General features: G+C 46.0%; 15 protein-coding genes, 1 long non-coding RNA gene, 2 other non-coding genes and 2 pseudogenes across 24 annotated transcripts in view; 8 read left to right on the top strand and 12 right to left on the bottom strand.

Annotated features, from left to right (window-relative positions):
- LOC117836885 (SPX domain-containing protein 4) overlaps positions 1–599 on the top strand; it is a 2,611-nt gene extending 2,012 nt beyond the window's left edge. Inside the window, exon 3 of the mRNA XM_034716406.2 lies at positions 1–599. This exon is cut by the window's left edge and continues 252 nt beyond it. Within this exon, the coding sequence (XP_034572297.1) occupies positions 1–281 (281 nt within the window). The 3' untranslated portion in view covers positions 282–599.
- Positions 600–817: 218 nt separating this feature from the next.
- LOC117836884 (uncharacterized) lies at positions 818–4,450 on the bottom strand. Of its 2 annotated transcripts, XM_034716404.2 has the most exons (6): positions 4,014–4,450; positions 3,241–3,314; positions 2,331–2,480; positions 1,886–2,171; positions 1,481–1,714; positions 818–1,401 (listed from the first exon to the last, which is right to left on the bottom strand). In XM_034716404.2, the coding sequence occupies exons 1-6, from the start codon at positions 4,164–4,166 to the stop codon at positions 1,084–1,086; spliced, it is 1,215 nt and encodes a 404-aa protein (XP_034572295.1). In that variant the 5' UTR covers positions 4,167–4,450; the 3' UTR covers positions 818–1,083. The 2 variants fall into 2 exon arrangements, with proteins under 2 accessions (XP_034572295.1, XP_034572296.1); XM_034716405.2 differs by lacking the exons at positions 3,241–3,314; positions 4,014–4,450 and adding an exon at positions 2,795–3,232.
- Positions 4,451–11,239: 6,789 nt separating this feature from the next.
- Positions 11,240–18,190, top strand: LOC117837780 (DEAD-box ATP-dependent RNA helicase 3B, chloroplastic). The gene is made up of 10 exons (XM_034717541.2): positions 11,240–11,629; positions 12,104–12,237; positions 12,335–12,746; positions 13,352–13,450; positions 14,282–14,506; positions 15,015–15,392; positions 15,752–15,895; positions 16,466–16,561; positions 16,871–17,220; positions 17,702–18,190. The coding sequence occupies exons 1-10, from the start codon at positions 11,264–11,266 to the stop codon at positions 17,775–17,777; spliced, it is 2,280 nt and encodes a 759-aa protein (XP_034573432.1). The 5' UTR covers positions 11,240–11,263; the 3' UTR covers positions 17,778–18,190.
- An 821-nt stretch (positions 18,191–19,011) lies between these two features.
- Positions 19,012–22,782, top strand: LOC117838845 (pyruvate dehydrogenase E1 component subunit alpha-3, chloroplastic). Its single transcript, XM_034719025.2, has 3 exons — positions 19,012–19,458; positions 20,141–20,927; positions 22,246–22,782. The coding sequence occupies exons 1-3, from the start codon at positions 19,237–19,239 to the stop codon at positions 22,521–22,523; spliced, it is 1,287 nt and encodes a 428-aa protein (XP_034574916.1). The 5' UTR covers positions 19,012–19,236; the 3' UTR covers positions 22,524–22,782.
- A 3,710-nt stretch (positions 22,783–26,492) lies between these two features.
- LOC117836645 (uncharacterized) lies at positions 26,493–27,527 on the top strand. Its single transcript, XM_034716110.2, has one exon. It carries the CDS (start codon positions 26,797–26,799, stop codon positions 27,166–27,168), a length of 372 nt encoding a protein of 123 aa, XP_034572001.1. The 5' UTR covers positions 26,493–26,796; the 3' UTR covers positions 27,169–27,527.
- A 2,459-nt stretch (positions 27,528–29,986) lies between these two features.
- Positions 29,987–32,202, top strand: LOC117837185 (uncharacterized). The gene is made up of 2 exons (XR_004636262.2): positions 29,987–30,768; positions 31,930–32,202. It is a non-coding gene; the product is annotated as an uncharacterized lncRNA (long non-coding RNA).
- A 932-nt stretch (positions 32,203–33,134) lies between these two features.
- LOC117838990 (uncharacterized) lies at positions 33,135–34,695 on the top strand. Its single transcript, XR_011897244.1, has one exon. It is a non-coding gene; the product is annotated as an uncharacterized protein (transcript).
- Positions 34,696–36,669: 1,974 nt separating this feature from the next.
- LOC117837359 (cation/H(+) antiporter 19) lies at positions 36,670–43,258 on the bottom strand. The gene is made up of 2 exons (XM_072291210.1): positions 42,376–43,258; positions 36,670–40,221 (listed from the first exon to the last, which is right to left on the bottom strand). The coding sequence occupies exons 1-2, from the start codon at positions 42,586–42,588 to the stop codon at positions 37,987–37,989; spliced, it is 2,448 nt and encodes an 815-aa protein (XP_072147311.1). The 5' UTR covers positions 42,589–43,258; the 3' UTR covers positions 36,670–37,986.
- A 25,088-nt stretch (positions 43,259–68,346) lies between these two features.
- LOC140221268 (uncharacterized) lies at positions 68,347–69,653 on the bottom strand (annotated as a pseudogene).
- A 1,736-nt stretch (positions 69,654–71,389) lies between these two features.
- On the top strand, positions 71,390–72,181 carry LOC117840001 (uncharacterized). The gene has a single exon (XM_034720455.2). It carries the CDS (start codon positions 71,500–71,502, stop codon positions 71,965–71,967), a length of 468 nt encoding a protein of 155 aa, XP_034576346.1. The 5' UTR covers positions 71,390–71,499; the 3' UTR covers positions 71,968–72,181.
- An 818-nt stretch (positions 72,182–72,999) lies between these two features.
- Positions 73,000–76,819, bottom strand: LOC117840000 (transcription termination factor MTERF2, chloroplastic). The gene is made up of 6 exons (XM_034720454.2): positions 76,218–76,819; positions 75,632–76,037; positions 74,954–75,169; positions 74,581–74,688; positions 73,516–73,790; positions 73,000–73,372 (listed from the first exon to the last, which is right to left on the bottom strand). Exons 1-6 carry the CDS (start codon positions 76,802–76,804, stop codon positions 73,132–73,134), a joined length of 1,833 nt encoding a protein of 610 aa, XP_034576345.1. The 5' UTR covers positions 76,805–76,819; the 3' UTR covers positions 73,000–73,131.
- Positions 76,820–79,291: 2,472 nt separating this feature from the next.
- On the bottom strand, positions 79,292–81,860 carry LOC117840559 (large ribosomal subunit protein uL5m). Its single transcript, XM_034721076.2, has 3 exons — positions 81,630–81,860; positions 79,752–80,424; positions 79,292–79,651 (listed from the first exon to the last, which is right to left on the bottom strand). The coding sequence occupies exons 1-2, from the start codon at positions 81,744–81,746 to the stop codon at positions 79,753–79,755; spliced, it is 789 nt and encodes a 262-aa protein (XP_034576967.1). The 5' UTR covers positions 81,747–81,860; the 3' UTR covers positions 79,292–79,651; position 79,752.
- Positions 81,861–87,971: 6,111 nt separating this feature from the next.
- LOC117840534 (protein GLUTELIN PRECURSOR ACCUMULATION 3) lies at positions 87,972–93,855 on the bottom strand. 3 transcript variants are annotated; one of them, XR_011897175.1, is made up of 18 exons: positions 93,473–93,855; positions 93,283–93,380; positions 92,928–93,066; positions 92,818–92,846; positions 92,608–92,704; positions 92,474–92,529; positions 92,261–92,368; positions 91,897–91,953; positions 91,388–91,479; positions 90,634–90,718; positions 89,930–90,082; positions 89,478–89,572; positions 89,215–89,391; positions 89,033–89,136; positions 88,515–88,584; positions 88,304–88,387; positions 88,108–88,203; positions 87,972–88,038 (listed from the first exon to the last, which is right to left on the bottom strand). XR_011897175.1 is itself a non-coding variant. In XM_034721048.2 (17 exons), the coding sequence occupies exons 1-16, from the start codon at positions 93,838–93,840 to the stop codon at positions 88,328–88,330; spliced, it is 1,788 nt and encodes a 595-aa protein (XP_034576939.1). In that variant the 5' UTR covers positions 93,841–93,855; the 3' UTR covers positions 87,972–88,203; positions 88,304–88,327. The 3 variants fall into 3 exon arrangements, 1 of the variants encoding a protein (XP_034576939.1); XR_011897174.1 differs by having other exon boundaries at positions 88,108–88,387; XM_034721048.2 differs by having other exon boundaries at positions 87,972–88,203.
- A 124-nt stretch (positions 93,856–93,979) lies between these two features.
- On the top strand, positions 93,980–100,453 carry LOC117840533 (acyl-CoA-binding domain-containing protein 6). 2 transcript variants are annotated; one of them, XM_034721046.2, is made up of 18 exons: positions 93,980–94,285; positions 94,483–94,553; positions 94,943–95,006; positions 95,083–95,154; positions 95,291–95,488; positions 95,585–95,662; positions 96,172–96,282; positions 96,379–96,445; positions 96,551–96,612; positions 96,844–96,983; positions 97,487–97,613; positions 97,689–97,803; positions 98,070–98,158; positions 98,236–98,319; positions 98,425–98,583; positions 98,867–99,022; positions 99,822–99,881; positions 99,998–100,453. In XM_034721046.2, exons 1-18 carry the CDS (start codon positions 94,139–94,141, stop codon positions 100,181–100,183), a joined length of 1,986 nt encoding a protein of 661 aa, XP_034576937.1. In that variant the 5' UTR covers positions 93,980–94,138; the 3' UTR covers positions 100,184–100,453. The 2 variants fall into 2 exon arrangements, with proteins under 2 accessions (XP_034576937.1, XP_034576936.1); XM_034721045.2 differs by having other exon boundaries at positions 93,982–94,285; positions 95,288–95,488.
- A 185-nt stretch (positions 100,454–100,638) lies between these two features.
- LOC117840535 (electron transfer flavoprotein subunit alpha, mitochondrial) lies at positions 100,639–103,701 on the bottom strand. Its single transcript, XM_034721049.2, has 8 exons — positions 103,545–103,701; positions 103,085–103,267; positions 102,703–102,914; positions 101,946–102,106; positions 101,504–101,653; positions 101,293–101,345; positions 100,945–101,085; positions 100,639–100,848 (listed from the first exon to the last, which is right to left on the bottom strand). Exons 1-8 carry the CDS (start codon positions 103,644–103,646, stop codon positions 100,771–100,773), a joined length of 1,080 nt encoding a protein of 359 aa, XP_034576940.1. The 5' UTR covers positions 103,647–103,701; the 3' UTR covers positions 100,639–100,770.
- A 5,870-nt stretch (positions 103,702–109,571) lies between these two features.
- Positions 109,572–111,137, bottom strand: LOC117836845 (uncharacterized; annotated as a pseudogene).
- A 143-nt stretch (positions 111,138–111,280) lies between these two features.
- Positions 111,281–116,216, bottom strand: LOC117836844 (translocase of chloroplast 101, chloroplastic). The gene is made up of 2 exons (XM_034716359.2): positions 112,517–116,216; positions 111,281–111,579 (listed from the first exon to the last, which is right to left on the bottom strand). The coding sequence occupies exon 1, from the start codon at positions 116,033–116,035 to the stop codon at positions 112,526–112,528; it is 3,510 nt and encodes a 1,169-aa protein (XP_034572250.1). The 5' UTR covers positions 116,036–116,216; the 3' UTR covers positions 111,281–111,579; positions 112,517–112,525.
- Positions 116,217–117,214: 998 nt separating this feature from the next.
- Positions 117,215–117,287, bottom strand: TRNAE-CUC (transfer RNA glutamic acid (anticodon CUC)). Its single transcript has one exon. It is a non-coding gene; the product is annotated as a tRNA-Glu (tRNA).
- A 6,100-nt stretch (positions 117,288–123,387) lies between these two features.
- LOC117838199 (uncharacterized) lies at positions 123,388–128,059 on the bottom strand. The gene is made up of 6 exons (XM_034718130.2): positions 127,659–128,059; positions 127,170–127,303; positions 127,014–127,072; positions 125,290–126,927; positions 124,273–124,414; positions 123,388–124,194 (listed from the first exon to the last, which is right to left on the bottom strand). Exons 2-6 carry the CDS (start codon positions 127,282–127,284, stop codon positions 123,536–123,538), a joined length of 2,613 nt encoding a protein of 870 aa, XP_034574021.1. The 5' UTR covers positions 127,285–127,303; positions 127,659–128,059; the 3' UTR covers positions 123,388–123,535.
- Positions 128,060–131,532: 3,473 nt separating this feature from the next.
- LOC117838201 (uncharacterized) lies at positions 131,533–135,626 on the bottom strand. Of its 3 annotated transcripts, none has more exons than XM_034718133.2 (6): positions 134,940–135,626; positions 133,966–134,180; positions 133,064–133,247; positions 132,903–132,988; positions 132,227–132,318; positions 131,533–132,075 (listed from the first exon to the last, which is right to left on the bottom strand). In XM_034718133.2, the coding sequence occupies exons 1-6, from the start codon at positions 135,369–135,371 to the stop codon at positions 131,816–131,818; spliced, it is 1,269 nt and encodes a 422-aa protein (XP_034574024.1). In that variant the 5' UTR covers positions 135,372–135,626; the 3' UTR covers positions 131,533–131,815. The 3 variants fall into 3 exon arrangements, with proteins under 3 accessions (XP_034574024.1, XP_034574026.1, XP_034574023.1); XM_034718135.2 differs by having other exon boundaries at positions 133,064–133,244; positions 134,940–135,625; XM_034718132.2 differs by having other exon boundaries at positions 133,064–133,289; positions 134,940–135,620.
- Between the last annotated feature and the right edge of the window lie 826 nt (positions 135,627–136,452).

Here is a 136,452-nt window from a genome sequence, read left to right as displayed (position 1 = left end):
CAGATGTGTACCGAAGCACACTAGCAGCAATGAAAGCAATACAGGGCCTTCGGAAAGCCAGCTCTACTTACAACCCCCTGTCTCTGTCTAGGTTCTTCAATGGTGAGGATGGTGAAGCCTGTTCTGGTGCCATCACTTCTGAGAGTTCATTATCAGATTCCTCAACAGACTCCCAGATTCAGGATGCTGGAAAGGACGATAAAGAGGTGCAATCAAATTCAAGGGAGCATAATGCTGCTCAAAGGGAACATAATGTAGAAGGCGAGCCGCGTGATGAATAATCAGTATTTACACCCACTGTTCAATAACCGTTGATAAGTGTAAAATCTAATAATCTGGATGTTTAACCCTCCTTGTAGTGTGACATACGCAAGAATTTCCTGATGGTTCTGTTTCCTTTTCTTTCATTTTCTTTTCAAGGTTGCAGTCATGCAAGGTCGAATTTTTCATGTTTTTGTTGTTGACAGCATGTCAATTGCCATAAGAATCTGAAGTGTAGTGGTATTTGAGTTTTGAAGCTGTAGACAGAAAGCATGTAAGTCATTAGCAGACATTTTGGTTGACAATAGAGGTACTTCCTGATCGAAGTTCTTTTTTTCTTTTTGTTTGGTCAGAGGCATCGAGGGTTGGATTTATCATGTTTTCTTTGTGTTGACACCATGTCATAATCGCCATTTAAGTTTTGTGTAAACAGAAAGGAAGCCATTAGCACAGACGTTTTGGTTGATTAACACAAAGAAACTGCCAATTACCTCAACTGATTATTTACTCGTGCGCAGAATAAGCTATATTAGATAGGACAGTAAGTTGCAAAATGTTAGATCAGAAATGCAGAGTATTGTATTCAGTATGACTCTATTTTTCACTTCAGTTCACCTTGAGCTCACAACATTACACAGTTAGTAAAGAGCGAGGTGAGAGGCCGTGTGGCAGCAGTTGCTGACATGAATAGGGCCCCTTCAATGGGGAAAAATCAGAACAAGTAATACACACATTTTTACAATGTTAACTATGCCGACCCTTCAACAAAAATCACGATTTTCCCCGAAATGCAACCCACAAAGAGCCCCACATCGAGCTTGATCATTGTTTTCTTACATCGGTGATTGCAGGAACCTTGGCTGGGTAGTTAGACAAATCCACGTCTAGCAAGTCCGTGAGGTCATAAAGCCCTCCAGGAGGATCGACTTTGTCCTTGATTGGGGTTGTCATTGTTTCTTCCTGATCTGCCTGGTTCGATGAGGCACTTGATGTCACTGGACTATTTGAAGCTACCACGGTGATGCCAGCTAACTCTACACCCTGCCCGCTTGGCGCGGTGCTCCCTGAGGGATACTTTGTTTGTGCATTATCTCCCTCATTGTGATTGTAGAGCACATATTCGTTGTATGTAGGAGCAAACTGCATGAGAATAGGATTTGGTCAGACAAAATAAATGTTACCATGCCTTGGGTACCAGGATATGAAATGTCAAAGTTACCTGGTGAACAGTGTCATGGTAAAAATCATTGAACTTCAAAGCATGAAGAAGGCTTTCTCTGAAACCACCAGCAGGGCGGGCATTGGGACCTGCATATTCCTTGTAGGGGAAGGCAAATAAGTGCCCGATGGCTGCTATGAGCATCTCAACACACAATACAAAGTTCTGGAGATCAGCGGCCTTATCAGCATTCTTGATAAGTCGAGATTTTGCAACAAGGAAAACCAGGACACCCTGTAAGAAAAGATTCAAATCATCGAATGGATAATACCTCCAATTACATAAAAGTTTTTAGGGAAGACATTGCAAACAGAAATACAGTTGTAGATTTACTTTAGTCAACAGGTGGCCCACTGTTATATACTGGGAGAGGGAAAACACTTATTGAAGTACTATGTACTTTACCTGCCAATATGTGAGAAACACGACTGATTTGATCATTATGAATTTTGGGACAGGATTGTATGGCCGAAGTAGATCCCTGCATGCCGCATAGAACAAGGCGAGGGCATATAATGCCATTGAGTATGAGATTGTATATATGATTGTTATGTACAGATAGGATTGGTTGACACTGAAGTTTCCGTCCTTGTATTTTCCTTTTGCATAAAGTATGAAGGTGATAACAACCAAAATAGGCTTGAGAATCACAAATTGCAAGCAACCTTGTTTGCATCTTCGTATAAAACGCCTGTTCAAGACCATCAGATTTTTTTCAACAAGCGTTCACATAACAACAAAGGCAAAAATATAGTTCACAGAATTTAATCACTTATTAAGGTGCAAAATGGCACATTTAAGTATAAAATGTTTTGATAATTACTAATATGCACCAAGGTCACTTACGCACCCATCTAGAGGAATAGCTGGATAACAACAAGTCATCAGAATCCATGACGGTTTCAGGGTTCGGCCACTCAAACTTACAACCACAGCACCAGGACCTCCCACCCATGCCAAGCAGAGTGAGAGGAAATTGTAGATGACCCAAGCATCATAGCTGAAAGAACATGAGACATGACATTTCAGAAGATGCTGGTTTGCAATTATTAGTTGAACTACTTCTGTAACAGCAGTGAAAAAGCTAATAGCACATAGACAAACTCACATAAACATAAAGATAAACAACACCTAAAGTCTGCCAAATTTTAAACCACTGCTTCAGTAAGAATCTAGCCCATAGTTTGACATATGAGGATGAACTTAGTACCGTATTAGATTAAATGAATTTACTACCAAATTATGACAAGTGATGATCATCTTGGAATTTTACAATTTTTACAAAGAGGAGATCATTTGGTATATTTGCTCCACCTTGTTTTCATTTATGTCGATGCTGTTAATAGGAACTAGGAAGATACTAAGAGTAGACAGAAGCACGAGTAATCTCCATCGCTTATGAATTTATGATGCCTACTCCTATGGGATCAGACTGCACCTGTTTACAAAGGATAGTGGATCCTCCATTTAATAGAGATGATCAAAGAGTATCAACACAGTTGTAACATATTTATAGTACGGAAACCAATGAGCAGTTCAGACTTCAGAGGCAGCGTATTATGTTGACACTGCATATGAATTGGATCATAGCAAGTTTCTGCTAGTTTTACCTTTGCTAGTGGTGGCCTACAAATAGGTGGAATAATTGAGTAGAATATTGCATGTCTCAACAGTAAACAACATTAGACGCCATTAATCCCCCATGGAACTAAAAGATTCAGACAGTGAGAAAAGCGGTTTGGGATGCAAGTAGGACTTACATCTCTCGAATAGAATTGAAATATATCGCATTTTCAGGAAGGATAAGGGAAAGGAATGACATCACAGCATATACCTGCAGAACAGTGCACGCCATTGGGTTAATATACAGAAATATGCAAACATATAAAGAGCACTTCTAAACATAAGCTAAAGGACACAAGGGTGAAATGCAATTAAACACTGGACCAAGTGTTCCTATTTTCCAAACTTGAAGTTGCAGGAGTTCTACCACTTCGAATAGTGGAACCCAGAAATAATTTGCCTTCACCCTTGGATGCACCTACATTCCTACTGTCTAGTTAATGAACTCGCATACCCAGGACAAAACCACAAGCTCCAGAAATCCACACCAATAAGGTGCACTATCGATCAGAATCACAATGAATTCTTGCATACATCAAAGCAAACCACAGCAAAATTGCATAAAGCTCCATGCATGGTGAGCAATCACATTCTGATCAGAACTACATAGGTGCAGCAAAATCATCAATGAGTACTTCGACTCCAATCACAGCCTGACTTTCACGGGAAACTCGCCTGAAAAGACAACACCTTAAATACCGACCGAAGTCGCGTAAACAAACCGAATCGCATGGGCAAGCAACGAACTCCTGCAAACTCACCTAAACCGGGCCTTATTCCAGCTAATAACCGTGACACGCCCTCAAAATTCACCCAAAAAAAGGAAAAATCTCCGGGAAGCGGCGATAGATCTGGCGCAGGGTAGCTGAACAGAGAAGGTTAGGTATGAGCGCGGAGCGGGGAGCATTACCGGGACCATGAAGATCATGCGGACGATGAACCGCTGGTAGATTGGCTCAGCGTAGTGGAGGAGGTGCCGGTAGATGTGCACGAGCGCGACCACGGTGGCCGCCGCGGCGCACACGAGCGCCGCGGCCGTGTACGCCGCCGACGCCCACTCCATCGCGGGGGCACCCCCGAGGCGCGGCCGCCGCCACCAGCCCTCCTCCTCCTCCTCCTCCTCCCGGTCCCACCGCGGCGGCGCGGGCGCGGCAGCTAGGAGAGGTGGAGGCCAATCAGAGAGGGACAGGCGAAGGGGGGAGAGCCCTCGGTGGCCGCGTCGCGTTGCTCTCTCTGGCCCGGCTGGGTGCGGTGGTTGGGTTGGGGAAGAGGAAAGAAGAGAGGGGTTAATAGCATCGGTTTTCGCGTCCGGATTTCTGCTTAATTTTTTTGTTTAGCGGTTTGATTTGATTTTGTTTTTCTGGAGATTTGGAGTGGACCGGTGTTCGAGATGGCTGGGTGGGCGAAGGCACGAAGCTTCAAAATTGTTTCTGCTTATTACTTCTCCTCTCCTCAACTAAACTATCAAGCGTGGAATCGAATCGAATCAACCGTGTGCCCTTCCGTGGACTCGACGCGAGGATTTACGGAGATTTCGTGCGAGACGAAGCAATCTAGCTGTAATTCGCACGAAATTTCTGCGGAATTTGCTGCCTCCGTATTATCGGTGGTATGAGCAGGTAGGCATGCCCGTATGGTTCCCTTACTCGAAATAACGTAAATAATCAGATGTGCACCTGACACCTACTGGGGTGATGGATGGTTGAGCCGACAGGCGAGTTACGTCAACATCATCCGATCATTGCTGCTGCAGCCTGGAACACTGATAGTGGTGGTTAGCGTTGCTGCATTAGCATCTGGCTGTGATGGATTGGATGGTGTTCTTTGGCAAGGTAGCACTAGAATCTGCATGATGGATTGGATGGTGTTCTTTTTTAAAAAAAAAATTGGCGCCATAACAGTTTGTGCGGTTGAAAGTATTAGATATTGTGTTGAATATATGTACGAGTCCGTTTACGATGGAACTTGAGTTGTATGTATCGGTATAGGGTAGAGTGTGTGTCATACTCTGTACCTGAGCCTCCTCATAAATATGAGAGGAGGGTTGCTGTTGTAACCATAACGACTCGCAGGGGGAGGCGGCACGATGCCGGGATCCTGGAGCGACCGGTGTTGCGGTACTGGGGAGGTGTAACAACTAGGGTTGTTAAAAGTCTAAGAATGATCATTAAGGTGTTAATGGTGAAATTTGGATTAAAAGGAGGTATTATGGACCAAAGTCAAATTTAAGTCAAATTTGACAAAAATTCAAATTCAAGATTTAAATTTGGAAAAATTTGATAAAAATATGGAATCAAGCTTTGAAGGTATTTAGAATTCAAAGACATTAAGTTTGAAGTCAAATTCAAGTCCTAGGCATCTCAAATTCAAAGTCAAAGCGGTTGACTTGGAATTACCATTCATTGTCTGAAAACGTGCCCGTCTGAAAACTGTGACAATCAACCAACTTTGAAATTAAATTCTGAAGGATTTTTCATCTGAGCCTTGAAAGGTTTTGGACCCCAAGTGGACTTTGATGTTCAGTGATTATATTGGGCATGTTGTTGGACAAAGAGAGGAAGGAATTCAAATTTTTCTTGGAGTCCAAAGTTTGAAAGCTGGACTGTTTTAAATTGACTGTCGAAACTGAATGGCAGTAGCCATTTCAGTTCTAGAGGCAGAGAGAAGTGGCCAACTTTGGCCCAAGATTTTGGAAGATTTTATGTGTAAAAATTGGGCTTTAACATGCAAAATGGAATTCCTGACATGGAGTTTACAAGTTCCAGTAGACATCGGATAAACAAAACTGAGTTTGAATGTTTGAATTGAAGCTCAAAGATGAAGTAATGGGCTGTTTTGAAAGTTACTGGCACAGTATCAATTGAACACTGACATACCGAACCCTAGCTGATTTTCGGGGTTCAAATTCGAGAGATGGAGTGATCCAGAGCTCAAACTGTGAATATATAAAATGAAGTCCTGAGGATCCTCTACAACTTTGATTAAAGGAAATCGTGGAGCTTGAATTGGAAATCAGGTGCAAATTTAGTTGGACTTTCGAGCGGAATTGGCGAGAAAAGGGGGAAGAGCAGAGCGGTGCTACTGCCAGGTAGCTGCTTGCTGCCGATGGCAAGAGCGGTGCCACCATGCCACGCACCGACGCAGGCGTGCGACGCGAACCCAAGCAAGCAGGCAGGAGGTGGTTGTCAGGAAGGCAGTAAAATTTTGTATAAATTACCGTTCCTGTCGGCCGGAGTTATCCTTTCTCTGCGTTGCTCTGTTTTTCACCGCTCTCGATCGCCGATGAGCTCCTCCACTATTCCACCACTGTCGGCCGTTCCCCTCCGCTAGAACCACCACCTTGAGTTCCTGAATCCATCCCACCAGTCGTCGTCCAGCCCTATCCACCACAGCTTCTTTCCGTCATCATCTTCTTTAGTGCCGGCCGCCACTCTGCTCTAGTAAGGTCGCCGCCATGGAGGGCTATGTTGCCGGAGCTCTGGTTGTTGTCTAAGGGTTTGGGTGTGTCACGCACGAGCTCTAGATGGTGTAGGTCTAGCTTGTTGGCCTAGAGTATGGCTGGGTTGGCCGGAGCTCCTGCGCCGCCGTTCGCACGCCTCGCCCATGGCTGTCGTCGTGGAGCACCTTGCTCCGGCCACGGTGGGCTTTGGTTTGGGAGCACGCCGTGTAGCTTAGGTCCTAGAGAAGCTTTCAGAGCTGCTTATCGGGCATACATCCTCAGGCCCACGAGTAGGCCTTGTACGACCCACTCAGGGACGTACTCGGATGAGATCAGGATATGGAAGGCTACACCACAGGGTAACATAACCTCCACAGACCCCTGAACACTAGTCGAAATAGACAAGGAAACTACTCTACCGACTAGGAGTAGAATTCTGTAACCATGTCCGACTAGGACTCCACCCTATAACCCTACTCCCTCAACTATATAAGGGCGGGCAGGGACCCCCCTCAAAATAGAAGCTAAGTTCAATACAATCAACACACAGAACGTAGGGTATTACACGATCTAGCGGCCCCAACCTGTGTAAATTTTGTTTTCTTGCGTCACCATCGACTCCTTGATTCTCGCAACATCCACCGTACAAAATACCACCTAGGGTACCCCCTAGGCGGGTTGCCGGTCTAAAACATTGACACCGCTTATGGTCGTCGGTTTGCCGTCGCGGAGCTTCGCGCCGTCGGTAGGCCTAGCGCCGCCCACGCCGCCGCTGTCTTCCATCGTTCGCCGTCGCCGTCCACCAAACCACCACTGGGGTACCATCAGTAGGTGCGCTAAGTTAACGCGAGTCGAGTCGTGGTGTTCCTATCGCCGGAGGCCTCGCCGGCGATGAGCCGTCGCGGTTACTCGCCAACAGACCCGCGGTCAGGGTCGGGAGAGTGGTCTGTTGACCGGGCCCGCGTGGCAGTGAGAGGGTTAGGGCGGGGTGAGTGAGAAAGGTTCCAAAAGGGGGTTTTCGGGCAAGAAATTGATTTATAGTTTTAGAAAATAGATTTAAATTCTATTTTCATATTTAATTCATTATAATTTGTAGAATTGTCCAAATTTATTGAAACCAATTTTATTAGGTATATTTTATTTTTCTTTATGCATTAAAAATTCAGGAAAGGAAAATAAAAATTAGGTATTTATTTAGTGCCTTTAATTAAGGTATTTAAATAAATACTTAATCTTTATAAAATACATAAAATTCTGAATAATGTTTTATTATTCACAAATATTTACTAATTCATAGGAATTAAGTCTTAAGGTTAGAAATTATTATAAATGCTTTTCTAAATAAAAGAAAAGGCTTAAGTTAGGTTAGTTAAGAAATTAAATTGTGGGTTAATCTTTTATGGGCAGATTAGTGTTGGCTTGCAACTTTATCAAGAAGATAAGTTGTATAGTTTTTATTTCAAAGAGTTTGCATATCTAACTATGGCATGCATCATATCGTAGAATTAGAAGTCTCGGAAGTGGATATCTCGGAATTCTTAGAAGAACCTCAGGAATTTGAGGAGGTTGTTGAATTGGTTCCTTGTGTTGAAGGATCTTCAGAAGAAACTAACTTTTTTGTGAACCAAGGCAAGTCCTGGTGCATCTACACCTTTTTAATTTTAGAAATTATTATTCATGAGTCCAAATTATTGGTGATTTTCTTATTTATGCATTAAGTCTAGGAGTTGTTTTCAACCTACTCTTGTGCATGATCCCACCTTGTTTATAGGACATCTTTGCCACCTGTTCAAATAATTAGTAACCATCCCTTCCTTGGTGATGCTTAGATTTCCCTTAAAGTAACTTTTGTTACCCAACGACTTAAGGTAAAATTGTCATACATATTGATCAAGGAAAATGGCTTTGAATTTTGAAGATGTGGACAGAAGCTAGAAATGGTAGTTCTGTCCACTAAGTTTAATTTATTTAAGGCCCGTTCATTGTTTTTACAGTTGATCAGGTGATATTACCTGGTTACTTACTATCTCCGGGGACCAAGAAAGTTTGGTAGGTTAGTTGGCTCTCTGATTGGAAATGTTCTTACCCATGCTTGGCATGTGGAAGAAAGGCAGGGACGTAGCTTGAAACTCACATGGAGATCAGGCCAGACGTGGGGTCCCATGTGGGGGGGTGCGTCCCTGGGTTTGGGTAATTATGTTTCCAATCTTTGGGTATGGCTAATAGAAAGGTCGTTATGCACAAACCAATCAGCTGCGCATAGCTGGTGATTAGGTATCTTCTGCAGGATGTAAATCAGTCCAGATCACCACAATTCTTGTTATGAATGCACTTGATCATCGTTTAAGCATCGTAGAGTAATCAAGTTTAATATAATGTTTTCCTTGATTTAATAGTATGATGTTAGTGCCAGTTGGTTGCTCAAAAATGTTTTAATCACCTAGATTGATTAGGTAAATACTAATCTGGAATAAAATGATAAAACTAAGGCTCCACAAGTAGTAAGATTTCCGTAAAAATATGAGTAAGCCAGTACATTAAAAAGCTATCATATTCCTTGAAACGTTACTTTAAATCTACCTATACTAGTTAGATGGGTCAATCTTGCTGAGTACCTTCGTACTCAGGGGATCCCTTGTTGTTGTTTTCAGACGCACAGCAGGGGTCGATTGAGGAGGAAGGCCCGAAGAACTAGGGTATATTACGGGTCTCGCAATACCCTAGAGTGAAATCTAGTTGTATAATTACTTTACCTTCGGACTTGTTATGTTCGAAACTCTTAGTATGGTCTAACTTGCACTATTAAGTTTGTTTCAATCTATGGTTTGTAATAATTCGTACCTCCAGTATGTATGTAAAAATGTAATATTGTTGATACTTTCCCTTCGTGGAAGCAATCTTGATGTGTGGCTATAATTTAAGTCGTGGATGATTCGAGGCGTCCTAGGGGCACTTGACGGACTACCGGATTCAAACGTGCGTTTCGTATAATTGCTGTTCCGACAACGATTTGGCACACTTAAGCCAGTTTAAGTTGGACGGTTCCACCACAGGAGGAGCGCCCGTAGTCTTGCCCCGGGGATGTAGGCTTCGGCTGAACCTCATCAACAAAGATCGTGTCTCCATTGTCGTCTATGATCGTGCAAGTTCGTCTCAGTATATCAAATTGATGCTTCTATTGGTGGAGATTAGCAGGCGGCTCGTCGTCGTGGATGGCTAATTTCTAACAAGTGGTATCAGAATTAAAGGTCGGGAAACCTAGGTCACGTGGTGATGGGAGAGCTCGTGCACATAGGGTTGTGTTTTGACTGGAGAGTTGGACTTAGGGCCTGTGATAACGTCTTCAGGAGATCACATGGATTATATGTGATGGAAGAGTTGGACCCGATGTGTGACGGGTAAGATTGTTAGATTTAGTCTCGCATCGGAAATTGATGGTGGGGGCACCACATATAGGTGGGGGCAACCCTCATCCACCAGACTAGTCTTTTAGGTTGAGTTAGACCTAAGGCCTTATTGTTGTGAGCTCTGGTGGACCTAGGCCTCGTGGGGCGCGGTTCGTGGGTATAGCGGGGCGCTGAACTACTGGCGCTGCACTGTTGCAGTTGCTGTAGCGGCTGTAGTAGCACTACCAAACAGGATCTCTTTGTCACAACTCACAACAAGCAAAGCAGTGTACAGATTGGTGGCATGGAGAGAGAGGAAGGAGGAAGAGATGAGAGGAAGAAAGCCGCTAGCATGCGGGGCCTACCAGCAGACATGTGGGATCTAGTGTCACGTCATGTGAAACCACTCTCAAAATAGTCGAGAGATCAAAATAAATAGATTTTAAAGTTGAGGGATGGCCGATATCCGATTTTGCACCTGGGGTACAAAACTCAGACTACGATGATAGATGAGGAACGTTAAAAAGGACCTTATCTTATTTTTAGGGCATGATCATGGCGTAGAGCAATCTGGCCCAATTCAGAGCGGTCAGCCCAGCCCATCGAGAAAATTGGCCTACATTGGGGCCGGGACTAGCGCAGGCCGACAGGCCTGGCAGACGTCGGTTGGAAAATAACTTGGCCCATTTTGCATTAAAAAAGAACATAATCCACGAGATAATAAAACAAAAAAAAGGGGCAATGGAACTGCTGCTTTTATAGTGAAGATATACCAATTTTCTTTTATGTTCATTGCATACAATTCGATGTGTAAAGTGTAATTGTGTTCTCGGCAACTCACACAGAGAGAGCTAGATACAACATCACCATCCATTCGCATCCAGTCCAAATTTCAAATTCACGTAAAAGTGTACCGATAGATTGCTCCGTAACCACTACACTACACTGTTATAAGAATTTTTATGAAACGAATACTGTTATAAGAATTGATTGACATCCACCCCAGCCTGTGGAGTCACAACTCACAAACACGAGCTAGAGCCAAGAGCGCTCGAGCCGACTTGCACACTGACAGGCTGTCCCCATCCAAATCCCATACAGATATTTTCAGAGAAATCGAACGAGCAAAAGACAGCGCAAACCCCAGGCCAGCGTACTCTACCTGCAACACGGTCATCCTGTGAACCAGGCTGCTCCTCGTCGCCCCAAATCCAGCCGGCGAGCCCAAAACCCCTCACAAACCCCTATCCGCCCCTCGCCCTATAAAGCCTTCCTCCTCGCAACCCTTCTCAACGCCATCCGTTCCATCTCTTATCCCCTTCCCCTCCTCCTCCCATGGCGTCCCTCCTCACGCTCCCCGCACTCGCGCTCTCCAACCCTAGTACCTCCACCTCCGGCGCCGTCCGGCTCCGCGCCGCGGCCTTCCGCTGCTGGGCGCTGCGGCGGCGCGGGTGGGCGGCGGCGGCCGTGGCCTCGCCCAACTCCGTGCTCAGCGAGCACGCCTTCAAGCGCCTCCAGCTCGGGAGCGACGACGAGGACGACGTGGAGGGGGCGTACGGGAGCGACGGAGATGAGGGCCTGGAGGCGGGGGAGGGGTTCCAAGGGGACGAGGAGGAGCTCGCCATTGCCAGGCTCGGCCTGCCCGACGAGCTCGTCGCCACGCTCGAGAAGCGCGGGATTACGCACCTCTTCCCCATCCAGGTGAATTGCTCTCTGCTAATTTACTTGGCTCGCTTGCTTTTAACTCCGCGGCTAAGCTGTGCTGCAGGATTGGCCTGTCGGGAGGTGGTGGGGAGGGGATAGAGTGGGTGTTCAGTTTGGGGGATTCGGTTGCTGCTTTTGAAATTAGTTATTGTTTCCAGGGAAATACTGTAGTGGCAGTGGCAGGATAAGCGGAGCATGGTTAATTTAGTGCTGAAAATTGCTTAGTCCTTACTGACACTTAGCCAACTAACACATCCATACACTCCTCGGTGTTAAATTAGTGTGCTAATAGGTAGATGTTTCTGTTGAAATTTACTAATGTTTGCGAAGATAGACAGATAAATTAGTTTTTACTTTTAATTGCATGCTACGTGTCATGTTTTTACCGAGCCTAGTAGCTCATATTTGGCTTCAGAATGGTGTTTATTTGCTTAATCGTATTGCATTTTGCTCATTTGCTGTCTCCTCCAGAGGGCTGTGTTGATTCCTGCTCTTGAGGGTCGTGACCTGATTGCCCGGGCAAAGACCGGAACCGGAAAGACGCTAGCCTTTGGTATACCCATGATCAAGCGATTAATGGGGGAGGACGATGGCCGGAGTACAAGGTACCCATTCATCTTTCTACGCATCTTCATGCTGCAATGCACTAGAATCAGTCGATAATTAACATGCACGTTGACTATTTCTTTTCCCTTTTGGCAGGCGAGGTCGAATTCCTCGGGTGTTGGTTCTGGCACCTACTAGGGAGTTAGCCAAACAAGTTGAGAAGGAAATAAAAGAATCAGCACCCAAGCTCAGTACAGTGTGTGTTTATGGTGGTGTTTCATATAATGTCCAGCAGAACGCACTCTCTCGTGGTGTTGATGTTGTTGTTGGAACACCGGGTCGCATAATTGATTTGATAAATGGCGGAAGCCTTCAGTTGGGAGAAGTTCAATATTTAGTCCTTGATGAGGCTGACCAAATGCTTGCAGTGGGTTTTGAGGAAGATGTGGAAACAATATTACAACAGCTTCCTGCAGAGAGGCAAAGCATGCTGTTCTCTGCAACAATGCCTAGCTGGGTGAAGAAATTGTCCAGACGGTACTTGAACAACCCTTTGACAATTGACTTGGTATGGCCTCCACATTCCTTTGCTGTCCTTATTTCTCCCGTTCTTTTGTTATACAGTTGAACAAAGCTAAGCTTATGTCATCTACTATAAGAGTTCTTTCATGTGATTGCAGTTATCATGTTAACTTGATCATAGGTGTTAATGTTATGGTCATAGCTCTTGCTATTTGATACATATTCTGGCCATAACACTTGGCCATGCAACACATGCAATTGTTTCAGTTACACCATACGCCAGCTGAAAATATTGGGTTTCATTCTTATCCATGATACATCGACGCAAACCACAACAAATTATCTGTTCCCTTTATCATGAAACTCTCTGATTTGTTTGTGCAATCCTGACTAGCAGTTTGTTAGGACAATCGTGTCAGAATAACAGTTTATTCATGGCTTATGCTTGTTTTGGAATCTTGATATTTATCAGTACAGCACCCTGGGAGTGTATTAGATGCTAAGACTGTCTTGAGCAGTTAGTTACGCTTGCAATTGAAGGTCCATGTTGATTCCTTGTGAAATAACTGTGGCACGTGTATGGTTATGGTTTACTTTTCTCACATCTTTATGTCCTAATAAGTTATCGTGTCTCTTCATGTGTTTAATTAGGTTGGTGATCAAGATGAAAAGCTTGCTGAAGGAATCAAACTCTATGCTATCCCACTCACAGCGACATCAAAGCGCACCATTCTTAGTGATCTAATCACGGTATGTTAATGCAGCTCATGGAATGTTTAGCTGCATTTCCCTCCCCTCTTCTCACCTTTCTGTTTGGCTTTGTTAACCCTTGGGATAAAGTAAACTGTACAGGCAGCTAGTGTGTGCATGGTTTATTTGAATCAACATAAACATAAACACATAAATATAATTTGTACTCTTACATGGTCCTATTACTTTTCCATGAATATCATTCAGAATTTCCTTGAACCATTTTCTTGGTAGAACCTGATTGCTCATATAAAAAAAAAACTTGATATTACTACTTAGCTAGTCTCATTTTAGCAGTTATGAGTTACATTTGGTCACTCCTTCCTCAGTTGGGTTGAAATTGCAAATGATTTGTGCTTCTGAAACCAAGTGCTGGCTTTTAGTATTTTCAAAAAGGATCTGTGCTGTTTGTTTCTTGAGTTTCTGATGTTGGCAAATTAGGATTTTGATACCTGATTAGAGAAAACCTTACGGTGCTATGGTACTATCAGTACATGGTTAATTGGTTATCATGGTGCTGTTGTTATCATGATTTGTGAATATTGTGTTGGTTTTTAGTTTCATCATTTGGATTTTGTGATGGTTCGCTTGTCTCCTGGGATTCAGAAACTTATAAGATCATGAAATCTGTCACAGCCGATACAGTCATGTTGGTGTATAATTTTACTATGTCTGATTGAGATCGCAATTTCATCCATGTATCTGCTATGCATATTAAACATTGAAGGATTCAGTTTTGATGAGCCTTGATAAACTTCACATATCTATCGCATGGGATAAGTTGTTTTGTTTAATCATTGCCAATGCTTATCCATATATTTTTCTTGTCAGGTTTATGCAAAGGGTGGGAAAACCATTGTGTTTACTCGGACGAAGCGGGATGCAGATGAGGTATCATTGGCACTGACAAACAGTATTGCTTCTGAGGCACTTCATGGTGATATTTCACAGCATCAGCGTGAGAGGACACTAAATGGATTCCGTCAAGGGAAATTTACTGTTCTTGTAGCAACTGATGTTGCTGCCCGTGGTCTGGATATACCAAATGTTGATTTGGTGGGTTCGCAGTCCTCTTTACTTTGCCTGATTCTATATACTGTAATTCTGTAAAACACCCTTCCAAACATATGTTAACTCTTTTGAAAATTTTCAAATGTGCAACATATAACTATGCCTAACAGCTTTTGCTTACCAAATTATTAGCACACATTCTTCTATAGAACATAATTAGCAAAATTCCGAGTTTCAAACTCTTTTAATATTTACAAAGCAGTTCAAAGAATTTAGCATTTTTTTTACCTGACCATTCAGGAAGGCAGGAATCTAGCAATTAAGGCTTTCATCTTGCCACTAAAATTTAAGAGATGTTCTGTATTTTGTTTGGCATGCACTGGGTTTCATCTTACAACATCATCACTTTGGTGTGTCTAATAGCATCCCTATCTGATGTCTTGTGTTGGTTAATCTTGTGATGTACGTGATACTGTTTTTATTGCTTCATTCTAACTCATTAAATGCATTTTGGCATTATACTAATGGCTGAGAGGCTCCATTTTTTCTGCAGATTATCCATTATGAATTGCCAAATGATCCAGAAACTTTTGTCCATCGTTCTGGACGCACTGGACGGGCTGGGAAAATAGGAACTGCAATTTTGATGTTTACAAGTAGCCAGAAAAGGACAGTTAAGTCACTTGAGCGTGATGTTGGTTGCAAGTTTGAGTTTATAAGTCCTCCATCCATGGAAGAAGTGCTGGAGTCATCTGCTGAGCATGTCATTGCTACACTGCGAGGGGTGCACCCAGAGTCGACCCAGTTCTTCCTTGGAGCAGCTGAGAGATTAACAGAAGAACTAGGATCTCATGCTCTTGCTTCTGCACTGGCACATCTGAGTGGATTTTCTCAGCCACCTTCTTCACGTTCTCTGATCAGTCATGAGCAGGTAAGAAGTGACAGAAGAAAACTACACATGCATTGTTTTTTTACTGTACGTCTATACCTACCATTGAAGTCAGCTAGTTCTGCAGATAAGTAGACATACCTTACATCTGTTCCACTATCGACTTGATCCAGTTGTTCTGGCTTCTGCCCTCTAGATGTGAACATTATCTGGCTGATGCTATATGACTACTAATACCAACCACTAGTACTTAATTTTTCTGTATTATGAATTTGTAACAGATCATCAAGCGATCATCTAGGAAAAGCTCCACAGTTTTTGTTATGCATTTGCCTTTTCTTGTGTTTCCATTCTTATGGATAATGCTCTCAAACATGCTTTATTTCCCTATCAAAATGCAGGGATGGGTGACATTGCAACTAACTAGAGATCCGGGATTTGGAAGAGGCTTCTTTTCCCCTAGATCTGTCACTGGTTTTCTATCTGATGTTTGTTCAGCTGCTGCAGATGAAGTTGGCAAAATATACCTAACAGCAGATGAGAATGTGAGTTTTTCCCTGAATATGTTGAATTGTTTGATTTTTTTTCTGTCCATTTTAAGATGGTGTCTCGTACTACTCCCTCAGCATGCATATCTTCACCATGATGTGCATTGGATATAGTAGCATGCAGGGTGCTACAGATATGGTTTCTTGTATAAAATCTGCCTTGTTCTGCATATCTACACCACTTCCTGTGTGTCTTGTTTTCCTTTGGTTTCTCTTTTCCTCATTATGTGTGTAAAGCTTGGCATGATGTTCCAACCCAATTTGGATTGCAATCATGATTCATGAAAGGAAAGCATATTGTGCCACAGTTAAGATAGTAGGATACAGCTTTAATTGGTTACAGCTATGCTGCTTGGGGTTATTTTCGATCCTACAAATTGGTTTGGATGTGGCATCTGGAGCAATTAGTTGTATGGACACTTTGTCTACCTTTTTTTACCTTAAAAGAGAAGGAAATTAACGTGCATAATAATTGAACCAACATTGTAGTGTAGAATATAGTTTATACTGTTTCATTCGTCCTGATGAATTTTCACTGTTTGGTCTATGCATTGCTGATCGTAACAGGTCCAAGGAGCAGTCTTTGATTTACCTGAGGAAATTGCAAAGGATTTGCTTGCCATGGAACTTCCTGCAGGAAACACCATAACCAAAATTTCAAAGGTAATTTTTGCAGCTCATTCTTCTCAAGTTCGTTGTGGCCAATATATGTTATGAAATCTACACAGATATTTGTCTTGATGGTCTGTCATGCCACACATTGCAGCATGTGTTAAAAATGCTAGCAGACATGAACAGGAATTGGAAGTTTAGTCTCACTACTTTGATATACCTTTTTTCACTGTCTATTTATCTCTGATCAAGCCAGCCTAAATTGCTTTGATTTTTATAGTGCGTCATACTTCCACTGTTGCAGATGTGATTTTGGTTTTCTGAGTTTGTGATGGCTGTTTTATTATTTCCTGCTTTCAGCTGCCTGCGTTGCAAGATGATGGTCCTCCTGCTGATAGCTATGGCCGCTTTTCGAATGACCGAGGTTCTAAGAACAGGAGGTCCAGGGGTGGCGGCAGTGCAAGAGGACGGGGTGGTTGGGATTCAGATGGTGAGGATCGATTCCGCCGTGGTGGCCGGAGCTTCAGATCTGACAATGATAGTGGCCGGAGCTTCAGATCTGACAACGATAGTTGGTCAGAGGATGACTGGTCAGGTGGTGGGAGAAAATCAAACCGCTCCTCATCCTTTGGTAGCCGCTCCTCATCTTACAGTAGCCGTGGCTCACCATCATTTGGTGGCCGCTCATCATCCTTCGGCGCTAGGGACAGGTAAACTTCACAAAGATCCTGGAATAATGTAGCAAGTTGCAATTCTAGATGTACGCAATCCAGGTATTGGTTCTTAGGTAGTTCAATTAGAGCGATCTGGCATTTCCTACATGAAGCAGATGCATAATCAGGACGCACGATTATCTGAATCTCTATGCACGATGAGAAATTGAGAATAGGAAACAAGTTGATCTCATAGAACCGTTCCTGTCAGAATATGTAGCATCCCGTGTCGTACACTCTTTTCTTGCTCATCATATACTTCTGTTTGGTATCCATTAGTACAAGAGTATATGAAGCCTAATGTTCTATAAGTACTAGCCTATTTAGCTTGCTCTACAGCTCATTCTTACCTCCCTAAATCATGATCAGAAATTATTTGAAGATTTTTTATCAGAAAAATAATTAATTACCACACTGCAAACTTCTAGGCATGATGACCTTTCTGTTTCCAAAGCTAATGATCTTCCACCATTTGCAGTAACAGAAACTTCAGCGGTGCTTGCTTCAACTGCGGCGAATCCGGTCACCGTGCATCAGACTGCCCAAACAAGTAGATGGTAGAGATGAAACATTCTTCCCTGCCGCACGGGGTCGCTCCTTTCGGGCCTGATCGGCTTCCAACAGGCGGCTGGACAATCAAACACGCCAAGCAAGAGGCCTAAGCCCGCTCCACCCCTGCTGATCAATATACGCCCGAGAGCCAGCTGACGTTATTGCTGGCTGACACCCACCGTGCGGTAGCTACAGTTTTGTTTGGTCGTTTCGTCAGAGCAAGATTTTGGCACGCTGACTACCAGTATTACAAAAGGAGTTCCAGTTCATGTCACACGGGCTTTACTCTTTCATTTTTTGTTGCTTGTTCTTGAGGGTCTCAACTCTCAATAGAATTGTAACACCACATGAACCGTGTACAGTTGTTGCTGCTACACCATTGCGACAGAGACGCAATCAGAATCGCTCACGACTATTAGAACTGTGTCAACTATTGCTAAATGTCTTCAGAAATGAACAAACTGGGGCATGACTCCCGGATGTTTCTCAGGAGATTATAACCTTGTGTGTTGAACTAGTGTCTTTAAACTTGTTCAATGGTGTCAATAGTGTCATACGCGTCCCCCAACTTTTACAAGTACAGATTTTTATTTTCCTAAACTAGTTAATTATCACTCGGAACTCCAGGTCTCCATAGTTGTAATGATAAAATTCCTAGTTATTGTTGCATTCCTTTAACGAATAAACTAGTATAGAGTAGTAAAGGAGAGAATATACGAGGAACATTAGAAGGTATCTATCATACCGTTAACAAATAATTGTCAAAAAAGACGCGCATGAGTTTTTCCTTCTCCAAACGAGCGTAAGATCTGCCAAAATTCCCCACTTTGTAAATTGCATATTCCAAAGAACAATGTAAGAACACTTGTTATTTTGTTAACAGTGTAAGTTGTGCGTTATTTGACAGCCCCAGATTCATCATACATTTAGTCCGAATATAATGATGCACGCACAAGACAAAATCCCTAGTTTCGTTCACATTGGAGCAACAAGTCAATAACCAATTCCTTGTCGATTATGCCTCCTCCTCTGCCTAGTTTTGTGGCAGACGAACAACGTGGTGCCCCGATGTTTTTTTGAAGTTCAGGCACGCCCCATCTTTGCATCGCAGTCGCTTACGGCATTAGACAGACGCCAAGTGCAGACGAGAGAGGAGAGGGCCCTGCAGTTCAGTGTGCTGTTGCTGTGTGGGTCGGGCCGGCGGACCCTCCAAAGCCGAGAGCGTGAGCGCCACGCCGCCACCGTCCCACCGAGGCCATCCCAGCCTTGTTTCCCTAACCGGCTAACCCCCTCTCCCCTCCCGTCTTCCTCGGTCTCTCCGCCGCCCACCACCTCCCTCCCTCCCTCGCTCTTTATACGCCTCCGCGCCTCCGCCTCCCGCATCTCCCTGTCCTCCTCCCCATTCACTGCATTGTTCCCCGCGCCGTCCGGCCAGGAGACACCGGGAGAGAGGCAGGAGAGATGGCGGCCGCGTCCTTCACCGCCGCCAAGTTCCTGGCGCCGGTGGCCGCGAGATCCGGCGGCGAGAGGGCGCCCCCGCTCCCCGCCGGCGCCTCGTCCTCCTCCTTCGCCAGGGCACTGCGCCGCGGCGGGGCGCACCACCCGCGCCTGCGCACCGCGCTCGCCGTCTCCTCCGACGTGCTCGCCGGGAACAAGGCCGCGCAGGCCACGCCCGCGCATCCGGTGAGGAAATCCTGCTCTCTCTTGCTTAGCGATCCTGGGTGCTGCCAAGGTGTAAAAATCCGATCTTGCGCGGTTTCCGTAGTTTAATTGTGCTGCGTGATTGGATCTTGGGCACCCCGTGAGTGTGAAATTCAGATGCGCGATGTGGTGGTTTAAGTTCAACCACGGTTAGACTGATTACATCCTAGTGCTTTTGTGGTCACAATTTGGATGCACTAAGACTGCTCCGATCTCTGGATGCTTAGTTCCGACTTCACAGCTGTAAACCTCACAAATTTTAACTCCCAACTTTGGAAGACTAGTGCTTAAAAATGCTATCCTGGCCTCCTGAATCTCATGATGAGAGCTCTCCTGTACTTTTACCATCGAAATATCCTCTCAATCCAGACGATTGCTTAGTTGATAAAATTAGTGATTAACAAATGAAATTGAAGTTTTCACCTGTTCATTTTGAATAGATCCACCATTTAGCTATAGTGATGCCCGCAACCGCAACTCTGAGGTGTCCGTTAGAACTTGATTGCTACTATTTTGCAATATCTAGCTTCAAATGCTGCAACTATACCAGTGTTTAGATACGGAAAAATTATCTTATTTAGCTTTCGGTTGATGCAAAATTGTTTGAGTTGTGGAGCGGAATACTGCGTTCTGTTCTTAATTCGAGGTGCGCTGTTTTCTCCAGGCTGTGACACGGGAAGAGGCACTTGAGCTGTATGAGGACATGGTTCTTGGTCGTATCTTTGAGGATATGTGCGCGCAAATGTATTACCGTGGCAAGATGTTTGGTTTCGTCCACCTTTACAATGGCCAGGAGGCTGTTTCCACTGGCTTTATCAAGCTTCTAAACCAAGCTGACTGTGTTGTTAGCACATATCGTGATCATGTCCATGCGCTGTCCAAGGGTGTCCCACCCCGTTCTGTTATGGCTGAGCTCTTCGGCAAGGCCACCGGCTGCTGCCGTGGGCAGGGTGGTTCCATGCACATGTTCTCTGCTCCCCATAACCTCATTGGAGGCTTTGCTTTCATCGGAGAGGGCATCCCTGTTGCCACTGGTGCTGCCTTTGCTGCTAAGTACCGCCATGAGGTGCTCAAGGAGTCAGGTCCCGATGGGCTTGATGTCACATTGGCTTTCTTTGGAGATGGTACCTGTAACAATGGGCAGTTCTTTGAGTGCCTGAACATGGCGCAGCTTTGGAAGCTTCCTATCGTGTTTGTTGTGGAGAACAACCTGTGGGCAATTGGGATGTCACACCTTAGGGCTACATCGGACCCAGAGATTTATAAGAAGGGACCAGCATTTGGAATGCCTGGGGTGCATGTTGACGGTATGGATGTCCTGAAGGTAAGGGAGGTTGCTAAGGAGGCAATTGAGAGGGCAAGGAGAGGTGAAGGACCAACCCTAGTGGAGTGCGAAACCTACCGGTTCCGAGGCCACTCTCTTGCAGACCCAGATGAGCTCAGGAAGCCTGGTAAGGGTTACTTTCCTATTTCATTTTATTTCAGTTTTGCTTTATTAGTGACATTTCTGGTGTCAACTAGGCGATTGGAGAAATGGAAAATGACAAAGTTTTCCACTCATCAAATTTGCAGTAGTTTGGTTTAAACGATCTTGATCTGAGTTGCAGTAATGCACAGGTTACAACGGGTATTACAGCTCATGAAAACATAATATTCCTTGTACTAGTGCTTTGATCCTGTTTAGTGGCGATCTGGCATCACAAATGAGTGGACCATGTAATATTTTGTTAGATTAAAAACAGTATCTAATTCCATGTCTGAAAATTTAAAAGCAGTTATTGTGTTACTAGTTCATGCAAAAAAGGGGTTAGAAATTTAGGTTTTGTTTGTGATTGACCTCCCTTTTTTTTTGTTAGTACCATAGTCTATACATGCAGGATTGGCAATGCTGACATGGCTAGTAAAATAGTTTTGGTGAAACTGGTTAGATAAAATCCTGTTTGATAGGTATTCTGTGGTGCCAATCGAACTGGTGAAGGAAACATTCTCTCAGATTGTAGCTTCTTATCGTCATCCAGTCATCTTATCTGATATGTCTACATCCTGATAGGTATAGTTAGGATGTCTTTTTGCCCATCCTCATGGGTTTTGGGGCCACTTGTCCTGGATTTTCCTTTTCCATTTCCAAAAGCCCACTTTTACTTTTCTAGCCAATTGAGTTGATGCATTTCATTCTTTTGTCTGTAATGAAGTGCAATTTTATCAATCCATTTATTTTCATTTTGCTTCCTGTATTGGTCTTCCTAAGAATCAATTGCCAAACCCAAGAAAAGTGTTTAGGTGAAATTTGATATTTTTGTGAAAGAGATGTAGGATATGTTTCAAATAAATGGTGTCCATGGCCATGCATTGGATTATTTTCAAATAATCTAAATGTAGATTTAAGGTTTGTAAGATTGGTGCCTGTCAAAATTCCTTCACTTTTGGGGGTTTTGTGATGCTTTAACAAGTTTGGGGTTAAGTTGTACACTGAACTGGGTCTGGATTATTTTATGTAACGATTTGACCATGACCTTGTATCATGATTCATGAATGTATGCCAACTGATGTTCAGAGCACTTGCACCTTGTTTCGTGACTGTCATCGGTCACATCATTACAAATGTATATATATGCATGTGTTGTCTTCATTTCTCCATCACATGTGTTACAGAACCATTCTTGAGTTACTGGCTCTTCAATGTTAAGCTTTCGTGGGTTTCTTCTGTCTTTAACAGCAGTCTGGTTTGAGCAATTGTTAAACTGACTCCATCACATTCTCTGTGCACAGATGAGAAAACCCACTATGCTGCAAGGGATCCGATTACGGCCTTGAAGAAGTACATCATTGAGCAGAACCTCGCAACTGAACCTGAGCTGAAGAGCATTGAGAAGAACATTGACAATGTTGTTGAGGAGGCTGTTGAGTTTGCCGACGCAAGCCCGCACCCTCCACGGAGCCAATTGTTGGAAAACGTGTTTGCCGACCCTAAAGGTTTTGGTATTGGCCCTGATGGAAAGTACAGATGCGAGGATCCCAAGTTCACACAAGGCACCGCTCAAGTTTGAGTCTTCATGAAAGATTGATCTGCTCTCTGTACCTCTGTTCTTCGGTTCTCTAGTTTTGTCGAACCCATGTCATGTTAAGATGCTGTACGCATAAGGCAGTTCATTTTCTTTGATTTTTAGGCATGCGTCCGATATTACGGTGTAATTTATTCGAATGCTCTACTGATGCCCCAGTTTATGCAATGTGTGCTAGCTCGACTTGTTCAGGAAACAGCTCATTTTCCGCATATATGGAAGTATGTGAAACGGTTTGCAGAAAGTTATAGTTGTAGTTTTGAGTCATTAGCTGCCTTGATTGGGAAGCGATATTTGCAAGTATATTCTGGGGCAGTGAAGAAATATAGTAGTGGTGTATTTTTCCATGTTTTGCTAAACTAATACTGGCATCTTATTTTCTCTGTTTGGAACATCTTTTTTCACAATCTTTTGATTATTGAACGACCTCTTAGCTACTTGAGGTAAAAGTTCCGGAGATGTCGCAGTTGACGTGTCTGATCTCTGAAGCTAGCAAAAGTAAGCTTTATTCTGTCCGGACAATGTTGTGGCGTTTCACTACTGTGATTGTGTAAAAAAAAATGAAGGATTTTGAAAGCTAGTTTCTAATGCAATGGAAAACCAATGTAAAGAAGAGGATAAGGCGTGTTGTGTTAGCAGCACGCAGTGGGGAAAGGAGAGAATAATTAGGATCAAGGCCAGAAGAGTACGTAGATTTGATTGGAGGAAGAAGAGAGGAAGGATTTGATCGAGTTGAGCCATGGTCCGATACAATTCAACAAGGTAGTTGATGGTTGGCCGTTGGGGCAGAAGAACTGCAACCAGACCCGATTCACGCATGCGTTGAATTAATCCTTGAACGGTTTGGTGCTGCTTGGCACCCGTACGGGCGATGCGTTGCTTACCCGCAGGGTGATGCGCGACGCGACGATGGATTGGCCGCCTGTGTTTGACGGGGTCGCGCGCGGTTCCTTGGCAGCAGAAAAGGGTTTGGTCGATGGGGGTGGGTGGCGAGCGATACCCAACTCCCCCGATCCGTCAGGCAGCAAGAGACCTGGGACTGCTATTCCGTCCGGTCAAGATCGACGTTCAGCGTGCGGCCTGGTATACAAAACGACTCATCATCGATTTGGCATCGTACGGGGCAGTGCCATGGCAAACATGCGGGTAACCTGAGCCTTTCCTTCTCGCTCGTCGTCACCCGAATCCGTGCGCCGTGCGCGTCTGTGCAGAGAAGGAAGGGTCCATGCACCCGCCTACCGGCCGGCAACCACTCCCCCGGCCGTGCGCACTGCGCAGAGCATCTCCTCGTCACGGACGGTTCGCGCGGCCGGCCATCACCCATGCTCCGTGCGACTGTGTGCGAGGCCGTCCGCGGAAAATTGCGTGTCAGAATTTGACCGGTTGCATGTCACTCTTCTGTTCTTGAACAAGACGCAAACAAACATGATTGGAATTGAAATCCCATCCGATGCGACAGTCCGTCATGACGATCCTCGATGTCAAAGCCACGGCAATTTTTTCCAGAAACGTGACGAATCTATCAACTGTGTGTTACTGTGATGTGGATGCATGTACTCCTATCATCGAAGATAATATAATGGGCTTATTCTTTCAGACTCCAAGTCTCCAACACACGTCTGCGTGGTACAGTACAGGTAGGCAAAGAGTGAGAGGAAAGCTTAGAACTCCAGTATCAGCGGTTACCCGCTGCCACACTCCAGTGAGACTTAGCCGTGTTAGGGAATTAGCACGGGCGTGTAGCGTTGACCTGGACCTGCAGCAGCTAAGCTAAGCTGCCGTTGTGTGCAAGACATTATGTGGGATCGAATTTCTGGGGAACACGTACTTGACGTTACTCACACACACGCACGCAGCCACCCATCCGTCTAGAATACTAGCAGTAACCAGACAACCAGTGGCAGTAGTTTTAATTAACTACTCTTTGCTGATTGAGATTAGAGTAATCAGGCTGGGTCGTACGCGAAATCGATCGGTTACTGGCAGTAGCGCACGTACGTTTGATTCTGATACCCCACATTGACAAAGCTTTGTTCTGATTATTCATCAGGTTCCCTGGAATGTGCAGGTTCCATGTGCTGGAGTGTGGCTATAAGATTAGTACAACAATCAGCAACGTAATGTTCATTCAGCTAGCAAGAGCAGCCGCCAAGTCATTTGACTCCCCATCAGCCCATCATAGGCTAATCATTCCGCATATCCACAACAAATTCTATACGGCTGCTGCTGATAATGGCTGCTGCTGAGACAGGACGCCATCGCCATGCACCGCACATTTCCATGCACGATAGCCATCCACACAAGCGATCGATCAGCTCAATTACTGCGGCCGCTTGCAGTCAAAGAAAGCCTCATTACTTGGCCACGTCGTGGGTCGTGCGTGCTCTGAATCGGACGCAAACGCAGGGAGCCCGCGGTGAATAGTTTAACCCCGGGACCAAGCTGGCACAGGGCAAGGCATGGACGCCATCATCTCGTTGGCGCGTGCGCAGCCACGGGAGAGATGAGATCGGGATCCCATCCTAGCTCGGTTAACGCAGGGCAGCGAGCGAGGCCGTCCGCTCGTGCACCTCTCGCCACCCCGTACCCCGCCAGAACCTTCACAAATCACAACCAAGAGCAGGCACCCCCGTCGTCCGATCTGTCAAAGCCAGGTTCCATTTGGTCCCTCTCTGTCTTCATACCCCTGCTGCATACGACTAGGAATGTATAAACAGCAGTAGCAGCAACAAATATGATGACTCGAATATACTCCCAAAAATATACATAAGAAACCATGCGATTTCGCGTAAAATAATTCCAACCCTTTAAAACACAGAAACATCATACGGACAAAAAGAATGCCCCTGCTACATTCCAAGCGGGCTCTAGTCTAACCATAGGAAAAATCCTGTATTTTTTTTATTTTTATATAGTGTATGCTACAAAGCCGACGCCATGTGTTTGACAACCATAGAATATGAATAAGCTAAGCAAGCTGGTGCTTACTTCCTTGAAAAAAAATCTATCTTTGGACATCGTCCAAACGGACTCATTTGAGAGTCATTATGCACTTAACTTTCCGTGTAGTAAAAAAAGGTCATTTTGAGACTGTCAGAGCCTCAGGCTGTCAGATTTGGGAGAATCCGCAAGAGGACAGTGGGGGATGGTGAGGCAGGAGGCAGGACATTGTTCATGTCATCATGTGGGAGCTGACAGACTGAGAGAGGGGGTCAAACCCTGTCCCATCCAACGGTTCTTTCAGCCTCCGTACGGTTTACACGCACCCAAGGATCAAAGGAAAATACTGCAGGGCTAGAAAAGTCATACCCATACTGTCAGTCGTGGTTGGTGGACCCACCCGGACGTGGTACTTCCGCGTGGTGTTACTCCATGTCTTGCCAACGAGTTTCACGCACCTCTCTTCACACTTCTTTTGTGCTAGGCTTACATCTCGGCTTATAATCTACTACGATAAATCCTGCGCAAAAACACACCATTCTTCTTGACCAGAAACTTGATCAAATCTCAATATCTTTTCATTTAAAATATACGTGGCGATTAGGACAAACTACTCATGTTTTTTTAAAACATACCGCAGGTAACTCACGTTGCTAATTGAAAATGACTAAATTACATAATTTATTATCCTAATTTTCAAAATATTTTTTGCCATAAAAGTACATCCACAATTATTTCTTTTTATCCGAGTAACAATAATTCCTGCGAACACAAGATGAATTTTCTCTTCTATTCCTGTGAGCATATGACAAGATTTACCAAATGTAGAAAACACAAACCATGAGAAACAAAAGAGCGAGCGTCGCTTTCTGATCAATCAAAAACCGCATGATTGTTCATGCAAAATTCGATTTTCAATTCATCTGAAAACCGCCTTCACCCCTTGTTAAAAAACTACCGAAAAAGACCCATTTGCAAGCAAAACGTCCAAGGAACCATAAAGCCGCCCACCCTCCCCTCCCACTCCAACCATCTCCCCTTGCCTTCTCTTCCCCCTCCCTCTCTCCGACCAGCGAGCGCAGCCAAAACGCCTCGTCTCCTCGCCGCCGCGCCACCCTCTATTAATTCTCCTCCTGCACGTCCCCTGCTCCGCACATCGCATCGCAAGCTCCTGCTCTCCTCCTTCCCGCGCCACCGTAGCATCTTCTTGCGGCGCGCCCTTCGTTTCTTCAAGTTCTTGCGCCGAGGCAGAGCCGAGCCAGGCGGCGGGGAGAGCAGCAGCCGAGGAAGAGCCGGCGTTCCAGTGCTGCGGCCAGCCATGTCCGTGCGCGTGGCGTCGGTGCCGGCGGGGAGGGCGGCGGGCGTGGCGCCGTGGCCGTACCTGGAGTACATGGCGCGTTGGGAGCGGCAGGTGGAGCGGCGGCAGCTCTTCCTCCGGAGCTACCACTTCTCCCGCGACGCCGACGTCCCGCGCTCGCCGCGCGCGCGCGCCAGGCGCGTGGTCTGGGCGGGGCTCAGGCGCCTGCGCCGCGCCGCGGCCACGGGGCTCCGCCGCCTCCGCGCGCGCCTCCGCCTCTGCTTCGGCTGGGCCACGCGCCGCCGGACACGCCGCTCCAGCAACTTCCGCTACGGCCGCCTCTCCGGCGCCGGCAAGGCCCGGACGGCGGCCGCGTCCGTCTGCTTCTGGTAGTGCGCCCGCGGGGCAGACGCAGAGGCAGGGCAGGATCGAGGTAGAAGCATTCTTTGCTTCGCTAGGTTGGCGTGTCAACCGAGAGAAGAAGCTTACTTACTCCTAGACAAGAATTAGCCGCTGCATGTTAACTTCTATTCGATGGAGTGCTTGCTGTTAATTAGCAGTAGTGCCTAATTAGAGAGGATAAAGAGTGTTAATTAAGGGTGTTCATGTTTTTGTGTTCGTTTTTTTTTCCTTTCATTTTTCATCGCCACTCGCTCCTTGTCCAAAATATATTCTCCTGTCCACTTCTCTTTCTCCATCAATGAATTGTGTATTTTGCTCAAATAAGTTTCTCTGCATGTGTTCTTCTGTCTCTTGATTCCTTCTGCTCATTTCTTACATTTGTGCATAAAAAATTCGGAGTCAGCAGTGTCTCAGTGAGGTGTTATGATGGTTGTTCTTGTGGCCCATGTACCTACGTACGAGTCATGTCATGTGGATGGCACCAAGAGCAAAATCACACCCGTTTTACCCCTCCATAAAATGTGGAATATTCGAAACCACACCACTAGATTAGATTCTTCATTCAATCATGCAGGCAGGATGAGAGGAGAATGATGTCCTCTTTGCAGGGACTAAGAAAGACTCAAAATCCTCAGGTCTAAAAGCAGGTCGTTTCGGTTTTTGATTTGAAGCAGGTGTGGTGAGGCGAGCCACGCTTCGTGTCCAGCTTTATTTCAAGCGCGGTCAAAAGACAGCGGCCAGCAGTAGGCACAGGCTCAGCAAAGAAGGAAGGGTAAGCAAGGAGGAGGATTTGCATTGCCGATGGCCAGCGCGGCCGCTTTCTCACCTCTCCAAACTTTCCATGGTTCCCTTTTGCTTTCTCATGTCAGCTTCTCCCTTCCCAGAACAAACAAAGTGAAATTTCGTGACAGCTAAAAGCTTTGGGCTTGAATTGGCTCCCTGTATCATTGTTCATTGAACTGATAAAAAAAATTCGACAGTCCAAGTGACAGTTTTGCAGCCTCTTGTCAACTGAGAAATAAAGAGGAACCAGGACATCTTGTCTGCTACCGTCCGATCCCCTCCTTTGCATTTGCACATAGGGATTAGGCGACTTTTCATTCGTCGGTATGATGGGTATCTTCAGTACATGTCTGAAGATTTCCCAGTGCCATCTTAAAACTGCGTTATGGCTCATCCAGTGGTACTGAACTTTTGTACCGGAAATGGAGTAACGCAAGAACTAATGGGGAGCAATTGGCAGCATATGCATGAGCCCCCGCAACCACCAATATCATAGTACAGATCCTTCAATCCTGTGCTTTAATCTAATTTAACCGTCCGCATCTAGTATGCTAGTAGTGCTCATTAGCATGTTATTACTACCACCCCCAGCGTCAGTGGGGATTCAGTTTCACTCTCAAGAATCAAGATCAACTGATGATCACCATGATAACCTCGGATTAAAGGACAGATGCTGGACTGATCAAAGTTGGACAATATCAAATCCGTAGCCGTCACTGCAGCGTCCTGCATTGTCCCCTCCATGATATGCATCAAGCTATTCAAGCACTGGTCTGTACTTATGTGCTTGTGTAAGCCATGAGACTATGAGAGGATGAGCATGGCTGATACGTGATGCTGCTGCATGGGGCCAGTACTTGCGTCGTCTCCCAATCAGTCTGATGAATGTCTGATCTGCTTAATCTGGTGCTATTATGAGTGACACGATGGCTTGATCCTGGAATGAGGTACCGGGGGTCCAGAAGGAACCTGACGTTGACACTTGGCATCTTTCTTTTTCTGTGTGTCAATGGCTGATGAAATAGCCAATTGTTGGTGTATTTTATGAGTAGGATTGGGACGGCAGGTGCCGTACCGTTATGTTTTTCAAACGGTGAGGGGGGAAAAAGCCAGTGACGGCTGAACTTGTTCTCTGGCTGGAGTCTAGAAGCTGGTTGGTAAAGTAAACTGGTCAGGTTTGGAGAGCAAACAGAGACGAAATTCAAATCCGAAAGGTAAGCTGTGAAACGAAAAGGCGGCCGGTTTGAAATGATGAGTGCTGGAAAATATACTGAGTGCCTCGTTTTCTGTGAGGGGAATTAAACGTCTGCTTGCGGCTTACTTTTGGGTGAACTACTGCTTTACGAGACGTAACATGTAACTAAGATCAGTTTTAATAGGAAGTTTTATTGCATTGGGTAATGGGTAACCGAGCCAGATGGGTTTCATCTGGACGAAACTCTCCTCTCATCTAATGGAACTCCTCCTCCTCTTTTCTTATAATGATCCTGTTCTAATGCGGTATAAAATTTAATACTCATGAAAGTTCCATAAAACATCCCTATTAAGACTGGCCTAAAGCTGCTGACGCAGCTCTGCAGAAGCAAGAAATGGGAAGGCTATTAGTGGAACGCACAAGTGCGCCGCACAGCAACGCCCTTTCTTTCATTTGCAGAACGCATCCAAGTTAAAAAGGAGTGACAAAGAGTAAAGGCAGAATGTTTTATCCATCAGGTGAAGACAGGAAATCTTCTGAGCTAAGTCAAGCAAATAAGAAGAATTACATGGTGAAGCTGACACCGAACTGAGACGGCGTTTACGGCTGCTGTTCATCGATCATCTCATCTGCATGTATGCTAACCTGATAAGGCTTCATGCAGCTTGGGAAAAACTAGCAGGTGGCTAGCTGGATCTCTGAAATCCATCCAAGGTAGTGGCCCACGTGTCGGTCAGTATTTACAGCTTGTTTGTAAAGAAAGCGCGTAGGCAATCAAGCATTCAAGTGGAGACTCGGGACTCGCTCATTCCCTTTCGTCGTGCCCGCGGGGTTGGGTTGCCTTGCCGGGGCACATGACATGGCTCGCATTCACTACCGCTGCAGTTTCCAGCAAGCGATGGCAGAGCAGATGATCAGAGATCCCAACAGCTGGTGCTGCCCTGCCTGCGTGCATTGCATTACTCTACTCGTGTGGATTTCAGGGACCAGATTGCATTTAGTTCCGGGTGCAGTCAAGACGTACGTACTGGAGTCTGGAGCGAGCGACGCTGTAAGGGCACGTACAACGGTAATCAATGTATCGTCTATATAGTGCCACGTCTGCTCGTTTTGCCTACGTGGACTCGATTTAATGGAGTGAGAGAACTGTGTCGTCGTCTCCAGCTCGTGCTCCCAAGTTTTATCGCCGGCCTCGAATCCGTTGTACGCGTCGTCCCCCACTGAAGCCGTCTTCTCTCAATCCGGTGAGGCGACTCAGTGGCGGCAAATTTATGTCCGCACGCAGGAGCGGAAGGATGCAGCTGCCGGTGCCGGAGGAGAAGGGCACGCACGATGTCGTCCGTGGCTGCCTTCCGGAATGGATCTCGCCACGGCACTACCCCTTTTGACGTCACGTTGTCCTTCACGGCTTCACCGGCGCCTACAGTAACCGCCACCTTGCCCTTCTCTGGCTACGCCATCCTTCCTCCGCGGCCGCCGCAGCATGATTTCCTCAACCGCCGTCTGCATCGGTGATGTCGAGTTGCCGACCCCTTCCACGGTGGTGCCATGGTGGGTCACGGAGGCCACTGCAAGCTAAATTTCTCCACCCCATCATCAGATCCCGCAGCCTTGTAAGTTCAATTTCAATTAATCATGTTGCAGAAACAGAAAAATTGCACATGCAAATTGATTACCTGAAGCTCCGCAATATGCACACCGGCATAGAAAAGCAAGGGGGATTGCGTGCAGTACTCTGTAACTCTGTTTTGTCCTGTAGGTAGAATGTGAAAGTTTCAAAATTGATATACGTTTGTTTTGTGTAGTGTTTTGCTTTTTTACTGGTTTTAGATTTTGAGATGAGCTCCTGTTAGCATTGAGATTGAGATGAGATGAGCAGCTGCGCATGTTTATTATTGATATCTGAGATGAGGTGTAGAAGCTGTTAAACATGTATGGTTACGCTTCTTGTTCATGACTCATGGGAGTCCATCATTGTGCTTCTTGTTCTCTCTAGTGCTACTTGATTGCAATGGCAAGGTGTTTATACAGTTCTGAACTTGAGTGCATATAACTTTTAGTTAGCAGTTCTGAATTTTGAGCAATGTAGCTTCTTGCAACTTCTGAATTTTTCAGTTATATATTTTAGCTAACAATTCTAAGTTCAGATGGGAGCAGCAAGGGAGTGTTTGATTCTTGATCTAAAATCTAGTCCATGTCACATCAAATTTTCAGAGACTAATTGGGAGGACTAAACATGAGTTAATTATAAAACTAATTACACAGATGAAGGCTAATTCGCGAGACGAATCTATTAAGCCTAATTAATCTATGATTATCATATGTCTACTGTAGCATCACATTGTCAAATCATGGACTAATTAGGCTTAATAGATTCGTCTCGCGAATTAGACTTCATCTGTGCAATTGATTTAATAATTAGTCTATATTTAATACTCCTAATTAGTTTCTAAACATTCGATGTGACAGGAACTTTAGGAGGGACTAAAGAAACAAACACCCCCTTATCTTCCAAATTGGCTGGACTGAACCGGTTATTTGTTGCATTTTGGAGTTTGCGGTGGTTTAGTTTCAAGGGATGGACTTGTGCTAACATTGCAAATTACTTCAGATTTAGGCAATACTTCATCTGTGTGCTGATGTTACACGAAAGCTTTCACATTTGTGTAATACTTTCATTTTGTAAAGCTTCGAAGGGAAACATGTAAGATACATGCTTCACGAGTCATGACTGCTGGTCAATCTAAGCAAGTTCCTTATTTTTTAATTTGCAGCGCATGAAAGCTTGGAAGCAATGCCGAGGATAGGAGGACGATTCATTTGCCAGTACCCTATTTCTGAACCGCAACCCTGCATACCTTATTTCTGAACCGATTCTTTAAATTTCTGAAGCATCAGAGAGTTTGTTTGTTGGAGCAACGTGTGTATCTATTGATACAAATTCTACTGTCTGTACTTATTTTGATTTATCTTGTACTTATTTGGATTTACCTTGCATTCTCTCAAACAGACCACAAAATAACATACAAAAATAAGTTTATATTTGATCATCTTGACTTATGAGCCTATACAAGAATTAATTGGTTCGCACATAACCTAACAGACAACCCATCGTATAAATTATATGTGTTGCTATCTCTATGTGATATGACCAGCACTAGCTGGCGGTAGCCGTCTAAACCGTTGAAACACTGTGGGTCTGTGGGATCCATTCAACCAATACGCTACTGCAGCTGCGAGCCTGTGACTTTGAGGGTGTTTGGATACCAGGGGCTAAAGTTTAGCTCTGTTACATCGGATGTTCGGATGCTAATTAGGAGGACTAAATATGAACTAATTATAAAACTAATTGCAGAACCCCTAGGCTAATTTGTGAGACGAATCTATTAAGCCTAATTAATCCATCATTAGCAAATAGTTACTGAAGCACCACATTATCAAATCGTGGGCTAATTAGACTTAATAGATTCATCTCACGAATTAGACTCCATCCATGTAATTAGTTTTATAATTAAACTATATTTAATATTTCTAATTAGTATCCAGATACCTTATGTAACAGGACTAAACTTTACCCACTGGAGCCGAACACCCCCTTTGTCCTTCTTGACGCGGCCAGCCCAGCGCTAGCTGTCCTGCCCTGACTTGACCGCCGGTGGTCGCCTGATCGGACTCGAACAGTCGAACGAGAACGACCTCACTAGTTCAGCCGCCGTGGTGGGCCGTGGAACTGGAAACCCACGCGCGCGTCGTCACTTGTCGGCCCGTGGGCGGCTAGCTTTGTTGTGCTGCCGCCTCGGCGCCGTAGCTATTTGTTGGGCCGTGTCATGTGAAGTGGGATGCTCTAGCCCAGCGCACTTGCTAAGGTGATGCTAGCCCGCTCACGGAATCCCATCCGGCCATCCGCATCCAACATCCCCCCCGCACCGTCCGGCGGCCGTCCCCATCAATCGCCGACGGCCCCAGGACAGGACACGACATGCCTCCCGCCTCACGGATCCGCCGCCGCGGCGCCCCGCGGCCGCTAGCCAGCCGGACGAAACGGCGCTACCTTGCCGAGGTTGTGGCCAGCGAGAAGTCGCAGGTGATCGCCCACATCCGGCAGCACTATAAGCGGGCGCTGAAGCGGCTGCCGCCCTCGCTGATCCCGCGCGTCGCCAAGGCCGGCGTCTGCATCGGCTTCCTCGACCCCGTCTGCAACATCATCGCCAACACCGTCTCCTACAAGGAGGAGGAGCAAGGGCGCGGGAGGAAGCGGCGGAAGACATCGCAGCATCAGCCCGGCATCATCGGCAACGGTCGCTGCGAAGAGGCGCCGCCGGGCAGGATCGCGAAGGCCAGCAGCGTCGCGGGACGATGCCTCGACGGGCTCGTCGCCTCCTCACCAGCTACTTCCGCTACCTCACCGCCTGGGAGGCCCTCTACTACCTGCGCCGGTCCCGGGCTGATCTCCTCGTCGCCGTGCACCTCGTCGAGGAGGACCGCGCCACCCGCGGCTTCGCCCTCGACCATCCGATCACCAAGGTGGCGCTCGCTTGCGCCGCCCGCTCCGCGATGCATCCGCGGCCCGACGCGTTCATGCCCGCCTCCGTCTCGCTGGCTTCGCGTCGACGACAGATGTGCTCTCTCCTGGCGCCGCTACGCCCCATCTCCGATGTCACCGCCGAGCGCATCTCCCGGATGTCCGAGGAAGGCTTGCAGCCGCCGGCAGCAGAACCCCACCAGGAACTCATGCGCCTCGCCGCAGCAAGGACGCGCGCCTTCACCAATGTGCCTCCACCTGTTGAGCTTCAGTCTTGCTTTGAGCAATCCACGAAGAAGGTGCTCATGGATAAGATCCACGGGTTCTACCTCGAGGCAATCTCCCGGATCCCCAAGACTCTCTTGCGCTCCCGCCTTCACCGGGCTCTCCTCAAGGCTGGCCACTGCTACGGGCCGTTCGAACCTGTCGGCAACATACTCGTCAACACCATCTGGTATGACGCGGCATTCCCGACATCGCTGGAGTTGGAGGTGGACATGATCCGCAATGAGAGCCTCGCCATTGCCGAGTCCTGCTCCCTCCATGGCCTTGTCGCCTTCCTGCGCGCCCTCGGCCCTGAGCCTGATGATGAGCTCAGTACGCCCGGCAATCTGTGGAACCTCCTGCTGCACAATGCCTGCATCCTTGACAAATGTATCTCGTCAGCTCCTGGATTATTGAGGGAGTCCTCCATCACTGAGTTTGTTGCCTACCGAGCTGCCGCGGTGGCGGCATATCACCCCAACCCTGCTGCACTAGCACATTTTGCAGCGGTGTTGCTGCCGGCAGTAGTGCCAGCCTTAGAGCCGCTGCTGAGTATAAGCGTGCCCTCACCCCTGATGATGTCCAGACCATCTCTAGGGCTCTGTCACGAAATAATCCACCTGACAAGCCTGCGAGGCAGGTTAAGGAGCTCACCCCTCGTGCCTCCCAGATTGTTGCGGCCATCCGAAAGGAATTTCAGGCTCATCAGAGATTGATCCGCGAAAGGGTTGAAGCTGCGTTACTAGAGCATGCACGGATGCAGGCAAGTTCGCTTCCTCTTATTTCCTTGCTACAGGACGTTCTAGTAGTATTGTACTAGCAGTAACGTTTCATTTTTGGTCTGGTACTTCTTCAACCAATTGCAGGGAGACGATTACGAGATCCATGCTATCTGTGGGGTCAACACTAAAATACCCGACTCCCGAGGATGACAAATCTGGTCTCTTGTTTAACTACCACGGGTGCCCATTCTCACATATCAATGTCTGGGTGACACGGAGAGGCTCACATCATGCTGATGCACCTCCGATACTTTTGTTCGTCGAGTGTAGCAATGACTCTGAAGACATGAAGACCGCACCATTTCCGTGCCTCGTATCAGAGTCATCAGCAGATGCTGGTATGCTCTCATAACCTCATGAGCACAATTGATTTCATTTCTGTTTCCCACTCAAGTATTAGCATGGATGCAATTTCTGTCTCTGGTTGGTGACGTTTTCTTTGTTGTGCTTTGATTTTGATGGAAGGTCGTTGCTTCAATTGCGAGGATGGTGGGACCAAAATTGTGCATCCTTCTTCAGGATCATACCGCGGGCAAAGCAGGGATTTCCAGGACATGGCTAGTGGAAATCATTCTTTGACCAACAACTAATTGGATTTGGGAAGCAGGGCACCGCTTACGTGGATCTGGTTGATATGGTAGATTTCGTGTATTTTGATCCTGCATATGATGCTGATTCCGTGGAGTTCATCAATTTGATTGCTAGGGAGGGAGGAGGAGGAGGCAGAGAGGGACCAGGAGGACTTGGGTGTGGATGCGCGCAGGATTGACGCGCTAATGGCAAACATGCACCGAGACGTCTTTGGTGATGAAGAGTGATGCGTCTGTCTCTCTGTTTTACGGGTTGTGAAGCTTAATTGTGATGTGAATCCTGAAGATGCTGGCAAAGCAAACATACTCTACGAGCATCTACAAGGTGTCAAGGTTATTAGGACTTGTATGTGGTATCAGACATGGAACACCTGTATGTAGCAGCACATGACTCTGGATGTCTGGATCATGGAACACCTGAATCTGAATCTCTGGACGAGCCCTGATTTTCATGTCCATTCACTGTTCAGAAACACTTCTATAACACAACACCTTTGATTTTACCAACCGTCAGGGACACGAGATGCTACTTTAGCCTATGCCCTAGCATGTATATATATACAATGACTTGGTCTATTTATGATTAGTGATGACTGTATAATTTGAGGTTTTACCGGTTGATTTCATATTTCATACATGCATGATTATGCTAACGGCTAACCGGAGGTGTTGTGTTTAGTCGACGGTACGAGGCGAAGGTCAAGCGAAAGATTCATGCCGATGTAATAAGGCTGTAAAGGGTGGACACGAGTAGGCTTGGACCGAGGGACCCGAGGAGTCCGGGCGGAGTCATGGGCGATCTATATGGTGCACGGAAGAGCCAGAGTACACTGGGATGAAGACGGCGTCGGTCGAGGCGAGATGGAGGCGAGTCGAGTAGGCGGTCTAAGGCTTGGCGGAGACTGGACATGTGTCGACATCGGTGAGTCACGTCGTGTGCGGTGTGCGAGAGGGTTTGACCGGTTTGATCTCAAAACTGGGGGTGAGTCACATCTTGCAGGGTGTGCAAGAGGGTTTGATCGGTTTGGCCTCAAAACCGGGGGTGAGTCCGGTGCGGTCAGACGGCGTTGAGTCGGAGGACGCGTGGCACCATCGCGAAGCTTGTGTCGAGGTGAAGCGGAGTCGTGAGGGCACTAGGTTTGTTCGATGTACCGATAAAAACTTGGATGATTTTATCCCTATAGGGTATTTGAGTTGTATGCTTCATGTAAAAGTATTTTGATCATTTTCCGGTTATATATATATATATATATATATATATATATATATATATATATATATATATATCGTAGGGTTGTTTGGTGGTAGGCTTCTCATTTTATTTGTGAAAGCCTTTGGGTGATAGAGAGTGAGAGGAATGAGAGGATCTTTGATTTGATCTTTTTGCTAAAGGTCAAATTTGTGCTCACTTGTTCCATCCTTTGAGATTTGAGATTTCCTTTTTTGTGTTTTTCGGATGTATTTTTGGGATTTTTCGTTCTTCGTGATTTGCTCCAAATCCGGTAAAATTTGTTGAAGGTTTTTATTGCTAGAATCCTTGTGAGCAACTTTAGTACGATCCCCACTCAAATCCCTCAAGGATTCTGCATGAGTTTAAGTGTTCCCCAAACCGGTTCCTTTGAAAGGCGTTCAATTTTCTTCAAAATTTGCTGTGAATACTTGAGCTTTTCGAGATCTTTTCTTGGATCTATTAGCCCTTGAGGAGTTGATTCTATGATTCAAGTTTTGTTTGAATCCGAGGAGTATCGAGAAAGTATTTTTCATTGGAAGTTTGGGAGATGTTCTTGTGTTCTTGTTTGTTCTTTGTTTGTGCGCAGGAATAAAGGTGTGTCGGGCGGCAGCTCGCGGGCAGCACGCGGTGCCCACGCTCACGCGCGCGGCACGCGCGACGAGCGCTCGGCAGACCGGCGACCCAGCGCCGGTGGACGGGCCCAGCCGAGCGGATCGAAGGCCCAACTGCGTATGCGGCCTGGCACTCCAGCCCAGCCAGCGGCTCAGCCCCTCCTGGCGAGAGGCCAGCGGGCTAGGGAAGCGTCCCGCAGCCCAGGCTGGTCAGCGGCCCATCACAGCTCCCGCAGTGGCCCAGGTGACACAAGGCCCATGCTGGCTCACAGCTCGGTCCAGCGCGCATGCAGGCCGAAATCAGCAGGCCAGCTAGCTGCATTTCTGCATGTCGTCCCTTTCATGCTACAATGATCTAACCATTCAAGCAATCTTGACCATATCATTTGGATATTAGTTTATTAGCTTTTGCTTGAGTTCATCACTTGATCTTGCATCCGTGGCCGGCTGGAGTTTTTATTTAGTTAATCTTTATCACCTTGTCTAGCTTTGTTCAGTAGTTTGTCACATGCTAATCTTGCTTTGTCTCTAATTAATTAATTCAAGCATGCTTAGATAAGTGAAGGTTTAGTAGTATTTTTGTTTTTCTCTTGTGCAAGCTTTTTGTGTCTCGCTTTGCTTTGCTTCCTCTATACTTTGAATATTTGTAATTGTTGTAAGGGTGAGCTTATCACGAGTTGACTTGTATTATCTTGACGATTAGACACGACGTGCGTTTGGGTTGGTAATCGAAATATTGGACTTATTCTCAGAGAGAATTTTAAAAGACTTCCATTCACCTCCTCCGGTCGCCCGTCCCGATCCTTCGGAGAGGCGTGCTAACCCTACCCCTCACCTGCTGTGCTGCGACTCGGACTCTGACTCACCCGGCCGAGACGACGAAGACGGGAACTGCGCGACGGCGTCCTCCGTGTCCTCCTCCCCCGCCGGCCGTCTGCACGTCGGGTCGCTCCGCGGGTTGTACCGCTGCACGACCAGCACCGACGCCGTCGTCGAGAACTCCGGCGTCGCCAGGTAGCTCCCCACGGGGCCCAGCTCCGGGCAGTCGCTCTTCTCCACCAGCGGCGTCGTCGTCGGCGCCGACCGCCCCGCCACGACCAGGTTCTTGCCTCTCCCGAGCGTCTTGATGGCGGACGTCACGTCCTGCCGTTCCGCCCCCGTCACCTCCTCGTACTTGACCGACCCGTTCCCGGACTTTAGCCTCCCGGTGACGTATCTTTGCAGGGCTTCCTCGTCCTTGATGGCGCCACCGTCGTCGGCGTTGGGTTTGGCAGCGGCGGATGAGAAGCGGGCGACGGTAAGCTCGATGCCGGGGTGCTCGCCCATGCAGGCGGCGTAGGCGAGCGCCTCGCGGTCGTCGGGCCCGCCGAAGAAGAGGACGAGGACGGCATAGGAGACGTCGGGCGCCGGCACCTGCGCCGCGCCGCCGAGGACGCGGTCCACGAGGACGGCGACCGAGCAGGGCGCGCTCCGGAGCACGCGCACGTTCACCTGGTGGAACGCGCGGTCCACGGGCTCCATGGCGCCGTCGTGGGAGAGCGTCTTGTGGAACGGCAGCACCAGGAGCGCGGCGCGCTTGTTTACCGCCGACGCCACGATGTCCTCGTGGATGGTGCCGAGGTCGGAGATGGCCGTCATCGGCCTCACCGTCACGGCGCTCAGGCGCTGGAACGCCTCGAACGCCACCACCACCTCCCCGCCGCAGCCGCTGCCGCCGCCGCGCCGGCTCGAGAACGGCAGCCCGTTGCGGCGCGCGCGCTGCACCATGGAGATGGCCGACGAACGCTCCGAGTGCTCCACGAGGTGCATGGCGTACACGGTGAGCTTGCTCCGCCTCGTGCCGCGCGAGGCCTCGACAAGGTTGAGCAGCGTCGGGATGGTGCGGCTGGCGTGGAAGCACGCCAGCACCCGCAGCTCACTGTCGGCATCGCCGCGCTCCACGGTCCGGTGCATGTACGGAGCGGCGCGGCGCGCCGGCGTGTACACGGCGGTGACCGCTGGCGTGGTCATGAAGGTGGTGATGAGTGCCATGAGCACGAGGATGGCGAACGCCTCCTCGTTGAGCACCCTGCGGTCGCGGCCGATGTTGAGGACGATGAGCTCCACGAGCCCCTTGGTGTTCATCAGCAGCCCGAGCGCGAGCGCCTCGCGCGGCGGCACGCGCATGAGCTGCGACGCCACCACCGTGCCGCCGATCTTGCCGGCGCAGGACGTCGTGATCACGAGCGCGAGGAAGCCCCACGACGTGGCACCCGAGATGGTGGCGACGTTGGTCTTGAGCCCGCTCGACACGAAGTACAGGGGCAGGAACAGCGACGACACCAGGTCCTCCATCTTCTCGGTGAGCGCGCCGGCGTAGGCTCCTTCCTTGGGGATCAGGACGCCGATGAGAAACGCGCCGAACAGGGCGTGGATGCCGATGGCGTCCGTGACGAAGCCGGCGGCGAGGACGATGGCCACGGTCGAGCACACGAACGACTCCTTGATGGGCTCGCCGGCCGGGGACCGGCGCGCCATGTAGACGAGCGCCGGCCGGACGAGGAAGATGGCGGCGACGACGAAGCCGATCCCGCAGAGGAGGACGTAGATGGACACGAACGGCGACCCGGAGCCGGAGAGCGCGATGGCCAGGGCGAGCAGTATCCACGCGGTGATGTCGTTGACGGCGGCGGCGGACATGGCCATGCGGCCGAGGTCGGTGGTGAGGAGCTTGAGCTCGGCGAGGATGCGGGCGAGCACCGGGAACGCGGTGATGGAGAGCGCGACGCCCATGAAGACGACGAGCGGGCCGCGCGGCGCGCCGGGATCAATGGCGGCGCGCAGCGCGAGGGAGGAGCCGACGCCGAACGCGAAGGGCAGGGAGATGCCCGCCACGGCGATGGCGAACGCCCTGCGGCCCGTGCGGCGGAGCGAGGCCGGGTCGAGCTCGAGGCCGACGAGGAAGAGGAAGAAGAGCAGGCCGATGTTGGCGAGCGTGTCGAGCACTGTGAGGCTCTCCGGCGGGAAGACGTGGTCGAGGAAGACCTTGCTCCGGCCAAGCGCCGACGGACCGAGGAGGATGCCGCCCTGCATTGCCATCGATCCATTTGCAGCCGTGAGCTCACTGTCGTTTGCTCCCAACACTTAGGGGGCGTTTGGTTCCGCTGACTTATTTTTAGCACCCATCACATCGAATGTTTAGATACTAATTAGAAGTATTAAACGTAGACTATTTACAAAACCTGTTACATAAGTGGAGGCTAAACGGCGAGAGAATCTATTAAGCCTAATTAGTCCATGATTTGACAATGTGTTGCTACAGTAAATATTTGCTAATGATGGATTAATTAGGCTTAATAGATTCGTCTCGCCGTTTAGCCTCCACTTATGTAATGGATTTTGTAAATAGTCTACGTTTAATAATCCTAATTAGTATCGAAACATTCGATGTGACACGTGCTAAAAATAACCAAACGCCCCCTTAAAATTGAGAACAGGAGCTCCATTCGCTGGACAACAACATTTCGATTTGCATGCATGGATTAAAAATTCACACTTTCACCGTTAAAACTTTTGCAAAATAATGCAACATTTAGTTTGGAAGAACCAGAGCCTGAATGTGAAATCTGGTGTTAGTTCAGTTCGTGATGTAACCGTGATCATGATGCCTCTCAAAGGTCAGGTCATGGCCCTGACTTTACCGAACAACCGTACTCTTCTGCCTTTTCCAAGTTTGTCTTGTTACTAGAAACTAAACAATGGTTGGTTATCAGAAGTCGAATTTGTGAAAAGGCATGGACGCGGAAAACCAAAACTATACTTGTAAAAAAAAGCCAACAAAATAGCTTGTGGAGTAACCGGTGCATGTGCGTGTATGGCAGTAGGGAAAAAAAAATGCAATAATCGAGTGCAGTGAAGAAGAATTGAAGCTACAGTGGCCACAGGACAAAATCAAACTGTTGTCGTGGGCTTTCTGATTACAGCCACCCAAACTTAGTCAACCTTTGCATTATTTGAACGTTGGTCAGTGCTTGCAACATTTTTCTGTTGAGAAAATGTTACTCTGTACGCCTTTGGGCAGCTCCTATGGTTGCACGTGGTACGTGCGTTGGACGAGTGCGAATTCTACACGTGTGCAGTGAAGTGCTTCAGCGGCATGAAGTGGTGCCACAATTGCTGAAGAAACACCATCTATTTGCATTTGAAGCTGTTTTTAGGGTCTTTCTGTGTGCATATATATGTATGGATGTTATGATTTTAATTGTTCCATAATTCATACTCAGTAGTCTTCTAAATCAAATTTATGCCGCCAAAAATAAAAATATATGTGCTGAAATAGCTTCAATCCTTACTGGACTTTAGTCTAAAAAAGTTTACAAATATACAATAAGCTGACTTAAAAATGGTGTATTGAGTACTGACTTTTTAATTTCCTAAGACTGGGCATGCATTTGGGTGGCCGGCAGACGATCGTATAATTAAGAGTTAAAGTAGGGTATACGGTTCCAAAAGTAGGAAAAGGTAAAAGTAGAACATGACTAAACTGAGCTAGTATTTCCTAGCAACTCGGAGTTGTCGTGGGGCCCAAAGCTTGACCATTTTGTTTGTTCTAAATAAAAATTATTTTTGAAATAAAGCCTGATTAGCTAGTTCAGTCACTGTACTACAACTACATATATACATTTCATACTCCTATAACCTACGGTTGGAACAATGCAATCAGGTGGTGACGACGATGATGCAATATCTACAAACTATAGACACGCTACGTACTAGCTGCTCCAATATAGACCATGCAGACAGTTTATTGATTTTGCAGTAGAAACATGCATGTAGGAGAGATTAGATTAGTGCTGTCTCTGGTCTGGTGTTCACAATCACTTTGTGCATGCATGTTTGTGTTGGAGCTGAGAAATTAAAAGCAGCTCTCTTACGTATTAATTCTGAAAAACAAAAGTATTTACCCAAAAACTAACTGAATTTACCCAATGCAATTAAGCCAGCTAACAAAGGCTAGCTACACATGCATTGGCGCATCGATCATCATCCAAGAACAAGAACAGGAACAGGAACAGGAAAATTTAGCCAGCCAATTCATTCGTCGAACAAAACACAGATTTAATTTGGCCGCGCGCGCTACATACAATACACGTGTGTGTGTGTATATATATATATACCATTTAGTTATTTGCTTGCAATAATCCTGAAGAAAAAGAATGGAGAGATGAGCTATGAGCTTACGATGATCTCGGCGATGACGCGGGGCTGGCGGAGCGGGCGCAGCGCGAAGGCGAGACCGCGGGTGAGGACGAGGACGAGGCAGACCTGCAGGATGATGAGCGGCAGCGAGAAGTGCAGCGGGTTGCCCCCCTGCCACGCCCCCTCCGACGTCGCCTTCATCGGCGCGCACAGCGCCGACGACGCTGCCTCCTCCCCGCCGCCGCCGCTGGCCATCCTTATAGCTGCCTCCCTGCCAATAATGGTGCGTGCGCGCCCGGCCGGCAGCAAGCTAAGGCCTAAGGCCGGTCGGCCGGCCAAGATTCTCGGTGAGTGAGAGCGAGGAAGAAGAAGGCAAGAAGCGCGGGCGTAGGCCAAGATTCTCGGCAGTGCAAATATAACCAATGCGCAAGCGCATTGCACGTGTGAGTGTAGGAGCTCTGCTAGCGCGATCGGTGGATGGACTGTATCCTTCAATTCTCTCTCACCTGACGGACGGATCGGAGCGAGATATTCGTGGATCGACAAATATAGCAGCGGCGCCCAGCCGGCCGGCGACGACGGGTGGAGGCTGCAGGCCGGGATGGAAGCTGAGAGCTGCCGGAGGTTGAAGGATCCAACAAGTCGTCGTGTGCGTGGAGAGTGTGTGATCAATGGGCTCGATCTTGATGTATCACCTCCTCGATCACTAGCTTGTCATTTATAGAGGATCGTCGGAGAAGACCGTGTGTGATGTGATGGGTGGGTCGTTGGGCGGTTAGAATTGGATACTCTAGCAGCCTAGCAGAAAATACACGTCAGTACAGTATACTAACTAACGCAGCTGTAAGCCTGTGCCACTGATGCTAGCCTACGAATGGCCATGCATGGTACATACACACTTGGCCAATTTCTTTTCGATTCTGTAACGGGCATTCTCCGACCGTGTGTGATGTGATGGGTGGGTCGTTGGGCGGTTGGAATTGGATACTCTAGCAGCCTAGCAGAAAATACACGTCGGTACAGTATACTAACGCAGCTGTAAGCCTGTGCCACTGATGCTAGCCTACGAATGGCCATGCATGGTACATACACACTTGGCCAATTTCTTTTCGATTCTATAATGGGCATTATTGGCTATACTCACTGCGGGGAAAGTCCCATCAGTACCGGTTCGTAACCCCCTTTAGTAACCGGTACTAAAGGAGGGCTTTAGTACCGGTTGAAATAACCAGTACTAAAAGGGATCCTTCACTGCCAGTTGGTCGTACTAAATTAGCCTCGGCGGCCAATTTACTACCGGTTAGCTTCCCTAACCGGTGCTAATTTATTTTTTCTGCTCCTTTTCTTATTTTTGTTGTTTCTTCATTCTATATTAGTATTTCGAATTTGTTTCCTTTACGTATACTAGTTCTAATACACTAATATACATAAATATTACATTTGAGATAATATTATATATTGCATCAACTTTCCAAGTTCAATATTTCGAATCAACTATTCTGAACCCGAGTCCCGACGGTGATGAAGGTTTGATCCATCATTATGGAACTCACCTGCTGGATTTACTACCTCGTCCAGAAGAAATCCACTCAGTTATTCTTGAATTGCCCTGATTTTTTCTGTCTCGAGGAGTGCTTCCTTCATGTTGTTCATCTGTGTCATTGGCAAATGTTATTATATAGTAGATCAATAGGTGTGCACAATTAGAACTAATTTACTATTAAGAAATTTGTATATGTACTCTAATTTTATGGTTGGTCACACGCTTCAGACCTACAAAGCCATGTATGAACTCACATATGTAGTATCCGCATAAATTATTTCCCGGATTCTATCTCAAACACTATATATATGGCAAAAGAAGTTATGAAATATTTATTGTGTTCAAGGAAGGATCATGAGATGTGGAAATTCGACACATACCGGGAATTCAGGCTTGAAATCAAATTCCTCCATGAATTCACCTGCGTGATGTCGACGGAAGCGAGCCCATGCTTTGTTCTGAATGTCTATGAGGTTTTTGTATTGATCTCTTGGTTTGCTCAAAGAGTCCATGACATAGACCGCAATTCGATCAACCACGATAACAAGGAGTAGCCAGTGGAAGATGTATATATATGCATAGCCAAAGCTAGTTAGTCTTATGTTTAATTGCTAGTTCGAGAAAAAAGAGATGGGAAACATGCTCACTTGAAGTTGTACGGTAGAAGTATATACTTCTTGTAATGTTGGTTGTCGAGGAACTTATATATGTTCTTCATGGTCTGATTTGGTCTATCTCTTAGAGTTGACTCGTTTACAATATCGGGGTCCATGAAGCCTATGTCATAGTATCCTTTCCTCCCACAAGTTTGAATCTCCATCTTGCATGATACAAAATCGAATAGGAGTTAAGATATCGCACAATGACTAGAGCGGGGATTTTGAAATTAGAGCAAATTAAAAGCTTACATAACCCAGGAACTGATGAGTGACTTGTCAAGTGCGTCTTGATTGTAAAGGTAATAGAGTTTCTCCAGTGGCACATTCATAATGTCTTCCCCATGAGAATAATGTTGATCTCCAATCCGAAATTCGAGTATGAGTAAACCATTGGCTGAAACCTCCATGTACCATTGGTGCAATTTGTACATCTTCGTTGGAAGACGGTCCACCAACTGTAGCTACACAAGCAGTTTCCCAAACTCATATTTCCATTTAGCAGTGCCAGGGTGCTTTGGGACGTGATCCTCCCTTCGAAGTTGAGCTGGGGTGAGATTTGTATCTTTGGCGAATTAAAGCAGGTTCTGATCAAACTCCGAAAGTACCTTGAGCGGGGTAATCGATTGGTTGGATTGGGTTCCGAGCTGTGGAATACTTGGCCCACTTTTCTTCTTCTTCTGAAAAGTCTTTGTTATTTGTCGGTTGTAGTCAGATAGCGGTGATTTCTCTGGCTTTTTCTCCATGCTTCTAATGAAAGCCCGAAGTTTAACCTTATCAAGTGGTGGATCTTTCTTCACGGGAGGCTTTGGTGCGAAGTGAGCTTTAACCTCAGCATCCACTATTACACAGAGTTCCGCATCAGTCATATCACAAGGTTTCTTGGGCTTTGGTTGCTTCTCCTTCAGCTTATTCTGCTTCTTCGTAGCCGCAGTAGGCGGAATTGAAGGTGTATTTCCCCGTATAGCCTTGCTCATAACAGGAGAAGGTGGACTCATGCTAGAATCCCTATCAGCTGGTGGACTCATGCTAGGATCCCTGTCTAGTAATGGAGAGGGTGCCCTGGGAGATGGCATAGGTGATCTTGCCCTTGAGCCTTGAGGAGATGATCCCAAGGTCGGGGGTTTCGGCTGCGTAATCCTTATGTAGCGCTTAGGCCATAGAATCCAACCATGGATGGCTTCTCCTAGATTCTTTTCCCCATCACCTCCAGGGATCTTTAGTTCCATGTCATCCCAACCATCGACCACTCGGTCCACCCCAATTTTGGCGTAACCGTGAGCTGGAATCTCCACACCACGAATTGTTTGGCCTTCTGCCAGTTGTTTAGCCACACTATAAGCCACCACGATAAGCTTGTTTTTCATGGGAGTAACAAGCTCACTAGGAGCTCTCCCAGTGATGTCGTCCATGGAGTGGCGTTGGTTGTCCTCAAATATGTCAGAAGATTCTCTAGCTGGGGCTTCCGTGGAAGCGATGCTACTTCGACGCTGAGAGGGTCGACATTAGCCCCTGATGCTGCAGCTGCTTGTTCATTGGCTTATTTGCTAAGAGCTAGAGCCACACGTCGGTCGATTGTTTCCTCCATTTTCGCCTCTGTCAAAGCTACGTGTTCTTGCAACTCTCGCAGCTGTTGTGTGTGTTCAACCTTACTTCTTTGGCGACTTCTGTATGAATCAATGTGCTCATGAAAGGCAAACTTCCATGGAATTACTCCTTCGCCTCAGCCACGTCCAGGGTGTTCTGGATTACCTAGTGCCATAGTCAGCTCATCCTTCTCTCGATCAGGCATGAAAGATCCTTCGACCGTTGCCTTTATTAAGTCAACAAGACTCGTAGCCGCTTCTCTTAATTCTTGGCCGAACACAAATGATCCATCTTCAGGATTGAGCGTCCCACCATGAACATAATACCAATTCTTTGCTCACTCCGACCATTCGAGAGTCTGTTGTACTATTGCCCTAGCAATTATGTCATCTTCCATCCTCTGCCATTTCATGATCCTCTTCTTGTATCCTCCTAGCCCAAGGCGATGAAAGTATTTCTTCTTCTGAGCATTGTCGGTGTTGGTTAGAGTTTCCTTAGCGCTCTTTTGCGACTGCTTGAACTGCACAAATGAATTCCAGTGATCTCTTAACTTTGGGTGCTTCATGAAATCAGGTGTAAGCCCCTTCTTTATGTAGTCTTTGTTCAGGTTCTTCTTGTACATCTGAAAAGCAATTGCGCCCTTCTTGAAGCTCCAATCTTTCACTTTTGCCTCATCTACACCTTTGAACGTGAAATTTTCTTTTATCTGATCCCATATCATTTCCTTCTCTCGCTCAGTGACCATGCTTATGGGGATTGTGCTTGTGGAAGTGACGCTTACTTTTATACATTTCTAAGAATTAACATGATTTTCTATAATTTTTATCTACTTCAAGAATTTTTCTAAGAATTAACATGATTTATACAATTTTTCCTACAATTTCTAGCTAATTTCTAATACTGCATAAAAAAAGAAAAAAGATGACGTTAGCGGCTGAACGCGGGATTACGTCAGCAGCCAAGACGCGAGCCCGCGGCCGGCCGTGTGCGGTCGCATGGAGGGGGCGATGAGGGGATGCGACAGCTGACGGCGGGCGATGAGGGGATTCGGCGGCGGTCGACGGGGTTGACGAGGTGGGGCGGCCGGTGGTCGATAGCGGCGGCGGGTGATGAGAGGCGGGGAGGAGCCGGCGGAGTGGCTCGCGACGGCGTCGGGGGCGGAGCCGGCGTGGTGGAGTGGGGGATGGCGGCGGCGTCGTGGTGAGGGCGCGTGGCGGTTGACGTGCCGGGGGCGCACAACGAAGACAGGGCGGAGTCGGTCAACGGGGACGGCAACGAGGGCGGCGACGAGGGCACGGCGAACGAGGTGAAGTGGCGGCGCCGGATGAGGCGAGACGGCGGCGACGGACGTCGACGGCGACGGGGGTGTGCGGCGTGGAGGAAGGCGGCGGCGTGGATTCGGATGATGAAATGTGCTAAGTGTTGGGGATGATGAAGATAGCGCTAGCTACTTTAACACCCCCAAGTACCGGGCAAGAACCCCACCCCGCACTAATGCCCTTTAGTATTGGGTGGTGGCAACACCCGGTGCTAAAGGCCCCCCTTTAGTACCGGATGTACCTACCATCCGGTACTAAAGGGAGGTGCGCGCATGCGAAGCGAAATCCACCCCTTTAGTAAAGGGTTTGTTAGCTTGATGTTTATTAGATATACACTATAAAAATATTAGATGCGGTCAAATATCAAACATAGTAAAGTTATTAATTTTAACTTACCAATAAGTTATAATGGTCATAATACTAATGTTTACTTTAAAATTTGACAAAATAGATATATTGACCACACAAAAATTTAGAAGAATAGTGCCTGTAGTGTTATTAACATGTTTATCCTGACTTAATCATGTACTTGTTTATTTGTACGTAAATATATTGTTTAATATTTAATGGTGCTAAAAAATTGAAATATTTAATATTTTAACCATGCAAAAATCAGTTCTTGTTTAATAGGGTGAGATTTTTGCAAATGCATGACATATCATTACATTGCGTTATTACATTAATTTGTTCCTTTGTTGATAACCACAAAACACAACATAATGGTTCTAATACATTACACAACATTATCTAATGGAATGTTAATAACCTTGCTCTTGATGAATGTCCCTTGGTTGTGATCGCGGTGTAAGTATGGAGCATACTCTTTGGCTAACAGGATGCTTGAGTCAACCTCAACTGAAAATGGAGGAAGATCATCGAACTGATCATAATCTTCTAAAATGTAAGTCTTATCCTCAACTTCAACGATTTTTCTTTACCCTCGAAGAACTATGTGGCGCTTTGGTTGGTCATCTGACTTATTAGCACCCTTCCTTATTGGTTTGCTTGATATGTCCTTCACATAGAAAACTTGAGTCACATCATTAGCTAGGATGAATGGTTCGTCTCTGTATCCAATCTTGTTGAGGTCCACTATTGTCATCCCATAGTTGTCTGTCGTTGCGCCTCCTCCAGTAAGTTTCCCATTAGCACCGAAACAGAGGGATTTTCAAAGGTCCATAGTCCAGTTCCCATATCTCCTCAATTACACCGTAATATATATCTTTTTTTCCATTATTGTCAATTGCATCTATACGGACACCACTATTTTGATTTGTGCTCTTTTAGTATTGAGCTCTCGTGTAAAATGTGTAACCATTTATCTCATATTCTTGGAATGTCAATACTGAGATAGATGGACCCCTAGCCAACCATGCTAGCTGTTTTTCAAGCGTGTCGTCACCCATCAGTCGTCGCCGCAACCAAGAGGCGAAAGTGTCAATGTGATGACGTGTAATCCAGGCCTCACTCTTCCCTTGGTTTGAGGACCGTACAATACTCTTGTGCTCCTCCATATATGGAGCGATTAGGGATGATTGTTGTAGGACCGTGAAGTGTGCTTTACGAAATGTATCATCATCGATGTCCATCCCAGATTTTCTCGCTAGTGTGCCCTTTCCCTTCAGTCTCCCCTCATGGCGCGATCCAGGAACTCCAATCGAACTCAGGTCGTCCATAAAGTCAACACAAAACTCAATGACCTCCTCTGTTCCATATCCTTTTGCGATGCTTCCTTCTGGATGGGCACGATTACGAACATACTTCTTCAGAACTGCCATAAACCTCTTGAAAGGGAACGTATTGTCTAGAAATACAAGACCGATAACAAAAATCTCTTCAACAAGGTGGACTAGAAGGTGGGTCATGATATTAAAGAAGAAAAGTGGAAAGACCATCTCAAAGCTGACCAGGCATTGCACCACATCATTCTGCAGCTTTAGTAGATTGTTTGGATGGATTACCTTCTGAGAAATCATGTTGAGGAATGCACATAGCTTTACAATTGCCATTCTCACATTCTCTGGTAGAATACCCCTCAGTACAACAGGCAGATATTGTGTCATCAGGATATGGCAGTCTTGGCCCTTTAGATTTATGAATTTTTTCTCGCCTGTATATTCCAGAAGTAGCCCGATGGGACCTTGATACTATTTAAGCACTCAAACATGCTTTCCTTCTCTTACTTGCTAAGAGTGTAACTGGCAGGATGCAAGTAATGTCTATCATCTATCTTTTTCAGATGTAGGCCATCTCGTTGTTTCATACGTTTCAGGTCCTGACGTGCCTCAATTGTATCCTTTGCCTTTCCATATGTACCCAGGAAGCCAAGCACATTCACCCAAAGATTTTTCATCAGGTACATCCCATCGATTGCATTACGGACCTCAAAGACCTCCTAATAAGGTAGCTCCCAAAATATAGACTTCTTCTTCCACATGAGTTCATATTCGTCCTCGTTGTTCGGATAAGGTTAGTTATTAGAGCTCTTGCCAAATACTACCCTCACATCCTTTATCATAGAAAATACACGTTTACCATTACGGTGAACAGGCTTAGTACGTTTTTCTATCTTCCCTTCAAAATGCTTCCCTTTCTTTCTTAACGGGTGCTTAGCATGAATAAATCGACGATGGTCTGTATACACGACCTACCTACACTGTTTCAATACATGTTATAAGTATCATCTAAACAATGCGTGCAAGTGCGATATCCCTTGTTTGACTGTACGGACAGATTACCAAATTCCGACCAATCATTGATGGTTATGAACAACAATGCTCATAGATTAAAAGTCTCCTTTTTGTTCTCATCCCACACACGTACACCTTCTTCCTTCCATAACAGTAAAAGTTCATCAACCAATGGTCTTAGGTAAATATAAATGTCGTTACCAGGTTATTTTGGGCCTTGGATAATTACCAGCATCATAATGAACTTCTGTTTCATGCACATCCAGGGCAGAAGGTTGAACATACATAAGGTCACAGGCCAAGTGCTATGACCACTACTGAACTCACCGAATGGATTGAATCCATCTGTACTTAAACCAAACAGTATGTTCCGTGCCTCCTTTTCAAACTTGGGATATTCTTCATCAACTATTCTCCACTGGGACCCATTAGCGGGGTGTCTGATCATTTCATCTTGCTTACGTTTTTCTTTGTGCCAACCCTCAACTTTGCATGTGCCTTATTTCTGAACAAACGCTTCAACCATTGTACTACAGGAAAATACCACATGACCTTCACAGGAACTTTCTTCTTGCTAGCTTGCCCCTCAACATCACTAGGGTCATCTTGCCTGATGTTATAACGCAGCGCTTCGCACACAAGACAAGCCTCCAATTTCTCTTATTCCTCACCGCGATAGAGGATACAGTCATTAGAACATCCATGTATCTTTTGTACCTCCAAACCCAAAAGGTAAACAACTTTTTTTGTTTCAGACATTGAGGACGGCAATTCATTCCCCTCGGGAAGCATGTTCTTTATGATTTTCATTAACTCATCAAAATCCTTGTCAGAAACTCCATTTTTTGCCTTCCATTGCAGAATTTTCAATGTGGTGCCGAACTTTTTGTGCCCCTGTTTGCAATTTGGGTACAACAATTTCTTATGATCATCTAACATACGATCAAAATTTTTTGACTCCTTCACATTCTCGCAATCTTTCTTTGCATCTCGCAACACCTGACCTAGATCATTGATAGGACCTTCTGCCTCGCCCATCTCTTCTTTAGCCTCGCCTATTGGAGCATCTACAAAGGCACCTGCTTGAATCTAGTCAGGAATGTTGCCATCTTCTTTTTCATCATCATCTTCCATCATAACTACTCTTTCCCCGTGCTTGGTCCAAACAAACTAGTTAGCCATGAATCCAACACTGTATATGTGGGCGTGAATAGTCTTTCTGGATGAGTAATCCTTCTCATTTTTACAATTTCTGCATGGACAACAAATAAAACCGGACGGTGGTTTGTTGGATTCTGCCAGATTGAGAAAACCACGCAAGCCATTAATGTACTCCATCGAGCGTTTGTTTGTGTTGTACATCCATTGCTGATTCATCTACAAAGTATTACCGAACCAAAGGTATTCTGATCATCCATATAATTATAAATGAAACATAACAAACATGATACAAATACCATTAAACTCAAATGTTGCTGAGTTTAGATAGAAATATACAAATTTACATTTCAGACCCAAACAACATGATACACTATAACAAACCATCCACAGTACTATCTAGGAGGACTTTAAGTATTTTTGGACGGCGAAAACGAAGGCTGACCCAACCTCATCCTGTGATTTATTTGTGCCTCCTGCAACGGTAGTACTAAGTGGACTTGAAATATCTGGGACTGGCGGTGGAGCATAACAACCACCAAAAGGAGGTTCATGACCCACCGCAACAACATCTTCATGACATCTTTGCAAATAACGAAGCATTGCTTTCTCCCATATGCTCATTTTCTTATCATGAGGGTCAACTATGATTTTTTCCTTACCACGAGAGGAACGACGATCTCCCCCACCATCGCCACTACTTCCAGCAGCAAAAGCCATCTCTATATACCACAATTTATTTAGCTCATATTTGCAATGACTAAACTATGAACAAATTATATATTTTCCCCACAATTTACTTAGCTCAAAAATAACATATAAATGAAAATTTTCTCCATTGTAGCTTATTCTAAAAATGACTAATTATGTACCTTATTTCATCTTATTATCTCTATGTACCACAATTTATCTCGCTCACATTTGCTATAATTTATTTAGCTCATATTTAAAAAGTACTAAACTATAAAATTATTTCTCCAACCTCATATCAATTTCTTTAACTAATACAAAACATAGCATCCAAAAATTTGTAGCTTATTCTAAAAATCACAAATATGAGCTCTAAAAAACACATGCATATAAACAAAAATTTTCTCCATTGTACTTTATTCTAAAAATCACAAATTACTTTAGCTAAAGTATAAAACTTAGTATACTAACCATGTATCAAGGGATGATGAAGTTTCTAACCTTTACAACACTTGAATGAATGACATACCCACGAAATGGTCTTCAATCTGGCAGCACCTCCCCTATAGCGCCATGGATAGCATGAAGCTTGAGCTGTGGTGAATAGCTCGGGCAGGAGGAAGAAGAAGGTGAATTTATAGGAGGGAATTTAGTACCGGTTAGGGGCATCAAACGGTACTAAAGGGTGAACATTAGTACCGGATGAAGCTACCACCCGGTACTAAAGGTCCCCAACTGGTACTAAGGGGGTCACGGGGTGAACCTGGAGGATTAACCGTTAGGTCTGGTACAATGCTCATATTAGTACCGGGTCCAATTGCAACCGGCACTGGTGCAGTGGACGAAATGTCCATTATCAAGCAGTGACTATGCGTCAGCAGATACGTCGTAGCCGCCCAACCCAACGTGTATGCCTGTGCGTGTTTTCAGAATATGGGCTCTCTCTGGTCGCGATATATAGCTTAGTTTATCAGACAATCGTTTCTGAGCACAACAATCCAATTCAGAGTATGCCTTGTGGAGATGATCTAAACTCAAGCCATGATCAGCAAAAGATCTGTTCAGATAAAAATTAAATTTCACATGAGCACGCTCTAATGTATAGGCAACCGCTTTATTTAATTAACTGGCCACTGGGATATCTATATCTATATACATATTTATTTTGGGTTGCTAGATGCATAACTTTTGCTATATATCAAAATCTATGTACCGGAAAAGCCAAAACGAATAGTAATTTAGGATGAGAGAGTATATGTTATATATAGACTATCAGAGATTCCGAAAACAAGAGTTCTGCTCAGGAGTACGTACGTCTCAGTCATTTAAAATTTTCAATACGACGACTGAGCGAGTGAATCTGCTGCTCATTATCAAAGTCAGAAGTGCTGGTAGTGAATTAGTAGTTGATGAAGGACAAAACGGCAACCTGAGCTTCGCGCTCGTCTCTGCTTGCATAACAATACTCTCGCACAAAGAAAAATCAAAGAAAAGAGTCCTTTACCTACCAGCAGCCACCGTTCCCAGTACAATGATATTACAGTGCTCCAACAAGAATCTGGATGGGTGCACTATATATTACTCCAGCAGGAAAGAGTGAAGAGGTTGTCTGCCGATCGTGCGTTGATATGGAACCATCATCACTTGCCATGGACAGTACTATATATAGCTCCATCGAATTCGCATGGTTGTACCAGAAATAGCTAGCTAGTACCCTCACCCTGGCCGGTCTGCTAGTGGGTAATTTGGACGTCACCCTGGCCGGTCTGCTAGTGGGTAATTTGGACGTCCAGGTCATGCAGATTTCATTCTGTAATAAAAGGTTTTGGAGAACTTACAGAGAAATATGATGGCCCACGCATGATTTCATTCCAGAAAGCCTGCATATGATGGAGCAACAACTATACATCACATGTCGTTGAGACTCAGAATGAATGAATCACTCTTTTGGAAAATGCAGGTACAGACAGTATTATTGCATTTCCACTATCTATCTACCTGCAGCCTAGCTCGTCCAGGTCCTGCACAATTTAGAGAGGTAAAAATATATATATATACCATGCCTCTGTAAATTCTCTGATGGTGCACAATATAATGGCTATCGGTACCAGGCTACATATCACATATACGTGCGCTGAGAAACACAGATAATTCACTTCCTTTTTAAAAAGGTTCTCTCGATGTTTTTTTGAGTTTGTGCGGGACTCGTGTTTCTTCCGCCACCATACATTCGGGATTCCGCGCAACTAGACTTGCTAATTGGGCTGTAATTATGGTTAGAATCCAATAAGAACCTATTAGCTAGCTAGTATGTAATAAACAAGCTGTAGACGATTCCCCACTATCTCCGACAGGGCGGGGGGCGACGAATTAAAGCTGCGCGTTCGTGGCATCTCGAATGCTACCACTTTCAAGGCCGGTTTCAAGTTAATTAATTTCGACGCCAGATATGATGCGCAAACCTCGTGGTCGTCCCTACTTTTCGTGCACTTTTTACGTTTGTGCGTAGCTGTTAATTTTTTTAACGAACCGCTTAGTGCGTCTTTAATTGATATAGCAGAAAACTAATATAAAACTACGGCTAACAGTGCGTCTTTTATTGATATAGCAGAAAAATAATATAAAACTACGACCTGGAAGGTCGTAGTCAGAAAAAGAAAAGAAAAAATAAAAAAGACTCGTCCGGTTAGACTGGGACATCAACACGAGTAGCCACTCGACTCAACTGCCACACCCGACCTGTAAGAATGGGACGTCAACGTGGCCTCACTACTCCACTTGCCATGGTAGCAGAATCGAAGCCTTTAGTACGGTACCCACCAACATTCACGCTCAGTTATTCGCCGAAACCTCCAGGCGTGGCCATGCGTCGATAGGGAACTGATAGAGTAGACTGCACTGCACCGAGAAGGCCACCGCCATGAGGGACCCTCTGCTGTAGTGCCGCTGTAACACCACACTCCACCTGATAGAGTGATACCACCGAATTCGAACCTCTCGCAGGCTGCCACGCAGTCGCCACCACGATAATACAATGCGCAGGGTCTCGCCACATCCGTCGTTGGATTCCACATCGCTCTCGTCGTGTTAAAGAAAAAAACACCGCGCGCGGGGGTCTCACCACGACCGTCACAGTACTCCTCGTCAAAGATGCGTTTCTTTTATCGCCGTTATAGTGGTGAGTAATATTGTCCCGCTCCACAAGGTCTCCATCGATTAGTGTGGTCACCGTCGCAGGTCAACTTAGCTTCGCCTCATATGATGCGCAAATCTAGTGGCCGTCCCTACTTTTCATGCACATCTTATCATTGTGCGTAGCTGTTAATTTTGTTCCTAGCTTTTCCTTCACGCACTCGTGTTTGTCGTACAAGTTGGTATTGCGCATAAGCACATCGATCGCGTGCTCATGAGAATCTAACCACAACTCCAACAAGTCTTGGTCTGCCTCTTACTTTACTTGAAGGCCACAATACCTGTGTATACTAGTCCACTGTCAAAGTTCTGCTTTCCTCTTGCACATGCACGCATAGTGGATTATGTAAATTAAACTGTCCATCTTTAATACAACGATGCGTAGCCCGTCCATGCTGACCTGCTCCATATGTTTTGCGTCCCAAACTCCGATTTTTTTTTGGAGATACCTTTTTTTTTATGAGAGGTGGAGATACCTGTTTTTCGGTGTTGCCTTCAAGCTGGATAAGCAACACGGCGTTAAAGCCCATTAGACCCAACTAATAGGCCCAACTTATAGATAAATAAATTCAACATTTCTAAAAATTATATTCAACATTTCTTGAGAAATAGATCAACATTTATAAATACTAAATTCAACAATTTTTGAAAATAACTACTTTCAACATTTTTCTTGAAATATTTCAACATTTCAATAGAATCGATTCAACATCTACTAAAACCTATATCAGTATTATGAAAAAAGTCGGTGTTCTTCTCCGGCTCCGGCGCACACCGGCGGTGGCGGCATGTGGGGGCGCGGGCGGCGACCGCGCGCGCAGCCTCGAGGGTGCGCGGAGGTGCAGGGAGCCTCGCGGCGATGCAGGGTGGGGGCCGTGGGAGGTGGCGCGGCCGGGAGCGGCCAGGCGCGAGGGCCATGGGCGGCGGCGCGAGGGCCACTAGCGGCAGCGGCGGCAGTGGCAAAGGGGCAGCACAGTGGTGGTGGAGACTAGGGTTGAGGAGGTGCATCCTATGGGCAAGAGTTGTCGTGCTCGTCTCTGCTTGCATAACAATCCTCTCGCACAAAGAAAAATCAAAGAAAAGAGAGAAGTTGCACTGCATGCATCATGTAGGCGCACAGTCCTTTACCTACCAGCAGCCAGCATTCCCAGTGCAATGATATTACAGTGCTCCGACAAGAATCTGGATGGGTGCACTATATTACTCCAGCAGGAAAGAGGGAAGAAAATTCTCTGCGGCGGTGCCGCACTGTGCACCTGGTGCGACACCGCCTAGATGATGGCCACGTGTCCTGCGGGACGATCGCACGCCCGCTTGTCAAGCCATTTCCGTGATGTTGAGCTGATTTTGTCGAGTCGAGCGTCGAGCCCTTCCATGTAGCTGAGCTGAGCCAACGAGTCTACCAGTTGTTTCGCAGATTAAGGCTCCTCCGTCAAAAACGGATCGAGCCACCAAACTCCTCGTTGATGCCCTAGGTTTCTATGCGTCTACAGCGATGGAGGATTCTGCCGTCGGACAATCGAGTGCAGCTTTTGGGAGCATAATCCATACAATTTTGCCATCAATGCCCACAACCAACACGGACACTATCGCCATGATTTCTTCAACCCTCACAGTCGAGGCACCAGCTGAGATCACAATTCGTTGTGCTTCACCATCGAGATCATCGTCGAATCCAACCATTGAGCCAGTCACTGGTGCGTCCATGGTCCCAATGGTGACGGTGATGCCACCAAATTCAACCATATCAGCTTCAGGGATGCTAGAAGTAGTGGCACCTCAAGATCAGGTAGTTCAAAAGTAACAAAATGGAGTCTTGACATATCTTTCATTCAATATTACAGTTTTATATTTTAATTACTATTTCATTGGACTGCAAGTGGGTAGTAATCATGAGCAATTTGCAGTTGTACCTCAAGGTTGGACATCTTTCAAATCAGGGGATGATGCATATGAGATGTACAATGCATATGCTAGGACTATTGGTTTTAGTATAAGAAAGAGCACTACAAGGCCTAGACCAGATGGAAGTATATATCAGAAGCACATAATTTGCAACAATCAAGGACAACGAGGTAAGCATTCATCACATGAGACTTCAAAAGAAAATGCTACTACAAGGACAAATTGCAATACTCGGGTTCAATTTAGTATAAATTGAGAGGGCATTTGGACAGTTTAAAAGGTTGTATTTGACCACAATCACTATCTTGCTTGCCCAAATAAGGTAAACAAGCTGAGGTCTCAAAGAAATATTACAGAGATAGATACACAACTAATTGCTCATATACGAGGAGCTAGAATACAACCAGTCAAAGTGTATGAATTTTTTAAGCAGTGGTACGGAGAAGTTGAGAATGTACCTTTCTCACAAATGGATTGCAATAATTTGATTGGTCGTGAGCGGAAGAAGTACATACCATCCAATGATGCACAAACACTACTAGAACATTTGAAGAATAAGCAATTAGAGGATCCTACATTTTTTTATGCCATACAAGTAGATGAGGAAGATGGTCGGATAGCCAATTTCTTTTGGGCAGATGGTCAAGCTATCATGAATTATGCATGTTTTGGTGATGTAGTGTCATTTGACACAATATTTCAAACCAACCATCACAAGCAAACAATTATATTTGGGGCTGCACTATTATATAATGAAACCATTAAATCATTTGTTTGGCTCTTTAAAACATTCCTAACAGCAATGTCCAACAAGCATCCTAGCACAATTTTCACGGATCAGTGTGCTACCATGTCTGCTGCAATTAGAATTGTATTCCCTAACACGAGGCATTGTCTTTTTTTGTGGCATATTTTCCAAAATGCCGCTAAACATCTTTGTCATGTAATCAAGGACCATCCCCAGTTTCTTGCAGAATTAAGAAATGTGTCTACCAATAGAGTTTTGTGGCATACTTCGATGAGTTATGGCATGAATTGTTGATCAAATATAAACTTGAGAAGAACTCATGGTTGAATAACCTATACGCGTTGCGGGCGCACTGGGCTGCTGTCTTCTGTGACTCTTCTTCTGTGACTCTTTTACTGCCCATATGACTTTAACCCAAAGGAGTGAAGGTATGAATAATGGTTTCAAGAAAAAGTTTTGAAGAAGACTCTGCCTGTCTGAGCTCATAGAAGAATGCGATAAATGTGCTGCTAGACTCCGTGAGAACGAGTTGGATGCGGATTATAAATCACGATCCACTAACCCAATTCTTTATATGCCGCATTTAGCAATGTTGAAGACTCCAGCTCAATCATATACAAGGAAGCTTTATTCAGATTTTGAGGAGCAATTTAAAGAGCAATTTTCTTTTTCATGCAAACTATTACAATCTGAGGGGACAATCAGTACCTACAAGGTTACGCCTACCAAATTTCAAGATGAAGCAATAATTATCTTTAACTCTGAGGATATGATCATATCATGTTCCAGCAAAAAGTATGAATGCATTGGTATATATCACATTTCAAATTAATACTACTTCATAGTATATGTTGCTCAAATCCGTGTACCTATATTACATGTATTTTGTGCAAGCATGCTATCCGAGTCTTTACTATCAATGAGGTTTTTATCTTGCCAACTCAGTATATACTAAATAGATGGACAAAGTATGCAAAAAGAGAGTTTTATTGTGAGAAGAGACAAATAATTGAAAATGAAACTTCAAAAGCACAAGCAGCACGTATCGCTCGAAAGGCAACATCTATTGCATTGAAGTGCTCAGTTTCAAAAGAGCTTCTTCATGACTTGGAGAGAAAAATTGATCAATTGGACTTGGAAGCAGATACTACACTAAGCCAAAAACTTGGAAAATCTTGTGGAGTTTCCCAAAGTTGTAATGAATATGATACAAACATAAAAAGGTAAAGTATCTATTAGAGTTCCTGAGGTGATAAAAGATGCAAAGAAAAAAAGAGAAGATGTACATGAGAAGAAGAAAGGGAACAAAAAGAAAACTACTAAGAAAACAGGTACTGCCACCAATTAAAGTATGTATTTTACCATCTCATATTTATAGCTAGTAATATTTTTATATATCAGTATTCTACATAAAAACGTAAAAAGAATGCCACACATAATAGGGACGGTGCACAACATTCAAAAGAATTGATTGTAAGACAGAGAACGAAGTTCTACTTATCTCTTGAATGATCCATTTACAAACATATCCTAAACAATTTTTTTTTCTGTGCAGGGTTCTTCTGATGCAAGCAGTGGAGCTGATATTACACCACCAGACTTCTCGACCAGTAAGTATAGTGAGTTTTGGACCATGGTTGCTCCTTCAAACCAAGGAGCATATATGTTTGCTCCTTCAGCACAAAGAAGATATATGGTTCCTCCTTCAGTATAAGGAGGATATATGGTTCCTCTAGTCCAAGGAGGATATTTAATTCCTTCTTCAATCCAAAGAGGATATATGGTTCCTCCTTCAGTTCAAGGAGGATTTACAAGTCCTTTAGCTAGCCTTCATCAAGATGCATCTGCTGGCAAAAAATTACATTTCGATGAAGTGTCAAATCCGGCAACATTTGAGAGTAGTCATGGTTTCATATTTTTATAGCCACCATAAGACTATAATGTTCCAATTGCGCTATTTCGACGATTCTGAACTTTTCACTAAGCCAGTAGCACAAACAATTTTATCTACTCAATTGTCCTTTTCACTAAGCCATTTTATTTCTGCTTATCCAAAACTGACATATGAATACAGAAATACAGTCCGCATACTTTTTTCCTGTTCGCCGTACAAGGTTGCTGGCTTGATGGAGACCATCAAGCTTGGTGGTTTCCTGCATACTTGCAGTTCGAACGAGCGCTCGATGACCCAACGCTGGTGCCGCACAGCTCGACGACCTGCGCACCGCTGCTCGCGCTGCACATCTTGACGATCCCCGCACCTCTCGTCCTTGCTTGCTCCCGGTTGCTTCGTTCGATTCAAACAAAAGCTGCCTCAGCGAGGAGTCTAGCACGATGGGACGCGCCTTGCTTCCCTTCTCACCGGAGATGGGCTGGTGAAGAACAACCTGGCAGCGGGCGGTGTCTGCAAGCCTTGACTCTTGAGGCTAACACTCGAGGATGAGGAGAGGGGTGGCTTGATCTTATTTTGGATCGAGCCGTCTTCAATAGATGCTGCGGAAGTGGCTCGCTCACGGAACGGCAAGCGAGAGTCGCGGCTCGCTCGGGACTCAGCTCGGCGCTCGTGCTGATGGGCTTGCTTCCGATAGGGCCAGCGGGACACGCGTCAATATTCTGGGAGGTGTCCCGAGGCTCCGTGCGGCCATGCCGCAGAGAGTTTTCTTCCAGGAAAGAGCGAAGAGGTTGTCTGCCGATCGTGCGCTGATATGGAACCATCGTCACTTGCCATGGACAATACTATATATAGCTCGATCGAATTCGCGTGGTTGTACGAGAAATAGCTAGCTAGGAAGATGCAGTCAGAGACAGTAGTACTGTATTATATTCAACTACGTTATGCCAGAACGATTTGTGTTGTCATCTTGATTTTTGAGTGTTAGCGGGCATGAATGCCACCCGCCAGCACAAAAGGTGTAGTGACCAGCCCGTTAAAACCTGTCACCACAAATGCATTTATGTTGGTAGGTGACATAACCACCCGCCAGCACAAATGGATACCATTTGTGCTAGCAGGTGCTAATGTCACCCGCACAAATGCATTTCAATTTATACTGATTGGGAGGGCTAAATATTTCTAACTAACCAAAAACTTAATCGTACATATCCCAATATATTTTTAACATGTATTAGACTATATATATGCAATTGTGTAGGAGTTTCAAAAATTTTAGAAGTGATTTGCAATTTTCTAAGATTTAAATGATTATAACCATGTTTATTGAATTAATTAATATTTGAACTAATTTCTTCACAAATAAGATTAAAAAATTCCATAAAAATGACAATAAGGAAATATTTTCCATTTTAGCTCAAATCATGAAAGTACATGTGAAATTTCACAAGTTTGTAAATGTATTTATCACTTCTATTACAACTTTTGGTGGAAAAAAATTCTTATAATATGTAAATATGGTCTGAAAATTATATAAATTGGTAGGGAGTCATTTTGTGAGTGTACGACCTTGATATAAAAGTTTCAATATGTTTTACAAAAATTTGACTCTACATTATTCACAAATGTATACTTTACTAATCATGTTCCATATAACTCAAGTCACACTTTAAACTTGTCAAATAACTTAGCAAAAACAAATATCATATATATCCTACTATAATTTTTACCAGTATAATACTATATATATGTATATATATTTTGTTGTAGAAGATTCAGTAACTTTTAAACTAATTTAATTGTCTAAAAAAATTAAAAAATATGAAGAGGTATATAGATTTGTGCTGGCGGATGATAATGTCACCCGTCAGCATAGACACATCACCCGCCAGCACAAAACATCAAAAAAAATTTGTGAACACTCAGTGCGGAGCCAAAAAATGAGTGCGCTCGAGCAGAGCCACCTCTCCTTATCTTCTGTCTGCCTCTTATCACTTTGCTCATCTTTATCTCTTTCACATGCTCTTCCGTCCTCGCATCTCTCTCTCTCTAATTTCTAGGAGCTGCAGCAATGAGGGCAGCAGACGGCGGGAGCCATGACTGAGCGGCCAGCCCGCAGGAGCTGGGGCCACAACGACTGGCGCAGCCAGCGGAAGCCACGACCGAGTGGCCGGCCTAGGGAGCTGGGGCCACGGCTATCGGCGCGGCAGGGCGGCGACCTCGCAAGTGCTAGGGCAGGTCCAACGCGGGGTAGATGTAGGCCGCGCGGCCTGCCGACGGAGGAGCCGCGGCGGCGCGGGTGTTGATGCTAGCGAAGCGTGACAGCGGAGGCAGGTCCTTCACGGAGCTGATGTAGGCAACGGGGCAGCTGTTGGTGGCCGGCGCTGTCGGGGGCAGGGCTTGCGGAGCGGCCGTTGCCGGCGGTGCGTTAGGCTGGTGGGTGCAGGACCCGGCGGGGAAGCCTTGGATGGGGCTGACACGAGCGGCCGGCGGTGACAAGGCCCTTCGGGGCAGCTCGTGGCGGCCAGCGCCTGCAGGGCAGGGCCCTGCGGGGCGGCCATCGCCGGAGGCGCCTTCGGTCGGCGGGGCAGCCGTGGACAACACGTTCGCCCCCAGGGCGGCCTGCAGGTAGATGGCGGATGGAGTGGCTGACATGGGTGGCGGCGCGAAGCGACGCAAGCAACAGCACCGGGCAGCGGTGCACACGGCGGCGCGGCCTCTACGGCCAGTTTTTTTTCTTAAAAATATCTTTGCTGGCGGGCTTCCTAAGCACTCGCCAGCCCAAATCATGATTGCGCTTGCGGGTAGACGTCCACCAGCAAATATGACTATTTGTGCTAGCAGTGAATTGCTGGCGGGTGCCAGACCCGACAGCAGAGATGGGTTTTGACCGCCACCATAAACATTTTGTGGCGCAGTGCTACCCTCACCCTGGCTGATCTGCTAGTGGGTAATTTAGGTCATGCAAATTTCATTCTCTAATAAAAGGTTTTGAAGAACTCACGGACAGAGATATATATATATGATGGCCCACGCATGATTTCATTCTAATAAAAGTTCTCTCGATGTTTTTTTTTGAGTTTGTGCGGGACTCGTGTTTCTTCCGCCACCATTCATTCGGGATTCCGCGCAAGTTTAGGCCTGCTAATTGGGCTGTAACTATGGTTAGAATCCAATAAGAATCCATTAGCTAGCTAGTATGTAATAAACAAGTTGTAGACGATTCCCCACTATCTGCGCGGCGCAACCCTCCGACAGGGCGGGGTGCGACGAATGAAAGCTGCGCGTTCGATGCATCTCGAATGCTACCACTTTCAAGGCCGGTTTCAAGTTAATTAATTTCAACGCCAGATATGATGCGCAAACCTGGCTGTCCCAACTTTTCATGCACTTCTTATCTTTGTGCGTAGCTGTTAATTTTGTTCCTAGCTTTTCCTTCACACACTCGTGTTTGTCGTACAAGTTGGTATTGCGCATAAGCACATCGATCGCGTGCTCACGAGAATGTAACCACAACTCTAACAAGTCTTCTCTGCCTCCTATCACTTGATCTCTTTCGCCAGCTATTCTGTCCTCACATCTCTCGCTTATCTCCAGGAGCTGCAGCAGCGAGGGCGGCGGATGGCGAGAGCCATGACCGAGCGGCCGGCCCGCGGGAGCTGGGGCCACTGCGATCGGCACGGCCAGCGGAAGCGACAGCCGAGCGGCCGGCCTGCGGGAGCTGGGGCCATAGCGACCATAGCGACCGGTGAGGCCAGGCGACAGGCTCGCGAGCGCTAGGGCAGGTCCAGCTTAGGGCAGATGTAGGCCGCGCGGCTTGCCGACGGAGGAGCCGCTGCGGTGCGGGCGTCGATGCTAGCGAAGCGCGCCGGCGGGGGCAGGTCCTTCGCCGAGCTGATGCAGGCGATGGGGCAGTTGGTGGCGGCCGGCGCTGTCGGGGGCAGGGCTTACGAGGTGGCCGTTGTCGGCAGCGCGTTCGGCTGGCGGGTGCAGCACCCGGCGGGGCAGCCGTGGACGGGGTTGATGCGAGCGGCCAACAGTGACAGGGCCCTGTGGGGCAGCTGGTGGCAGCCAGCGCCTACAGGGGCAGGGCCCTGCGGGGCGGCCATCGCCGGAGGCACATTCGGCCGGTAGGGCAGTCGTGGACAACGCATTCGCCCCCGGGGCAGCCTACAGGTGAACGGCAGATGGAGTGGCCGACATGGGTGGCGGCGTGAAGCAACGCAAGCAATAACGCCGAGCGGTGGCGCATGCGGCGGTGCGGCCTCTACGGCCAGCTTTTTTTATTTCCTAAAAATATTTTTGCTGGCGGGCTTCCTAAGCACCTGCCAGCTCAAATCATGATTGCGCTTGCGGGTAGACGTCTACCAGCAAAGATGACCATTTGTGCTGGCAGTGAATTGCTAGCGGGCGCAGGCGTGCGGGGCCGCGGGAGGCGGTGCGGCTGGAAACGGCCGGGCGCGAGGGCCACGGGCGGCGGCGGCGGCAGCAAAGGGGCAGCACAGTGGTGGTGGAGACTAGGGTTGAGGAGGTGCATCCTATGGACGAGAATTGTCGCGCGGATCTCAACACATTGGAAGTCAAATAACTAAATAGCTACTGTAAGCTATATTTTTTTCAAAGGAAGGTAGGCTCTTATTTAATCGTTCATAATATTGTGAGGTTAATGCAACATTTCTGGACCAATCCCAAAACTAAATTTTAGGAATAAATGAGAGAAAACACCCTCCAACAAAAGCCCAAAGAGGTTTCCAATTACTCACGCTTCCCCAAACCTGCCGTAAATCGAGCAAAACAAAGAGCGTTTCTCCGCACTCCCAATCCGGCGTTCCCACGCACTACCCCACGATGCCGCCATTTTTTTTTCTGCCTGCCTTGCGTCCGTCCGCACATATCCCCTGGCTGCCGCCATTTTTCCCACCTGCCTTGCGTCCCACGTACATATCCCCTCGCTACCGCCGTCCACCATGCGCTGCTTGTACCGCCCAATCGAAGTCGCCCTCGCTGTGGCTCTGCATCTGTTCGGCATCGGCGTGATCTCCAATCACCACAGACTGCATTCATGGCCGTGCTGATTGCCATCTCCGATAGCCGGCCTGCTATCCAGTTGTTGTCGCTGATCTTGCAGCCGAGGAACAAGGTAGGTCAACATCTCTGCCCACGGCCCTTCAATTTTCTGAATAAATTTGTATCAGTCTCTTGCTAATTGAGGTCGTACATTAATCTTGTAAAGCAATCTCTGCATAGTTATGTGATACAATATATGTATGCCGACGATGCAGCGATGTTCATTGCACCAAGAGTAGAGGAGATTGACGCGTTGGTCAACATCTTGACTATGTTTGGAGAGACAACAGGGCTGAAAGCAAACTTTCACAAGTCAACTGCCATCCCTATCTGCTGCCAAGGAATACAACTGAGTGAAGTTCTACGAAATCTTCCGGCAAAGCATGGAAATTTTCTGGTCAAGTATCTGGGTCTAATGTTGTCTACAACCCGCCTAAAAACGGTGGACTTCCAATCTCTCGTGGACAATGCCATAGGCAAACTTAGTAGTTGGAGCGGAAGGAATATGACATCAGCTGGATAGCTAACGCTTGTCAAATCGGTCTTGACCTCCCAGCCCGTCTATTTCCTTACAGCCCTAAAAGCACCTAAAGAAATTATAAATCTCATTGACACTAAGAAGAAACAGTTCTTATGGGCCAGAAATGACAATATCACAGGCAGGAAGTGCAAGGTTAACTGGGTCCGATCGGCCAGGCCTAGGAAAGGGGGTGGCCTGGGAGTATTACATCTTGAAAAATTCTCCAGAGCACTCCGTCTGCGCTGGCTATGGCAGGAATGGATGAATGAGGGTCCGCATTGGGAGGGAGGCGATATTCCTTACTCGCAAGCTGACCGCAAGCTATTTGCGGCGGCCACCACAATTACACTTGGAGACGGTAAGAAAACATCCTTTCGGGACAGTGGTTGGATCAATGGCCAAAGGCCGAGGGATATGGCGCCAAACCTGTTTAACATCTCCCGAAGAAAGAACGGATCATTACACGATGCTGTGACTAATGATGCTTGCATTCGGGACTTAAATCTTCTACATCACGGTTTCTCAGTGAACCACTTTATTGAGTACCACCGCCTATGAGTTGAGGTAAGCCGGGTGCAGCTCAGACCGGAAGTTCCGGACACCATTGTATGGAAGCTCACGACGGACGGACAATACAGTTCACAATCGGCCTACCGAGCGCAATTTTTTGGATCCACGGCGACTAATTTAGAGGCCATCATTTGGAAAGCTTGGGCGCCGGACACTTCAGCTAGCTGGCCATCCAGGACAGAGTCTGGACAGTGGATTGACTGGTGCGACGGGGATGGCCAAGTAATCCACATTGTGCTCTCTGTAATGCAACACAAGAGACAGGACTTCACCTCTTTACCGGTTGTAACTTTGCAAGGAGAATTTGGACAGAGATGAGTGCTTGGACACGGTGTGCAAACATTGACCCGAGTCATTGGGATCTACATGACTCGCTCCACAATTGGTGGACAGCATTAGCGGGTGGTCAGGTGGTCGGTAGGAAAGGGTTGCGAAGCCTAATTATCCTTATACTGTGGGAGATTTGGACGGAGTGAAATGCATAGATCTTTCAACATCAGGAGCAACCACTCAGTCACATAATTGCCAAGATCAAAGATCAAGCGACTATATGGATTGCGGCAGGAGCTAAACATTTAGAGTTTTTCATTTATGCTGCCCGGCAGCCTTAATTGCCTCCCGCGGCGTCTATTTTTGCCATTTTAGTTTGACTAAGAGTGTACAGAACTTTCCTTTGTTTTTGCCGGTCGGGTTTTCCTCTATTTTAATATAGCAGCAGCCCTCCTGCTAGCTCGTTTCAAAAAAATATATACTTGTTGGTCAAGCAATCTGTTTGAGCGTGTGTATGATAGGGAGAGTCAACTATATATCACGTATCAAATTAGTTTGTCACTGTTCATGGACTATGGACGCTCCACTTTGTTTTCCTGTAAGCAAAGCAATTCTTTTGATTCTAGGTCAAAGATTGGGTGCACCGCAGTTGATAGTATTCACCTACATGTTTTCTTTGTTCCTTAGATGTAGAATTTAAGCCATCTAGAAATGCATCATTTGCATCCCTAGTATGGGTTCTGAACTGACTGAGGTACTTTGCCAAAGGAGCAATGCCATCTCCTCTTGCAGTTGGTTCATACATGGGAGAATGGCACACATCTTAGTCTCCAATTAGATGTCAAATATTTGTAGGTACCTGCAGATGCATCTTGCGTATCCTTGCATACTTTTTTTTTATCGACAATGGACTTCTTTTGGTTCACAAGTTCAAGTTAATTTTCCTGAAGGTGTATGTATTCCATGACTACAGAGTACAATAACACTACAGCTGCTACTTGCATTGATACGACTAGCAAATGGAGTCAGTAAATTTGGAGTGTGTGCTGGAATTCCTTTTATAATCTGTCATGAGATCATTCTCTCGATTGTTATTCTGAAATTCTGAACACGAATATGAATTTCTTGTAGGTGGTGCTAACAATGGAAGGAGAAGGTTTTTTTTCGCGACCGTGCCTTGGCACGTATTTCATTAAAATGGAAGGAGAAGGTTATTACACAAACATGATGAATGAGACTGAGGACAACAGTCCTATGGCTTTGTCTAGTTTCAGTAGCCCTCCTGCAGTGCAGCAAGCACCCAGCATGGGCAATAATATTGCCACTGCCACCATAAGGCCAAACCAGAGGAGATAAAAAAATTTAGTGAGGAGGAAGATAAACTACTAGTATCATCATGGTTAAATGTCAGTATTGATCCGGTGTGTTGTGCGAATCAAATTCGCAGTGCATTTTGGAAGCGAGTATCTGATTTCTTTCATTCAAACGAGGAAAGCCCCTCCGAGCGTAGCCAAAGTTCACTTGTGCACCGTTGTGCATAGAGGCTTTGGATCATTTGTGGGAAAAGAAGAAGGAAGCCGATGCAGAGAAGGAACTCAAGAAAGAAGAGAGATAGGGTTGCTAATGATCAAGTGAGGATTCAGAATGACCAAGTGAGGCTTGCAAATGAGGCAAAAACTCTTGAGATTAAAGAAAAGGAGTTGAATGTCAAAAGGATGTTAGAAGAAGAGCGAATTATGACAATCAACATTAGTGGTATGCTCGGAGACCAACAACTGTACTACAAGACTCTTCACTCTAAGATAATGGCTCGCCGTGGAATCAGCTTGGCTTGATCTAGTTAAAAAATGCATGAACTCTTTTGTTGAATTATTATTCGTAGTTTGAACATTTGCATTGACATTTGTTTTGTCATATCAATCATTTCTTTACAGACTTGTTGCACTCTTAAATGTTTCATGAAAGATCATGTTTGAGTACTGTTAAAGCTCTGAAAATAAGTGTTCTACTGGATGCATTGAGTTTCAGCTAATAAATAAATTGGAGATCTTTGTACTTTAGCAAATCTGAAAAAATAAATTGGAACTCTCAGCATTGTATCAAATCTGAAAAAAAAGTAAACTGGAGCTCTCGGTACGGTAGCCAATATAAAAATAGTTGTAGCCTTCAAGAATGTAGGAATTCAGAAACATGACACTAACAACGACCTAATATTTATCAGGAAAATATCGCCACAGGTGCTCCACCAGGTCTTCTCGTAGTTGATAGTGAGTTTCGTTGTCCCTTATTTTTTTGCGCCTTAATAAAATCCTCAAGATCAGGTGTAGGGTCGTGGGAAGGTTTAACATTCTCACCACCAGATTCAAAACGTTCTTCAATATCCACTTCTCCCTCTTCTTCAATAATCTTGTTATCCATGATGACACAAGTTTTCATGATGTATCCCAGCGTGATGTCATCCCAAAAATGAGGAGGACCTCTAACAATGGCGAAACGAGCTTGCAGCACTCCAAAGGCCCATTCCACATCCTTTCTTACTTATTCTTGTGCTATGGCAAAATATTTTCTCCTATTGCCATGTGGTTCTGATATGTCTTCACAAATGTGGCTAAGGATGGGCATACGCCATCAGCAAGATAATATCCCATTGTATAATCATGATCATTTATGCTATAACCTATTTTGGGAGCTTGGCCGTCAGCTAGTTTTGCACGTGGAGATCGATGCAGAACGTTGATATCATTATGAGACCCAGGTAAAAAAAAACGTGCCAAATCCATAGATCAAGGGAAGCAACAGCTTCTAAAATAATTGTAGGCTCATGCACGTAGCCGGAGTACATACCTTGCCATGCTGAAGGGCAATTCTTCCACTTCCAATGCATGCAATCTATGGAACCTAGCATGCTGGGAAACCCTCTTTCCTCCCCAAGTGCAAGTAACCGAGCTTTGTCATTGTCATTAGGTTACTCATCTTCAAAAACATCTACAACTCTCACAAACCGTTTTAGATTCTCTATGGCAGTACTTTCTGCAATACGAATTTTTTCATCTGTAGCATCCGCGGGTATTCCATAAGCAAGCATACGGAATGCTACAGTGACCTTCTGCAAGCAACTTAATCCAAATTTTCCAGTTGCATTTCTCTTCTGGACAAAGTAGTCATCATGGTCTTCAACGGCATGCATTATGCGCAAGTATAGATGTCGATGCATTCTAAACCTACTCATACAATAAGATTTTGAAATTAATATTATGCTTTGCGGTAGAGATATATAAAATGTATTTGACTAAATACGAACCTCCACCTGAAAAAAGTTGGGCCATATGTTGGTTCATCCTTCTCGCTTACGATCAATTACTTTATGCCTAACCACAGAACCACCATATTTTGGTGCACTGTCACTTTGACAATGACTATGAACGATATGCACAGCGGAAACAAAGAATTCGTCCTCCTCATCCGAAGAGGATGACTGTAGAACCTGTTTCAATAGGGATCAAGGATGACTCATCGTTAATCAAAGGACAACGGCTGTGGTAAACAATGGCCGGCAACAAACAATGGCCAGCGGCAAACACTGTCCAATCCCCTTACCTTTCATACTAGGATAGCTGATACTTTGGTTAGTGTGAGAGAAGGACAATAATATTGAAGGATGGCACCTTTTGATGGATATTGTTCTATTTATGTGGACCAATCACTTTGATGGATGACGAACATATAAAATTTATTTTTTTCTATCTAAAATAGTCATTTACATGCGAATTAGTGAACACATTATTTTGTTACGAACAATTTGCATGTAAACACACCCACAGACATTTAGGGGCATTACAGATATTTCTTACACAGCCTATAGTTTTCACAGCTGCTCTAACCAAATAGTCTTCTGCTTTTCCCACAGCTGATTTTCCACAGCCCACAGCTCACAACAGTTTTTCCAAAAGCTACTCACAACAGTTTTTCCAAAAGCTACAGCCCAACCAAACACATTCTGCGCCATCCAGCGCCGCCTCTTGCAGTACCAGTCCAGTGAGCCCCCCTGCGATCCGCTTCCATCTTGTCTGATTTGGAATTGCAACTCGTACGGACTCATAGCAGTAATTCGAATGGCTTTCAGTATTTATTATGTGGTGCCAATTGTCCGTTAAATTTCGTGCTTGACTTGATATCTGAAACTAACTATGAATGTGACAAACCAGCTGAGGTAAGTTTCGATCAATCAAAACGAACAATGCTCTGAACATTGTCTTGACACCTATTTTCTTTCCACATTCCTAGGGTCTTATTATCCTGGTTCCTGCCGCAATCTTAAATATCATGCATGTCAACTATCTTAACTTTAGATTGTGACCTATGAAATCATGAGTGCTTTCCAGTGTGTGATGTCGTCCTGGTACCTGGGTTCCTGGGCATCAGATTAAAATTGTATGCAATGCACGACCCATTTTATGGTAGAACTTGTATTTTGTAGGGAAGCGACTCTTTTTCCAGGCCATGAACTTCACTTTTGAATTAGTTGGAGGCCCTTGTCTCCAACCACTCAGCTTGCAAAAAGCTATAAGCTGACTCCCTCTAGATCGTGTTTACGATTGATTCAGCCATTCAGGCCTGACACGTCACAAATTCTCTGCAAGGTGTCAATAGATCAGGAGACGAACACAATTTACTCTGTATTGTGTAATCTTCTAGGAAAAAAGAGGAAGAAACGCATGCTAAATTGCTAATGCCTGACGCCTGACGGCCATGAAATTTCGCATGGGTTTGTATTGTAGTGCTCTACCTGATGCTTTGGACTCGTGATTTTGTTGGGTGATTCATGCTGCTCCGCTCGGTTGGCCCTTTGGCGCGCAACCATGTAAAAATTGCAGTGGAGAACAGAGAACAAGTACTCCAGTTTAGTTCTGCTTTCGTGGAGCGGAGAACAAATGCATCTCAGATCAAATTTTAGACTTGTCATTTGTGCGGCCCAAATTCCAGTTGGCTACATGTACAACTGATGCTCAGGGTCAGAAACGTCTGCATTGCGTCATGCAGGAATGGGCAGAGGAGGTGAGCGGAAGCATGCAAAAGAATCCAGGTTCAGTAAGATGGTGAGCTAACCGTGGAAGAACCATGGACCCAACGTCATCGCAGACCGAAGCGTCTTGAGATGGTTCGGAAGCTAGGTCAACAACCAATGTCAGGGGATGGCTGAAAACCGATGACCATTGTCCGATCCTGAGCTATAAATTGGCGACCATCTCTCGCGTCTCTGCATCACATTCACAACACAATCAAACTAGCTGCAAACTGCAAGTGTTCTCAGGTACTACTCGAGAGTCGAGAGCCTAGCAGCCGAGCTCGGTAGCCCAACAATGGCTTCCACCTCGAGCTTCTCCCCGATGGCGCTCGTCGTGGCACTCGTGCTAGTCCTAGGAACCAGCACTTGCCACGCGGCTCGCCGGCTTGCCGACGACACGGCGCCTGCCGCGGCACCGGCCGCCATCCCGGCCATTCCGGCAGTGCCGAAGCCGACGGTGCCGGCAGTTCCCACCGTGCCGCAGATCCCTGCCGTGCCCGCGGTCACCGTGCCTCCTATGCCAGCGGTGCCCGCGGTGACCTTGCCGCCGATGCCGGCGGTGACCGTGCCAGCGGTGCCCGCGATGCCAGCCGTGCCGGGCGCCGCGCTCCCGCCGCTTCCCGCCGCCGTCGTGCCTGCCGTGCCCAAGGTCACCCTGCCGCCGATCCCTGGCATGCCGAAGGTGACGCTGCCGCCGATGCCGTCCGTGTCCATCCCCGGCATGCCAACAACCCCCTTCCTGGCGCCACCTCCCAAGGCCTAATTAAGAAAGCCACGTATGCCGCATACGTCGCACTCTGCAGTTTTTCAAACAGATGTCTGTGTTCTGTTGTCAGTTGGTGTTTTCCTTGTGATGGCTTCATTTTATCCCTATTCTTGTGTAAAGTTTTCCATACATATGTTAGTTTTGTAATTCTATATGTATGCACATGTATGTATTCATGAATATTATACGTGTATGATTTTACTTTTGATTACTGAGAGAATGTCTAATTTTATCTTGAGTTAAAATACACCAACGATGGTGTTTATCCGGGTCACTGAACTCTCAGAATGCATTTTCATATCCGCAAACTTGTCTCAAGGTGCTTAAACTCTCAAAGTGCATATTTAGCCTCCAAACTTGTCCTCGAGTTTCATCCGGATTCCTAAACTCTCAAAATACATTTTCAAATCTGCCGCTGATGGCAATGCTAGTGATTTGTATTTTGAAATCTGCCGCTGATGGCAATGCTAGTGATCACGCATGTGTTATTGCTGATGGCAATGCTAGTGATCACGCATGTGTTATTGCTGATGACAATGCTAGTGATCACGCATGTGTTGTTTGACGCTTGATAATGGATCTTAAAATGCACTTTAAGAGTTGAAGGACTCAGATAACATCCTAAATAAGTCACTTTTAAGAGTTGAAGGTCACGGATGACACCCTAGATAAGTTGACTCGGATGACACCCTAGATAATCGGATGATACCCTAGATAAGTTGACTCAGATGACACCCTAGATAAGTTGAGGGACTTGTTTAGGGACTCGGATATCATCAAGTTCGTACACTTGAAAATGCATTTTGAGTTTTGAGAGTTTGATGACACCCCGTAACAAGTTCAAATTGCCGTATATTTTACTCTTTTATCTTTGTTAACTTGGCCTGCTCGGCGCTGGCTGCTGCTGCTGCTCGGCGCTCGCTGCTGGCTGCTGCTGCTGCTCGGCGCTCGCTGCTGGCTGCGGCTGTTGCTGCTGCAGCCAGCCCCAAGCAGCCAGCCGAGCAATACATTCTGGGTTACAGTTCAAAAAAAATCTAAAATACCTTTTTTTTTCCTTCAGAACATGTACAAGGCAAGGAGGCAAGCTATGATTGTTTTCTTTCTTTTCTTTTCTTTTTTTTTCAGAAGTACTACACCTATCTAATTTACCTCCACGCTGTTTCAGCATGCTGCTGCTTCTGTAGTTTCTTCCTCCTCAGATGTCTCTCGAGCATCTGGAATTGTCTCTGCAACACCTTTTCCAGCTTCGAATCTCGCTCTCCTCTCGACGGCCTCCCGCACCCTCTCTGCAAATTCTTCATCAGATCCAGTCAACATGTACCGCAGCTTCATGTTGATCCTGTTGGCCACCAGTGTTTGGTGCCGAGGCTCTATCCTGTCCTCCAGGGAGTAACTGAAGAACCTGACAACCATCCAGCAAAGAGGCACAAGGGGTGAGGGTCACAACTCACAACAAGGACAGGCATCAATTACAACTCACAAGGACAGGCATCAATTAGGCTATCAATATCTTTGTTTTAGAAGAAAACATGAACTCCAACTCACCGTGGAAACTCGATGAGATCTTTCAGTGGCCGCACCATTACACGCCTCAAGTACTGGTATTTTGGTCTTAGGATATCCACGTTGTATCTAAGAAGTGCTGGGAAGTCGGCAACCATCTGACCGAGCACAAAGTGGTAGATCCCCAATGACCGGAAATACTTGACACTAACTTCTAGCTTGTGTGCAATACTACAGCCCAAGAGCTGTGGATCCAGAGCAATAACCTTTCCAATGTCATCCTGTTTTACTCCACCTTTCGTCAACAGAAAAATAACCTACGGTTTGCACACGTGTAAGAGAGATTTAGTAGCAGAAGGAATATGTAAAAGTAAAAAATCTGGAAACAAACACTCTACTTTGAAAAAATTATGTCCCTTGTTCCACCATAACACGTGTTTTCAAACAAGGCACTAGGACAGTTACCAAATTTACTGATGTTAACTTGAGATGTTCAATTTCAAGCATTGCACCATCGCTGAAAGATGCATATTAGGTTCAAATCTTTTATATGTAATAGATTGACTGAAATAATGTTGCACAAAGTTCTTTTTTAAAGAACAGGAGGGGCAGGCCCCCTACTGGATATAATATTATTAAATATGAAAAACAAAAGTTCTGTACAGAGGAGAAGAAAAGGAGAAAAGAAAGGGGAAACAAACAGAAGGAACAGATCACTCTAAGGACTCTGACCAATTAGTATATGCACAAATTGACTGCTTATGTGTTAGCTCATCATGATGAACCAATACGGAGAATTATTTAAGTAACTGCACACTGAATAGTCAAATAGTTGGGTTATTCAAAGGTCCCAATTATATGGGAAAAAAAATGAAGTTAATGCTATAGATAGAATGAAGCTTTCTGAGATTTGACTCACTGTACACTCAGTACTTACTATGGTTCTATCTGTACTGTCCCAACTGTCAGTGAAATAAAATTCCTACAATTTGTACACTAATTTCCTATTGAAACCAAGTATAGTAAAAGCTGGTGTAATAAAATCCAAACAAAATGAATCAATATTATCAAAACTGAAAAGAATAATAACAAGATATAAGAACGCACCACTGGGCGTATTTTCTTGTATAGGCTATAAGTTAACACAGGAGGGAACTTCACAAGCACATTGCCAATTGCATCACTCCGTACACCAATATCTAGTAGAAATTGTACCTGAAACAGAATTTTGCATAGAGGTAGATGAGTCATATTAATTGACTTCAGAACATTCTGAGCTCTAAATCCCAGTTGCACACTTTGCAGAAATAAGTAAATACTTAGTCCTATTGGAGCTTTGAAGACCAAGTCTGAAAAATCAAACTATTTTTATGGAGCAGCTTAACAAATTATAACATTTTTTCGTGAACACCAAAATTAGAAAAGAAGTGTGTAACAGCTAAAAAGATGCAAATATATTTCAAAGCAACTAAGAAGTTACCTTTGGTGCTATCACTGTCTCCAAATCAAGACAGAATATTGTAGGTTGGACCAACAGCATTCGCTTCATGCCATCCCGTGAAACATTTAGGTGATACAGATACTTCACAAGAGGCTTCCACCTTTCTTCAATGCTACAGGCCATGAGTTGTGGCTTGAAAGCCAGTAGCCTCCCAAGTTCTTCAGTGCTCAAACCAAACTCTTTCAGATATTGAACCTGTGAACCAGAATGATATTTCATTACCAACTAGAAAAATAGAAGTCAAGAACTGAATATAATATTCAACTAACTAATTAGTTTATCAAAAACCTTCCAAAGGTACAAGGAAAGTTAGTCAATGTGTTCCTTAGCATTTCACACTTTCAAAGTAGATAGCTAGATTATTTCATATGGAACTCTAGACCTATGACCACATATTACTCGTCAGCACATTGATCCTATTTTTTTAGCAGGGGAAACACATACTGCGACTCAGTTTTGTTCATCCTATTTTTTTTCATAGTGATTAGTGAGCTGAAATAAATAGAGCTTCAACCATTCTGAAGATCAATTCTTTACTTTTTTCCATAACAAGGAACAGAAAATGAACTGCATAAAAGAAAAGAGGCTAATAATCCTGCCAATGTGCAGTGTGCAACGAATATAGCACAGAAGTAAAACTAAACGTAAAGCAAACACCTTACTGTTCATCTCTTCCAAGCTTAAAAATCCAAGAGCTCTTGGATAATCATAGACCATCGTGCCAAAGTCCTTATCATCCATACCCATATTTGTATAAAACCTCACTCGTGTCTCCAACTCATCCATGGACAGATTCAGCAGCTGGGGACATCTACTGACCACATAACCAATCCAGTCTCTCCTCACGCCACAGCTTTCCAGATAGCCAATAATATCTTCCAACTCTTCAAAGCTTCGGTTCAGAAAAGATCCACCGTTTGCAAGGACGCGCCCCAAAAAATCTCCTTTTACATAAATTGACCTCAGCCACTTTATCATCATCCTTACTTTCCCCAAATCGCCAGAACACGCACAAACAACTTTGGCAATTTGGGGATATGTCATAGAATTGTGCTTGAACCACCTGAAGTATGTAATTGTAATCATCGCAATCATAATAGGAAAATTTCACGTGTATAAACTACAAACTTGCATTTTTATGATTTGCAATGCCTCTGGTATTCGAATTATCACAATTCTTGTGCAAACAGAACAGAAATAAACAAAGGAAACAGATGAAGGATTGCAAAGCTGGGATCTTTACTTGACTAGCTCGACAAGGCCGGACTCCTGGATGTACGCCTTCGCCCGCGCGTTGAAGGACATGTGCGCGAGGTCGGGCCGGTCCCGCCGCATTGCGGCGGCCTCGACGACGACGCGGTCGACGAACGGCCCCATCCGCGCTGTGAGGTTCTTGACGTACGTCAGGCCGCCGACCTTCCCGCCGCTGAGCGCGGCCACGAGCGCCTCGGCGGCCACCGCGCGGCGCACCTCGAGGGCGCGCCGCAGGATGGCATCCCCCGCCTCCGCGAGCCCAATAGGGGCGGCGGAGCTCGTTGGGGCGGAGACGGAGCCCGGGAAGCGGTGATCCCGGCGCGGCGCGAGGGAGGCCCCCTCGGCTGCGAGGAGTGCGGCGGAGGGGGCCGGAGCCGGGGGCGGGAGGACCGGGTGGGTCGCGATAGTGGGGTTCTGGAGGCGCGAAGCGGCGACGAGGGAGGGGGGGCGGAGGCGATGGCGGCGGCGGGAGGGGTTGGGGGTGCGGAGCGGGAGGTGGAGGCGGAGGTGGGAGTGCGGGAGAGCGGCGGCCATTGTAGGGAGTGCTGTGGAAGGTGGAGCTCCTCCTATCCGCATTTCCCCTCCTGGTTTGGGCCGTTTGGCCGACCCGCGGGAACGATTTTCCCATAAATGAATAAGGCTGCAAAACTTTAAAATTTTCAAACAGGCTATGAAAAAAAAAATCATTGGCACGTCTTGGAACACCCAAGTATTTAAAGTAGCTATCCAACATAATTTCCAACTTCCTTTTTTACATCTTGCTTAGATAATTATGGTGAGCAAGATGTAAAAAAGGAAGTTCCCTCGTCATCTAGCACGTCCCGTAAGCTACAACTGGCCATATTTGATAAAGTAGATGAGATTTTAGATTTAGAAACATGGATGAACAAACTAACAATAGGTATGGATGGTTTGGAAAAAAAATTTGTTACTCGCCGTGCTAGCTCAAACGCCTCTCTCACACACATGATGGATTATAGTGATCTCCGTTGTTTCTTCTAATCACTATCTTTTTTTGTCACCATAGTCAATTACAATCCTATGATGGTAGTAGAGTCAGTACTTCTACTCGCATCCCTACCTAGGCAGTGGTGGTGTTGTTGGTTCTGGAGTAGTAGCTTAGATGATCCACTGATGCAGCTCGTTTTGGCAAAGTCGGTTGGTGGCAATGTCTCCACATATGTATGCATGCATTCACACGCATAAGGATAAAATGAAAATAAATAATAGAAAGAGTTACTCACTCGCTCTCAAATACAAGGGATACTTCAAAATCAAATGCTTCTAAGTTTGACAAATTTATGCAGAAGAGTATTAACATTTATAACCACCGAGCCAATACACGAACGCACTCGAACATGCGGCACGCGGAGGAGCTCCTTGCAGTTCCTTTGCGCGGGGCGGTCAGACCGGTGTTGGTGGCTAGTTAGACCGGTTTCGCCGACAAGCTCGGTGAAAAAAACCAACGAACGCTCGTCCAGGAGGAACCCGTCAGGGCAGGCGCACCTTAGGTTGTTTTAGGGTCGGCAGGCCACCTAGAACGTCCTCAAACGTCGTAGAGATGAAGGAAGAACATTAGATGGGGATTGGAAAAGCTAGGGCAAATAGAAAAGGTAAAAAATCAAAATAGTAGATTGATAATGTTTTTGATCGATTGGATGTCCTCAATCGGCCGTGGCCCTTTATATTTATAGGGAGGAGGGGAGGTCTTGCCCATTAGAAGTCGAAATCCTAACAAACCCCGTGCTGAAATACAACTCTTCACTCGGCCGGGTCAAACATGTCAGATTATTGTTCATACTGATGCTCTAAAGTAACTACTCTAAAGTAACTAGTACATGATGATTTCTAGTACTACATGATGATTTCTAGTACTGCTGATGGACTAATGTTGCCCAAGTCTGAACGATCCCCATCTAACATTTATGGACCTCGACCATTTACTTGGAAAGTCTTTTGGCAATAATTATCCATTCTGGCAATCAAGGTGTAGCTTTCCCATTGCACTTCATTTAATGCATAAAAGTAGGCTCTGCAATTCAATCCAAAATAACGGAATTTCGGTGAAATTCACCCATTTTGGTGAGGATCAAAATAAAACCAAACCGATCCAAAATTTGGCCGAATGTGATTTTTTTTACCATTATTAACGTCCACACAAACCCACATACCCTCTAGGTATAAAACCATGAGCAAACTCTAATTATATGCCTCCTTTATACCTCTCTCACCTTGTGATGGCTAACAAACAGGATCAGTGTACTTTTGCACGTCTTCCTGCTTCGGTGCCCACCATATCTCTCTAATTTTCCCACCATCTTCCAAGAGTGCTCAACGTCCAAATTCCTATCAAAATCTAGCTCCTTGGCCATGGGAGCAGACCCGAGCTCTGTTTCGTGCTCCCTAGCAGGGGTTGACCCCGGGATCCCCTATGCAGCTCTCCCTTTAGCTAAAAAGAAAAGGTTATAAATTCTCTTCATGCATAATTTCTCTCAGCAGGGTATTCCCTTCCAAACCGAAACCGACCCTCGACGGTTTCGGTTTTTACTAAAAACCATCAGTAACCATAAAAACCGCTCGGTAACCGGTAAAAACCGCTCGGTAACGGTAAAAACAGAACAGTTTTTACTGAAAACCGGTCGGTGACCGGAAAAAATCGCTCGGTAACCGGTAAAAACCGAACAGTAAACCGTCTGAATTCAAACCGCTCAGTAACCGGTAAAAACCACTCAGCGGTAAAAACCACACAATAAACCGTCCGAATTCAAAAATTTCAAATTTGAATTTTTTGAATTCGAGCGATTTACGGTGCAGCCGAACAGCTGCCGGATCGAAGCGGTCCAGCCGAAAACCGTGGTTTCGAGCGGTTTACTACGGTTTTGTAAACCCTGCTCTCAGGTTGGAACACCGGACCATAAGCGGATCAAACAAATTAACAAAAAGATATGCGATGTGACATCAGTTTTTTTTAAAAAAAAAGATCTGTAAGACAAGGAAATGTGCCCTATTACAGTGATTTTCGAGAAACAACCAGGTTTTCCATGTTACAGGACAGGAGCCAGAGACAAGCAAAATGGAACTTGAACCAATAATAAGTTCACAGTACTACATGTAGTAAAGATGAGCTCCGTTTCATTTCCCTCTCTTGCAATGGTTTTGACAAACAGAAACGAGCATTCTATATAACTGCCACATCAGGAACCACAGAAATAAGCGAAAGACACTTTTCGAGCCTAGATTATTAAGTCCATAGTACTAGATGTTAGTAATCAAACATGAGCTCCATACATCGCTACAAATAAGAAATAACAATCACGCAGGCTTCACTCAGTCTACAAAACTGATGGATGCTGCATTCTACTCCTTGAGCAAGAACCACCAAAACTCCAGAACCATTTTGACATCAGCGACTGCCTTCAGCCACTGCCAAACAGTCAACTGAAGGTTCAGTTCAAGCAGGGCAGAAAGTACAATGTCAGGGATATTACAGCGTAGAGAAAGATAGGCACTATTACGGTATTACCTTACTTGGTTTCCCCCTCATCATTTAGCATGAAGCCACTCCACAGTAGTGAGGTCTCATCTTTTGTGTCGGCTGAAGTGACAATAGTTACGTTGAACCCTCGGATATGCTCAAAGATCTCAAAGTGGTCTTCCAGTTCCGGGGAGAACTCACAGAACTCCGTCTCCATGAAGAACTTTATGGTGTTTTCCCGAATTTCGGCCCGAGAATCAAGCATTGACATCACTGTCAACATTCTGACCAAGAAATTGTACATTGCATGCCCTCGGAGAACACTCTGTCGTGCAAAGACGCTGCCACTGTCTTTGCCAGCCCCAATGAATGGATTGGTTCGAGCAGACTTTCTTGCTTTAGCAAAAGGGTCAACTTGTGCCTCTTTGAATCTCTGGCCGCTCAAAATCTCCATTGCCAATTTTCCGATTGGGACCCTCAAATCAGAACCTGCTTTTGGTACTAATCTGATCTCATACAATCCAGGAACTTGCATGATATTGGCATGATTCTGTTTGAGCAACAGATCCTGACGAAGTACATCTTCGTAATGGAGATGGAGTGGAAGCATCATGGCTGTTCCGCTTTTCTTTGAGATACTTGATCGATTACGCTTCACCTTGGGTGCATCCAATTCCGAGCCCACTGCTTCACTGGATGGTGTTGCATAATGACGAAGGCCCTGTGTGGAAATTTTGTAATTAGCTCAGTAAAAGCATTGCCTTCTTATAGATGCATTATAAAAAAAAGGATGAACTACATGTACCATGTAGAGTGACAACCAAAAGGAAACCCAAAAAAAGGAGATAGATTTGTTCAATCTGATCTGTTTTGAGCAAGGACAGATCTTAATTTAATTTGTTTGTCCAATCTGATATGATTGGACTAAGGAAAGTTGTTTTACCATTGCTCAATTAGAGATATGCAAAATGTAAGATGACTGCATTTTTAACCAATTGGTGTTGTTCATTCAACCAGCCACACATAACACTGAGTATGGGACTATGCCACTATGGATTCAACTGAGTTGTTGGTTGTAGGCTGTCTATTTTGATCAAAGATTGATTTGCTTAAACAGTAACATGAATGTGCAATCATCAAAAAAGCGTGCAAGGATTTGGGCCAAGCACTAATTCTCCTCAAACCACACTACTGCAAGGTAAACCAACCATCAAGCCAATTAGTTAACATGATCATCAGTGATAAACTCCTTTTTGCATTGTCACACAATGAAAAACTTTTGCAGAGCTACCATGGGGTATTGTACTACCTAATTGCAACAAATCAAAAACTCCTAGGAAGCAAACATTTGCAGAGCTAGCTGTGTTAGTTTTGCGGCACCAAAGATGGACGGACTCTCCTAGACTGCAAGTGGAATTAAGTTCGGCAAGCATATAGTTGTTACTATCTGAAGGAAACAACGAAAATCAAAGGGAATGTACCAGCTCTGATCTTTGTTTCTAAAACTATTAGCTTGACAAGCACCGACCAGTTTCCATCAGCAAGCTCGTGCATATAGCTGAGCCCAATGGAGGAGCAAGAAGCCAGCTTTCAGCTACCATGCATATTGGGGACGGTATGTGTGAGGCAATAGCTGTTGATTCAATTCGTCCCCTTGTTGAAAACTACCACAGGGCGCTCTCGATGTGGTCAATTTCACTTCGCAGCAAAACGGTGGCAAATGATCGGTGTGCGAAATTCGCACGCATCAGAAAAACACAGGGTGCCGCTCATGCGAAAAGGAGGATAGATCAGCAGCGATTGACCTAGTACAATTAACCGCGCGGGTTGATGATTTGATGGCCGGTATAATCGACCGATCCAGAGCGGATGGCCGGTATAATCGACCGACCCAGAGCGGAAGGCGGGGAGGGAGCGCACGCGCACCTGATAAGGGCCGGAGGTGAGAGGCCGAGGTGCGTCCGCCGACGGCAACACGCGGGGGACCGAAGCCCGCCGGAGAGCGGGGCTACCGACCTTCCTGGCCAGGTAGCGCAGCGCCATGGCACCGATCGGCCGGATCTGGGCGGAGGAGGACGGCGCGGGTGGGGTGGGAGGCGTGCGCGCGCGCGCCGCTAGGGTTTGGTTGGTTCCGACGAGTGGGTGGGGAAGGGAACTTTTCCTCTCGTGCTTCTGCCCTGTGGATGGCAACGGGCAGTTACCCGCGGGCAGAGGGTTTCCGGGCCCACGCCCGCGAGGCAAACTCTGTACGCGTGCTCGCACCCGCCACCTGTCATGGGTAGAAAGTTGTACCCGCTTCCGTCACCCGCGGGAACACCTATGCCGGCGGTGACGGGGGCGGCAGAGGGGAGCAGCCTCGCGGCGGGAGGCAGAGGTGCGGAGCGGGCGGCGGGGGGCGGAGAGGTGGAGGTGGCGGCGGGCGGGATGTGGGATGTGGGAGCGGCCGAGCGAATAAGGATGGAACCTTGGAAATCCATTATGTACATGTATAGCATGTCCACATGTCAGGCGGGTTGCGGGTTTGCGGGCACGGGTAAAATATTTTTATGCCCGCGAGCACAAACTCAACCCGCAGCCGCACTTGTGAGCACAAAATAGTACACGTATCCTTACCCTATCAGGTTTTTACCCGCGGGTACGCGGGTATTCTGCGCCAGTTGCCATCCCTATTCTGCCCTCGAATTTCCTTCTCTTAAAGCGCAGTCGATGAACCCACTCGACGGGGGAGAGAGACCATCTCGGTCTTTGATGGGCTCATGTGGACAACGTGGTTCGTGGGCCGTCCAGCCTAGTGGGCTCGTGTGACCAACATATTTGGTCGACCAAACTATTTTTTTCTATTTCCTTTTCCTTTTTCATTCCTAAAAAGAAAAATAGTTTCCGAGTCAAAACGAATAGTAGTGAAATTCATTCTTATCTATGGAGACCAAAATTTTATTTTACATAATTTCTTAGTTTATTTGCAGAAATAATCGAGTTTGTCTTGTAGAACTTGTATTTTGTAGGGAAGAGACTCTTTTTCCAGGCCATGAACTTCACTTTTGAATTAGTTTGAGGCCCTTGTCTCCAACCACTCAGCTTGCAAAAAGCTATAAGCTGACTCCCTCTAGATCGTGTTTACGATTGATTCAGCCATTCAGGCCTGACACGTCACAAATTCTCTGCAAGGTGTCAATAGATCAGGAGACGGACACAATTTACTCTGTATTGTGTAATCTTCTAGGAAAAAAGAGGAAGAAACGCATGCTAAATAGCTAATGCCTGACGCCTGACGGCCATGAAATTTCGCATGGGTTTCTATTGTAGTGCTCTACCTGATGCTTTGGACTCGTGATTTTGTTGGGTGATTCATGCTGCTCTGCTCGGTTGGCCCTTTGGCGCGCAACAATGTAAAAATTGCAGTGGAGAACAGAGAACAAGTACTCCAGTTTAGTTCTGCTTTCGTGGAGCGGAGAACAAATGCAACTCAGATCAAATTTTAGACTTGTCATTTGTGCGGCCCAAATTCCAGTGGGCTAGAGGTACAACTACAACTGATGCTCGGGGTCAGAAACGTCTGCATTGCGTCATGCAGGAATGGGCAGAGGAGGTGAGCGGAAGCATGCAAAAGAAGCGGTTGGGAACGGACAGCAGACCTGACCGGCGAGGAGGTGACGGTTGGGAACGGACAGCAGACCTGACCGGCGAGTGCGACGCTTGCAGCGGCAGCCAACGGCGGCGTGCCCACGATCTGGCCGGCGAGGAGGCGGTGGCCGCGCGCCGACAGGGCGCCAGCGCTGAGGAGGAATCGCGACGCCATGCCGCCGCTGCTTCCGCCTCTCGTCTTGTTTACCCTATTGGGCCACGTGTACCATATAGTGATGGATCAATGCCTTTAATTTGGTTGGGCTAGGCTGGGCCGGAGAGCCATCTGTGCGCCCGCGGCGGCCTATTTACATATCACCTTTTCGTTTTTAATTGCCATCTGCACGCAGAAGAAGCTGAGGACTCTGGAGGAGAAATCCTAAAAAGAAGTTTAAAATTCACTCAAAATATTTGAAAACATGAATTCATGCACAGTTTTTTCTTTTCTTGTCATGTTGGAACACCGGATCAACGCATCAGACAACAACAACAAATTATACACACGATGCGATGTGACTGACATCACGTAAGGAAAGAATCAGGAATGCCTGTAAGAAAGAACCCAAGAAATGGCGTCCTACTCGCTACCAGTAACGCTCCACAACAACGGCTTCCTCGTCGAGCGCCGCCGCCACCGGCTCCGGCGCCGCCGCACGGCCCTCTTGAACGAGAACGAGAACGACGCCTCCCCGCCGCTCCCGTGAGACCTCACCGAGTGCCGCCGGTCCAGGCTCTGCACCCGGTGGTTGTTCCCCTGTAAGAACACGGGCTGCCACGAGCTCCTCGAAGACGAACTCCGCAGCCGGGCCGAGTCCGACCGGGACGACGAGCCCTGCCGCACCACCCGCAGCGGGCTCTCCAGGGAGCGGAGCACGTGCCGCGCCGACGGCCGCCGCGAGGGCTTGGCGCTCAGGCAGGCCTTGGCGATGATCGCCGCCGCCCACACCTCCTCCTGGTGGTCCTCGTCGACGAGGAGCAAGGGGTCGATGATGCTCGTGACGCTCGCCTTGCCGCCGCCGTTGATCTGGTTAAGAGTGTTCACCAGCCATTCCTCCGAGGTGCCGTCGTTCGACCCGCTGATGCCGAAGTTGCCGGTCACCAGCTCCAGCAGCACCTTGCCGAAGCAGAGGACGTCGTAGGAGCAAGTGGCCGGTGGACCTGTCATGCAAGGTAGAGGAGAATTTTTTTTAGGAGTTTTTCGTTGACAAATTTTCCAGAGTTTGTCATATGAACATGGATTACAAAAAGGAGCAGCAGATGTGGAACATTTACGAACCTGATGTCTGCTTGTCGAGAGACCTGCCACAACAAAGCGTCAGATACCAAAGATCAGTTACCAACTTCAGAGGAAAACACAAATGGTCTCAGGCACACACAAGGTTGGAGTTTGCTCAACTACAGACAGTAGCAGCACAAGACAGTGAACTACCAACTACCAGTCACCAACAATAAACCAATACATGCCTGAAAAACAGATTCCTTAGGTTATCTGAAATTCAGCGCAATATCACCAACAACATGTTGATGTATCATTTAACTACTCCCACTCAACTAGCGATGGTAACATCACGTATTGGGCAGACATCTCAACCACAATACATTCAACGGAGCCTGCAAAGACAACTTAAGTAAACTAACCTATATGTAAGAATAAAGGTGATGTTTATTTTACTATGCCTTTTATGAGTGCATTTCAGTACCCAAATCAACACTGCCTACATACTAACACCAATAAAAATCAAAACAAACTAAAAAACATAAAATCAGCCATTTAATGAGCATATTGTTCTCTTGTGTGCTACATGAAAAGGAAAGAAAGGTGAAAGGTAGTAATCTTACTTTGACGATCTCAATATCCGAGAGAAGACATTCTGGCTTCCCGCACTTTGCTGGGCGCATGTCACTCATACTCCCAAGTCGCACTTCGTATTTATCATCAAGAAGGACACTGCTTGCTTGGATATCTCTACAATCGTAATAAAGAAATGAGTACTCAATAAATCAGATGTCAACAATGACATAAAGGAAAATATAGGCATTGAGCACCATGCATGAAACTGGAGATATTCCTGTAAACTAAGAAAACTTGAACTCACCTACTGATAGGATAGACAAGCCAAAGTGATACAAGTAAAAGTTATTAGTCAAACAAAAAATGTAGGAGGAACAAAAGAAGGCTACTTCTAGTTATGTCAGCGTACTTTAAATAAAGATTCATCGAATGATTGATGACATCCGCATAACACAAAGGTAATTTTTGTCAAATGCAAATGTAATTCTGTGATAGAGACTGAATGCCATGGTATACTTGTACTAGACTTTAGTAAAAGGAAAGAGCATGCCGTTCCAGAATAATGCATAATGAGTTGAGATAGACATACATACTAGCAATACTTCTTTTCCAACATAAAGAATTACAAGAAAATGACAAATCATACCAAAATGTTTTTTTTACACTGGGTTGTTTCTAGTCAGTCTACAGGCCTGAGATCCTCTTCACACTAGCAAGTGATTCACAAACAAAAGACTGAAGCATAGAGAAATTCATTTTCTTCAGCAACAGTGCCTCAATAACATGAAATGTATTGGTGCCATCATAAAAGCAACAAAGGGGACCCGCAACAATTATAAAACTAAAGATGTAAATTATCTCATAAGATTAGATACTTCTTCACTGTTCCTACCTCTTTTGTGGTCTTTGATGTAACTGTCACCTTAATTTGCCAACAAGATGCTGAAAAGGAAGGCATCTGGACGGCTGCAAAGTGCGGCCTGTGCAGCCCTGTCCCTGATTTTTGCCGCGTGGCGCTTCGCGGGATCCGACGGGAGAACGTGGGAGAGGCACCACTCGGCTCAGGAGGTTGGTTTTCTTGCGCTCGCGTCGGCTCAGGCTTGCTCGGCGCAGCCACTCACATCTATTCGTTCCTCTTCCTCCGCCTGTCTCCTCCTTTCCCAGGTCCCCAGTCCAAAGCCCCCGTCGCCATTGCGCGCCGGGCCTGCGCACCTCGTCAAGCGCTCCCCTCCCGATAGGAGGCACCTGACCCTAAACCTCTGCCGCTAGGGCCGCAACCCTGAGGGCTCCGGCTCCCCAGCGATGTCGTTGCCTGCAGCACTCTCATCGTGGGGTGCTGATGGTACTGGCACCTCGACTCGTCGTAGGAGGCACTCAAGTTTTTGCCGAGGGCTCATCGCGTCGATTGCAGCTCAGGCAATCTAAGGAAGATGACTCTTGTTGTATTTGTATCAATCGTTTGCTTTATGTTTCATTCATTCAAATTTTGCAGGTTTTGTGGCACTAATCTTTCTCAAGATAATGATTAATGAGATGTTCGCGTCAGGAATGTTGTAATTTACCACCTAGAGAAGGGAATGGCTAGTCAGGGCAATATCATTATGGTCAGCACTGAGCAGGTCATATTTGCATTAAAGAAAACGTATGAATATGCCGATTATAACTGTTCCTTGTTTGCTGTTGCATAAAAGCACCTTGCTAACATCGACAACCTAGAATGCCATTGCAGAACTTGAACTGAACGAGCTTCAGAATTAATGAGCTTGGAAAGGCTAGAATGCCATTGTAGAACTGAATGAACTTCAGAACTGAATGAGTTTCGGTGAAGAATGTCATTGCAACACGAAATTATTGTAGAGATCAAATTGTAGAATGTAGATGCAGAGAGATTTTGTATTGACAAGATCAATCGTCAATGGTGGATGCTTTGAATAATGTACAATGTATTTGTTTATCTAGAATACGTAAGGATGATTTAAAACCTGCAATTCTGTAACGTAGCGATGATGAATTTGAGCTGCCATCAAAGCAACAGTTTAGAAAGGAAGTTTTCTATCTGCTGCCCATCGACTCCACGATCCCCAACGACCTCGCCGTCCTCATGTGCAAAAGGGAGCAACAAATGTCCTGCCATGTCATATGCTACGGTAGAGGATGAGGTATCAGATATTCGGATGAGACGAGGGGTAAATCCATCAGCTGCCTCGTTCCTCCTGCAGTCCTGCTCCTGCCATGGTGCCTGCTTCGTCCAAGGGCCAGGAGTCATACCGCCGGCTGTTCACCCTTAGAATCCTGTGCGTCAAGCGATCGAGAGAGTCTGGGGGCGCGGGGTGGCTGCGCTGCGCTGCGCACTGCGGGTCTGCGGCGCGGTGGAATGGGAATCCCGGGTGCGCCCGCCGCTGCCGGGTGGGGTTGGTGGTTTCCTGTTTCGTCTCACGATCCCATCCGTGGAAGCTTCTGGAACTGCCCGTACCCCATTTGGGCCTGGGCTCGGATTGCTTGGGCCTGGCAGACCATCCCGCCGTGGTCCGGCCAGCCAAGTTCAACCCAAGAATTTCACTACCGTCTCGACAACAGTAAGTAACCGTGCCACAGTAAATGTTTCACGGACCCTTGCATGAATTGAGCTGTTCTTCTATGAAGTTCAGTGGCATCGTTGGAAAGCTCCAGGCTGCGTTTTCCACCTTTTTCTGTACTCGCATGGACGAACGGCAAGCAACACATGCGTTTGAACGTACGACCGGGACCGGCTACACTTTAAGTCTTAAACAGTAGCGGCCTGTGTGCGGTCGATCTCCGGTGCACATGCAAATATGCAATGGAATGCCCTTTTGGTCAGATGAGGAGCAGAATGGCCAAACATGTCGATCGCAGTCACAGGAGTTGCTGCTTCAGTTTGTCATTCATAAATCGTACGTCCTACAAACATGTCCATGATGCACAGTTCTGTGAATGTTCTTTGACCTATCATTGGGTGAGAATTGGTACCTCAGCCATCATGCTACCCAAAAGTCGAGTAAGATGGCACATATGCAGCAAGATTTACATTGCCTTCTTCGGAAGTTTCAAATGTTCAGTTCGAACCTGAAGCAAAGATGATTATATGAGGCCAAAAGCTAAAAGAATTCAGTACTACAATCAGAAAATGGCGACCTAACACAACGATATGTTCAAAAGCACCTACAAAGCAAAAAGGTAAGATGACATCTCATGTTGAAAGCAGCCTTCCATACTCGCGCAACAAGATGGGAATGTCATCCATGCGCAACTGTGGTATACCAGACATAAAAAAAAATAGTGATAAATAAGCAGGGTGTATTGAATGCAGTATTCTCAATTGATGGCAGGTGATCGTTTGTGGTGGATTACTGGATCGTATGAACTTCTATGCATACCTGTGAAGCACTTTTCAAATGGAAGAAACGGAGAGCTTCCATTTCATGAAATGCTGCTGATTGATTTCCCCTGTAGTTGCAGCAACAAATTGAAATCATGATCAGGAAAAAATATTGCTGAAATATATTTTGCTTTAATTGAACATCAACGAAGAATTATCATTTTCAGGCATAACAAGCTCTGATAATGACATTTTCCACTAACAACCAACTAGAACCTGACAGCTTTGGGCCTATCGACATCAAACAGGCCAGATGGCATGGAAATGCAGCATAAATCCATGATAAATGTGTAAAATTCACAGTTACTACTATCCGCCCAAAATACCAAATGGGTGTTCATTTCTAGCAGTTCAGGTTATTCACGTGACAATAAAAAAATAGTTCATGGTCCAGAACAGAGCCTATGTTACAAAGTCATGTCAGTTTCTACCAGACAGCTTCTATTTCATGAAAAAGTGAATGCTTAAATAAGCAAATAACAGACATAGAGGGGAGACCGAAGAGTGAAACCATACGAATAGCGCCGGAGGATGAGACGTTGATAGTCCCTCAGCAAAGGTCCTAGCTCCTGCAGTTGTAGTGAGCTTGCTGGAGAACTTTTCCAATGATCACGAAGTACCTAGGTATCACACAAAAAAGCCAAAATCCTCTCAGATGCAGATACAGTAAAGTTACAGTAAAAGCGAGCCACAAGTACCTGAATTGATGCCACCTGGTCACTAGCTGGAAGCGATTGACCAGCAAGCCTAGAGGACAATTCCACAAGTTCTTTATCATCCATTTCATCAACAGAACTTATTGAAACTTCCTCAGAAAGCGGAATTCCCAGTCTTTTGGCCAATTCTATTATTGGAGATACCACAGCTTGTGACTCCTGCGACCATCAGATATTTTAGCAATTGCAGACTTTTCTGTCACCTGAAACTTTCACAATGAACTCCCACACATGCAAGCATGTACCTTTAAGTTGGGTTGCTGGGCATCACCAGTCGTAGTGCTAGGTCTGCTATTTGAATCAATGTTAGGAGCTAAACCTCGTTTCGCAATAGGATCATCTGCACACAAAAATGTGGAATTTAGATTACCTCTCTCCATCAACCATCATAGAGTAACAATCAAGAGCATCGGGGAAAGCTTCAAATCATTTCAGACAATTTGGTAAATGTATCTGCATCATGAGCAGTAAAGTTTCCTAATATAAATCCAGTTTAGCATCAACTTAGTGAGTTATTTTTTGTTATGATATTTCAAGTCAACTTGTCAGTACTAAAGGCTATGACTGGAGCAATATGAATTGAAGAATTTATGTGCGGAGTTTTATACCCCAGTACATCATACACAACCCTCAAGAGATCAATATGCTGATATAGGAGTGATTTGTTCTTTTTCAGGCAAGCATGAGATAACAATACCTTCAGGAACAAGCCACCACAGATCGCCAAACGTGTTCTTTCCATCAAAGCCACCAAATAAAAGAAATTGAGACCCTATGGAAGTCATGGAGTGATAAGCCCGAGGAGGAGGCGGTTCATTGCTTGTTGGTAGGCGCTTCCATTGAACAGAGACTGTGAAGGATCTAAGTATTATCCAACAATGAATATGTAATATGAAATTCTGGTTAACTGCTGATCCCTCGAAAAGAAAATACAAGGGGAAAAAGAATCAAAGAAAAAGATTATTGTAGTCAAGCAGTTTATTAGTCAGCTAGCTAGTGTGCCCATTCTACTAAAAAATAGGCCGATACTTTTGAGCTGATACATAGGAGGTTTTACCTAATTGGATAACTGCACCTTAACAAACAGTGGTGTACAAGCATGCCACATTTCTAGCACACAGACTGGATACATCATGCGCACGTGCTGACTGAGAAAGTGCCATGTAAGGTGGGTCAGCAATAGAGACAAAGCAATGGATCATGGACATGATCCTAGCTGTCTATATTTTTTTCTGTATATTCACAATAACCTACAAGTTTACCTATGCAACAAAATCTTATGTTTAGTTACTGGAAAATACATTTTGGAATCAAGAAATAAAAACCTTGGCACTCAACAGACAATTTGCAGTTTAATAGTCCCTATTGCAAGCAAAAAAAGAAATTACAATCACATCTTACCCCTGTCTAAAATAATGCATTCATTGTAGTACACATCATATCTACTTAGCCAACCGCCAGTTCCATGTCCTCCAAATAGCAAGAGCTGACAAGAAAGATCTATACATCTTCAGTTATGTGATTGTGCAATTGAAACCCTTGCATGGGAAAATGTGAGAAGAAACCCATCAAATTCCAGCTTATGATTATATAATCTAGAGAGTCTGGACCTGGATGATGCACAACTTGAGGTTGCAAAGGCTCCCAGCAAAGAACAAGGGCAATTTCCAATAGATGATTAGACTCTTTCATGTATGAAGTTAATAACAAGGAAACAAGGCTGTACTAAAAATGTGCTCCAATCGCCAACCTAATTTGATAAATAATGTGTTGCACATGCTGATATGACTAAGATCTTAAAACCAAAGACGAAAATCCACATAATCCATATATCTGTTTACATAGCTGCCAAAGGAATACCCATAAGCCTAAGTTATTGTATTAACCATATCAGGAAACCCATGGCCTCACTGAAAAGAGGGTTGGCACTGAAAAACAAAGTGCCTACTGTTCTATAGATCAGAATGCATCAAAGGAGTTTTAAATGTGCGCCAATGGTACATTTGCTTTATGCAATGTAGTAATGATAATTAATTAATATCCAGCACGGACATTCAACAGGGCCCAACCTTCCATGTATGCCATACTAATGCACCCAGAAAGACGGAAAACTCAGAAAGGAAGTATGAATGTATGATGAAATCAAATTACATACATAAGGTCCACCAGATGTTACTGAATGGCCGCATCGTGGTGAGGGAGATTGCCCTGGAAGCTTCAATTGTGTCCAACCTGGTGTCTCATTGTCTTCCAAAATAGATAAAATCAGGTTCATAATAACTGGTTACATCAACTGAGCAGTGCAATGTGATGCTAACATACAAATGAATGACAGCCTAGATAATTTAACAGGAGAAACAATGACAATAATATTTGTCAGCTACCACTTAACACCTATCAAATAAAGGGGGCATCTTAAATTTCATGACTTCCAATAAAGCAAGAGTCATCACACAGGGCAAGCAAGATATCAGGATATGTACCCTAATTTTTGTCCTGACGTAATATAATACTTAAAAAAAGGCATGCCCACAACCATTTACACTGGCTTAATTCCAGGTGCACTGTTAGTTCTGCTGGCGTCATCATCAACTGAGCTAGCATATATTATACATAGCAGTCTTTCTTTTATTCAAACAGATTTACAAAAATATAAGGAGATACCTTCTTCAGTAACACCCTTTAAAGCCCATAAATCACCCATTATCAGCCCTGCTCCACCTGTGGCAAAGAAGATATGCAGTAATTGGAAACAGGCTGTTGAGAACCAATAGTTTATGAATTAACTAATTAATCATTAGAAATTCTCATAAGGAAAATAGTATCCTTTCCACAAGACAATCCGCATGAAAACCTAGTGCTGATATATTTAGAAGAAATTTAAAATGATCAACAAATTCAGTTTCACATTTTCGACGTGGGAAGGAATGAGAAACACATTAGTTTGTTGCAGCTTAAGAAATAAACAATGAATCATAAACCATGATGTTTAAGGAACCCAGAAATGAGATCAAGAAATAACAATCACCTCTGCCTCCAAATATAAGCAGTCTCTTCTCAATCATGGTTGCAGAATGCCCACATCTTGGAGGCGGCACGGATCCGGTAACTGCTAATTCTGTCCACTCCAGTGACACTATACAACAGAGAATGCAAGAAATAAACAAACTACATTTTTGTTGCCATCTTGAAGAGAAATTCAGTGTCCACTACAGATTGGATAAAGAAGTAGTTTGCCTACTTGTGTCCATGATGTATACATCTGAAAGCCATTTTTTGCCATCCCAACCACCATACCTGAATAAAGATATAATGGTCGTCACAAGTGATGATATAGAAAGTATGACGGGGGTGTGTGTATCAAATGATGCTTACATAACAATTTTTCTATTTCCTATGGCCGAAGCAGCAGCAAACTCCCGTGGTGATGGCAAATCACCAAAGCCAGTCATCTCCGACCACTGCCATAGGTCTGAATGTAATGCAGCAGCATGATGCACTTAATGGTTGCAGAAACCCCAGAGGAAGTGCAAACAAAACAAATAAAAGGGGATGCTAGCAATTTGATGAAACATAGAGGCTTACCGGTGTCTAGCATCCAGAAATCACCTAATCTGTGCAACAGGCACCACATTGTAAGTAACAATAAAGGAAATTATTTCTGCTAAGCTTCCAAATTATGCTGGATTGCGTACCGCTTGCCTCCAGAACGGCCACCAAAGATGAACATATTGCAGTCAATGACGACAGCTACATGAAATGCCCTAGGGCTTGGGCCTGCCTGCCCATCGGATCCATTAATTGTGCACTCAGGTGTGTACCATAGCTTATTCTCTGCGATATAAGTTGCATTCAGAAGTTTTTAGGAAAACATCTTGGTCCTTCACTCCTAATGCATATGCTCCTTAAATAACAATCCAATCATCCAAATGCAATCTACGTTTCTCAATCTGATAACCCTTATATTTTGAGCTGCGGCGTGTGCAGATGTGCTCTGCTGTGAGGGAGGCAAATTAGCTCGGCAAGTAAATTGGAGTGAGACTTGATTACCGACGTCGTAGACGGAGACGTCAGAGAGGAAGCGCTTGTCGGCGAATCCGCCGAAGACGACCACCTTGGACTTGCCGATGCTCACCGCCGTGTGCCCGCTGCACGAGATCGCAGAACCCGTGTGGTTGTTGTTAGGCGGGTAGGTTGGGACTTAAAATCAAGACGGCGGCGACGAGGGTGAGCTGGATACCTGCGGGGGGCGGGGCGGTCGCCCCCGAAGTCGGAGGAGTCGGCCCTAACCCAGTGCATCTGCTTCGGCTGCAGCTGCTGCATCCCTCCCTCGTCTCCTCGCCCCAGCTCCCAGTCTGCGGCTCTGCGCGACTCGTTTCGACACAGGAACTGAACCCAGCACCAAACGGAAGGATGGGTTCCGGCGGCTGGATGGCTGCCGTGGGCGGCGGCGGCGGCGGCGGCGGCGGCGGCGGCGGCGAGCGGTGACCGGCGGGGGGCTGGCAGGTGGGGGAGGGGATCGGGCGAAACGGAGAAGTCAGAGCAGGAGGACGGAAACACCCACAGCCCCAACGAAACGACCACGACCCCGTGGAGACACGACTCCATTACCGCGTCACTAGACCCACCTGTCAAGGACACGTGGCCGCTCCCGTCAGCATCTCCCTTCCATTCTACGGCCACCTCGGCGGGGAGCGTTAAAAGCGTCGCCCGCGAACGGCGCCAGCGTCGGCTCGCCGTCTCCCTCCAGATCTCGGCGCGAGTTCACCCCTGCAGATTTCCATTTCCACACGACGACGACGAAGAGGAGGTGGGATTCGGAGGAGTAAACCCTAACCGCCGTCTCGCGCCGGTGGTTCGGTGCCCGCGCGAGATCCGGGGGGAGATCTAGGGCGCGGCGCCGGCTATGGCGAGCTCCGGACTCGCCTACCCCGACCGCTTCTACGCCGCCGCAGCCTATGCCGGGTTCGGCGCCGGCGGGGCCACCTCCTCCGCAGCTATCTCCCGCTTCCAGAACGACGTCGCCCTCCTCCTCTACGGCCTGCACCAGCAGGTGACACGCCGGCCGATGTTTTTGCTGATTTTGGCGATTAATTCTGGGTGTGGGCTGAAATTTTGCGTGGATCTAGCGTGAAATAGTCTGAACTGGTGCTGTTCGGGGGTTGAATTGTGTCGTTAGTTTGCTCGTCCCCGTCTATTTGCTTTGGTGATCGCAATTCGGTTGGTGATTTTGGGTTTTGTTTCGTCCAGGCCACAGTTGGTCCATGCAATGTGCCCAAGCCAAGGGCGTGGAACCCCGTGGAGCAGAGCAAATGGACCAGGTTAGTTCTACTGGAAACTGCACGCAAATCCTGCTTCCCGTTGTCAGGGTAGAAGCCAACATCTGCTTTATCAATGGATATGGAACGCATAGTCATTTACTTGTAACTTGGAACGTGACTAGGGTACTAGACATCAGCAGAGACAATTGCATAGTTCATTCTCATGTCAGCTTATGTTTATTGCATAACCCAGACTTTGGAATGGGAATTTGCTCCTGGCCTTAAGTTAGCAAATGAGATGCCTATGCTGCAATAACCGCAGTATTCATGTAATTTAGGTTATGGAAGGCCCAACCTGGATAGCTGGAGTGGGAAATATCATTTATTATTGAGTTGCATTTGCATGTCCTGAAAACAATACGCATTTCTTATATGATTTGTGTTTTCAGTTGGCATGGGCTTGGAAGCATGCCGTCGGCTGAGGCGATGCGTCTTTTTGTCAAAATCTTGGAGGTATGAGTGATTACATGACATTGTTTGGTGTGCAGCTATGCAAATTGATCTGATAGATGTATTGATATCGTGGCAGGAGGAAGATCCTGGATGGTACTCTAGGGTCCCTGAGTTCAACTCTGAGCCCGTTGTAGATATTCAAATGCATGTAAGTCACACTATTGACTACTGGTTGCTTCCTTTTCTGAATATTCAGAATTTATGTTGATCTTTGATTCTATTGTTTAATGTTTAGCTCTGAACAGATTTAGTAAGTTATCCATTTTTTTTAATTTTGTTAGAAGCCAAAAGAAGAGCCACAGATTGTACCAGCTTCAACAAATGGAACATCAATTTCAGAACCTAAAATCATTTCTGAAAATGGAAGTTCTGTGGAAACACAGGACAAAGATGTTATTCTGGAAGGCCTTAGTACTGTTAGTTCTCTTGACGAATGGACACCATTATCTATCAGTGGTCATCATCCGAAACCTCGTTATGAGGTGTGCCAGATACATCAATTTCCTCTTCCTTCATTTAATACTTTTATTTTTTTTCTATTACTTTTATTTTACTAATAAGAATTTTGGTTGTTGTAGCATGGAGCAACTGTATTGCAAGATAAGATGTATATATTTGGTGGAAACCATAACGGGCGTTACCTTAGTGACCTTCAGGTACATGCAACTGAATAAAACAACCTACAAGGCTATATCTATGCATCCTAAGTTATCAGCTATGGATTTTAAGCATGACACTGTGTAGCATATGCTGTTTTACTGCTTTTGATCAAATCATCCTTAAGTAGTGCATCTGATTTAATACTCTCTGGATTCATTGTCCATTTCTGTTCATGGTTCCTAAACTTGACCTTTTGTGAATCGGTGTGATGTGAAAGCATGTTTTTCTTGCAACTATGTGAGTCTTCCGTGTGCTTCCTTATGCCAAACTTTCTGGGATAATATGTCATTTTCAAATTGGGTATTATCACTGTGCAAGGAGATCACAAACTAAAAGCTATTTCCCTAAAAAATATTGTGCGAAAACCTTTAAGTTTTCTGATATTTCCTGCATAGAAAATACCAAGCTAGGTAGAATTTCCCTAGTAAAAAATGTCATCTGAAAGCAGCTAAACATTAAGCCACTGGTTTAACAGATGCCTCTTTTCACAATTATGACAAAATAGGCTTTGGATCTGAAGAGTTTGACTTGGTCAAAGATTGATGCCAAATTGCAAGCAGAATCTTCTGATTCAGCAAAAACCTCACAAATTGCTCCCTGTGCTGGCCATTCATTGGTACGCTTCTGCACAACTAGTTGAACTGTTGCAAAGTCAGATATCTTTAAAACTGTAGCTGATGGAGGTTGCCTCTTGTTCTGTACCATTTTGTAGATAACATGGGGCCACAAATTTTTCTCTATTGCCGGGCATACCAAAGATCCATCTGAAGGCATTACAGGTTTGCTCAGCTTTAATCTATTTTGATACTACTCACTAATTAAGTCCCATTGCATTAATTTGTTTTTCTGATGTTGTCACTTCACTTCTGGTGCTTTTATTGTAGTGAAGGAATTTGATCCGCATACTTGTACCTGGTCTATTGTCAGGACTTATGGAAAATCACCGGTAATAATTTTTCTTCAATCCACTGTTCTTACATTTGAGCATGTAGATTTTTTATGTGCTTTGCTCAGGTGGTTTCTTACACTGTTCTGTGCTTGATTTAAACTTAAAGTCTGTGTTGTGAAGCGATTGATGAAAAATCTACATAATAGCAATGCTTAGTTGTTTTGGTATTGAGTATCCAGTTATATACCCAGGAACGTAGATTGCTTATGTAAGTTTCATCTGCTGTAGGTTTCTCGTGGAGGTCAGACGGTGACTCTTGTTGGAACAACTCTAGTTTTGTTCGGTGGTGAAGATGCAAAACGGTGCCTCTTGAATGACTTACACATTCTTGATCTTGAAACCATGACATGGGATGATGTGGATGCAATGTAAGTACAAAAATCTTGATTCTTAATGCACAATTTACCTAATGAGAAGAAGAAGGCATAATTTGTTGCATTGATCTTTGCTATGTGAGCTTAACTTTTTTTATTAAAAAAAAGCTCCTAGATTTTGGTGGGCGCACTGGTGCCCCAAACATAATTGGTATGCATGGTAACTTTCACGCTATCGAGCATTAGCTTTTACTAATATAAAAGGGAATAATGAATATAGATTGCATCAAGACCTTAAAACATATTTTTCGTAGTTAGGTAAAGTTATCTTGTATTTACACTTTCATTATGAAGGTGTAATGCACACCCCCTCCCCCCCAATGTAAAAAAATGATCAAAGCTGTATTTTAGTAACATGTATATATGGATTGTGGAATAATCTCTCTAGGTCATCATGCGCATGTTCTGAATCACAAGGCAATGGTCTTTTTTGAAGCCAACTGTTGTGTTACTGTATTTTGAATTCAGCTCACTGTGGTGTTGGCTTTGTGTTTTAGAGGCACCCCTCCTTCTCCAAGATCGGATCATGCTGCTGCTTGCCATACTGACCGCTATCTTTTAATTTTTGGTGGGGGGTCTCATGCAACATGTTTCAACGACCTACATGTCCTTGATTTGCAGACGGTACAAATTTAATCTTGCTGGGCATCTGTAAAGGTTTGTGTGCTATCTTTGACTGCTTTTTTTTTGGAACTACAGATGGAGTGGTCAAGGCCCAAACAACAAGGCCTGACGCCAAGCCCACGAGCTGGCCATGCTGGTGCAACTGTCGGGGAGAACTGGTACATAGTTGGGGGTGGCAATAATAAAAGTGGTAAGTATTTGATTTCCTAACTTAGGATGTCAAGATGCTTCTTGATAACTGCGATGTGATCATTATGGCGTTTATTTATGGGGTTCATTTTTTATACTCATGTTACTAGTGGCTTTTTGCCTCTGATGGAATTTTCTCCAATCAGACCTCATTTTGGATGTTCTGGGATTCCATACGATCCCAACATACCCTAACCAAGGCCCTTAAACCTGTTCTTTTCATTTTGATGCTATTAAGTGAATACTTAGCTCTACTATTCTCCACAGGTGTCTCTGAGACTCTCGTTCTTAACATGTCAACTCTGACATGGTCAGTTGTTAGCACTGTGGAAGGACGGGTTCCCCTTGCCAGTGAGGTATATCTCTTGAGCAGTATTTGGTGGTCAGGATTATTTTTACCTGGCTGCTAATATTTTAATTTGTTGTTATCTAGGGCATGACTCTAGTGCATAGCAGTTACAATGGATATGATTATCTCATCTCATTTGGAGGATACAATGGACGATACAGCAATGAGGTAATTGACATTTTCAGTCAATGCTACAAGCTATCACTTGCGTATGATACAATGAACAATATGTGAAACTACCTTTGACCAACACTTTTTCCATATGATGAACAGGTTTATACTCTTAAACTTAGCCTCAAATCAGATTCCAAGTCAACCACAAAAGAAGAAACTGTCTCAGATACTACATCTAGGGTTGCGGAACCAGAGGTTGAAACTTCCCAGGATGGGAAGATACGAGAGATTGCCATGGACAGTGCTGATTCAGACCTGGTAATGTCCTGCTCCAGATATTTTCCGCTGTTAGGCTATTAGCTAGAACTGAATGGTGCTTCCTGTTTTGGCCTAGCCACTTTGACTTCCTGAATGTGTATTGTAGAAATTAGGATTCATACTAGTTGAAATTCTGCAAACTACACAGTGCAATTGTGGTTCTGGCACTCGTTACATAGATTGTGTCTTGTACAAAATTCTTTATGGTGGTTGCTGTACCAATTATGATTTGAGTTATTGAGGATACTCACACTTCCTTTCTTTTATCTCTGCTGAGTTCCAGAAAAACAGTACTGATGAAGCAAGTGAACAGCTTTTGGCAGCTCTCAAAGCTGAGAAAGATGAACTAGAAGCGACACTTAACAGGGAACAGCTGCAAACTGTACAACTTAAAGAAGACATTGCTCAAGCAGAGTCCAGAAATGTGGAGCTCACAAAGGCAAGTGCTCTTTCTTCTATGTCGTAGGTTAATAGTGCATATTCTTTCAAGCATCTAATGAACCTCCTCTTGAACAGTTACTACGCATCTCATGTAATACTATTATATTCTTTTAGGAACTACTTATAAGTTTTGATTCTGCCTTTGAACTACATTTTTACTAAATATATAGGCATACACTTTCGAGGGGAAAAAGCTTTTGCTGTATTGAATATTGTATGAGTCTAATTCATTGCTACATTATGCATAGTTTTATAATATTTTATCATGACATATTCAACAAAACTGGAGCAAAGTGACTTCTAAGTTAAAATTAGGATAAGTTGTGTAAGACAAACTGTACTTTTGTGCTTTTACTTGTCGTTTTAGTTTTATATCCAAGGAAAGTAAGGGTCTGTTTGGTAGAGCTCCATCTGATTTTGATTCTCTATGGGAGCTGATTCTCTGAGAGAAGAGATTCTGTGGCTGAAAGTGATTCTCTTTGATTCTTTAGCATAAACTCTTAAAATCAGGATGGAGAATCAGTTCACAGAATCAGGAGACGCTACTTTTTTCAGCTCCCAGCCTCTTAGTTCATTTCAAAGAATCACTTCACAGAATCAGTGGAGGATCACTTCTCTCTGAAAAAGTGTTTGGCAGAGCTCCTGAAAAAGTGTTTGGCAGAGCTCCTACTGGAATCAATAGAGAATCAGCTGCCAAACGCACCCTAAGTTGAACCAGTGCTGCGTAAATTTTTCCTAAAACCATTTTACCTAAGCTGGTTTTAGGGCCCTTACTTTTTCTCATTTAAATTGTGTAGGAACTTCAAGCTGTCCGTGGCCAACTTGCTGCTGAGCAGTCAAGATGTTTCAAACTTGAGGTACACATTGGCTTCTTGTTGTAATCAAATGAGTTAAACTATCGATTATCATAACCATTAGCAGAACATATAAATACAATGCTCTGATCATACCTAATTTCTGGAATGCCCACTAGGTCGATGTTGCGGAACTACGACAGAAGCTTCAAAGTATGGACGCATTGGAAAAGGAGGTTGAGCTGCTTCGACGACAGAGAGCCGCGTCAGAGCAAGCAGCGCTGGACGCAAAGCAGCGGCAAAGTTCTGGCGGCATGTGGGGTTGGCTCGTTGGAACCCCTCCTGATGATAAATCTGAATCGTGATGAGGGCAGTACTTCAGTTCATACAGGCCGTGATTCATATATTATACTTGTAACATTTATATACCGTTGATATTCTTTTACAGTTTTTATCCTCGTTTCTGGGATTCGTGTTCATTTTGATCACAGAAGAATAAGAAAATCATTAGTTTCGTTCTCTGTTTTGGCGTATCGAAATCATTCGAATGTATCAGTAGGTTTAAACATTGTACACATCATGTATGGTCATTCTTTTGACGTTGTGGTTGAATATAAGATTATTCGTTTCGCTCAGCTGTTCGCTTGTTCGATGCTGACACTGTTCCTGCGTCCATGTTCACTTGTTTCTATGTAACTGTTGTACCTTGCCTTGATGTACGAACTGCAAATATCCACGTCTAAATTATCGCTTATTTAATCTGCACTCTGGTTTGATGGTGAAAACGCTACCGCTAGCAGCCTATTTGTTTACTACGAAATGAGTAAGAACAGGTCCCTTGACCATAATAACATACATTATTCCAGATGCAGTATTCACATCATGAGATAATTTCATCTTATTATGAACTTATGGGAAAATGAGAGATGGGCACTATCATGACGGCATCCACTCACTTCTTGTCTGGGATCTTCTTCAACAATTCGTCGAGAACCTCGAATAGATCCGCAACTAGCCCATAATCTGCAACCTGGACAACGCCAATGCAGTTGGCTTAGAATTTTTAGAACTTTTAGCAATTTATACAAGTGCACGATGTGTATATTTATTAAATGCGAGAAGGAACCTGAAATATGGGGGCATCAGCATCTTTATTAACGGCCACAATAACCTTTGAATCTCTCATTCCCGCCAAGTGCTGTATTGCTCCAGAAACTCCAAAAGCCATGTAGAGCTCTGGTGCAACAATTTTCCCTGTCTGACCAACCTGGCAACAAGAAAGCCAGCAATGAATTAGATGGTTGTTCATAAAAGAAGGCACCAATGATCTAGAGAACTGACAGGATGTTGATCATGGTGATAACACCACTAGCTCATAATAGAATTTACAACTATATATTAGCTGGATGATTCAGAACACATTTAGTAATTTCCTATGGTGCAGTTTTGCACATGATAGACTTGCGGTGCTTACCTGAAGGTCGTTTGGAACATAACCTGCATCAACAGCAGCCCTAGTAGCACCCACTACAGAAAAGAAAAGTAATAGTTAGAAAGTTACAGTCTGCAGGGGAATGAATTTTGCATGAGGCCTTGGTAAAGTATCAACACTAATCATTTCAGTGCCACCAAGAAAAATAATTTATGGACAAAAGTAAGGAAAAAATTCAGATAGAAGCTCAAACCTGCTGCACCAAGTTTCTCAGCAAGCTGCTCCAATAATTTAAAATTTTCAGCACTTTTTAAACCTCTGCCTCCAGTGACTACTGCACGGGCATTTGCAAGATCAGGTCGCTCTGTGTCTTGGGATGTCAGATTCACCCATTTAGATTTCCCTATGTTACATATACATCAAAGAGAAGGTGCTATTAGTTATGTGCCAAAATTTTATATCAGTAAACTGTCCGAATACTACGCAATCAAATGAGAAGTGTTTTTTCCCCTGCAGACTGCTTCAGCTTTATAAAAATTAAGAACGTGAAAAGGAAAATTAATATATTGATCCTTTACTCCCAGAGTTTAGTTGCATGAGTCGGAACATTACTAGAGCAACACAAAATGAATAAAATAATTCTGAAGGATTGCTGATTTGTTAACAGAAGAATATGGTGAAGGAAACAAACAAACCTTCACTGAGGAAAGAGAGATCAACCTGGGTGATAGGTGCAACCTTTGTTTCAGACATAGCCTCAGTATTTGGAGAAAACGAAGTTGATCTAACACTCATCATGCAAGGATCCTCTCCAGTATATTTCACAGTACAGAGTGCATTACCAGCATAAATTGGCCTGGAGTCAGAAGCACACATTAACTAAAGCATGGAACAGTGAATGTCATATAACATGGGGCTCTATGCGACAGCATGAAACCCCAACAAAACGAAACATCACAAAAGGCAGCTGTGGACTCATGTGAATGACTGAATGTGACCATATATGACTTCTCTCTTTAGGCTCATGCGTTTTTTACACCCATGAACTAATACAAAATTAGCATAAAATGTGTCAAAGCAGGTTGATAATGAGCAAGACAGTGCCACATATCGCGAGCTATAACTTTAGATTTGGTGAACTATCAAGAAGGGAGCATTTGATAATTTTTCCACTGTTAATATTGGCAGTTGCAGTACCTGATCTGGGGACGGCAGATGAGCACACAAATAGGAGTTATGAATTGAGATGTACGGACTGTTTTCCAGTACATGAAAATGGGGCCAAGTACACTAAAACACATAAAATGGACCGATCCAAATTCCAAAACCACATGTATACATGAAATTAAAACCTTAACCAGCATACTGGGGGGACAAATATTGTTTTACCATGCCACTCCCACATTCTGAATAAAATGCTAAAAAAACATAGTAAACAGCAGAGTATCAAACCTCACAAAGATTCGTGGCTCCTTTATTGCAGTGACATCAGTAACAGGGGATACATCAAGAAGAGCTGCAGCACGTGGAAGCAAATTCTTCCCAAAGGACGTCGATGAAGCTATAACATGAGAGTAGCCTCCTTTCTGCTGAACAGAGTGGAGTAGCTCGGCCCATGGTTCAGCCAAAGGATGTGCCAAGGCTTCTGAATCGGCAAGCAGCACCTGCAGTGCTAGAAACCAATTGATAAGCAGAGGAGCCCGCAGAACAATGCTTCTATTTCTCTTCTAGTTTTCACCTGATCCTTGGGAGTTGTTGAAGGGATAAAATTGGCACCAATACATGATTACTAGACTGGACATAATTTGAGAACAGCATTACAGCAGCACAATACCTCAGAAACCAGTGGATGACTGGACGCAGCGTGATCGGCAGCCTTGTGAAGCGCAGGTCCGGATCCACCCAACAGAACAGAAATTTTGTTCTCTTTTGCAATTGCCTCCGCAGCGGCCAATGCGCTCAGGGACGACGGTTTCACGAACCCACCTTCGTGCTCCGCTACGACCAGCGTGCTCGCCTAGATCGACACAGACACACACGCGTTAATAAGCACTAAACTGTGGAGAGCAAAATCGAAGGCCTGAACTAGTGAACTCGGGCTCGCAATCTTATCCAGGTTGCTTTATCCGCCGCTAAAACTATCGCCAGGGATTCGATTCCGACACCATCGATAAACGGAGCGGGGCAAGTGATTAGTGCGGCGCGAACGCATCTAAGGTCTCGGGGAACAACAACACAATCCTCCCGGTCGAGCGGGGTGAGGTGAACTGAATGCGAGGAGGAAGGGCGCTCACGAATCTGCGAAGCGACTGAGCGAGGAGACGCAAGCTGCAGCGGAAGCCACCACTGCCGTATCCGCTTCCCCTCCGCAGCGCACCCGCCACCATCGCCGCCATGCCCCTCCCTCCCTCCCTCTCTGAATCCTTTGTAAAAAAATTCGGAAGTGAGCTGAAACGGGAGGGCTCTGCTCTGGAGAGGCAGTAGGAAGCGAGGAAGAGTGGGAGAGACGTCACGGAATTGGATGGGTCGTTGGAGCAGCAGCACGTGTGCCCACGTCTTAGTGCTTATCACAAAGCCCAGCATTTGGCTAAGCCCACGAGGCAAGAAATACTGGGCTGGCCTACTTTTGTTCCCTATGGGCTGGATCGTGTCGTACATCCAATGCTCTCTTATTCGTGACCTCCCGAGTTAAATTGGCTAATCCAATGGAAAAAGTCAGTTGAAATTTTTAATATTTATTATTACTATATACCGATTTACATTTATTATTAGTAGTTAATGAAAATACTCCCTCCATCCATAAATATATAAAGTTAGGACAAACTAAATTTGAACTAACTAGTTTGTCCTAGCATCATAGGTTTATGGACGGCGGTAGTATTATGCCTAGACATTTACGTACTATTAGCATTGTTTATTAAATTTTACATCCAAATTGCTGAGAGCAAGAGTTAGATGGATTCATTCCTGGCAAAAATTTTCTAGAATTTTACTATATTAAAAATGCCTTCAAAATGGTCTTGTGTGCAGCGGTATATGTACCATTTTCCCTACAAACTAGCCTAAATTCGAGTTGAGGCGGTCAAGCAACCTGATGAAGGGTCCCTACCCGGCGTTATGATTAAAACGGAGGAAACTTACACTTCGACAAATTGTCGAGAGGTGGCGATAGGACTTGCAAAAGTATCGTAAGGAAGCCTGGTTGCGGGGACTGGCCACCCAACCAATCAACCATCAAGAAGTGTTTCTTCTCCTTGCTAATTGCCTACTCAACATTGGTGTGCTTCACATTCCGCAGAATCTAGGATACCGACTAGAGGGGGGAAATCACAACACTAAATAAATTTAATTAGTAATATAAAAGAAATTCTATTTCTACTCTTTCTAAAACTAGGTGAGGGTTGCAACCTAGGGTGATAAGATATAATTCAATCTCTAGTATGTAATTGCTCAAAGTAAATTGCAATAAGAAAATTGAGCAAACAAATAACCGAAGACAAAAGATGAATTTTTTCTACGTGATGTCGATGACTTGCCGGTCACCCCTAATCCACGTTGAGATGGATTCAATGTTCCAACCATTCCTCTATCAAGACAGCTGACTAGAATAAAAAAAACCTCTCCAGACCATGATTCCACTAGAGTTGCCCTTCACCGCTCCGGCGAGGTGAGCATAAAAACCTCTCACAAGAATAGCCGGGGCTCCTTCGCAGTCTTCTTGAAGGGCTCAACGACTCCACAGCCTCCAAGCCGTCTAGGAGGTGGCAACCTCCAAGAGTAACAAGCCAATGACGCTTGCTTGAAGACTCTCTAGTGCTACAAAACTCAAACTCTTGATGCAATGCATTAGGATACTCTCAATCTCACAAGAATGCAACCTCTAAGCAAAGTGAGTGAAAGAGAGGAGGAAGAAGTCTCAAATGTGTCAAGAATGCTTTCCAAAGTGCCAAGAGAGCTCTCCCACGCTCGGGTATGAGCTATTTATAGAGTCTTCCCCCAAAACTAACCGTTATGTTTAAAACGCGCACAAACAGGGGATTCGCGGACCGTCCGCCTTTATGAGCGCGAACCGTCCGCCGTTCATTCCAACAGCTACAACCGCAATAAATGCGTGGCAGAGATGACCGTTGCAGCACAAGTGAACCGTCCATCCAGGCGCGGACCGTCCGCAGTTCAAATTTCCAAACATGCAGCACGCAGCTAGACATGTCCAGAACACGTTGAGTTTCAAAGTTAGTGAGGCGGACCGTCCGCCTTCCATTTTCGCCCATCCACCATAAACGAAAATGTTCTGTCCAACTCTTCAAATTAGCTAGCGGACCGTCCGCCCCTTGGGCGCGGACTGTCCACCATTCACGTCCATGCTCCACACGGAACCAAGAATTGTTCTGTCCAAAAAATGTGAATAAGTGGCGGACCGTCCGGAGTCCTTGGCTGGACCGTCCACCTTTCAACTTCGCACCTCACCAGAATGAAAACATGTTCTGTCTGACTTTTACAGTTAGTCGGCAGACCGTCCGCCTCCCACAGCCGGACCGTTCACCGTTCAACAATTTCAGCTCACCATGGGCTCAAAAATGGCTAAGTCATAGAACGGTCCGCCACAAATAAGGGAGATCGTTCGCCATACATGTGCGTTAGCTATTTTCTAAAAATCATTTTACCATAGTTCTATCCACTTTCCAAACGAGATAAACCTATATGCATGCAATGCAATTGTTTGGGCAAAGTGGCACTATAGAATCGTTAAGCAAATGAAATTGATCCCTCTTGATAGTACGGCTATCTAGCCTATGAATTCGATCAATTACCATCCACTAATCACCTCTTGACCGGTAAAATAGAAAAGCCCAATCGTATACATTTGCCTTGAGCTTTCCTATGTGAAACCATCCAAGCTATCACCATAGCATCCTTTGAAACTCATTTCATCCCTGGGACTAACCTATACTCATATCTCTAATGAAATTATTAGTCCACAAATGTTGTCATTAATTACCAAAATTCAACTTAGAGGCCTAGATGCTTTCACATTCCACTTACCAGTCTCGCAAAAGTACTCATGTTAAAGGATCGGTCCTTCACTTGCGGATCGTCTGCGAGTCGAACTCGCTCTCTTGCCACACCTTTGACTCACGAATTCGAGGTGGACTCCACTGATCGAAAGATCGGGAGGGATTTCGCAATGTGAGAATGAAATATGCAAAATTGAGTTCAAAAATTTAGGGAGCCCATCACATTTGTTTCTAATTAGATCATTCCCAATAGTGAGTTTTATTCCAGGTAAATGCCATGTCATCTAAATAAGTTTGGGTTGATGAAATAATGAAACTAAGCATCCTATGCACATTTTTATTTCACGGTTTCATTTGCTAGCAATAGCATCAAATTGCAATGCACATGATCGGACGAAGGAAACCCTCTGAACTCCAATTCCAGTTTCATAGTCTTCGAAAGCAATGTATGCCTCATGGAGATAAAACTACTTCCATCTCTCTTACCTTGCCAATATAAAGATACCGTCACATTTAATAAAAATAAAACTTAAATTGGCGTTAGCCTTAGTATCTTTTTACATCCATAATTGCTGTATACTTGGATTGCATTGGGTCACATATGGTGATTCGATTCCGTGGCCTAGCCGTTATTTGATCGAAAAGAAGCTAGCTAGTACTAGTAGGCTTTCATGGAGGATAGCCGAGAAGCGAGGTCCACCTCGCATGGTATGCCCGTCTTTTCATAAAAAACTCGTAAAAACGTGGTTTTCGTCTCCACAAGAGCACGTCGACCCCACAGAGCACGCCCAGACCATCACCATCAAGTCGCAAGAACACTACGCCGCTCCTCTGATCGCCGAAGCTGAACAATTCGAACCCACGCTGCTCCCACGGCTCGAAATACCACTCCGCCTCCATGTCTACCTCCCAGTGCCGCTCCCAGGAGCCTCCTCCTGACAGCACCCATATGGTCACTACGAGCTCGTCGACGATGTCCGTGGTAGCCGAGTAGCCCGTGGTAGGGGTCCCGTCCGATGTCCGGCGGGACGGGGAAGAAGGCCCGGTTGTCAGTCATGGGGTCGTACACGCACAAGTCCGACCGGCTGCGCTCTGACCTCCGCCGCCAGTTGATGTCGCGGCGCGACGTCAGGGGCACGTACTGCTCGAGGAGCCCAGCGGCGGCGCGCGACACGAAGGGCGCCAGGTGGCGCCTCGCGAAGGTCAGTGTGGCCACCGTCACCGGATGCACGAGGGAGAAAGAGGCCTCGCTCTCCCCCGACTACACCCAGGACGTGGGAGGGCACGGCGGCGGCGTCGGGGCCTCCGGTGACACGGTGGATGAAGTCCGGGCTCAGGATCTCGCGCCGGAGCAGCTTGCATGTGGCGGCGCACCGGAAGATGGTGGCGGCATCGGAGCGCGCGGCGATCTCAAGCAGGAGGTTCGCCGGAAGCTCCGGAGTCGTCGCGGCCGCGCGCCGCGCAGCGCATGTTCTGCAGCGTTTGCGCGGCGGCATCGGTTTACGCCGGACGGGACGCTCGGTTTCGAACCTCGTGTGCGTACATATACGGAAGATCAATATGGCAAGGGGGCACAATTGCAACTCCGAGCAGGATACGTTTTCTTTTCTCGAGGATACTGGTCGGGGGCCAACCAATGCGAACTCATACGGAAAAAATCGTTTGAGATGCAAGTTGATCAATGCGAAAGAAATACTGGGCCTGCACATCCAGTTCGTGGGCTTCGTGGGTTAGATTGGTTAATCCAAAAGGCCGAAAGCAGACTAACCTAGGCTCACTCACTATTGTTCTATATTTGTGATCGGAATTTTATCCAAAATATCTGTGATCGAGTTTACTCTCGTGTCACGACTCCCTATCCTACCCTCACCAGCTTAAGCTACACTTTAGCGTTTGCTTTCGTGGCCAATGGAAGGCAGTGAAGGTGATAGCTCACTCACCTCTTAACCGCGATTGGTCCGGTAGGTACACACCCTTCCAAACGAACCACCACGGCAAAGATAACCTGGCTAGGCACGAACAGTTGGGCTGCACCTGTCACAGTTCTTCGTATTTTCATTTCTTTCAGAAACTATTTTTATTTTTTTTAATCTGTTTTTAAGGAAGCACAGCACCCTGTCGGCCTGTCCTGTCGATACGAGCGAGACAAGCGAAGCGATACGAGCGAGAGAGTGATTGGTTGGCGGGGCCCGCGGGGCGCAAAAGAACGGGAGGCCTAGTCATAGGGTGGGGCCCGCGGCGGCGACGGGCACCACCACTAGCACTAGGCTGTTGCGCTGTGCGGGCGTCACGCGCCAGCTGGCCACCTGCATGGTGGACACCACGGCTGGGCGTCAATAATTCCGCCCCCACCTCGCCTGCTCAGCCTGTCCTCCGGCGCCATCATTCTCGCCGGCCTCGACAAGGCAACATGGCGGCCGAATAACCCTAGGAATCAAGAGCCCCTTTCTTTCAACAAAAAAAAAAGTGTGCCACTAGATACAAAAGAGGGGCATCGCAAATGGAATCCATGGCTGGTTTCATCCCATTCTTTTCATCCAGCAATACGTAGTGGAAAATCTTGAGGAATATGTTGTCAGTGGATTCTTGCAGAAAAATTAGGGCTCATAAGCTTTATGTTTAGTCTTACTCAATTCTCAAGATCAAACAGATACTCCATCCGTTTATCTTAAGCTAATTAATTAGCTCACGTCTAGGTACGCATTGAAAATTTTGACCAGAAATACACAAAAAATTACAAGGACACTGCGGATAGAATGGTGCTAAGAGATTTGCCGTTCACATCATCAAGTATGTATCCAGTTTTTACCCCAAAAAACAAGCAATTATGAAAGGCAATGGTCAAATGTGCTTGTCGGAGACAATGAGTGTCAGGGAAAAAATAGAGTAAAAAGCGAGATGTTAACGCGCAGAACAGATCATCTGTGCGTCCAGCTTTGAATCCTTCAAGTCCCAAAACACAGGAATGGCTCAACGGAGCAGTTAAGATTCTACTGACGCCATTTGAAATCGAATCATCCAAAACGCCTAGTTAAATCAGACCGGAGCAGTGCGACTTGAACTCTTCCAGTATCATTTTTCCCTATTGTTATGTCATAAACAGCAGCTTGTTACCAAAGGCCATTTGATCACCACTGTTTTTAATCAACACCATGATAATGACAACCAGAACCCACCCAGAATTGACAACACTAATCGGGTTCCCTTTTGGAACCCGATTCCGCCAGCGCGCAAGTGGGAAAAAAGAAAAAGTGGAATTCCCTTTTCTCTCCCTCACGGGCTTCTCCTCTCGCCTATAAATAGGCCCCCATCGCGAAACCTCTGATGAATCTACTACCATTTCTCTGCTCTGCAAACACTCTTCGGTTGGCCAGTCTAGTGAGTCTTCAGTGTTAGGATTTCTTGGTCTTTTTGGCAAGGCAGCCATGCCCGTGAAACCCCCTCAGCTGCCTGCAGGGGAGGGCTCCTGGGCTCACGAGGTCAAACAGGCCCTCCGTGACAAACTGCGGCGCTCCTGCAGCACCAACGCCGCGCCGGCGCCGAGGCCGGCCGGCGAAGGCCGCACGTCCGCCGCCGCTGCCGCTGGCCAGAGCCGTGGCGCCGACTGCCGCGGCTCGGCCGCCGAGGATCCCATAAGGAGAGTCATGTTCTTGGCTCCCTGGGGTCACACATAAAAAAAGAACAAGGATCTGCAAACAAGAACATGGCTGTGCTTTTGCATGGCCGTGTCTTGGGCAGATCTGCAAAGAACTGAACCAAAAGATAACTGGAGCTTGTCATGTAAACTATGGAGTTTGCACCATGAACATGAATGAACTCATGAAGGGGGCTAACTAGGTAGATATGGCTCTATATATGGGTATGATGTGCAAAAAAGAAGGTATGTAGTTCATGTTTTCAATCTTGGGGGAGACTGAGCTCTTGAGAAGTTCATCGATGGGGGAGATCTGAAAACTTTGTAGCCATGAACTTGTTTTCCAGAAAGTTTGTAAGGAGAGCCTGTGAATAGCTATAAGGAAAAATAAAAATCTTTCTGCTTTGCATGTCCAACTTTGCTCTAGCAAACCTTGGTGATCTTGTGGATCTTGTACCTATATAACTCAGTATGTGCTATGATCATAGGTTTTATGTGTAAAATGATCCTTCTTTCTTGGCCTCTTGATGTGTTGGATGCTTTAATCCTAGGCATGAGAGAGCACATCCATGGTCTGAATTCGTGTTTTCTTTGCAAGAAGCATCCCTTTGATTCAGTTGTGTGCAAATTCTAATTCCATCTTTTCATTTCTTATGATCTGGTAAACGCTGCTAGGATTTTAGGAACCGTGAATCCTCCTAAGTGCCCAACTGCACAATGATTTGAAGACTTCATGCTTTCCTAATTCCAATGGAGAAAAATTGCAGACTTGCAGCAATGAACCTCAAAAGCTCTCAATTTCAATCAGATCAAATACTACCTACCTATTGAAACCTCTGCAAGAAAGCTTCCACTCTGGATATGTTTTTGCGGTATCAGATCATTTATTATATGTGCAATATCATATCATTGTTATAACTTTGGTCATAAGTCATACAGAAAAAGAACAATCAAATGGAAGCAACTTTAAATTGGACTCTTCTTTTCCTATGGATTAATGACCTACGAATCCTATTCCAAACAAGAATGAAAAAGACAGCCCCACTTGCAAGGATAAGCCAAACCCGGTAGGCCAATCTTCATGCTTGCTTTCTCGAGCACCTTATCTTATCTCCAGATATCTAAAGAGAAGTCGCCAAGGATATTAGCAGAAACAGGAATCTCGACCAAGTTGATATGCTTCAAATTTAGCGTGTAAATTATGACAACAAATTGCTGCCTGAAGACAAGCTACCAGAAACCAAATTTTATGGAGCAACCCTTTTCATGTCTCTTGCTCAGAAGGTAGATTAAATTTTGATTGTATCACTTGCTTTTGCCGAGGGGAAAAAAGGAAAAGATTTACCCAGCACCACATCTGGATTTCTTGGAGACCAAAAACGACAGTAACTTTTTTGGTATTACGATTTATCAGTTAAATTACTAGTTACAATTTTCGACAAAAATAAGTTGTCGCTCATGAAGTTGGCCACCAACTGCGCACTAAGCCACTAACCTTAAAAAAGGAATTGGTAGCACCACTAAGACTTATCTTGATTCTTGACAGAAAGTGATGGTTCAACTTCAGTTCCTTGCGAATTCCCAGAGCTTGCGGTTTCCAGCAACCTCCCCTTCTTTACTCACAAGCTGGGAGGAAAATGATGCGCTCACCGACCTCTGAATGGTTGGATCTTGGGAGTTCTGAATAAAGCAACATTTAAATGTATCAGAAAATTCAAAGGATTTCTGAAGTTAGATCAAGGCAAAGCTTTGGCTACTCCTTTGATCAAGGATTCAATGAAATATGGATAAACCTAGATTCAACTGAACAAGCTATTGTGGTGGTTGTATTCAATAAGCAGACACCACCAGTCAAACTTTCCATGACGTAACTCACAATGCGATGCTATCCCAATGTCATGACTGAAGAATTTTACAGGTTAAAATACGTTTTACCAGCTATTCCACTGTGGCTTTGTTTACTTTAGAACAGGTACTCATGCGAACTTATTGCAACTGTTTATCTGGGAAAAAAAAGGGTGCCAAATAAGACCCTACAAACAGAAATACAATCTGAATTCTAAAGGGGAGAAAGTGCATTTGGAAAAGAGTGGTACATGTCGTAACTCATAACAAGAGAAAAAATAGTCGATGATTTGTTAGTCTGGTAAACATTTAGCCCAATGCAGTGCCTTAGCCAGTTGAGCCCGAGACAGCTCCTTATCCACTATAAGCCCAATACAGTTCCTTAGCCACTTAGCGCAACATAGGTCTTTAGCCATTTCACTGGAGACAATTCAGTATGACTGGGATTCGTATGCCATTCATATAAGAGATGTAATTATTGGTTTATAATTTATATGCAATTTTGTGAGTACAAAAAGATTAAATGAACAAGGATAAACATGCGACTGATATCCAACACCTAGACAATTCTACACACTACAGCCTAACTATACATGACTCCAAGAAATGAATTACACTAGCCAATGGTAGTGAGGAACACACTGGGAAGGAGTTGAATGGAAGTACGACTGAGAAGCTTCAACAGTAGTTGTTTAACATTGAACAAGTAGAAACTCAACAGAAGGAACAAGAAGAGGATACAAAAGTTAGGCTTCAAAATTGTCTTACTAACCAGTGCTACTTAAGCATTAGCATCTGCACCAGGATGCATCTTGTTCCACAAATACATTGTCGCTGAACAGACACCTAAAAGGGCAATCTTCAGCTGTTCTGAAGTGTTAGCCTTGATGCTCACCCGTCCAGTTAGTTTGTTGTTTAAATCAACATGAACTGCCATGTTTGAAGTCCTCCCAACAGAGAACTGGGAATCCAAGTTTGCAGTCATGGTCCATTCTTTATGGCACCTTACTAAGGATGCACCCAAAGTTGTGAGCCCTTGACCTACAGGATAACTTTTCTCATGCAGAGTTGCCTCCATATTCACCCCATATGCAGAATCACCACTCACGGACACAGCACCAGTGTTGGCTACCAGTGTTAACCTGTTGCCAACTGAAAGCTTGTCTTCAAACTTCGCTCCAGTCACCACGGTATTTCCCAAAAAAGTCACGGATAAACCACCAGTCGTGGTGTTTTTCCTGAAGTTCTTGACTTTGGTCTCCCCTCTTAGAGTGTAAGCAAGCTGGTCCATGATTGTCTGGATGTCAAAGCCTGCCAGGCTCGAGGCATGATCTCCATGCTTAACTGACATTGAGGAATCCATATGAATGGTGAACTCTCTCTTGTCCTTGTTAACTTGAACCCAGAGGGAAGCTGGATACTTGTTAGCAACATCAAGGCTATGTTGGACACTCACACCATCAAAACCACAATCATGATCCCATACCTCAGGGTTGTTAACAGCCCGAACCAGAAGGTTCGGTGTAGGTTCAAGGCACCGATATCGGTGAACAGGATCATCAGAGTCAAACGAAGATGGCAATGCCCAGTCTGGCATAGGAGATCTATCTGTATCATATTCATCATCAGGATGACCATCCTCAGAAGGTACATCATTGTCATTGCCCTCCTTCATTTCCTTAAATCTTCTGACTTGTTCCTTCAGCTGCTTTTTCTGAAGAAGCTTAGTTCGGTAATCATATTCATCAAAATACAACTTCTGTTGCTCTTTCGAGAGTTTTGCAACCTGGGATTTACTTAGTGGCTTAAAGGGAGGAAGCTGATCGTAATCATCTTCTTCATCCTCTTGAACCTCATTCAACAATTCATCTAGATCAAGCTCTGAATCCACACTCCCAGCATTACGGTCATTGGAACTCCTAGGGTGCTCTCTAGATCGCAACAAACATGATAAGAAGTAAGGAAGTGTAGGCACTTGAAAAAAGCGACCTAAGGAACTTGCAGAAGAACCACGACGGTTTGAGAGACTCTCAATCTCAGCGATAATCTTCTTTGAGTAGCATAGGAGGAGGAGCAGACGCCTCCAAGTAAGGCCATCAGGAAGCACCTTTTCACCCTCTGTGTTCCTCTGACAGAGATGATGGTTCTCCACAAGAGCCACTGGATTCTCAATTCGAGGATCATTAGTTACCTGCCGGATGCTTTGCTGAATTGCATGAGTTCGATGAGTCACAACCATATCATAGTTCATTGCGGAACCACTAGGGCCTTCAGGGGGAGCTGCTCCTGAGTGAGTGAGAGTAATAATTGTCCTGGACCATATTGACAGGCCTAGCACACTGGTAATAGCTCGCAAGAGGGATAGGCTATTTGCTTCCTGTCGCTGGGTATCAATCCGATCGACATACAGAATAATATCAGGAGGGCATCTCTTCATATACCTCTTAACAGAGTTGAGCACTCTCCGATTTGATTTTTCATCCTTGGCCGAAGTCCCAAGTCCAGGGGTGTCGATGACACGAAACTTGACACCATCAACAACTCCAGTAATCTCTTTCACAGATGATGTTGCCGGTAGAAAAGCATTTGTCTTGGATTTATCTTCGCCAAAAATGGAATTTATCGTTGCACTCTTCCCCACCCCAGTCTTCCCAAGGACCAAAATATTGCAGGAGAATTCAAGGTCCTCAATTCCCTCTTCCTCAAGCTGCAAAGCCCTCTTCCAGGCATTCTCGAGCTCAGAGGAATTGTTTGCCATCCTAACACGCCTGAAACCTTCAACAAGACTAAGCCGATACAGCACTTGCACTGGTACCAGATGGTTAGTATCATAACCCAATCTATGAATGAGACGCATGTACTTGATTCGTACCAGGTCCACCTTTCTGTATATCTTCTTTTCCTCATCGGTCATCTCTTTCTCAGGGTCATCTCTTTCTGTAGAAGCCACGTCAGTCCTAGGAATGCTGGTTACAGTGGGAGGCAGATGCTTGGGCTCAGAAGATTCAAATGGAAAAACCTTGGCCTTGCCTTGTCCTGATGAGATGTTTGCGGCCCTTAGAAGTTCAACTAGAGCTGCATAATCAAAAAGCTCGATTTCCTTTCCATTCACCTCCTCTTCATATTCATCATCGCCGTTTACCTCCACATCATCTGAATCATCCACACCAAAGCGTGTGCCTTTGGAAGCAGGCACGTTGTCCTCCGGTTCTTTTACCAGAAGGTCCACAGTATCATCACTTGCGGAGATTGGCATTGATGCAAGATCATCCGAAGCTTCATGGTCACCATCAGCTTCCTCGTCTACCTTATTATGACCGTCATATGCAACAGATTCTGGTTCATCAAAATTATCACGGATTTCCACAGTGTCAGATGCACCATCCCTTGTGGCAACATTTTCAGGACTAGCATCTTCAACATCCATAACTGCCACATGCTCTGCTGTACTACCTTTTGCATCAGAATCATCGCTCCGAAGTCCAAAACCAGCATCCTCTCCTTCTGTAGCACCGATAACAGGAAGCAATTCAGCAACCTCATGATCAGACACACTCTCCCCCTCCAAAGGCTCCCCAGCAATAGGCATGAAAGGCTCAGGCGCCACATCATCAACAGCCTCAGCACCAACATCCTGCACCCCCTGCTCATCATCAATCAGGACAGGAACACCTGTAACATCCACCAGATCACCTGATTCAGCAGCCTCCCCGCCATCCAGCGCGCCAATGACGCTCCTGGAACTCTGGAAGCTCCCATCTAACGATCCCTCGACGCCCGTACCATTACCATCCTCAATGACACCGCCCAATCCGCTCCCTGCTCCGGCGTCGAGCACTTCCAAGACGCTGTTGGAGCTCATGAAGCTCTCCTCCAGCGACCCCTCCGCGGCGCCAAAGCTGTCCCCGCTCTCGGACGCAGAGGCGGCGGACCCCGCCGTCTCGCCGCCGGGGACCGCGCTGGGGTCCTCGGGCGGTGGCGACGGCGGCGGCGGGGGCACCCTGGCGACGGCGAAGAAGAAGCCGTTGGAGACCTCCTCCACCAGCTCGCCGTCCTCCCCGGAGCTGGTGTCGTCGTCGAGCGACTCGCTGACGTCCTCGTCGGCGGACGAGAGCTGCGCCGCGACGCGCGGGGCGCCGATGACCGCGGCGCGCGCGGGCAGCGGCGGCGGGGACGCCGGGAGCGGCGAGAGCGGCGGGGAGGACGCCGCCGAGGACAGCGAGGACGCCGTGGCCGCGTCGTCGTCGTCGTCGTCGAGCGAGGAGAGGCGCGCGCGCACGAGCAGCGCCATGGCGGCGCGGTGGTGGGCAAGCGGAGCCGCCGCCGAGTCCTAGTAAAACTTGGATTCGAAGGCGGCGTCGGCCTAGCTGGTTTTGGGATTAAAAAAAAAAGGAATTGGATTATTTTCCTGCGGGAGCTGGAGGGGGAAGTAGCAAGGCGTGAGGAGGGTGGATTCGGTTGGGCTGGGTGGGTGAAGGGGATGGCTGCGGCGGGCGGCGGGGTTATGGTTTGGACCCTCCTTTTACTGCGTGCGGCTGGTCTTCCTAAATTTTTGGAGGTCTTTTCGGGGGTTTGCTCCGTTTTTCTTGCCTTTTGTGGTCGTGAGATTTGCTGAGACTTTGTGTGTTTCTTTTTCTTTTTCTATGGTTGAGTTGGAACTTGATTTCTTGGCCAGGAAGGAGTGCACGTGTAGAGTAAGCATGGCCTATCTGAAACAAATTGGAGGACAACTCCATCTAACGTGTCCAAATGTTAGTTCAATACGTATAGATGTTTCATCTCAATAAAAAAATTGTCATGACGCATTTTTCTTTGTTAAGTGGTGAAGCAAATTTTCATACCAAAATCATGGTATAGCAATGCCATGAGTAGTCTCATAAAAAGTTTCTTTGACTTTGGGACTGTTTGGATACGAGGTGCTAACCTTTAACAGTGTCACATCGGATGTTTCGATGCTAATTAGGAGGATTAAATAGGATCTAATTATAAACTAATTGCAGAACCTTGTGCTCATTCGCGAGACGAATCTATTAAGTCTAATTAATCCATCATTAGCAAATGATTACTGTAACACCACATTGTCAAATCATGGACTAATTAGGCTTAATAGATTCGTCTCGCGAATTATACTCCATCTGTGCAATTAGTTTTGTAATTAGCTTATATTTAGTACTTTTAATTAGCATCAAACATCCGATATGACAGATGTTAAACTTTAATAGGGTGTTCCCAAACACCCTCTCTCACAGATGAAAATACATGGCGTCCTGGCTCTCCAACATCTCCGGCTAAAGTGAGTTGTTGATAGCAACTTGAACCAACAGTTTTAGAAGGTGTCAGCCTTAAAAAAAAGGTCTCTCTAGAATCTGTACAGCCCACCGCTTTAAATATGTTGCAGCCGTGTACAAAAATGCAGGTTCCATTCGAAGAAAGTAGGAAAAAACATTTCGTAGATTATTCAATGAAAAAATTCCGTTGCCGGGACTCGAACCCGGGTCTCTCGGGTGAGAGCCGAGTATCCTAACCAGCTAGACTACAACGGATTCTGCGTATTGCCTTAATAATAAATGTTTTATTTGGTCTTCTAGCAAACCCAGGAATAAGCCAGTTTCACTGCACTGATGCAGTTGGTGTGTGCTACAATTAGCAGTTTAGCATGTATTAGTGTAGAGTGTGGTCTAGAATGGCAAATAGAAAAATGGTGTTCATGGCAAAGCGAAGGGAAGAACGTGATTCATCGTTACTATGGTGAAGAACGCTACTGGAACCTACCCAGAGTTCCAGACACATCAAGAAGTATGGCACCGTCATCCATCCTATTGTCCTTCACGGTAGTTGATCAATCAAAGGATGCAAATGTCATCCATCCTATTTACTTCAGAAATTTACTTACGTTGGGAAAGGTATGCCAGCCTGATCGATGCTTTAGACTCAGCATGACAGCAGTTGCTGGAACAACAATGCCTTCGGCCTTCACGGTAGCTGAAACCTCCATTAAGCAGAGACAGACAGGTTTTGTCTGCAGTAATTTAAAGAAAACAGTTTGGTGGAAAAGAAAAACTGGACAATTGGAGAAGCAATCTAGACTCAACAATGGAGCATAAGTCGTAACGAATGAACTGACGAACCCACAGGCCTGATCGAGCTCTAATTCATTTCGTCGTTCGAATTCTTCTGGCAAGTGAATTCGTTCCTGGAACAGAGTGATAGCGCTAGAACCTGACACTAGTGCTTACAGTTTACAGGCTCCAATTACTCGGTTTTTGCAGGGTGATGTCTGGTCCACGCTTCTTCGGCCTGAATGAGTGGTGCCGCCGACGCCGAGGCACGTCGGCCTTGAAGACGCCCTTGTGGATCTAGTCCTGGTGCAGATGCAGCAGCCATGCACCGAGCCGCCTCACGACATCTAGATGGCAAAGCTTTTGATCCTTTCGGGGCAGAAAAAATCAGGAATTGTACTGTGTCTCTCTTATTCTATGTCAAGTCAAGATTGTGAGCGCTAAGATTTTGGAATTAGGAATCTGCATTGTACTGTATTATCTGACAGAACTTTAAGTAAACTTTAACAAGTGAATCGTCCAACAAGCACTAGTCAGCTGATGGCTCGAACCCTTTGGCAAAGCCCCCAAACACACTCTGAATAATCTCAAGAAGATTTCTTCAGAAGCTGAACCAGTGCTCCGGATCACCATGCTGATGAGCTTGACCCCAGCAGTCAGCTCATGGATTCATGTCCATGTGGGATGTCTCACCATCCACTTCGATCATGCGTCGTGATGGAGCTCGGAGCAGTACAGGAAGCCCGCGCCGGCGGCGACGAGGAGGTACGAGTCGGCGGCACGCCGGCAGCGCCGCACCGGCACCTCGAAGGAAGCGGTGACGACGTCCCCGCGTTCCTCGGATGACGAGCCCGCGGGCGTGCTCCACCACGCTCCAGAGGGTGCGCCGGGCCTCCGCCATGGCGCTGGCGGCATCCAGCTCCCGCGCAACCGCACCTCCCTGACAAGGACGACCGAGTCCTCCGTCCGCCTGATCTGGACCGTACGAGGCCAATCCAACGGCTAAAAGGATACTAGGGCCGTCCACCCCCGGTCGGTATTTCGAATACCGTCCTCCCCCGGTCGTCGCAGCGACGCCGCCTCGGCTAGCCGGAGCACCGCCGGCGTTCAGGCAGCTAGTTGGACGTTGCGTCACTCGCCTTCGACCAACGCCACTGTACAACATCGCGTGCATGGCGCATCGATCTGTCTTCCACTGGGGAATCGTGCAAAAAGACTAGCAGCCATTCATGCAGCACAGCAGCAGATGGTGTTTTCCGAATCGAGCGAGCGGCAGACAACGTGGCATTTTTGGCTTCAGGTTGTCCACGCTGGACGTGCTTGTCATTCACATTTGTTACACAGAAGCTTGTGACTCCAATGCATTTGTCCTCCGTTCCAACAGCCTGCCTAAATGAGTATTCAATCTTCTGGTCTGCAGTCTGCACTGGGATCAGGCATGGCCATCAGACCGGGCTCTGAAGAACTGAGAGAGGCAAAGGGACACCCTGATGTGCACTGGGATTGTCGAGGGCTCGAGGCAGCGCTGGACATTGTGCGCTAATCCATATGACCAACTGAATGATCTGAACAACTTCGAATTGATTGTCGAAGCACGGATAGATTCTCCGATGTCAAAGGCCAAATGCGTCAACGAAACCAACATTCAGTGTTCATCACATCTTATCGATCTCATGATGAATTACAAGGAAAGAACATGAACAAATACACACAATCAACTATATAAAATCCAAGCACATTTTTTATTTCGTACGACACCACTGTTGTCAGTTGTCACAGTTTACATTCACACAACTACTCATGCATCCTGCGATCGTAAATCACAGTAAAAGTAGCTACGCTACTTTTGTCAAAGTTGATGTTTTGTCAACTATACACGATGAGACGGGAACTTAAGCAAGTAGAGTCATTACAACCTAATGCATAGAAAGTTAGAAACTTAGCGTGCAGATACATCAGAATGGAATTCATGAACACATCAGAAACGAGGGATGTCCTGGAAGAAAGCTCTGCATCATCCAGTAGCTCTCTTGATGTTGGCATGCCAATGCCATCGCCATTGCACGCGGTGTCTGGAGACTATGGGCGAACTCGGCCATGGGATCCGCCTCGGCCGCGTGCGGCTGCTGCATCTGCCAAGTATGCTGCTCCTGTAGAACACTGAACTCGCTGTCCAGCTCGACATCGAAGAGGTCGGCGTCGTCCGGTGGTGTAAGCGTCGCTGGCACGCCGCTGGCCTCGCCGGACGTCGTCTCCGGGGCGAGCAAATAATCCTCGACTGCAATATCCTCGGTCATCAGGGGCGCTACCTTGACGGACCAGTCGTCTTGCTCCGGCTTGCTGCTCTGCTGCTCCTCATCGCCTCCAAACATCTCCGCGCCTCTGATCCACTCCTCGACGTTGATTTGGGCCACCACCGACGGCAGCAGACCGTACATCGTCTGGACGAACTCGCCGTCCTGCGTGCTTAGATGCTGCTCCTCCTCGCCTCCGACGTTGACTTGGGCCACCGTGGATGGCATAGCATAGTCGTTGGTGAAGAAGGTGTCCTGCTCGTGCAACAACTTGGCCGGCCGTGCCTCGGTGTGCTCACCGCCGGCCTTGCGCTTGGATCCGGACGAGGTCTTCGACGCGGCGGACGACGGCTTCCCTTGCGCGCGTGGCGACCGGTAAATCTTGCACAGGACGTGGTCGCCGCCGCCGGTGGCGTCGTCGTATTCCATCATGCACCATCCGAGCCGGGTGAAGGATCGGCCGTCCTTGCGGCCGTAGGACAGGTTGCAGACCGTGCCGCCGCCTTGGGATCCTTTGACGTCCTTGGCGCCGGCCTCCGAGTGCCAGCACGTGTCGCTGGCGGCGATGGCGCGCTGCCTGTGCCCGCCGGGCCTGCCATGGGCGCTCTTGTATTTCTTGACGCAGTACAAGTACCAGACACTGGTTCCCGGCGCCGGCTCCAGGTCGGCGACGAGGTCCTCGGGGGCGGCGGAGCACACGTCGACGTGGTGGACGAAGTGGACGGTGGCGCCGGCGCGGAGGCGGTGCAGGAGGGCGATGGACGCGTCGTCGCCGGTGTCCTCGGCAGCCATCGAAGTCGAGCTGCTTCTCGGCGAGACGAGGAGGGGGCGATCGGATCGTGGATGAAGGTCAGAAGGTTCTTGGTTCTCGGCGAGATAGAGGAGGGGATGATTGGATCGTAGGTGAAGGTGAGAAGGTCTGGTTCCTGGCGATTGGATCGTAGGTGCAGGTCAGAAGATGTGCACGGCGCTTCTAAAGCCATGAAGACTTGGGTGTCGCGTCAATCTGAATCCACTCGTCAACTGCAATGTACGGACACACAGGACGTGGTTCTGCTACGGAATGGAAAGTTTCCAAGTTTTCGCCATTGACGGCTGGATCTTTTGCGATGTTTGCGGAGCGGCAAATTAAACGATTGCGTTGAATCCGACCCTGCTCAGGTTGACGCGCGGTTAATCATCAGTTGATCAGTTTGATTGATAATCGCTGCAACTTATCACTGCAGATAATCGTGGCAGCGTTTCAGTCCGACACTCAGCACTAGTTCGTTTGATTCCGACTCTGCAGGGTTGAGTTGACGCCATTACGCTGCAGATACCTCCGTCAATAAAAAGGCGCCCACGGTAGTGCATCCCCTTCCAGTCGAGATCGAGTCGCCATCGCCAAGAACGAGATCGATCGTCCTCCTCCCGTCGAGTAGCCGCGCCGGAGCACATCCGGTCGAGGCAACTCCACCACCGATCCATCGTTCATCGTCGGGATCGATGGAGCTGCAACAGCACTGCGCCCCCAGTGACGAAAGCCTCATCGACGACTACCTCCGCCCCAAGATCGCCGGCAAGCAGGGTGTCGGCGGCGACTGCGTCCACGACACCGACGTCTACTCCGACCACTGCACCCCTACAACCTCGTGCGCGAGCACGACCCCACGGACGGCGGGATTTGGTATTCCTTCAGCCCCACGCGACACGTCGGCGGCAAGAACGCGCCCCGGCGACGCGGCTGTTCCCGACAGCGGTCGTGGACGGTCGCCGGCGCCGACGGCAAGAAGAAGGGGGCCTGGAACCCGGGGAAGACCAAGTACACGGTGGAAGGCAGCGCCGGCGGGTACTTCTGGAAGCCATCATCGGGAGACGACCCCGTCGGGAGCCATCATCAAGCCGGGGTGGATGATGGTGGAGTACGGCATCGCCGAGGAGCACGGCGGCGGCGACATGCTCCTCTGCAAGGTGTACAAGTCATCCCGTGGTGGCCCTGGATCATCGGACGTGTCGTCGCGCTGCGCCTTGGCGTCGTCGCCGGCCCGCAAGAGGAAGGCGGACGCCGTCGAACACCCTGAGGATCCGACCAGAGCGCGGCAGCGCCAGCTATATGAGACGAACGAGGAGGACGACGATGCCATGTCGTTCGCACAGATGCTGGAGGACGAGCTGGAGCTGCTAAGCTACTTCAAGACAGAGAACTTGCCGGGAGGCGGCGAGCCCGCAGCGCCGGAGTACCAAGACCAGCCGAACGACGACGATGTAATGGAGATCAGCCTCGACGAGTTTTTGGGTTCTTCGGCGGCCCGCGCCGTGCCGCCACGCGCTGCTCAGACGGAAAGCGCCGCCGCCGCCTCGTGCGCCCAGGCGCCGTCACCCGAGCGAAGCAGCACACCGAGTGCATTCACCGACGACGACGACATGTGCGGCCTGGCGTTGGCGTGTCCGCCGATGGATGACGAGTACGTGGAACTGATCTTATCGAAGCCCCTCGTACAGTTTGATCCGGCCTTAATCGAGGAGTTCATCAACGATCAGTAGATGTTTTCTGATGCAAAAGGTGTAGCTTAGATTTAGCCCAGAGCAACAAGTTGTAAACGTGTATTGTTGTTTGTTCCTGACAGTGTTAGCGCAATTTTATTCATTCTTTTCTCACACATGTAACACCTGATTTCGTGAGCAATGATGATCTAATAAAGAATGCATTGTTGTTGTTGTTGTTAGCAGTTATGTCTCGATTGTTCCTATTTTCATGCTTGCTAACAATGCAGGACCGGAGTGTGGTGTTGGCTCATAAGCAACGGAGTTCACCGAGGAACCTGTTGTTGGTATACACATGGGCTACTGACCCAACAACAAAATTCACAGCCGCAGGAATCAGAGGATCGATCACCCGCTGCTTCTTCTGTTCAGATTGCTATTATTAAAAACGCCAGTACAGATACTCAAAAAAAAAACGCCAGTACAGTAGTGTCACCGCAATGCCGGACCAGATTATACAGCTGAAAAATGTATACAGCTCAACATAGAGCCGGACCAGATTATATCACTCAGGAGAAAGAACAATTTCAGTATTGATCCACTTCACACAGAACACACATCCCATACAGTTACTCATAGCTTGAACACTCATATCCATGGGCCATGGTTTGCAAAATTTTCGTGCACCATGAAAACTCATAGGCCACAATTTGACCAACACCTAGCCAGTATGAAAGTGATTTTCCCCATAACTGCTAAAATTGCCCGTCTAACAGCTCAAGAGTGGGTTTTCCCCCACTCATGGCAGACATCAATCAGTCATTGGATAATGGTAAGTTAGCGACATTTCATCTTAATAAACGCTACACAATTGCAGGAGCAAGTTACCGATATACAGGTACAGTATAAGACGACACATGGAACAAAAACCTTGTGGCTGTCAACTGCTATCGTTAGTGAGGGGATCAACGCCTGCTATAAAAACAAGCTAGTCAGAAGATCAACAACCACTTCATCGATCAAGGAACCTAACAACTCCGCCGCTATGTCTCCGCCGGCCTGGTATGAATCCATCTTGAAATCCACCCAGCTCCCCAGAGGACTACTCATTTCCCTGTACACAAGTTCATCCACCATCCACTCCTCGGCAACCTTCAGGCTGGTCATCTCTCGATGGATTTCTTCTGCTGACAAACTTTGCAGGATTGCCATCCCCATGAACCATGAGCCATAGCCAGCATTGAAGTAGTATGCACATTTCACAGTCAATAATTCACTGACACAGTCAAATAGCAGCCTCCGCCTCAATCTGTAACCTTTGCCATCTTCACCAGCCAAAAACCTAGTATTGCCATTCAGTTCTTCCAACAGATGTGGATCCAAAATATCCGAATCGCCAAACCGCTCCAAACAAGAGGAACTAGCATTCAGGATTTCTCTTATAAACTCCACCTCCTGTCTATAATCCATATGACAAGAGCTGCTACTTTCTGATCGAGGGATTTCTGCTGTCGCCACTGTGATTGATGAGGCTGTGTCAGAATATTCTGACGAGACATCTGCTTCTAGGAATTTGTTGAAGTGTGTTGAATCAGAAGTCGTTGCTCCTTCGATTGAACTAAATACTCTTGTTCCTGCAAAAAGTAAAACATGAAAATATATGAGGAAGCTCCATAACTCTATAACAGTAAAAACCAAGCTACTCTATTTACCATTTGCACTCCTCAAGCTCTCTGATGAGCTACAGGTTTCCATCGAAATAGAAGCTTCCCACGTTGAGTGGGGACTTTGGCGAAGATGCTCTAGCTCTGCTCGATCCGTGACATCACGATCATACTTCGCAGGTTGAAATGACTGATTAAAGGGAGATATGTCAGCAGATAGATGAATGTTTAACCCGTTATGGTACATTAACATTGACACAGTCCTCTTTGTTGGTATCAAGTTTACAGCTTTTGGGCAGAAAATAAGAATGTTAACTGTTCAACTCTTAACCCAGTACGACAAAGTTGAATTTCCTTCAAACATATTGATCTATGACATTAATTAAGGCTTCTACCTTTGCTCTTATCTGATTATTTGCACCCTCAGTTAGAATAGATAGATGTAAACAGGGACCTGATCTACTTAAAAGGAAGATACGCACCTAATTATACTGAAAAATGGAAGATACGCACCTAATTGTACTGGAAAATGAAAGATTATCACTTAAACCATTCAACTAAATAAACATATACATTGTTATCAGTAGCACCTTTCTGCTGCCCAAGTAAAGTGCACCAGGGAAACCTACCCAGACAAAGAGGTGCAGTTTTGGAGCTGGAAACTGATTACGAGCATTGACAAAAGTTGTTTGTTGTTATTAACGCACAAGTCATTAGAGGCATAAAACTATCACTGGTGAGCAGCACAGACACGCCTCTCCTTTCTACAAGAATAAAATATATGCATCTTTCAATGTATTATCAGATAATGTACAGTCAGTCTTTCCAACCTTCATTTACAAAAAAATAAGTCTTTCCAAACCTCAAGTACAAGATAAGCTAAACACATGTGTTACTAAATGTGTCACATGGAGAGAAACATGTATGCCTAAAGAAACACTTTCAAGTTTGATCTGATGTAGTAACAATCATCGTATGCTCAGAACTAGGAAATTAATATGCATAAGATGGTGCTGACAAAAGGGTGTGACTGGAAGAAGTGTGCCCGAGAATGATGTACCATACCTGGCCACTTTTAGTAGCAAGATCTGTCTGGGGGAGAGTAGCTTTTCCATCATTGAAAGACTGCATCGACTCCCTATCATAATCAGTAGAAGCAATGCTAGATGTTTCACATGCTGATGCCGTATCTTCCAAAGCTGTTGAAGTGCCATGCACTTTAACACCTTTGGCTGGATTAAAGTAGGGCGATCTCACACCTGACGTCAACTCTCTCAATTTTTGCTCCAACAGGAGTCCCAAATAATCGCCATCAATGACATCAAGTTTAGTGTTTGATGTATTGCTTGAAGTTGACACAGCGTTCAGATTCTCTATAAATTGTTTTTCCACTGAATGATTGGGGGAGTGGACGCCGTGTAATGATTTGTCAACTGGTGAGGTAAATGTGAATGAAACAATCTCAGTGCTGATTTTCTTTTTGTTTGTTGAAAAAGACGATTGTTCATCTATCACAATATTGTGCCGAATCCGCCTCTGGCTTCTGTCAGAATTAACACTATCACTTGACTGGCTTGTATCCGAGTACATTCTCCTGTTTTGTGACCTTCTTGGCTTGGGGATTGCCTTGGCTATGGAATCATTTCTTACATTTGCTCGAGCAGTTGGCTGCAAGTCCATCTTTCTGCTACCTTGAGTATTGTTTCCAGCAAATGTGCTGGCTGCCCCAGCCTTTCTGGGAGAGGCATTTATTTGGTGTATATTGCTCCGTTGTCTACTGGGGTTTGCTGGATTTGAATTCACCTTGTGTTTGCTAGCCATAGTATTCTGCCTTCTGTTGTTTGGCACAAGCACACTGGAAGAACTTGTTGAGCCCATTTGATTATTATCCTTTGGTTGGTGCAACCCATTTCTCTCGACCAAGCTATTTTCAGGGTTCCTGCGAGTTTCAAGCTTTCTACTGCCTTTTCTCATGCCTCCTTGGGCATGCATAGCTTGAGCAACATTTGATGATCTATTGCCGGATTTGACCTTGGGGCCAACTGGGGCACATCCATTTGACTGTGAGATCCTGGAAGACGAGGTGCCCTCTGAACTTCTCGATCTTCCATCCAAAGGTTTTCCGCTTGGTGGCCTAAAAGATGCAGGCCCATCACGTTTCCTTAGTGCTTCGTTTAGCTTCTGTGACCTTTGTTGGACTCCTATGATCTCTCCTGGGTTGTAGGCACGCGCAGCATTTGTGTGCCCAACATCATGGACTCTGTAAGAACTGATGTTTTCAAGTCCAGGCCTAATGATCCGAGATGCTGCCTCCATTATATCAGCCGCATTTCGGCTGGATATATGATTAGGGTTCTTCATGGGAGACAATAACTTGTATTGTGCAACAGACAGTGTCCTCTTGGCAAGTCTTGGAGGCAGTGCCTCCATTTTAAACCGATCAATAGGACTACCCGGCATCTTATGGGGACTACCAACATAACTTCTCCCAGTAAAATCATCATGGTTGTTGGTTTGGAAGGGTTGTTGCGCTGTGGATGGCATGGGATTCAATTCAGATGGGCTTGCCACAGGCATGGAATCCAAACCCATAAGCCTAGCCACAACAGTGGGACACCTCCTCGCCTGAGCTTCTTCATCAATTACTGAAGATGAGCAACTATGCTCACTGCTTTCTTTCAAGCTAGGCGCATCTTCAAGGATCTGTCATATACACAGAGCTTTAGTCATTCAGGACTTTAAGTAACACACTGAACAGCACAGGGAAAAATTTGAGGAAGAGTACTTACCGAATTCGACCGTGTACTTGTTGTACTGTCATCAATATCCTTCCCATCTCCAGCATTCTCTGTAAAGAAAAATTAGCATATAAACTTAGCCAGACCCCTTGTAAGATGTAACCCAGTATGCAGCAATCACTACTCTCCTATAACAAATTTGCTTACTCGGATCCAGAGAACTGCTCGCGCTTCCAACAAAGAGCCGCTTCTTAGACTTCTTGCCCCAATCAAAGAGGCCAAAGAATCCATGCCCCTTCGAAGCAGGTTTCTCTACATCCATCTCTCCTCACTATATAAACCTGCAAATAAAACTGTTCGTATAAGCTCAAAAATCAACAGAATACAAGAGAGGTAAACACATTTAGCCCAAATGCAGGTAGACTAGCTAATCAAGATAGTCTCATGGCAGCTTCAAAAAGCTAATCAAGATAGCACCAATACCTAGTCTATGCTCCCATAACCTAGTCCCTATTCCGAATTTGACCAGGAAAACTGGCAAGAAAACCAAGAGATTCTTTAACAATGAGCTGACTCCCGCATCCTACCAGCAAGTTTCTACGATTTAACCAGAATGCAGGTAATCCCCAACACAAACCACTACGAGAATCCACAAGTCACCCGCACCCATGTCACAGAACGCCATAAAGATCCAACCTTTCCGACGCAGCAGCAGCAGCACGGGTCAACGGCGCGGGATTCACCGAGCCAGCGCCCAACCAGAGCAAAATCACGGCGCAGACCAATCCGGATCGAGCCGCATTGGGCCGTGCCTCCCTCGCCTCGGAAGCTCCCCAAAGCAGCGACCTTTTCTCCCCCAACGAACACCTCGAGCAAACGGGAGCCGCGGAGTAGGATCCGTGCGAGGGCGCGGAGAGGGGCGTCACGTTAGGGTTCTCGGCGATGCGGGGAGGAGGACGCGGGGGCGGGAGGTGGCCGCGGCTGCGGAATCCATTAATGCCGCTGCGTGAGGTGGGAGGGGGAGAGAGATGGGACAGAGGGAGGGGAGAGAAGAAAGAAAAGGAGAGGCGGGCCTTTCTCTCTCCTCTCTCTCTCACTCCCACCTGTGTGTACTCTTCGTCTGGTGCGGTCGCGGCTGGGTTTCGCTCTTGAAAAAGGAGAAATTTGGGGGGCCTTTTTGGGATCGGTTTGGTTGTTTTGGTGATGTAAGTAACGGGATTTGGGCGTCCGGGATTGGATGATTTGGCGCCAGGTTTTTGGAGGTTTCTAGGCAGTTAGTCCGGGAGAAAAAGAATGGTTTGTTGGTGCTGGCTGCTGGGATAGGACAATGTCCTGTGGAGCCCATTGGAATTCCAGAAGGGAAAGGAAAAGCGAGATTAATGGCGGCTCTAGATCAATGCTAGATCTCCTCCAGGTATTAACTGGTGCACAGTGCAATAGCGTACCGCGTTAGTTCAGTGTCGGATGGATGGAGTAGTGGTGATCAGCGTCTGATTCCCACTACTCCACCTTTTTGCGAAATTATAGCATTTTTTTTCCAACGTTTTGGAGATCTTTGCGTATTTGAAAATTACCATCGCAAGGTACTTTGGTCGGTTTAAGGGTAGTTTGGTTTTGTTACCAAAGTGTGTGTCTGAGCTTGCCAAGCTTTTTATCAAAAACCTGACCGGTAGTAATTCTACTGGCACCTTTGTTAGCTTTCAGCTGCCAAAGTTACCTGAACTCCTGAGAGTCAACACACGAAATTGATGAGCTCAAATTCAGCATTTCCCAAAATCTGAAGGGGCGCGTAGTGATGTTTGTATTACTACTCAAGTACCGCAGCTTAAGATCATGGAGGAGTATCCTGTATCCAGGTAAGACGGGATAAGCACACGCCGCGGCGGCCCTCGGCGACGGCCGGCGGCGTGGAGGGAACGTGCGGCCATGGTTGGTGGCGGTGCGCCATCAGGGCGCCCCGCGCCGGACAAAAAGGAAAAAGGAAGGGCATCATCACGCATCCTCCTACTAACAAATCGCGCCAAAAACCGCCTCGCGAGCGCGCGATGATGCCATCGATCCTCTATGGCATTGCATATACTGGTAGTAGGAATGATGTAGTGCAGTGGTACGTGCGTCCACGTCGTCATCGGTCTTGTCTTTGACACGGAATCTGGGTCGAGACGTATGCTTGAACCTGACTGAACATCTCAACCACCGCCATCCGCAAGAAGGCCAGTGCAGAGGCGAGGGCAGGAGGCTGCAAGCCACGCCGTGCGTCTCGCTTGGCTCGCGCCTGTAGACAAGACAGCGGCCCGCCTGACTCGATCCACAGGCCATCCATCATCGCAACAAAAGCAGCGAGCGAGCAGAGGAGAGAGCTGTTCTTACTGATGGATCGCGCATTAAAAACTCCGATCAGTATCAGGGGTTTCCTCGCGCCCAGGGCACGGTCGATTCCTGACGCCGCTGCTGGAGCTAAAGGATACACAGTAGCGTGTGCTCGATACCTCAACAACCACGGCATTAGCGGCTAGCCGGCTACCGAAAGCAGACACGGGAATCCATTGCCACCCCGCTAATCCCCAGCTGATCCATCCGATAAGGTAGAGGGTGTAGAAGAGCACGTGTACGCAGATGTTGGTTGGTTGGTTGGTTGGTACACTGTAGCATTTGCGCCTGCATCTTTGCAGCAGGCAGCTTGAGGAGCCTCCCACAAGTTCAGTTGGAGTAGTGGGGGGAGTTGGTGTTGTGTGCATCTAGCAGTGGTAGTGGCACCACAGAGAGAAGCAACGGTGACGGTGAAAAGCTGTTTTCACCCTTCCCTAAACTTTTTACCCATTTTTCTTCATGGAGCAAAGCAAAGGCAGGCCTTTATTTGCTTTCTAGGCCATTGGAGCCTTGGAGATGCTGCGAGAGATCGCAACCTTTTCATGCCGAAGGAGCCAGCCGGTGCGTGAGCGGCAGCGGCACTCTGAAAAAGATGGCAGCACCATGCGCGCCGATACGCAAAATGCAATGCGGGGGGAGCACGCAACGCGATGACCATGTGATCTTACTGTTCTACTAATGTTCTTCAAGCTAAAGATTACAATTTGCAAAGCATATCTTCACCGCTCTAACCTTTCAACTGTTTGCAATAAACGTGATCACTCGAACTCGAATTGGTGAAGCGCAGGGATCAGAGGGATTCAGGGCCCTGGTAGGAGTAGGAGGCTAGGAGCGGAGCGATTCGGGGTTGGGGCCTTCTGACTCTGCCTCTGTCTCCGGTTGGCTGACTGCCACTCTGCTCGGCTGTCCGCTTCAGGCTTGAGCAACCCGAGAAGCAGTCCTGCAGGCCAGGTGCAGCATGCAGGAGGAGACTGGTCAGCTCGCCAACCTGGGCCTCCGGAGTCCGGCCCAGCGGTTTGGAACGGAGGAAGTCGCGCACGAGGCCCACGATTCGAATCCTCTTCGAGATGTGGGAGACGGCAAATGTAGCCCTAAACGGAGCTGAGATGCTCAACTTGATGTGCAGCACCTTTAGCAAGATGCCTTGCGTTCAAATCAATGCGTTGCATCCATAATAACCAGAGAGTTACAAAACAGCAAGAAAAGAAAAAAAGAAAACAAGCTCGCACGAACCTTTACAAAACACACAGATTGATTAATGTAAAGAGCACGCCGGACGGTTAAAGCATCCAAGCCATAGCCATGAGAAAGGCGGCGAGTCAGTAGCGGCGCACGAGGCCGGTGCAGCGGTCCTTGATCCAGCGGAAGCCCTTGCGGAGCGACGCCTTGACCCTGGCCTCCACGGCGTAGGCCTTGTACCCCGCCACCCTCCGCCGCCGCTTCGCCTCCGGGTCGCCCGACCACCACGACGACAGGGGCCCCGCGCCGCCGCGCTCCCCCTCGCTGCCGCCCCGGAACTCCTCCAGGTCCCTCATGGAGCGCAGCGCCTTGTTGCGCGCGGCTCGAGCTAGCCTTGGTTGCACACGGGGAGGCCCGTAGTAATATGTAGAGAGGAGTTAGCGGCCGGCCACGACGGGACGACGCAGCGAGGCGTGAGGATTTCGTTGTCGTTGGTGCTTGGCATGGCATGCCGCGGCTGGAGAAAGAGAAATCAAGCAGGTGAGGACGGCACGCTGCGTTGAGCGAGGCCTCTCTCTCTCTCGCATCTTCCCAGCTGACGCCGGATTATTTTAGCGGGAGTGGAGGAGCAGTGGTTGCCCCGTCCGTCCCGCAGCTGTGATCCTTTTGCCAGATTCAGGTCACAGCTGGGGTGCAAAGCGGAACGAGTCGCGCGCTAGCATCTCCTTCAGACACAATGTTCCTTGTTATTTTCACAGCATATACCTCAAGGTACAAAACAACATTAGCATGTATTTGGAGCGCATTTCTTAAGAGAACCGATGAGTGATGAAAACCGCAGAAAGGTGCATCCGGAAACAGCATTCTAATGTGAAGAGCAAATATAAAACCATCCTACACTAGCTTGCGCGTTTTTGGTCAATGCAAAATCGGCAGGGGATTACATGCCATATTGCCATCTCTGGTGAATCAGACAGCAAATCAGATAATCAAGTAGTACGTGCATACACTGCGGCACATCTTGCTGTCCAACTCTAATGGAAAATCTTTATTTTTTTTCCTTTTTTGTTTCTTTCAGTTCTACACGTCTCCAATTCTCCCTTTTCAACCATCCACCTTTACCTCCCCACAAAAGATACCTACAACATACAACTTATTGGAGATTAGCATGCAGGCTTTTAACTCGTACAAACCCCGTTTCAAAAGGGCACTTGGTCTCTATGCGCCACAGGTAAGGTGTGCTGAAGCCAGTTCAGTTCAGACGGCGATTAGTCATTATACTAACAACCATTTACAGTCATGAGTCATCTCCACGTCGTGCTGAAATGGGTGGCGAAGAACCGGAAATCTGGATGGTCAACTTGTATTCTGCGGAGCCAACCGTCAGCCTCTTGCATCAGTGAGGTGACGCGGTCCCGCTCTTGGGTTCCATCAGATGCCCAAATGGAGGCACGGAATTTGTAAGGTGCCAGCCCAAAGGTAGGCAACGATAGTTTCCCTGTTGCATTTGCGCTGCGGTTGATTCCCCCAAATCCAGGACATGCTGGCGTAGAAGGGTCACAATCTGCAACAACAACGGGAGTAAAAACTCTGCAACCAATGCAATCTAAAGTTGCATCTACAAAGGCAAAATGTCACACAGGTGCCACTGCCATCTATCTGAGGCAAAGTAAAAGCCCTACTCCACATGGCACTAGAAGGCACTTAGTATTTACCCTTGCAAGGTGTTGCTAGACAATGGAACGTCAAAAAACAGGCATCAAGATCCTTCAATGTTGGCCCTGTAGGAATTCTATATATGGGGTACCTGCAATTGGAAGCATGAGGATGAAACCAGTAACGTATAGAATCATAGCAACACCAGGTTAGCAGCGTTGCTCTTCTACACAGGTTGTGTCTTATGCTGAAATTCAGCATAGCAGGCAAGCCATTGTTAGGCATTGCAACTGGTAGGCATCCTCTGCATGGGCCAGCACAGTTGGCAAATGTCATAACTCTGACTCTGCAACAACATCATTCCAGTTTCTACAAACTAAAACATGGTCTACAGAAAAAGGAAGTGTGACTTTATGGCAACTAGATCTTTGGTTGAGAATAAATAAATGAGATCAACTTAATGAAGATATGGTCTGCCAATTATAAGGATTTTATATTACAGCTAAATCACAAGAAAAACTGGGCCTCAAAAACTTAGATCAACACATATCAAGTAGAAATTGGAACACAACAATGACCTCCAGAAACTAGTAGCAATCCCGCAACACATATCATACGTCATTGTTAGTACAACAATAGAGAACCATATTGCATCATGGCAATGAAGAAATAAGCATCACCATTGCTAAAATGAAGTCAAAATTGAGTGAACAAACAATAGTATTTGAAACATACCATGCAACAGACATCCAGCTAGATGGCAGCAGATCACAGCTTTTGAATGTCTTCAGAGCTGGACATCTATCCGCAAGAGCTGATACCTGAAAGACATGCATCGTTATTAGATTCTATACACAGGACACCTCTGGTAAACATTGGTTAAAAAAAAAACTTACCTTGTCTGTCAGCGGTTCTCTACCGTATGGAGGATCCCTCTCCAGATACTCAAATATTGGAAAACTTGAAGATGCGTCAGTTTCACAATCATCACTTTGTAGGCCACCATTTTCCAGCCGATGTGTAGCTTCCACTGATGAGACTCGTAGCCGGTCAACATCATTATCACTGCTGCTTTCACTGCTAGTATCCATAGATTCCCCATCACTTTCATCCCCAGGACGCCTTAAGTAAGCGAGAAAATTAACTAGACAAAGTTATGCACTATCAAAGACATCACCAAGGTAATAAAAGCACCACACTGAACAGCGTGCTGGTTGTATTTAACTATTTATTCTACTCATAATTTTTTCTCATTTTTACTCCATTTCATTTCTTTCCATCAATGTCCATTGAATTAAAGCCGCATGGAGAAATGCCATTCCTACCGGACATCACGTGATTACTAAAGCTATCAACTCTCATCTCATCATTCTTGCAAATTAACATAGAATAAATCTTCAAAATGCTGTTACGTACAGAATTTCTCAAAAAAAATCATGTTACTAAACCTCAGTGACACGTGAGATAATTTTCCTTGAAAGGGTAAAGGCAAAATAACTGGAAAAAAAAGTTTGGACTGCTAAATCTGCCTTAAGCTCTAGTACAATAGCATTAAAGCATAGTTATTTATTTTTCATATAGATTGACACAGATGTAACAGAAACTATTGAAATGCATGGTGTACAATTCTTACCATTCCAACAGTATTCACTTAGTTTTCTATTACTATATATGAAAATTCCTAAGCTCATACTAACTGAAGTATAAACAAAGACAGACAATTGAAACTATTTTCATAAACAGGTTGCCTCTCTTAAGGTTTGAGTCCGATGGAAACTTTCTAGATATCGGGATGTACCTGTTTCTTGAAGTAGGTCTGGATGGATCTGCATACAGTTGGATAGCAGAAAGATATGGCACATAATACTGTACCACGGAGTCACTGCCATTTAAAACTAGTGGAACACCGGCCCCATAAGCACTCCATTCCCTGAAAGATTCCCAAAGATCTCCAAGGCAGAAATAAGGCCGTGAATCCATAGCATCACTACTTCGCCGCATCCTTAGGCTTGTCTGCAGCAAAAAAAAAAATGGAGCTGGTCAGCAGCAGAAAGACGATTATTTAAATGGAAATGGTCTTTCAACCAAAGAACTGAAAATTGTCACACATGAAGAATATAGTACAAACATCACTGTGCGGCCTAGAAATATGGTGTTCTGTCTTCCCAAGTGCAGTGTGTATTTATTCGTCAGAGTTCACACAAATGCAAAATCCAGAGATAGCAATGGATATGCATACACGCAATACATGATACTGCAGATGAGACCACAAGTCCCGAGCAATGTACTACTTTGAAGAATCTACAAGCAAAAGTAACACTTTTGTATTAAGGTTGAGCTGTGGTTGAGAAATTGGAAGGTTGAGAGTGTGCCTTTCCCATTTCACCATTATGGTCACTGACAACATAGCTTAAAACTAAGACCTAAAGTGCTATACCAAGCAGCAGTGGTGAACAATTTTGCAATTACCAGTCAATAACGAGTTACCACAGATAGTTATGATCATCTTCGTTTGACATCAAAGAAAGATTGTGGCTTTCAATGCATAACTATCAATCAGAGTTAAATGAGTACTTCAGACAAAGTTCTAAATTACGAATCGCTCTCTGATCTTAATTGCAGTGTTTCTCCAGTATCATCTGCTTGCCTTTGCAAATGCAGTATAAATGCCATAAAGACTAAACAATGCCATCGGATCCCCTTCCTATCAAACACATCGGATACTACCACACTGCAGTCTACTGAAGTAGCAGAGAGTAAGCCCCGGAATACCTTGGACAAGTACTGTACGGGTACTGAGGGCGTCGTGGAGGTAAGAAATCTCTCCAAATTCCCTGCCTCCTCTGCCGCTGCGGCACCCGCCGTGATCACATTCAGTTCACCCGCGGTGTTTGTCGTCGTCGTCGCCGTGGACGCCACCGACGGCTTCGACGACGTCGTCGACGAGGAGTCGTCGGAATCCATCCGGCTGTCTATATCCGCCGACGCAGCCACAGCCACGGCGACTGCCCCCGGCGGCGGCGGCGGCTTCTGCCTCGCTGACCGCGGAGACGGCGACGGGGACAGCGACGGGGACAGCGACCGCTGCCCCTGCAGCCGCTGCTGTTGCTGCTGCTGCTGGCGGCGCACATGGGGAGGGTAATAGAATCGGTTCTCGGGCGCCGTACGGGAGGAGGACGCAGCGCCGCCGGATGAGCCTGCCATGGCGGCGGCGGCGGCGAGAGGGATGGGTAGGTGGGGTTGGGCTAGGGTTTTTGCGGGGACGGGGATTGGGGAATTGGGGTGATTAGGGTTAGGGTTTTGGTGGCTTTGAGCGCTTTTTAATACGGGGGTTTGGATCTGAGACGAGCGAGGGAGCGAGGGGGAGGGAGCGCAGCCGAGCGAGGACGAGGAGCCGAGAGGAGAAACGCGCAGGCAGAGAATAGAGAGCGGTGGGCACTAGGCACGGCGCCGGTGCGGGTGTATTGTGTCTCTTCCTCGAGTCACCGTTGCTGAATTCCGACCGGGCCTCCTGTTCCCCGTCCGTTTTTTCCGCGTGGTGGTAGCATGAGCCGTGACGGAAAACCGGGGAGCAACCCCGGCCCATTTTCTTCGCCTAGGCACATTTTGGCGACTTTCTCTCGCTTGGTTAAGCATTTGTCTATCAAGTACCTCCTTTGGGAAATAATGGCGCATGAGCACTTGTTGATCATCTTTAGTGGCACGATTACGAGGGGTGAGTGTGTGAAACTATAAGATGGGTGTATAATTATGTTAGTCTGGAACCATCCTCATTTTTTCATAAAAGGTTCAGGTTGGATCTTGTGGTCACAATACCATTGGAGAAGGGGGCCTGTATAATTTCCTTTTTGTGCTTCATGATGCATAAATAAAAAGAATTTGGACATGACTTGGACGTTATTGATTATCTTGGTAGCATGGTTATAAGAAAAAGGTAATGTACATGATGGGTGTATAATTATGTTAGCATTGAATTGTTCAAAAAGAAATTATGTTAGCATTGACAAAGAGCATAAGTCATGAATAAGGTACACAAAGAATAATATGACATATGTAGGAATTTGAATACGACCACGTGCGCAAATAGGTGTGGTGGGTAAGATAGAGACGAGCGATCAAGGAAGAAGAAGAATGAGCATGGAAAAAAGAAAGACTAGAGTTTTTCTTTTTATAAAACGATGAAATGTCATACGATCAAGTAGATAGCATGCTAATGTTCTCATTTGTCATCTTCACATGAAAGCAAAGGCGGATCTAGGGGGCTACTAGGGCCTAGGAGGCTCTA

Source organism: Setaria viridis, chromosome 9 (assembly GCF_005286985.2).
Source record: "Setaria viridis chromosome 9, Setaria_viridis_v4.0, whole genome shotgun sequence".
Taxonomy (NCBI): domain Eukaryota; kingdom Viridiplantae; phylum Streptophyta; class Magnoliopsida; order Poales; family Poaceae; genus Setaria; species Setaria viridis.
Note: the sequence above shows the minus strand (reverse complement) of the source record. Positions and strands in the feature narration are given on the sequence as shown.

Bases quoted from the DNA above. Each gene is read 5' to 3' on its own strand.
- LOC117840559 (XM_034721076.2), bottom strand. From the start codon at position 81,746: ATGGCGCTGCGCTACCTGGCCAGGAAGGTCGGTAGCCCCGCTCTCCGG. The intron at 80,425-81,629 runs GTGCGCGTGCGC...ATTTCCACACAG, and splicing joins TCACCTCCGGCCCTTATCAG to GGCCTTCGTCATTATGCAAC.
- LOC117840535 (XM_034721049.2), bottom strand. From the start codon at position 103,646: ATGGCGGCGATGGTGGCGGGTGCGCTGCGGAGGGGAAGCGGATACGGC. The intron at 101,654-101,945 runs GTTTGTTTGTTT...TATGTAACATAG, and splicing joins TCTCTCTTTCCTCAGTGAAG to GGAAATCTAAATGGGTGAAT. The intron at 101,086-101,292 runs GTAAGCACCGCA...TCTTGTTGCCAG, and splicing joins ATGTTCCAAACGACCTTCAG to GTTGGTCAGACAGGGAAAAT.
- LOC117836645 (XM_034716110.2), top strand. From the start codon at position 26,797: ATGTCCGTGCGCGTGGCGTCGGTGCCGGCGGGGAGGGCGGCGGGCGTG.
- LOC117838201 (XM_034718132.2), bottom strand. From the start codon at position 135,371: ATGGCAGGCTCATCCGGCGGCGCTGCGTCCTCCTCCCGTACGGCGCCC. The intron at 134,181-134,939 runs GTATTCCGGGGC...TTTTTGCTGCAG, and splicing joins CCGTACAGTACTTGTCCAAG to ACAAGCCTAAGGATGCGGCG. The intron at 132,319-132,902 runs GTATGTTTCAAA...TTCCAATTGCAG, and splicing joins AGCTGGATGTCTGTTGCATG to GTACCCCATATATAGAATTC.
- LOC117837780 (XM_034717541.2), top strand. From the start codon at position 11,264: ATGGCGTCCCTCCTCACGCTCCCCGCACTCGCGCTCTCCAACCCTAGT. The intron at 12,238-12,334 runs GTACCCATTCAT...CCCTTTTGGCAG, and splicing joins GACGATGGCCGGAGTACAAG to GCGAGGTCGAATTCCTCGGG. The intron at 16,562-16,870 runs GTAATTTTTGCA...TCCTGCTTTCAG, and splicing joins CCATAACCAAAATTTCAAAG to CTGCCTGCGTTGCAAGATGA.
- LOC117838845 (XM_034719025.2), top strand. From the start codon at position 19,237: ATGGCGGCCGCGTCCTTCACCGCCGCCAAGTTCCTGGCGCCGGTGGCC. The intron at 19,459-20,140 runs GTGAGGAAATCC...TGTTTTCTCCAG, and splicing joins AGGCCACGCCCGCGCATCCG to GCTGTGACACGGGAAGAGGC. The intron at 20,928-22,245 runs GTAAGGGTTACT...CTCTGTGCACAG, and splicing joins AGATGAGCTCAGGAAGCCTG to ATGAGAAAACCCACTATGCT.
- LOC117840533 (XM_034721045.2), top strand. From the start codon at position 94,139: ATGGCGAGCTCCGGACTCGCCTACCCCGACCGCTTCTACGCCGCCGCA. The intron at 98,159-98,235 runs GTATATCTCTTG...GTTGTTATCTAG, and splicing joins GGGTTCCCCTTGCCAGTGAG to GGCATGACTCTAGTGCATAG. The intron at 99,023-99,821 runs GCAAGTGCTCTT...TAAATTGTGTAG, and splicing joins GAAATGTGGAGCTCACAAAG to GAACTTCAAGCTGTCCGTGG.
- LOC117840534 (XM_034721048.2), bottom strand. From the start codon at position 93,840: ATGGAGTCGTGTCTCCACGGGGTCGTGGTCGTTTCGTTGGGGCTGTGG. The intron at 92,369-92,473 runs GTAGGCAAACTA...TCTGTTGTATAG, and splicing joins TGTATACATCATGGACACAA to TGTCACTGGAGTGGACAGAA. The intron at 91,954-92,260 runs GTGATTGTTATT...TCTTTGCCACAG, and splicing joins GCTTATATTTGGAGGCAGAG to GTGGAGCAGGGCTGATAATG.
- LOC117840001 (XM_034720455.2), top strand. From the start codon at position 71,500: ATGGCTTCCACCTCGAGCTTCTCCCCGATGGCGCTCGTCGTGGCACTC.
- LOC117838199 (XM_034718130.2), bottom strand. From the start codon at position 127,284: ATGGATGTAGAGAAACCTGCTTCGAAGGGGCATGGATTCTTTGGCCTC. The intron at 127,073-127,169 runs GTAAGCAAATTT...TTTTCTTTACAG, and splicing joins GAGCAGTTCTCTGGATCCGA to AGAATGCTGGAGATGGGAAG. The intron at 126,928-127,013 runs GTAAGTACTCTT...TGTATATGACAG, and splicing joins CAAGTACACGGTCGAATTCG to ATCCTTGAAGATGCGCCTAG.
- LOC117836844 (XM_034716359.2), bottom strand. From the start codon at position 116,035: ATGGCGCTGCTCGTGCGCGCGCGCCTCTCCTCGCTCGACGACGACGAC.
- LOC117836884 (XM_034716404.2), bottom strand. From the start codon at position 4,166: ATGGAGTGGGCGTCGGCGGCGTACACGGCCGCGGCGCTCGTGTGCGCC. The intron at 1,715-1,885 runs GTAAAGTACATA...CTTTTCTTACAG, and splicing joins TGTTTCTCACATATTGGCAG to GGTGTCCTGGTTTTCCTTGT. The intron at 1,402-1,480 runs GTAACTTTGACA...ATTCTCATGCAG, and splicing joins ACCATGACACTGTTCACCAG to TTTGCTCCTACATACAACGA.
- LOC117837359 (XM_072291210.1), bottom strand. From the start codon at position 42,588: ATGGCCAGCGGCGGCGGCGGGGAGGAGGCAGCGTCGTCGGCGCTGTGC. The intron at 40,222-42,375 runs GTAAGCTCATAG...ATGGCAATGCAG, and splicing joins GCGTCATCGCCGAGATCATC to GGCGGCATCCTCCTCGGTCC.
- LOC117840000 (XM_034720454.2), bottom strand. From the start codon at position 76,804: ATGCGGATAGGAGGAGCTCCACCTTCCACAGCACTCCCTACAATGGCC. The intron at 76,038-76,217 runs GTAAAGATCCCA...TACATACTTCAG, and splicing joins GGCCTTGTCGAGCTAGTCAA to GTGGTTCAAGCACAATTCTA. The intron at 73,791-74,580 runs GTGCGTTCTTAT...TGCAAACCGTAG, and splicing joins ACAAGAAAATACGCCCAGTG to GTTATTTTTCTGTTGACGAA.